At 41.0% G+C, this 120,484-nt stretch overlaps 1 protein-coding gene across 1 annotated transcript; it reads right to left on the reverse strand.

The window, feature by feature from the left end:
* Nucleotides 1-23,037: 23,037 nt before the first annotated feature.
* On the reverse strand, nucleotides 23,038-71,551 carry LOC135459867 (uncharacterized). Its single transcript, XM_064736301.1, has 4 exons — nucleotides 71,464-71,551; nucleotides 68,852-68,906; nucleotides 26,343-26,443; nucleotides 23,038-24,758 (listed from the first exon to the last, which is right to left on the reverse strand). The coding sequence occupies exon 4, from the start codon at nucleotides 24,688-24,690 to the stop codon at nucleotides 23,902-23,904; it is 789 nt and encodes a 262-aa protein (XP_064592371.1). The 5' UTR covers nucleotides 24,691-24,758; nucleotides 26,343-26,443; nucleotides 68,852-68,906; nucleotides 71,464-71,551; the 3' UTR covers nucleotides 23,038-23,901.
* Nucleotides 71,552-120,484: the final 48,933 nt, after the last annotated feature.

Genomic DNA, 120,484 nt, shown 5'->3' on the forward strand with positions numbered 1-120,484 from the left:
TAGCGTCTGGCAAAAATAAACATTGTAGTTAGTAAAATCAGGATCCTGTCCAGGTAAAATATACATTTGTGCCAAAGGGGAGTGCTTGCACAAAGTGTATCGAGGGGTAGTACATGAAATGGTGACAGTAATTTCATTAAAAGGATCCACACTGATGACTTCAGGAATAACAGTTATTTCGTATGGTGTATGTTTATTGTCCCCTACAAGAAGCACTTGGGTGGGCCAGTCATGATACAGAGGCCTTAAGTATACTGTCGGGTCTCTGACAAGATCTTCATCCGGCAACAGAAGGCGCACGGAGCTGTAGAGAACCCAACACAGGCTTTGGTCTAGTTGCCCTGTCCCGTGGAAGTAGTTGAGTCCGTCCTCATGGCTCCGATCCTTGGAAATGATCCATCCAGGAACTGGGTCTCGCGGATGGTAGGGAGCTGCTGCCATTTGATGTCATGGCTCAGGGCCGGGTGCTCTGCCACCCGTTTCCTGGGCGACCTGGTGGCTGCCAGTACCAAGGTGGATGGGGAGAAGTGACGAGAGGCAGCTCTCAGACAGGGGACAGGGATAGTTAACGTAAATGTGGCCAAATTGTTTGCAATTGAAGCACTGTGCATTATTTAATGTTACCATTGCTTCCCCCACTCCTTTACTCACGGCTGTTGCCACAGTCTGTTCAATTGAAGTGGCTTTCGTGCAGGCAGTCACCATTTGAGTGATGGAAGGTTTGGGATCCTGAAGGAGAGCCCTAAGAATCTTTTTCATGTCAGGGTTTTGCATTGGACATGACTGTCTTTCTTAAAAGCTTGTCCCTGGCCTCAGCATTATCAATCTGCCTTTCGATGGCCTCAAGAAGGTGGTCAATGAATCTTATAAAAGGTTCATCTGCCCCTTGGTGGATCATGGAAAAGCTCTGGAGAGGGGTGGAACTGTAGGGGATCTTCAACAGAGCTGTCTTAGCAGCTAGTTTATTATTCAAGACATCCACCAGTAAAGTGGCTTGGTTCTCTGGCCTATCAAAGATCCCGTCTCCAGAGAAAGCATTCAAGGCGTCATCTCCCAGCCTCTCTACCTGATCTTTTTCAACCAAAGGCTTTAATGAAGACTCAGGCGAAAAAAAAAGTCTCGTGGGGCTGGTTGGCTCCTGCCAGTCCTTCTGGTTCGCCAAAAGCCCCCCCTGGAGCTGCACGCAGTTCTTCGCAGGTGAAGTGCAGAAGGCTGTCGGCAGGCCAGGCAAAGCAGTCCTTATGCAACTGAGGTTCAGCTCTCTCTGGAGCTGAGTCCAAACAGCGCTTCATTCCAGGAACAGTAGATCACTGAGCTGCTGTGCCGAGGAGCTGCTCTCGAGGATCTGGATGAGTGGACAACTGCCCAGGTCCCTGTTTGGGCACCAGCTGCGGGGAATGTCCCTGGGCAGGTGCTGTCGGGGTGGTTACCCTCCCAAGAGTGGTTCCCTCTCCGTCCGGAAGACCAGCTCCCCCAGCCCACCTTGCTCCCAGGCCCCAATGTTGTAATGCATGCTCAACCAGTAGCTGAAGGAGGACTCTTGACACAACGCTGATCCAACAGGGTTTACTGAAGGTAGGTCTGAGGGTCCAGGTTGGGTGAGGGTAAGGAGAGGGGCAGGAACAGACAGGAGCACCACCATTGTTGAAGGGGATCAGTGGCAGACCACAGAATGAGGGAGGGGCCAGGGTACATAACTGAGGGAAAGTAGGAGGGGTCAGGATACAAATTAACCAGTAGAGAAGGGAGTCAGGGGAGGAATTGAGGTGCGGTGACATGGGCTACAACAGTGAGGGAGTAGAGAGGGAGTGGTCTCTCAGGGGGAACCAATCTGGGAACAGGAATCATAGAACTTTCTGGAAATGGGAGTGAACAATAGTTCATTGATAACAGAACATTACCAAACAAGGACTCTGACTCAAATGACTGTGTCCTCCCATGGCATTCCTGCCCTGTCTTCCCCATGGCTACCTCCCACAGGAGACGCCTGGAAGTAAAGGAAAGCCACCTTATCAACTTTTTAGACACACCCTTAGAAAAAAATTTCCCCCACTTTCCAGCATTTCCCCAACATGGAAATAAATCATCTCTTGTCTGCAAAACCCTTCACCCACATTCGCACTAAAAGGAAAACTCAAATCAAAAGAAGGATTCCAAGGAGCAGTCTGGGGAAGGACACCACCCACAGGCAGGGCCCCCTTAGCCACACACTCACAATACTCCCACCTGGAGGATACTCGCCTGCTCCAAGGACAGCTGGAGTACAAGTACGGTCTCAGTCCTGGAGACAATCCCTGGTGCCGCAGAGGTTGCCATGTCCTTCTCTGGGAGCACTGCTAGCTAAACTCAGCCAACTGCAACCGGCGTAGCCACAAACCAAAGACTTCTGCTGATCTCCAAGGGGGGGCCGTCCAGTCCTTCATGGGGTCTCAGACCCCGAGGGAGGCCTCATGTTGGGCACCAGCTTCCACTGCGCACCAGAACCTGGGCTATCTCAGTTTTGCTCGGGTGGAGCAGCAATTGCAGGGAACTGCCTTGCCTGTGGTGAAGCCAAAGGCAGAACCTTAGAGCCAGCACTGCTCTGTGCAGAGAGACAGTGTTCTGTCTCTCTGCACAGAGCAGTGCTGGCTCTAAGAAGAAGAGGAGACTCTCTGGTCATGAAGTTCCAACAGGCTTTGGAAGGAACTCTAAGAAGAAGAGGAGACTCTCTGGTCATGAAGTTCCAACAGGCTTTATTGGAGTTGGAGGGGTCAGGATGAAGAGAGGAGACTCCCAAGCACCTCTCTGCAGGGGGTGTTGAGGCACAGCAAAACAGGGGGTGGACACCAAATGAAGCCAATGGGGTACACTAGAGGCAGAGTTTAGGGGCAGAAACCAACCAGGATAGGGGGAGGAGAAAGTCTTGGTTGGGGATTGGTCCAGGCAATGAGCGCCAGGGAATGTTCTGGAAGAAGGGGCAGGGTTGCCTTGACAGACAGGGAAGAAGGGGCAGGGTTGCCATGACAGGCATGGAAGAGTCTGGAATAAAGGGAAGGGATACCTTCAGCAACAGATGGAAGGGAGGGCACAACTTAGGAAGAAACCAACTTGGGGAAAACATGGGAGATAGAATGAACCATTTAACAATAACTTAATAAAATAAAGCACAAACCACAACACAGCTTTAATGCAGAGTACCACTCAGGGATGAACCAACCTGGGGAAAACAAGGGGGGATAACAGAATAAACTATTTAAGAGTGAACTAATAAAAATAAATATTAACTGCAACAGCGGCCCTCCTACTCATCACAGCTTAGCCCCACATGGAACCGTGCTCCACTTCAGCCTTCAAAGCTCTTATTTGAATATTTGCTACTACCACCAAGATCTGTGAACCAGCAGCAGCTCCACCTGGGCCTGCGCCCCAGGATTCGAGGCACACTGCAGCAAGTCAACCCAGGGGCTGGTTAGTTTGCCTATCAAAAACAAGCTGGTACACAGTAACACCAGAGGCTTGGACAAAGCTCGTGTTCCCCAGCAGCTGCTCACCAGAGCACAGGCACTCCAGCGACACACAGATGTCCCTGGCTGGTGGCATGCAGAGACCACAGAGTGCAGCAGCCGGGACAGCCATGCTGTGGAAGCACAGAAAAGCAGCCAGCCCCGCTGCGGCTCCCAGGCAGCCCTTGGCCATGTCTGTGCGCACAGGGCCGGAGCAGAGGCAGGAGCCGCGGCAGGAGCCGGCCACAGCGGCAGCTCACCGTGCCCGGGGCCACAGCGGCAGCTCGCCCCTGCCGACCACAGCAGCAGCCGCTCGCCTCCGAGGCTCCGGCGCTTCCTGAAGACGAGGGGCCCGGCCCTCAGGATGCCCTGGAGCCCCGCAGCCAGAGGAGCCGCCAACGCCGCAAAGGGCAGCGCAGAGGGCGCAGGTTGAGGAGGAGACGAGGTTCTTTCTATGCCATGCTGTCACTGTGCCCCTCTGAGTGCCCACTCAGAGTCACCCCGGCTGGCTCTGACACAGCGAGCGACGGGGGACACTCTCACAATGGCAGAAGGAGGAATGGACTTCTGTTGAGGGTTCAGTCTAGGTTTACTGAAGAAGCACAGGAAAGAGATCTGCAATCCAGGGGTCCAGTCAACCGAAGACACAGGACTGGGCAGTGTAACACGTTATAAAGATGGGAGTGAACAGCGGAGGGGATTGCCCATCTGCCAGTAGGTGTACAGGAGGGTGTGGGGATCAGGGGAACAGGCATTTAGTGACCCCGGGGGGGGGGTAATCCAGGGGAGGGGCTCCGGCACGTCACTCAACGCCCTTGGTAGAAGTTTCTTTCGGGAGGGGAGGGGCTGTCGAGTGACGGACAGGACACCCGAGGAGGGGTCAAGGGAATGACACAGCAATTTTTAGGGAACATGAGGAGGAGGCAGGGTGACTGACAGTGAAAGGGAGGGAGGAGGCAACAGGGGCAGAACCATTACAACAGGGGAAAAAACGTAAAAAACCAAGGCATAATTTATTGCAACTATGACATACAAAACCATAATGCAACACTATGTTGTGGCAGCTGTGTCCTCTCAGCTTTCACCTACCTTGAACCCTCTGGTTCCTTTTTCTGAGCCCTGATCCCCATCCTCGGGCAATGGCCCCCAGAACCCTTTCCAGGGCTGCAACAAAAGCTCTGTCAGCCATGAGAGTTAAAAGACAGAGCCCAGTCTAAAAAAAATTACAAATTATTCCACCTGTTTTCAAAAATTGCCATAAATTCTTCATTTTATTAAAACAAAACAAAAAAAGCTCATTACAGAAGTACTGTCATTTCACCCCATTTGTTGCACAGCTTGGGTGGAATTTAGGAAAGAGAAGTGGCATCTCTCTGGCCCACACGGTGCTGCTGGCAGAGCCGCTGCTGCCTACTCCAGGCTCAGGCAGGCCCCTGAGCAGCCTCGCTGCACGGCCAGAGCCATCTCGATGCTGCAGTGCAGGCCAGAGGCGCCGCTCAGCCGGAAGCCGCAGGACTTGCCGCAGGGCAGCGCCGTGAGCTGGCAGTGGCGCGACTGCGGCAGGAGCAGCCAGGCCGACAGCACCAACGTTTGCACCCAGCGGGTCACTTTCTTGGCATCCAAGTAGGAGCCCGTGCAGAGGGTGTCCATCAGGTACCAGTCCTGATCCGTGGGCAGCTGGCCCCCGGAGGCATGCAGAAAGCACGTGTGCCCCAGCAGCTGCTCCCCGGAGCACAGGCACTCCAGCGCCACACGGATGCGCCTGGCTGGCGGCCACTTGGTGCTCTCCAGGATGAAGGAGTGGCCGGGAGGTGGCCGCAGGATGACCAGCGGGCGGTAGGTGCTGCCGTGCTCCTGGACACCGCAGGCTGCAGGGCTGGTGTCCCTGGTGTCCATCTCAACAGCTGGGTGCAGCTCCAGCATGAAGCTCCTCCGGGAGAGCACTCGGCAGACACCGAGGAGCTCGTCCACCAGCTCCTGCAGCACCTTCGTGCTGGGCAGGCCCTGCTGCAGAATCACAGAACAGCTGGGCTTGGGAGTGACCTTTATGGACCATCCAGTGTAACCCCACAGCAATGAGCAGGGGCATTCCCAATGAGATCAGGTTGCTGACAGCCCACTCCAGCCTTATCCTGGATGTGCCCATTGGTGATGGGCTGGGCACAGCCAATGTGCTGCCACCCCAGTCTGCGCCCTTGTCCTCCTCATGCTCACTGACCTTCTCCTTGCTGCTGGATCCCTCCTGCCTCCTCCTGACCAGCCAGCAGGCCATAGCTAGAACCAGAAGCAGGGCTGCTGCACCAACCCAAAGAAGCCACTGCTTTTCCAGTGCAGAACAGAGCAGGGCTTCCATGGTCCCACTGCTCCCCTCAATCTCCTGCAGGAGCCGAGTCATCTCCTGATGTAAATATTCCTCATGCTCCAGCATCCGTTTCACTTCATGTTTGTCAACTGGAAGTTCCACCTTCAGCCCACCGTGGGTGGCTAACAGGGCCAGGAGGAAGGCCACTGTTGGAAACATGGCCTGGTGGGAGAAAGGGGTCTCAGCTCGTTTGGCTGGGAGGGGGCAGGGGGCAGGTGACACCTGGAATGTCCTCAGAGCCTCTCTGGGCACCAGCCATGCTGACAGCCCCAAGCCCCTCTTCCCCCAGCCCTGGGGACAGTGCCCTGCCCTGAAGGTCCCAGCTCTCCCTCTGGCTTTAAACCCCCAGGGCACCTTTCCCAGCCCCCAGCCAGCCCAGCTGTCCCCCTGTGTATGCACTCACTGGCTGCCAGAATTCAACTGCCCTGTGCTGCCCCTGGACACAGGTGCCAGCGTGACCTGTCCTCTGTGATGTCACACCTGCAGAACCATGTCACTCAGCTGCCAAGCTGGCCGTGCCCCTACTCCCAGCTCCCACTGTGACCCGTGCCCTGGCATGTCACAGCCCCCAGAGCCCTGGTCCCCACTGCCGGCCTCAGTGGCTCCTGGGCATCCTCACCCTGAGTGCAAAGGCAGCCACAGCAGCCCCCCAGGGCGCTCTGGATCCAGGCTGCAGACACCCTAAAGCCAGCACTGAAAGGGACATGGATGGGGACTGCAGCTGGATGATCAGTGCTCACTACCCCTGACTGCCCTCTGAATGAACCCAAACCTCACCTGCAGCACCTTGAGCACATTTCCTCTCCTCCTGTCCTTTGTTTCTTGGGAGAGGAAATCCATCCTCATCCAGCCACAGCCTCATGTCTGAGAGTTGTAGAATTTGGCTGGAGCACCCAGCAGCAAACCAAAGGGCAAATCAACATTTTGTGAGTGTTGGGGAGTTCTCGCTAGTGCCCCACTGCTCTCTGCTGCAATGGCAGCGCCAGGCTCCTGGGAGAATGGGGACCTTTTCCTCAGAGCATTTCTTGTTTGTTTATCTGCACCAACTCTGCACACTGGGATGTGAGACTGCTGAGGTTCATTCTTCACAGCACACGTAATTCTGGGCTGGACACTCAAGTGGTTCCAGTCTTTGGACAGTCCTCACCTGACCTGAGTTAAAGCATAGGAATAGTACAATCCTGGGAAGAACAGTCCCATTTTCCAAAAAAAATCCCCTCATTTCAGGCTTATTTATAATTAAAACTTTCTTAAAATTCAGAATTATCTTATTTCAGGAAAAAAAAAAAAAACAAAGAAGAAAATTAAGCCCAATGATGGAACAATCACATAAAATCAAATTTCAAATACGTACAACTCTTGAAATTTGACTTTCTGTGAAATTTCATCTCTATTACCATAAACAAATCATAATAGCTTCAGTCCGACTGTTGCCACATTTAACAGTGTGCCATGTTTTATATTCTGACTGCCAAATGACCTTCTGAGTCAGACTGTGTATGTGAGTTCAATTCACCTGAGCATCATTCCCTGCTGCCATAGTGGATAGATGCCTTTGCAGCTCCTGACTGGTATGATGTTGATAATCCAGCCTGGTTTCACACAGCAGATCTACGCTGGATTAAATACCTGTGCTTTGGTGATTTTAGGTTTTTTGCTTTATGGCCAGTAATTCTTCAAGGCCCAGGGCTGCCAATTTCATCCTTTAGGGAGGCAAACTCAGCCCTTTGCATAGTCACAAGTGAGTTGTGCCACGAAAAACATCTCCATGATCATATATAGAATTGGTTGGTTTGCCAAGCAGAATATTGATGAGGTGTGGGCTGATCCAGGCTCTCATTAGATATTGCCTCCCTCCCTCTATAATTTTTTATTTGCTATGGTTCCACTTAGAAAGGATGAGGAACATCAGCTCCCCATCCAGGGTTTCTCTCCTCTTTTCAGTGCTATGAAAATACTTCATAAAGCATTTCTTGCTTCTCAATTTTAATCTGATTTAATGCAATCAAGACTTCAGGATTTTAAGAGCTCAGAGAATCCTCTGGCAAAAAACAGTTAAGGGGACTGAATTCATATATAACTTTTTAACATGTCCTGTCCAGTGCAGCTTAAAACTTCCAGTAATTTGGAGAAATAAAGATGCAGTAGACAACCAATACCAAGAATGCAGGCACTTAGAAATACAGAGCACAGCAGAAGTCCTTGGAGATGGTTCAATAGAAAATGCCACCAGCAGTGACCAGAGCCCGAAGCTGCTCGCTGCCACCACAGGGGCTCCTCAGTCCCCTGCTGCTTTGTGTCTGATCCCTGCTGGGCTCCCTCTGCCCCTTCAGCAGATGCAGCCCTGCCTGGAAAGGGCTCCATGCTCTGGTGTTCCCAGCTCACTCCAGGCTACATTCTTAGCAGCACTGAAAGAAGAAGTGAAACAAAGAGCCATTTTCTGTCCTGCCTGCAAACTCTTCTCCTTTAGTGCCACTGCCAGAGATCATCCCTCTGTCAGCTTGGCACTGTGCCTGCTGCATCCTCATCCCTGTCCCTTCCATCAGCTCCTGCACATCGGCACTCGCTGTCCCACGTCATGAACAGAGAGCTGTGTCAGAAAAACAATGCATTTTCTTGGCATTCATAAGAGACACAAGAAACATGAGTCACAACAACTGCTTCTTGGACATGATAGAAATATTAGATTCATGTGAAATTCAGTTAAAAAGACTGCTGCTATCTGAGCTTCCAGCTAAATGCAGTGGTATTGAGTTTTATGAGTGGCATCTGCATTTCAACTAGAGTGTGTTTTGTGGTCCAGAAATTTGTTTAGTTTAAAAAGAACTAAAATTCGTATCAGAAAAGCTTTTTGTGCAAGGGATAAAATTGCCTGAGGCACTGGTGATGGAACACAGAATACCTGTTGCCATCTCAGGTTACATAGGTGTCCATGGTAAGTAATTAACTTCCAAATAAATGCATTGACCCAAAGAGTATTAACTGGAGCATAGTTTGGGGTCCAGAAATTTCTTGAGTTTAAAAGGAACCTCACTTTGTGTTAGAACAGCATTTTGTGCAAGGAATAAAATTGCCTGCAGTGTTGGAATACAGGATTCCTATTTTCATCTCACGTTCCATGGGGGACCCTGGTAAGTAATGTTGCTTTCATGCACAATGCCAATGTTTTCATATTCTAAAGAAATAAACAGTTCCATTTTGAAGCTCTGTAATGGCTTGTGAGATTTTGAAGGAGAAGCTTCATTGTTTTATGTCTCTTGGTGAACCATTGGCCTGGAGGATGAAAGGCGCCTTACACACAGCAAGTCCCCAATAGAAAGAGATAAACTCTAAATAATCTCTAAATAAAGAGATAACTGAGTAAGTTTACCTGAAATTATGGATTTCTAGAGTCAGTTTTGGATGCAAGGTATGTTGAAGGCCGGCCCAGGATACGGTTGGATTTCTGGGCTGCAACTGCAGCACTGTAGAACCTGGTGACTTTCCGATGGCCCTCCATGTTGAGTTTGTCCAGGTCCCTCTGGATGGCATCTCAGCCCTCAGATGTATCAGCCACACCAGTCAGCCTGGTGTATGTGTGTTTTTTCTTGGGTTTGGGGATTCTTTGATGGGTTGAATAGTTGGGTTTGGTTCTGTTCTTTAGTGATTATTTTTAAGCACAGCTGCCAGATGCCCATGTATGATCAGTGTCCATATGAACTCTGCTTCTGCTATTGCCTCCTCTTTCTCTGCCCAGTTTCATGCTCCTTTCCCTTTCTTCCTGCCCTCCTTTTCTATCACACCTTCCTTTGCATTCATGCAAAAGTCTCTTTTTCATATCAATTCAATGATACATCAATGAATGAACTGTAATTGGCTGTAGTTTCAGGTTGTCAGGCACAATTGGAATTTCCTCTGCTCTCTGATGAAGGTGTGGTCAATCTTCCCTTTCTGACTTGGTTTAGTCATAATGGGCTGACCTCACTGGCCCACACAACTGTCCCCAGGGGATGCATTGTGACACCAAGCCCCTCAGGGCTCAAAATCAGGGGAGAGTGGGCTCAGACTGCCTTGAACCTGTGAGAAACAAGCTAGTGGGAACTGGATTTCACAAAGTATTATATTAATTTATATTAAATATTATAATGTTGTTAATGTTAAGATCATAATATATGTTATGAATTATTTAATGTTGTTAATATTCAGGTAATAATATATGTTATAAAGTGGTTAATGTTGTTACAATAGCCTAGTTGTAAAATTGGCTTTCATGAGGGCAGTATGGTTTCGTGTGTTGTAATGGGGGTTTATGAGTTTGTATTGGACAGACTGTTCCTAGACAGACTTTTGAGACATGACCTTAAAAGGAGTAAAATTTCATCCACTGAGAACTGTGATGACCACAGCAACAAAACTATGTTGGTTGTAGAATCTGCTGGTTCAGATGCTGTTACGTCTGCAGAATGCTCTATCTCACCAAAAAGAGTGAGATAGGGCAGGACTATCTAAAACCAAAAATAAATATGCATGTAATAAAGCGATAGTGCCATGTTGGCTCTCACAAACATTAAATATATCTTATAAGGTTAAAAGAAGTTCTGTTGAGATCTGGTGGTTTTATATATGATGATGTTGAAAGTTGTAACGTTGTATATGTTATAATGTTGAAGGTTGATCTCCGACCACTGGGAAAGTTGAAGCAAAACTGCACAAACTGTGGGAGGTGGGAAGGTGGGATGGAGGAGGAGCTGGGTCAGAAGAGTGCCACATGCGCCGGTGTGGGGAGGGTCGGTCACCAGGGGGTTGGTGGGGCAATAAGCGTATACAAGGATTGTTACAGGTGAGGGGGGTGTACCTCTGGCTGCTAAGCACCCATTGCTGCCCCTTTTTCCTTATTATTCAGTCGCCTGTTGTGGTTCAAGAAACCTTTTAAAATTTTAAGAAGTGAGACATCGTTTCTCACAATGCCTAAAGCTGATGCAATTTCAAGGGTATAAAAGGCCATTTTGTGCACGAGCCTCTGGAATTTTGCCATGCACCCAGCGCTGTCTCTTTTGCTTGGCTGATTTTTTTATTGTTCTCAATACCACTTGGGGTTTGGGTCATTTATAACATGCCTGGGCTCGTCGGGAGGTGCTCCTGGTGCTCCTGGTGGTCGCTGTGCTCAGTGCTCTGCTCCAAGCAGTCATGGCCATGGAGACACCTGCGGGAGTTCTGCCCGAGGCCAGCTGCTGGCCAGGGCATACATAACATGTTTCTGGCACCTCTGTTTTCCCTGCATTGCCCTGTAGAAAAAAGAGAATCTGAATGGGAAAAAAGTGTCAGATTTTACTTTTTTATAACAGATGCAGGTTTACATCCCACAGTGTCACTACAGGTAAGATTTAATTACATACAGAAACTATCAACTGAAAAGAAACAAGTGCTACATCTCATAGTCAGGGAGCCACATCTACCTACTTTTTTTAATATCACTCTTCAATAAAATATTCCAGATTGCAGTAAATTCTTATTTGACATTTCGTACTCCAGTTATTAATTTCATTACTTCTGTTTTCGTCTTTAGAGAAAAAAAATGCACTCAATTGCTCAGAATTACCACAAACAATGCTCATCAACAGAACTGTTCCAGAAACACTTCGAATGTTCAAATTATAAACTGACTCTTAGGAAATGGACCATGTTTATTAAATATTCAGTTCTTTCCACTGTCACTTTGATTTCTGAACTGCATCATGACTGACTCTACTCTTTTCTATGGGGAAGTGTCAGAAGACTGACACTCAGGACCAAATTTTGAAGCACCTCTCAGTCTCCCTTGGAGGATGTTTTTTAGTTCATATTTAAAAAACATGAATTCAAATAACAGACACTCACAATAGCAGATATATACAACATATATACTTACATACAGATATAACAGGTACTAAGATATTCCCCACCCTGGTTAATAGTCATTCCCAATTCAATGGAATTAACTGAACTGCACCTTACAAAGGGTGTCTTATGAAAATTCAGAAGCAGCACAACAGAAAGAAAGAAAAAAGAAAGAAAAAAAGAGAGGGAAGGGAGGACAGGAGAAGGGGAAGCTGTAGTGCATTCTCAGCAAGGTGAAAACAACCACAGCTGAAGTGGCCACATCCTTCATGCCTCCCAACCCATATGCCAAATATTACTGGAACACTTCTACTTTTATCCACTTTTATGATTCTTTTCATTAACTTTTCAGAGATGTTTTTTGTTGTTTAATTCCGTGCAGAAAAATGAACTCTAGATGATGCCAGGCAGTATAATTGATGCCTATGCAGGATGAAGGGGCAGAAGGGCTGGATCATGGAAAGATTCTGTGACATTCCTGTAAACTTACTTCAGGTTTTCAGGCCTTGAGCTTCAAGTGTTGAGAATTTAAAGAGGATTCGCACTTCATGAAGAGACTGCAGAGATACCAGCTACTCCAATTCTTCCTCTGCAGTGTGCACACACAAGCACAGAGCACATCTTGGCTCTGGCAGTGCTAGTGAAAACCTGCCATTCATACAGGCAACCCCGAGGGAAAATTACCACAACAATGCACCCACTTGCTGGCTTTGTACCGTGCTTGGTATTGATCCATGCCTGTAACACTGCACAAAATGCAGGACTGCTTCCCATATTTTCATCTTTTCTAATGGAGAAAATTACATCACGTGCTGTTCATTTTTGTAGGCCCCAGAGTTTTGGTTTTGTTTTGTTGTTGTTTTTTAGTAAGAGCTGCATATTTCTTTAGTGTGACATCTTGGAATAAAAGTTTTCCTCCAATTTCTTTGAAAAACAAAGAAAATACTATGGAGAAGAAAATGGAGGGGGGGAACTTTTTATTTTTTACAAGATAATAGATTTTAAATTAATTTTAAATTCAGCAGAACTGTGGCTGTTCAAAGAAATTTCTCTAAAATGACCTGCAAGTTTACAACTACCTGGCTGCTGTACTGAACATAGTTCAAACTGACCCACACAGAATGATGCTGCAGATCCAAATGCAGTTCTTTTTTTATCCAAATCTCCTCTTCTGTGGCTGATGTTTTTTCACACACTCATTTTGCAGGTGGAGCCCACCATGCTTAAAAAACTGGGAGGAGAAGAATTCCTAATTCTAGTTAAAGATTATAATGCCAGGAAGAGTATTACTGAAGCCATTTTGCAGTCTGTGTGTTTGTTAAAAGGATAGCAGAGCTCTTACAAGTGATACATCAAATACTTTTCCTATCTGGTATGATAGTTCTTTATGATTTTAATCACCCTACATGTTAAATGAGACTCTTTTTTTCTATATTGGCAAACAGAATAATAAAATGTGAAAAGAGTCAGCAAGGCAGGGTCCTGAGGTCACTGATCCAGTTTGTAACTGCGCTGGGTGGAAGGAGACCTTGTGAGATACCTGAAGCTCCTCTTCTACCCAGTACTGTTAGATTGCAGTTTGACACAATTTTAACTGGTGATGGTGAAACACCTGATGGAAATACGGAACAGAGATTGCTCTGCAAAATGCAGCTTCTGATGGAGGGATGACGGAGCAGCAGTAGTTTTGTGCAGAGAGAGAATACAAGTCTTCCAATCCACAGGAGGTACTTTCTCATGAGAAAGTAACAAACTTCCTTAAAGAGTATTGACAAAGAAATCAGGAACTAAAACTGGATTAAGGAAGGTCTAGAAGAGAAATTAAGGAGAAATGTAAGGTGCACTTACTCAGAGAGTCTGTGGGATTGCTGTTTCCACAGGAAAGTGAGGAGCCTCACTTTATGACGTCTTAAATATCCTCCAGCCTTCTCTGTCAGAATTGCAGTTTGTGAAGGTGCTATTATTTCTCTAGAATCAGGGAAATAACTAGTTACATAGTCTTCCATAAGGCTCAATAGGCAGCTGTTTCAGCAGTTGTTTTTTTCTGCAAAAACTTGATCGTTTTGCTTATCAACAAAAGAGGTAAAATTTCAGTCCCACCTCACCACTTCACTGCAGGCCAAAGAAGAGTTAGCAAATAGACAAGCCTGTAGACATTCCAGTCTCTAGCATTGGGCCCAGTTGCTTCATCTGTTTCACACAACTAAGGACCCAAAAGTTCAGAGAAGAAGAGCGATGACTGGAAGTATTGAAAGAGATTTCTGGAGATCACATACTCTGCTCCTCAGGAAAGTGCTTCCCACCTTTGCGGCCTGGTCCTCCTCTCTTTCCACACAGATGGAAATAAATCTGGGATGGGATACAGGTAAAGTGAGTGACTGAGTGAGTGATTTCAAATCTCTGCATTGTATTCTGGCCAAGGGGGCAGAACATCACCTCCTGGGAGAGCCTGACAAAGTAACACTGCTGCTTCCTCATCCTGTAAACTCCAGAGCAGCTTAGAGATCTACATGAAACAGGTCCCTCCTGTGAGAAGTCAGCACGCTGTCAACATGGCATTTCTCTACTGAGAAAAAAGAATCTGTAAATTTAGAGCTTTACCTCAATACTAGCCAAAGAGGAAAGAAAATACGGAGCCCGAAGAAAACACAAGTCTAGTAAGCCTACAAACCTAAATTTATAGCCTGTTTCTAAATCTGTCTAAGGGTGTATGCCCACCAACATGCCAGTCTGGGCTTTGTGCCTGGATTTCTTTTGCATGGAGACAGACATCTGGAAGAATTACACAGTAATATCCTGAGTCAGAAGGGATCCACATGGATCTTCCAGTCCAACTCCTGGCCCTGCACAGGACACCCCAACAATCCCAGCCTGTGACTGGGAGTGGTGTCCGAATGCTGCTGGAGCTCTGTTAGCCCTGGGGCTGTGACCATTCCCTGGGGAGCCTCTTCAGTGCCCACCACTCTATGGGGGAGAACCTTTTCCTTATATCCAGCCTAAATCTCTCCTAGCACAGCTCCAGCCATTCCCATTCCTGTCACTGATCACCACAGAGAAAAGATCAGTGCTGTCCCTCATGAAGAAGTTGTAGACTATGATGAGGTCTCCCCTCCGTCTCACAGAAGCTGATAAAAGCTCAGGCATTCTCTGGTTCAGATGCTCTCACATCTACAGAATGCATCTTTGATGAAAGATAAACTCCAGCATCCTGTCCCATAGCCATGAGTGTGTTCAGTCCAGAGCTAAATTACAGAAGCATTTGAAAACAAAATAATTTAAATACCCTGCAACCTAAGCTGTGTAGCTGTTTTGATAGATACACTCTTGGTTTATTTTATGACCCTTTTTCTCCTGGTATAAACTCTGGGTGAAACGGCACCATTGACCGTATATAAATGAAACATTTGTCCAAGGTGAGTCACTTCAGGGAAAGCTCTTCAGAAACCACAGCACTGCTCTCACTGTGCAACCTTTATCATGCACCCCAAACAAATCATATAGAAATCATGGAAGTAGAGCGTGTGTTATCGAAATATTGATAGGAGGGAACAAAAAAGGGTCATTTAGCTGCATGGTTAACTTTCTGCCCCAATAGAAAGAGCATGAATTTCTGTTAACTTCTCCTATTCCCAATTCTAGTGCATTCTACTGCTGTTCATTTATTGATTGAAGGCCCTCTTAAGAGACAGAGACGGCAGAATTGCAATGAATCTATGGCAGTCTTGAGCAGATCCATCCATCATTGTCACTGACCTCGACTAGGTTATTCACTTTGTTCAGAAATCACAAATAACGTGTCCATTTGTGCCTGTCATCATATACCCGAGACATTTGTCATGCTATAAAAACATTACTTTTAAGCAGAAATCTCCTGTGCAATCTTATCAGATCTGTTCCTTGGTGCATATATGCCTTTCTCCTTTTTTTTCTCTCCAAATATTTTGAAATGAGCACAAACTACAAATACAGTGAAATTGGCAGTTCAAAAAAAGGTTACTGATCTCAAAACATAAAGAATATGATGACATTTCAGTAAACACTGTATTTTGTAGCTTAGAAACATGAGTTAGAAGTAATTCCTTCATAACATCTCATGTCAGGAAATCAGTTCAGCAAAAGCTATTTTCAGCTGATAACTCTGAAATAAGACATCAGAAATTACACTCTAAGTTCAAAAGCCCAATAATGGTAAAAAGATAGATTCAAGTGGAGCTGGTCCAAACATTTTGGCTGTATGTGTGTTTTTTGTTGTTGCAAAATGCCACTGAGCAAAAGTTTTACTTTTTACTAGACTAAATTACTTCAAAGATAAATAAATAAATAGATTGTGCTTTTCTTTTTCTGCCAGACTTACAGCAGGCTAACTGGGCATGCAACCTTGCTTTTTTTCTAGCCATCAGAATTGAATCTTTGGAAAGATAATCTTTTATTGTGAGCTATTTACCTCTTAAAGCTGTATTAGCTTTGCAACCCTATGTCCTCCTTCGCAAAGCAAAAAATGGAAAATCGCAGTGGATGAAATGCTCTATTTGCTCTCCACGTGAATAGGTCATAAGTGAATTACACTGACCCTGCTCCACCCCTCCTGCTCACTGTGCACAGGCAGACAAGCAGGAGCAGGTCAGTACTCATCCCCCATGACGATGTACACCAAGTAACACTGATGTTAACTGGACCTTGCAAGCCCAAAATGATATTATTCTTCACTTTGTTTCCTGTTATCCTTGGCCTTCCCACTGTCCCCACTTAAACAGCATTAAAAATGTAACACTTAAGAAATGCAGCTTTTTGAAACCATGGAGTTTCCAACAGCATATTTTGAGCAGGTGGCATTTAACATCACAAGCACTGAAATAACTATCTCTTTCACTGTATTTTTCCCTGCAAATGGCAAATCCTGAAGGACACATTACTCTCCACAGTTTTCTGATGGGGAGAATGAGGCACCAGTGGAAGTGGGACTCAGCAGCTCTGAAAAGCAATGAAGTTGAAGGAAAACTGCAGCACCCCCAGCTCCTACCCTAGCACTCTCTGCTCTGTCCTGGCTCCTCGTGCGCACACCAAAGGTGACTTTTCCTTCCTGAGGTGGAGCCTCGCTCGAGTATTTGGTGTAAAAATGATGAAGAGCCCTGAGCACCAGCCTTATTTGGAAGAAGCAGAAGTGGTTCTCTCTCCAAACTAGCAGTTTTTGGGGAAAATTAGATGAGACTGAGACCACTTTCCTGAAGAAAATCCCTGCCTACCATAGGCAAAAAACCCATCAGAACTCTCCTGTGTTTTTCCCCTTTGTTCTGTTTCAGTGTGCCAAGCAAGGGGACTCTCCTCTGGGATCTCAGGGTCTGGTACAAAGTGATCTTGTTCCTTTTCATCAAACACAGCCATACAGCACCACAGCATACCACTTCCTCTGCTCTTTCCCACTCTGCAGACAGGAATGAAGCACTGTCAGATACTACTCATTAACAGAAATACCAGCAGTGACAACAGCCACTGTTGATAGAACATCTCCAGTGGAAAAAATGCAAGGAGTTTTACCAGTTCTCACCCTACACGTCCTCTGCTTGGGAAGAAGTTTCACATGCACAGGCCAAAACCTACTGACCTAAAAAAGGACAGCCCTTGAACTAAGAAAGCTCTTAGCCAACACTATGTTGCAACCATCAGCTGAGACTGTCTCCACATGCAGATCGGTCACCATGATATTTTCTGAAAAATCCCTTCACCAGGATTTTTCTCCCAGGAAGATGAGAAGCCTCAGAAAAGAAATGTAAACAATAATTATCTGATTGCTTGGAATGTGGTGTGGAGGTTGCTTACCAACAGGTGCATCTTTGGTTGGTTCCATGTGAATTGTTTTTACTTAATTATCAATCCCAGTCCAGCTGTGTCAGACTCTCTGGTGACTCACGAGTTTTTATTATTCTTCCTGTCTAGCCTTCTGATGTCTCCTTTCTCTTTCTTTAGTATAGTTTTAATATACAATTTTCTTTTAATATAATATAATATTATAAAATAATAAATCAGCCTTCTGAGAACTTGGGAGTCAATTCTCACCTCTTACCTCGACCTGGGGACCCACAACACCACAACAATTAGTGACCACACAGATCAGGATTAGATTACGCGTATTTGTTTCATCAAACCAGGAAAAATATCAGTTGTTGCTAAGAAAAACTGCTTCTTGGCTGGGAAAAGAAGGCAAGTCTCCTTGTCAAGGTGCCTTGTTCCTAATGCACTTTCTAATGCACTCTGCCTTGGTGCAGGAGCTTGTGCCTCCAGCTTCCACAGCAGCAGCTACCCAGATGTGGAATGCTGTGCAGCCTGGATAGTGCAGCTGCCCAATTCATCCCAAAAAAGCAATGGTTTGGATCACACCAAAGTACCCAAACATGTCCATTGAAGTACCTGCTGTAAATTGGAGGTGTGATGAAACAGCCAATTTTAATTTGGCCATGTTGTCATTAATTGGCTTAAGTTTTGTTAAAAGTCTCAGCTGTTTGTAGCCATGGATGTGGCAAGTTGGACAGAGTTGCAGAAATTGCAAAAATTTTTTAAAAATATTTAAAAAATCAGTTCTGAGAAATGCAAATCTGCTTGTCAAAGTCTGGATTGCCATCACATCTCAGTGAACTCCAGGTGTTTCAGTGAAGGTGACAGACTGAAGGTTTTGCAAATCTACCTCTTAGGTGTACAGTGACTGCTGCCTAAGAAAAATATAAGAAAAGTATTATCTCTGTGAAACAACTTACAAAAAAAAAAAAATAAACCACCAAAGGTGACGTAATTGAACATATGGTGTGAATCAAGTACATGATCCATGCATGGTTAAGAACAAGCAGGGATGCTGATGAGCATCTGAGGGCAATGGTGGGAAGATACACACTATCCTAGAGATATTTACATTGCATCTGAGTAAGAGCGGTCAGTGAAAAAGATATTTTATGGAGCAAACAAAAAAATTTCTGAAAAACTGCATATAACCTAATGCTTAAAGGTTTGGATTTTTGAAAGACACTTCTGGCACCATGAACTAAGCCAATGCTGCAGGTCACAGAACAGAAGTGGCTAATTTCAGGGATAAGGAAAAAGCAAAGAGAAACCCTAACATACAGCTGGTAAAAACACACACACACTCAGAGTAAAATATTGTGAAATATTCTGTATGTAACTCAACCAAATTTTAAACTGCGAATTTTATTTTAAGATATTCATGCTTTTCAGAATGACATCTTTATTGCAGCTGTCACTGAAGCACAAGGTCTGGTCTTAAAGGTAACAGTTGGTGTCAGATCAAAGTAGCTGCCTTTCAGCAGAGCATAAATGTTCCCCTCCTTCTGTAACTTCTCCACGGTCTGTCTTCAAAGCAGAAATCACACACATTTTCCAACACTCCCAAGAATATGCAAAAAACTGATTACCCAAATCAAATTATCTTTCTCCCCCTTCTGCAGGCTGGGGAATGGCTCTCAAGACAAGCTATTTTATTCCAGGATTGTTTCATTTCCTTGTCATCATTCCTCTTGTGGGATTTTCATCCCTGAACCTTTGGCTGCATTTGATATCGATATAACCATCTACATCACATCACTGCAATTTCCAGGATGATGACTGATACCATGAGTTCACACCAAGGGCTGGATTTGCCATTTAATCCAGCAAAATGCATCTGAGATTTATTTTTTCCCAATGCTACACAAAGGTGCCTAATTAGCTTTCAATACTGTGAAATGAAAAACAGAGCAAGGTATTCTGTTCTGCATTTTGTGTTAATGGTTTAACCTCCACAGCATATCTGTTCCGCAAAATCTTTGAAAAGCATACAAATTAATGACAGGATATGTACCACAAAAACCACAGCAACTTCACCATCTAATTAGCACAATGTGGCAACATCCACACTGATATCCTGTTCAGCACAATCACCTTTGCAAGACTTTATTTTCTGTTTCCAAAGTAACATTAAGGAAGACAGCTGCTCTCATATTCCACACATCAAGCCATAAACATTCATCAAGATGTCAACAGAGAGCAACACTTCTGGGTTGTCAATATTTAATCTGCAGTAAAATTAAATGACAGGTCATTAGACCCAGTTCATCAAGTCAGGAGTTCAGTGCAGATGCTGAGCTGGATGTCAGGAAGCTTCTGAGCAAAGCATATAGAATCTTCTGCCACGTTTGACCATGGAAACCTCACGCAGGACCTGTATATGCACCCTACAGACACACAGCCCACAACACCCCTCTGTGTTTTTAGGAATGGGCTGCATCAGCACCATCACCGCTGAGGAATAGCCACATTGCAGCTGTGGACAGGCAGCCCTGACTCCTTCATTGATGTGGCAGAGTCCAGCACAGAACGAAGGGCTGTCATTAGCTTTCAGTAATGGAATAATTTCCACAAGCTTTGTCCCAGGGAACTTCAGGTAATGTGCTAGTAAAAACCACACCTGCTAACCAAGAAGCTCTGTCCCTTTCTCCTCTTTTTCATTTGAAGGCCACTGGAAGGCAGAAATTAAAGGATTTATGATCCTCTGTTAGAAACCTGATGTGGTAGTCCTCCTCTTCATTAAATGACTGAAAATAGTGCAACCCTGTTTTCCCTGCAGACTCTTCCTTCCCAAAAGAGGACCACAACAATTTCTGGCTTATTATAAAGTCTCAGCCAACAGCAGTGCAGAGTAACAACACTCATTTGCCTGACTGTTAGAACTTCTTCCATTTCAAAGACTTCTCCATGCTCTCTAAACTTAAACAAACTTGGCTTGATGGAAACTCCTTCCTCAGACCACCCTGGGAGAAGCACATAAAGAGAATACCTGTTCCTGGGCTATCAGCAGCCATGCCTTCACACCCTTTGTGCAGCTCAAAAATGAGGCAAAGGAAGTGGTGAATGCTGAAGAAACTTGTCTGACCAGGTCTAAGGAGAGGACAGAAGCCCCTCTGCCTTATGGCTGTAGCCTTGCCACACGACTTCCTTTTACTCATTTAACCAGTAAGGGGTAAAATACTAATTACCTTCACTAAAGGAAAATTTCCAACCTACAGCCAAGCAAATCCTTTTACTTCCTCCACACATTCTCTGCAAATCAGAAAAAGAGCACTGCAGTTCTTATACTAGCACAGACCTGGGGGCAGAATGTAACTGCATACGGCCTGTTCCTCATATTTCCCATTGGTTTATGTTTCTTCCAGTTCTCTCTTTAATGGGCAATTTTCTTCGAAAAATTTTCTCCTTCACAGCACATTACTGTTCTTAATTAGAACATTCCTAAACAATTCCCACTCGAACTTCTGTTCACCACAGATAAGTCACAGGCAGGTATCACCCTCCACTGCCATCATCAAAAAGGTGCTTGGGGAGCTGCTATGATCTTTGGAAAGCCCCCTTGTCAGAAGATCAGAATCAACTCTGCTCTTCAACTCTAGGCTATTTCTTCTTTCTTGCAAAGTCAAAATTCTTCAAAGTAGTGTCACCAAAATAAAGTTTTTAAAACGTAATTAGGTGACAATTATTTGTGGGTATATTTCTCTTTTGCAGTATGCATGTGGTTGTATTGTAATTTTCACCTGCTATCACATGCAGTATGTGCCTTCCAATTTGATTTTTTTTTTAACACATCACAAAATGAAAGCCAGACGTGCTTTCTCTGCCTGTTCTGTTAATCTGCCCCTGCCGTACTTATTGCTCATGCGTCTAATTTGGCATAAGGTGACACACATCCCTGGCACAGGCATTTACATTTTTGCATTATTGTGGCTTGGAAGATTATTTTTTACTTAGTTGTGTCCTTCCTAATTAGGCTAATAGAGGAAATTTATTAATTTCATCACTAATTTCATCTCATGAACCTCAATATGTTATCATTTGCTGTGTCCATTTCCAGCATCACACTCCTCATAGCAGGCGTGTCCTCTCTGGAAGCGTTCTGTTCCTGAAACTTACTTTATTCTGATTAATCTCTTTGAAACAGCCTCACATTTGTTATCAAGACTTCCACACAACTCCTAGCACTCAGAAGAAGCAGCAGAAATGTTAATTGCTTGCGAGTTGTGTAACTAGTTGATGTGATTAAGGCAGGGAGACAGCAGAAGGAGTATGGTGTGGGGAATGTAGATCTAATACCTTTAAGCATGATTCCTGTACTGTCTTGGAATTTCATAAAATTATTTATATAATGAATGCACCATTTAAAGAACCTTAAAATTACAGAGAACACTTGCAGTACAAAGTGACCCTCACCCACATAAGCACTCCAAGTATCATCATCTTTAAGGGGAATAGCTGGATTATTCTCTACAGCAGTTGTCAAAGCCTGGCAAATTCCACTGAAAAGCAGTGAGGGAGGAGAAGCCAGTGGCTTCCACTGTTATTCAGTCAATGAGATCACAGAGTCTTTCACTTTTCAGAGACAAGTAAATCTTCTAAATACTATATTTCTTAACAGGACGACAGAGAATGGAAACCAAAGTAATAAAACCACAAACAGATGTTCAAAGTATCTAGAAGGGAAAACGGGAATTTATACAGAAATGCAGTTTTATTACAAGTGCTCTGTTATTGCTACCATTTAAGTGTGCTAATGCAAAATGTATTTATTAAAGAAAGACCCAATTAAGAAAATTGTTTAAGTAACTCTCAGTAGTGCAAGCAACACAACTGTGAATGATGATGCAGCTTTAACATACAAAAATAAAAAAAAATAAAACAAAAAAGATAGTATAAAAGCATATGGACTTGTAGGAAAAGATGAAGACCAGAAATGAAACAAAAATTACTACTGAAATTCTGTATGGGTATTTTTTAATTTAATGCTGAGGACCTGTGAAAACTTCTGTGACTTCTTTGTGTTGTTCAAGAGAATGATTTCATTAACTGTGGGTGCAGTCCTCCAGTGCTGAGGAATTGGGAATTTTGTCTCTGATTTGAGCAGACTGAGGCTTGCACATACAAGTTACAGCTGCTGAAAGCTGGGACCAGCACAGAAGTGCAGTGCTTCAAGGAAAAAAGACAGAGAGGAACAGATTTGCTTTGATCTTTTCACTTTCAGGCAAATCAAGGCTCACAACTTTTTTATTTTTCCAGAATTATTGCTCTTTTATTGACTAAAATCTCAATTTCAAGCATGTGTCACAGAGACTTCTACTTTAAGAAAAACAGTAAAGACCTCTTGCTGGAATATTAGCAATATGTCAATCTCTTGATAGAAAGAATTAAGTCTTCACACTCACAGGATGTCTACACAAAGAATTCATGTAACATATTTAAAAGGAAACAAACCTAAATTTTAATACAAATTTTCCAGTAAAGGTAAGAAAAACAGTAAAGACCTCTTGCTGGAATATTAGCAATATGTCAATCTCTTGATAGAAAGAATTAAGTCTTCACACTCACAGGATGTCTACACAAAGAATTCATGTAACATATTTTAAAGGAAACAAACCTAAATTTTAATACAAATTTCAATGTCTTGATCACGATCATATAAAATATCATCAAATGTGGGGGCCTGAATATATGTTGTATTGTAAGACCTGTGTGGGTCTGAGTTGCTCCAAACGAGCTGCAGCTGCAGGGTCCTTAGTTGGGCAGCAGCTGTAGCTCGTGAAGGTAACTGAGATAAATAGGGGTGGGTCGAGAGCCCAAGAGGAGCCCCTGAGAAGACAGGGAGGACTGTGCTGCAGAGAATGGAGAAGAGCCCCAGCAGAGAGGCAAGAACAACACTGCATCGAAGATTACAACAATCAAACATAGCTAAGTTAAACTGGAATAGCAGTACAATGGAGAATTCTTTTTGTCTGGAATTCCATCAATTTGCTAATAAACTAAGACACACTGGAAGTAAGTCTTGAGCCCGTAATAATGCAATCTCTTGAAGAAACTGTGACAAATACACTCTAAGAGGGGAATTGGGGCTTCAAACTACGGCAGACAACGTGGGAGTTGAAGGACACACACTGGGGGGAAGGTGTGCACAGCACCGGCAGAAGGAGAAGGCATGTGGGTGACAGCGCGCGCAATGCCACATAAAAGGCTTGTAGTGAGAGACTAAGGCTTTTCACGCGGTTTTTAAATTGTTCTTGGGGTTGGTGATTTTGTTTTGCTTTGGTTTGGCTGCTTTACAAAATTACTTTACTGTGAACTAAAGAAAGATCCCCGCTGCTGTCCCGATCCCGTTTCTCCCGGGGCTGCCACAGCACTCTAGTTCGGGCGGTGGTGAGCCGCCTTGTGGCCCCCGCTCTCCTGCCCGCCGCCGTCTCTGCGCAGCCCGGCGGGCCCGCTGTCGCCGCTCGGCCCGGCGCCCGAGGTCCCGGCCCCGGCCTGCCCCGGCCCCTCACGGCGCTCCTCCTGCGCCCCGCTGGTGCCCGGCAAGGCGGCAGCTTCGGGGTCGGCCTGCTGGGGGACCGGCTGCTGGGAGCCCGTGTCCATGCGGAGCCGCGCCAGCACGCCGCACCGCTCGGCGGCCACGAGGATGAGCTGCCGGACGAAGGCCACCGTCTGCTCCCGCAGGAAGGGCTGCAACTCCCGCCCCAGGGCCTCCTCGTGCAGCCCGTAGCGGCACAGGCTGGCCACGATCCTGCCCCGCGCGAAGGCCACGTCCCACGAGCTGGGCCCGCACAGCACCTCGTGCAGCCACATCTCCAGCGGCCACAGGATCTCGGGGTAGTTGCTGAACAAAAATGCCCAGGTCTCGGGAGGGAACTCCTCAACCGGAGCCCGGGGCTGCGGCTCCGCCAAGTCCAACTCCTCATCCGGGCCGACGCTCCTGGACACCATCTCCAAACTCCTGGGCACAACCATCTCCGCGATGCCCTGGTTGTCTGGCGCCGGGTGGGTGATGGTGTGCACCGTCTGCCTGCATAGCGGGCACGTTGGGTTTTTCCTGGCCCACTCCATGATGCAGTCCATGCAAAACTGGTGCAAGCAGGGGCGCACGTAGGCAATGTTGTCCGAGGCTTCGTGGCAGATGGAGCACTTCCACTCTGCCATGCTGGCGGCGGTGGCAGGCTGGGGTCAGCTCAGGGACGCGAGCTGCTCGCCCTCGCTGGTGTTGCACGCTGTCGAGAGAGAGAGGCTGTGGTCATTGCTGTCCCAGGGAGAGGAGGAAGGAATGGCCCGGCCCCTGGAGATGGCATCCTCCCGGCTCGCTGAGTCCCGCCACCCACCCAGAGGGAACCGGGGGACGCAGCTCGCCTCAATTGCCTGTGCCAAAGCAGGGTCGGGAAACAGGAGTGGTGCCCCGGGACTGGCAATGGGAGCTTCCAATGGCAGCCACCCAGCACTGGAGGAAGCCTCACCTTCAGTCCCCTTTCCCTCCATTTTAACCCCAAATAACCAGTGTGAGGGTGGGGGAAGAGTGATGATATTTTACCAGGGGGAAGGATATGTGTCTCGCGTGGTGAGAGGTCGAGATTAGTGAGTTTTGATTTGGCAGTGTATTGAAACATACTGAAACACTGAAACACTGAAACATTAGTTCCAGTGTTCTGCATCATTTTGCAGAACACTGGAACTAATGGCAAGTCCGCTCTTCAAAACAGCAATAATTTCAAAGTTTTGGGGTAAACCACAGGCCTGCAACATGAAACAATGATATTTTACTCATTTAGCTGTGGAGGTGTGCCTTTGAGACAAGAGCCTCAGGGAGAAGGTAGCATTTTGTGCATAGTGGTTTACAAAAGTTGCTAGTCCTAAAATGCATATATCTATAGCATATATCTAGATATTGAATTTGTGCTTGAGTAAATAATTGCCAGAATTAGCTAATTCTACACTAACTTTGCTTCCTAAGCAGAAGTACTTATCAAGGGAAGTTCTTTCCTTTTACTTTTGTTACCAAGCTGATAATTCTATGATTCTAGTACATTAATTAGCCCTAATAACATGTAAATATGAGTTACAATGTAAGGATATGCTTGAGGCACAGTGCAGATTCTACTGGGATCAGGGAAGCCATTTCACCAGCATTAAATCAGGTGTCAAATTACCAATCAGAGCGTGTCCAAAGTTTTTTTTCGGCAACAGTTTTCTCTTGAGAAACAGCCGTAAATATTTTATGCCTAGAAGTCTTAAATCAAGTGTCCATAGCTCTGCCCTGAAAGCTCCTGTTTTAACCTTCTGAGGTAATCAGATTACCTAGAATAGACCCAAATCCTCTGTGTGCAAGCCCTGAGAAAATACCAATTTAACTTCAGTCCTGGTTCTGTATCTCATAGACATATTTGCACATTACTTCTGTAAGCCCTATGAACCATGGGATATAATTTTATTCCTCTTAAGAAAGGCAGTAAACAAGCCATGGCAATGACATTCTTGAATTCATATTCAGCTCTGCTCAACTAGAATCAAGAACTCAGTGTTGAATTAGGATTTTGAATTTAGTGTACAATTCTTCTGTTGCTGGCTTTCAGCAGTGGGACACGTTTCCCAGAGAAAGACCAGGACCTTCTGCTCCTACAGTCATTGGACTAGTGGAAGTGTTGTCACACCCCTGACAGATCTCAGACTAACTTATCATTATCGTAATAAATAATAGATGTCAAAGCTGTGTCTTTCATGAAGGGCTGCTACCTATTACAAGAGTAACTTTCCATGTTCTGTTTAAAAACAAATCAAACATTGGCAGACTCAAACAGACTTACATAAAAGTAGAAGTGCAAGTCCAGTTCACCCGGAGGCACAGTTGATTTATTCTGGGTGGGTGTGTTGGTGTGATGACCAGCCCATAAGGTGACAGAAGCACCTAAGAAAGAAGAAAAAACTACACAGCCTCAATTGCAGAAACAACATATAATGAACCCCCTTTCCCCATCCCCCTGTGACTGCTGAGGGGCTGAGGGACTGCTGATGAAGGTAGAGAAATTGGGTATAAAATTAAGCCTGGGAAGAAGGCAGGAAGTGATGGGAGAACCTTTTAACATTTCTTCTAATTCTTATTATCGTGCTCTGATGTGATTGGTAATAAATAAGCAAATTCCCCAAGTTGAGTCTGTTTTGCCCATGAGATAACTGGTGAGTGATTTCGCCTTGCCCTAATCTTGGCCCACAAGCCTCTTCTGATATTTTCTTTCTCCAGACCAGCTGAAGAGGGAACTTGATAGAGTGGCTCTGGTGGGCATCTCTGATCCAGCCATGGTCAACCCACTGCAGATTTTCACCAGTGAGCAGCATTTTGTCATTCCACATGGTATTGTACTGCACACAGCAGTAGGCACACCCACCGCAATTGAAATATTATTTTTGCACCAGTCCATATCCTTTCTCTTCCCATGTGTCATGATCATTTCTGCCAGACACTGAAATGTAAGTGGTGTCTTATTGCCCTAAGGCAGCACAGGCATTTAAGGAAACTGAAAAGACTGGAAATAGTTCTAAACTCAGAAACTTCCACAAAAGCTTTGTTATTCATGAGCTGTCCTGCAGAACCAGCAACAAGCCCATAGAATAGCTCCTTGGCATTAAAGATTGTGTCAGGGACCAGCTTCCTCAATCCCTGTGATCCTGACACAAATTCACCAGGGTGCACCACAGTTCTCATAGCACCAGTGCCAAGACCTGCTGTTCTGCAGAAAATAAGGTAATTAAGACATCGCTGTTGGAGACAGACTGTGAATAAAATACTTCTTATTTAACATTTTCAACATGCTTTCCCTTGAGGGCTTTTTGATACACTGTAATGTAAGATTGTCAATAGAAACTTACTGATATCTTTGTAACGGGATTCAAGAGAATAAATTCTATCCTACAAATCAATCCTATATACTTACACAGTCCCTATGAAAGCCAACAGAGAACTGCTTAACACAAGAATTGATTTGTCACTAGATAGTCTTTTGAAGGGATGTGTTAATACACAGACCAAGACACCTCTGAAAATTTCCTGCATTGTGAGAGAGGTGATAAGTGTGAAATGTACAGACAAAGCACAGTCAATGAAAAAAAGGTTTTGAAAGTTAGAATCTGTTGAAACCCCCTGAAATACAAATGTTAACAGGATATACAGATGTTGGCAAGGACTGAAGGAAAAAAGAGTCTAAACGCTATATGCAAAATTTATGCTATACTCACAAACTGAGGTTAAGGGAAATTCAACATTTTCCCATGGAACTGAGAAGTAACAAGGTATTAATGAGAATAAATATGTGATCTTAAAAGTTTTTCATTTAAAAAGCAATAGCAACTATTTCTAGAATAAAAATGACAGTAAGTCTGCAAAAACAAAATCACTACACCTTTGCTTCTAATATCCCAAATAATAAAGAAATTCAAAGCTCATTTAGACTGACCAGATTTGAGTTTTATTCTTTTATCAAACACAATGTCCCAGCAGGACAGGAAAGATCTAGTTTCTAGTCCTTCCCCTCCCAAAATCATTCAAGTCAACAAAGTGTGAAGGTGGGGACTGGCAGCGTGCTGGTTTGTTTCAGGGAGGAGGCAGGGGAGTGTTGCCTGCAGTCTCCACCTAGGATAAGCCTGAAGCTGAGAAGAAGCCCTTCCCAAATAAAATCTCATTGAAACCTCTTATAAAACAAGGAATGTTTTATAAGAAGAAAAATACCAAAAAAAAAAAAAAAAAAAAAAAAAAAAAAAAAAAAAAGTGAAGAAAAATACCAAAAAAACAGACCAAAAGGCCATTTTTCATAAGTGTTTCTGAGGACTCCCAGCAAATTTTACCCTCCAGTCAGCTTTAATAACAGGCTGGTGAATTGCTGTGCCCTGCAGGGCTTCAGCCTGCAGTACTGCAGCAGAAAGGAAAGCAGGACTGCTGAAGATATAATTCAAAGAGGACCCCCCCAAACCCTCTCTCTCAGCCTTTTTTTATAAGTCTTTCATCTCTACAGGAGAACTCAGCTATCAGTTCAGGGTCAGGGGGATCCCTTTCATTTTTTTTTTGTAATATGTTTGTCACTCAGTTCACTGGACACTTCCACAATGGACGCTTGTCCTGCTGTGTATAGTCCCTGAAAAAAAAGTATGTGACATTATGGGGGCTGAAAGCTGAACTTCAATTTCATTTCTATGGGCTGTTTGCTCAAGAGTTGGACTCAATGATCTTTGTGGGTCCTTTCCAACTCAGAAAATTCTGTGATTCTTTCAAGTGGTAGTAGACTTGTAAGAAGATGCCCTAATGTTAAGAGGTAAATATCAAGTAACTGAAAAGGGACCAGTGTAATTATCTTTGGAGCTGGTCCTTCTTTGACCAGGTTAGGAGAGCTCCAGTGGTGCCATTCAGCCTCAAGGGTTTTTTGATTCTATCAGAGATTTCAAACAAACATTATCACTCTGTCTTATTAGAGTGTAAGTGCAGGTTCTGTAGTATACAGTAACAACTGTAGTATACAGTAACAGCTTTCAGAAACAAGGTTTCCTTAGTAAAATGCCTGAGCTCTTGCTCAGCTGCTGGCAAAACCAAAAAAACATTTGCTGGAGGTGCATTCTTAAACTGCATGAATAAGTGGCCTGAGGCTTTTCTGCCTAAAGCTCTCCTGCTGCTGGTGTTAAACCTGAGTCCTCAGCATGACCACTCACTAATGCCCAAGGCTGAGTCCTACTCACAAATCCAAAATCAGAGCATGGAAATATCTGCTCAGGCTTGAACATGGTGTGCAATAAACTACATTAGATTGAGAGCACTCAACTGAAGGCAGCATAGATTCAAACTGTTTCTGAAAAGAATTTTTCCACATCTCTTCCTTTTCTCTTCCCTGCACCAACACTTGTACTGCTGATCTGCTAGAACAAGGCGGGGTTGTAAATTTTTTTTTAAATTTATTTTAATGCTTTTTTCTTTTTTTAAATAGAGTTTATTTTTATGCCTGAGGATTTCTCTGACCTTGCTCAGCATGGGGTCATGAAAGGTGTGTGGAAGGAAGATGAATCAGTAGGAATGTTTTCCCAAGTCAAGCAGGGAACAGACCTCCTACCTACTGTGTAGTCCTCCACCAGCCAGGTGTCCTGTCTGTGTACTCTCCCTCCACTGTTTTATGCCTCTCTGCCAGGAAGATGATCAGGATAACACTAACTCCTCTACCTCACTCCTGTTTAAAATTCTCACTTGGAGTTTTTATTTTTTTGTGTTGACATTTAATTGAAAACAGGTAATAAAGGGCCTTATAAGTGAAACTGGGAATTAATATGTGCTAGTGAATTCTGGGTGTAAGTTACCCCTTTTGCCTTTCTTAAACCCATCCAGGCTGATCAGGTAACCTGTTGACCCTATAAACTCCATGTCCAGCCTCCTCAGGTAGCAATTAAAAAAAGAGCAGATGATGGAAGAGTAATAAATTAACTGTGTCTAGAATCATGCTTCTCCACTCCCTTTTTTGATTATTTCTTGTGTGTGTGCTTCTGTGGTAGTTACAGAGCAGATCAGTGACCTCAAGATTGCTGGAACTGCATACAATTCCCTACAAAAGCCACTGTAGGAGGGGTGGCCTCACCTTCACCTCAGGCAATCATTTTTGAGAAATAAATATAACTACTTAACAAATGTGGTTTTTCTCCAGAAGCCAGACACATCCTGCTCTCTTTGCCACCTGGACATCATGTTGCCTCCCTCCACCTTTTCTGCTGCAACTGCATTGCAGATACTTTTACAAAGACCAGACATGGTATAAATAATTACATTGGGAAATTAGTTGTGCTTTTCAGATTTTGCTGATTTAATACCCTTGTTGTATGCATAGAAGCCAGACTGAGAAATACATTAGAAAGCCTGTGAGATAAGTTTACCTAGGGGGGGGCTAAAAGATTTAATGATGAACATCAAAGAAATCTCCCAACTAAAGACTCAGAACAAGAAATGAAACACAATCTTTCAGTTTTTGCAGCTGAAGGAAATCAGTGGCTAACTGCAAGTTTCTGTAGGCATTTCAAAATTAAAATACCAGGAATGACCAGGAGGAAGGATAGTGAGTCTTTCTTTGTACAGGCCCAGTAAGAGTCCATGGAAGTCACAGGGAATCTGTCCTCCACCCCAGAGCCTTTCTCTTTGCCCAACAATCACCCTGAGCCACATGACTGAATCACATTACTTGTCTTCATTGTTACTGCTAGAGTAGATTGAGATATTCTTTTGCTTTCTTGCATCCAAAAAATAACAAAAATCAAAGAAACAAAACAAAACAAAAAACAAAACAGTCACTTCTTTAAAGCTGAGGACCAGATGCTTAAATACTGACAGCCTTTCTTTGGTGAAAGAGAACTGTTTTGATGAAGTCTAACATTATGATTGTACTCTATTCACAGGATTGTTTAATAGCAGTATAAATCTGCAGCATAGCTTTCAAATATATTTGAAATGTATAGGTCCCTTTCAAAATGAAAACATTACCATTAAAAACAATAAGTAGGTTTACAAGCAACACCTCTAACACTTATTATATGTACAAAATCAGGACAGCTGCAGGCTAAATTCTTCTCTCATTAGTATGCTGGCTGTTTGAATGTAAAATAAGTCAGTCTTTATGCTAAAATTCATTGTTCCACAGTGTTAAAAGACTACAAAGTTGTGTTTCTCAGGTATTTAAAAACCTGAAAATATAAAACCCTGAAAATCAAAGTCTGTTTTTTAAATCATGAATCACAAGCATTTGAATTTAAAACATTTTTTATCTGTAATGCAAATAAACCAGATCTAGGAGAAACAATGATCATGACTGAGGGTGAAACAATTTTCTTTCACCTGGAAGTGTACATCTTTTTTTAACATTAGAGGTATCAGGATGGGAAAATATTTTGTTGAGTTTTTGGGGGAAGTTTGTTTGGGTTTTTTCCTAAAAGGATGAAATATTTTTCCTTTTTTTTTTTTTTTTTCCACTGCATACTAGCACTGAAACAGTATTAATGCACTGAAGACTCTTTTGAAGTGTTCTCCTTTAGGTATCATTAGATGGTACCATGTAATGGTACCAGTCACAGATTCCTTTCACTGAATAAAACAGTGATTTAAAGAGATTCTATTATTGTAGTAGAATTTTGTTCTGTTGCATTAGTCTGTGATGCTTATATTCTTGTCTGTGTTTTAAAGAGTCAGTGATCCAGGAGGAATATGAGGCTGGATGGAGGTAGTGTATCACTGAGACAGGGGATCTAAATCTAAGCCTTCATTTTGACTTAAGAAAGCAACATTCACTGGTTAAGGTAAACTTTGGACTCCAAACAGACACCAGTAATAAGAGAGTTGAGAACTCTTTTAGTGGACATCTTCAGAAAATCAAACCAGCTGTAGTGAACCTAAAAAATACCTGCAGGGGAAGCACCTATAATCCAACTGTAACAATATTTGCATTATAGTAACATATTTTCATTATAGTCATGATGTCAACATGACATGAATAATTCTCTTTCTGCAGAAAGCAAACCCAAAATCTTATACAACTTGAACAAAAAATGAGAAAGCTTTAACCTGTTTAGAAGATCTGTGCTGCAGATTACTGACCTGACACACACAGTGTGTCTATGATAAAGAAAGAACAGTAAGGATTCCATTTCAAGTCTCCTTGTGCAGAGAAATTGAAAGCTGACTATTTTGAGGCTAATATGCACAGTCAAATTAATGATTTAGTGACAATCCAGAGGTGACATGTTCTCTGTTTCTGTAGGCAGGGAGAGAAGTGAGCATGGAACATGTGTCAGTAAGTCAGGCTCACTGTCTCATACACCACAAGCCTCCCTGATCATTCAGCTCTTTCTGGTACTGCTGTCCTCCAAGACTGCCATGTAAGCATCCATCAAACATGGTAAAAAATGCAATTTCTTTAAATACTTCATCACTACTTTACCACGTTGTTACCACTTTGTAATACTTCATTCATTTTTTCTCCACAGTAATTTGTACTCATCTCTCACAAACATTTTGATGTCATTTTGACTGGAGTTCTGTAATCAAGAAAGGGACTGTTCTTGCTCTGCTGTTCATGCCTTCCAAGTTATTGAAGAAATAGGCTTTGAATTAAGGTCTGCTGATTAAATTTAAAGACTTGCATGCTACTGTAACCAGTATGAATATTTGCTGAATCATAATTAGGTTTCAAAGTTCTGTTTACACTTGGATTTTCCATCAGATTTCTCTCCACTAGCATGGCATCTGACATTAAATTTGCCCTCCCAACTGTGTGAGAGCACATATGTTAATGCTTGAGGCTTTCCCCTCTACCCAAAATGTTTGCAAGGCAGACACCTGTTGAACTACTGTGGATGTGATTTTTATGTCCAGCTGTAACAGCAGCCATCAATTGACTGTAAATCACAGACTATAAACTCTATTTATTGCTAGAAAAGTTATAAGCCTAAGCATCATTTATCTAATCTCTCTAAATATTTCAACACAGAAAAAAAAAATAAGCTCCAAAGGAAACCCAGGCCCTGGAAGCACATCAGCTCCCTGACCTTACCAGAGAACTGTGTTAATTCTACCAGCCTTTCCTTTGTACAACACCAGCTCTCTGTCTCCTCAAGGCAGGACTGCACTATGCAGCATCTGAGCTCCTGTAAGAAAAAAGAGCCAAAGCCACAAGAGGCAACATAAGGTCCCCCTTCTCTGGTTCTTGTTATATTAGATTTTGATGTCACTGTGGAAAAATCTTCGCAGAAGCTAGTGCTACCACGTGATTTTCTAAGTACCAGTAAACTTTCCTGGCTACCCTCAGTCATTAGAAGAAGTTTACCCTCACAGCATTCAGGCCACTGCTGTAGTTGCTGAATCACTCCTCTTGGGACATATCTTGGTACCCTGGGATGCTCTGTGCAATGTGGAGGGAGGCAGGCAGGGTCCCACCATCCTGGCTGATTAAGTTCACTGTGCTGCTGTGTGAAGGAAGAATCTAATGCTATCCAGTTTACTGTGAAATCATTCTTAGCTCAGGCCGCATCACAGTAAAATGCAAGTAAAATCATTCATATAGAAGCAGCTACAGAGACTTAGATGAAGAATGAACAAAAAAGCACTTTTAAACTTCTCATGGCTAAATTCAATCAGAAGTGGTATTGCTCCCCCACTGGCAGACTGACTTATCACTTTTCCTAACACTTTGCTAGAGAATCTCCTCTTACTCATTTTAATGAGTAAAAGTCTGTTTCTTATGGCACATTCTGGTTTGTGCAACCTGGCCTTCTGAAGACCTAAGGCTGAAACAGACTAAATCCTTCTTTACCTTGGCCATTCTGTCATGTTCATGAAATTATCTGTCTTTTCCTCTGTGCTGAAATGGGTTCAAAAAACTCGTTTCCCTGAAGGAAGTGAAACTAAGTATCAGTTTCTATGTTTGGTTAATTAACTCTCTCACCTAACAAATTAATATCTCTTATTTTAGTAAGTAGCTCCTAGATCTTTACTTAGGAAGCGCCTTTGCTGCTAAACCTCTTATGAATCTGTGAGATTCATAAGTCTGTGAGGACATTCATGGTTGGGGTAATCCCCCCAACACCTCACATCTGAGCACACTGAATGCAACATCCACTCCATGTACAGAATTTCATGGCCCTTTTGTCATCTACGCCTGATTTTTCTTTAGAGAAGGGTCATTCCTTCAGAAAAGGTGGCAGAATATCACTGATGGGGTACACTAAAGATTGCCTTCCAAATGGTTCAAATTCAGCCAGCCAGAATTTAAGCAGTCTTAGAGATATCATCTCCTTGTTATCTTCCATTTCTTCCTCTCCTTGTTTCTTACTAAATGGTACCTGTGCACCTTCACAAATTGTTTTGATTTCTTGGCTTTTTTGTTACCTTTTCTCTTATGAGAGTTCCGAGCTTCGGGCGTGTTAAAGGATATTGTGCTTCTATGGAAATATGACAATTTTAGCTCTAAAAGGAGCAGTGCCTCTGTCTTGAAGAATGTCATCTCTTATGCCCTGTGGCTTACACCTAATTAGTGTTCTTTTCCTATATCCCTTTTCTTACTTTGAAAATTAATAGACTTCACAGTGCACTGGGTAGCTAGGAGGAAGCAGAGGGTCACTGAAGAGAGGATCTGAAATAGTCCAGCATGCCCTTAGGACAAACTCCAGAGATATTAATAGTCCAGAGACTATTAAGCACCAGCACTTTAAGAGGAAGAAAAAGCAACTCACCAAAACAAGAGTTGAGTAAGGAGCACAAAGGCATTAAAAATCAATGTGCTATAACTTCTGCTACCAACCAGCTTGGTCAACTCTGTACCAATGTGCTGGCTGGCTAATTCATAAGAGCTCACAATCACAAAAGGGAAGTTCCGTGCTAAAAGTAAGTTTTAAAAATTGGAATAATACAGAGTTTGTGACCAGGAGGTTAAGAGAAGTGAACAGCGTGCAGATCTATTCACTGCCTGTTCAGCCATTAGGGAAAGTTAATTCCCTTGACAGGATACTTTGCCAGCTCTGACTTACCTGGCCGAGCCATTTTGGAATAATTAGGAACATTTCCATTTCAGAGTAGTCCTGTCCCACTCTTGCTGCTGCTCATTGGAACAGGCAGCAGCTGAGAGTCTTGCAGAATGGATAATAAAAGTGCAAGTATGGTGGGTTCTACTGGTGCACATGCATGTTAAAACACAGAGAATTGCTCTGTGACAAAAATGGCATTTTCAGACAACAAACACGGAGGTAACTACTGTGAGGGGAAAGGGTGGCACTGCTTAGAATTGCCTGGTAGGAGAATTTAGGTAGAAATTATTAGATGACAATTATTAAGTGAGGAAAGAATGCTTAATAATTCTAAAGATAAAAAGCATTTAAAGATGCTTAATAATTCTAAATTTCCCAATCAAAGCTGATAGGTATTTTCAGAACATTTTGGGAGGAAAAACATTTGAATGATATTTCATTAAGAACTCGATCTTATTTTCTTTGTTACAAAAATCTGCAAGAATTATTTGCTCTAGGTTGTTTTTAGTTTAACATACCTGAGCACCTGCGTCCGCATTGATTGTCCCACTCAGAAGAATAATTGGGGTGGGGGGGGAACCTCAGCAATCAAGTTTTAGCAAATTGCTGTCTTTTTCCTCAGCACTTTCCTCTCCCACTCCCTATGTCCCTGATAAGAGCAAAGATCTTTTTATTCTCACAGCTGCTGCTCAGCACATCTTGACCTACCATGTGCTGCTGCAAGTATTGGTATAGGTCATTAAAAAACTTAAATTAGAGATTTGGATGAAGCACAAAAAATTCCCAGCCTGTGAATTCTAGATGTATTTTTGTAGTGTGATTGTTTTTTTCATTATGCCTTTAATCAATCTATTTGTATGCAACTTTACTCAGACAACACTCAGACATAACAATAGAACTGTGCTTATTATAGATTAACAGGAATTTCATCAAACCTCAACAAAATGTGAAGCAAAAGTGTCATCAGGTACAGCATGACCAGTTTCAACTTCACTTTTAAATTAACTTGTATAACACTGTAACAAAAAGACACCTATCTGCATCCAAAAGTGTTTTACATGCATAGCAGTGCTTTTTCTCACAATTTCTCTCATGCTTGTCACAAAAAACTTACACTGTCTGGAAAAGGAAATGTTCTAGGGCATATGATCTGTCATTAATTTTGAAAACTTCCAAAATTCTGCGGTTTCTCCTCTTCTAGAACAAGCTTTTTACTTCGGTTATTTTTTTCCCCCTCGAAGCTTTCCTTCGAGGGGAAAAAAAAAAAAAGGAGAAAAAATAAAGAACAGAACAAGAACAAAACCAAAAACATCTAATTCAGAATTACTAGATTTCACATTTTCATGTCCATTTTACCAAAACATCCTAAAGAAATAATAGAAGAATTAGACAGAAGGAGGCACAGAACATGCGAAGATAACAAAAGGGGATTTTCACCTTTGAAAACATGACCAAAAAGAGCAAAAATTCACAGGAGTTCTAGATAGTTCCTGTGGAGGGCCCAGAACTACAGCAAAATAGTGTTGCACACAGGAGGGCAACACAGCAGAAGTCAGACTGATGGCGGGATGGAAAGATAAAGGATGAAGGTTTTTACAAAGCACATTTGAATCAAGTACCTGGAGAGTCTTTATGCAGAAGCTGGGGTGGGGGGGAATTTTGCTAAGTGCCTGTTCTCCAACGTGATGAACTCCAACACCGCAGCTATTTGGGTCCCAAGATCTTCATGTGCAGATGATCATATCTTGGTGCCAAAAATCAGGGAATAGAGGGATGGCTTAAACACTGTGCAACTGGTTTGCAAAGTAAGGAGCAAACTGCAAACCTGATGTTAAAATGGTTTTCATGCCCTTAGAACCCACGTAAGTTGCAGTCCCCAGGCCGTGCTTTGCTTACTCAACATACAGAAAAAGGAATAAGTGCTGTGTTCGGCATGACTGTACGTACTTCTGATGACATTCTTCTGAAGACAACCTGGTACACTGAGTTCCAGTGAGGGCATTGATACATAATACAAAGAGATCCCAGTGGTTTCTAAAGGCAACAGGCAAGTGAACCTTATGAGCTCAGAAATTAACAGGGGAAAGCTTGAAAAACAATTCTTCAGCAAGTAAGGCAGGGGTTTTGTGCCAAATCTAAGGACTCTGGTCCTTTTTGCTGAAATTCACAACAGGAATGTTGTTGAGAGAATACTGAAGGAAATACTGAAACACAAAGTGCTGCAAGGACTCATAAAAATCTAGTTTATTGCTCTTTGAAAGAGCATCTTTTCTCTATGGCTATATGAGCTCTGAGCTAACCCATTCCTTTGGTCAAGAAGAAAAAGATAATTATATTTTTGTATTAGCATATTATGTCTTAGCATATTATTAATGCTAAGTTGACAACCTGCAGGTCTTCTCAGTTTTTTTCCAAACAATTCTCCAAACAATCAGTGTCTGAGGGCCAGTGACAACCTGTCAAGTCAGCACTTTTTAAAGATCAAAATTTTCCATGTAGCCCAGATCAAACCTGGGACTTTCAGCACTGCACTACAGGGGTTTTGTTTTCAAACAGAGGCATCAATGTCCTAAGTATCTGTGGATAAACTAGTAAGGACTGACTCCTGACAAAGTGATCTGTCTCTCCATCCCTCCTGCTGCCTGGACTGTCCAAGAAGCTGTGGAACTCCTTGGGAAGAGACTTTTTGGCTTTTGAATCAAAGAGGTGTTCAGACACCACGGCTGCATTCTCAATTGCTCTGTGCTCAGCAGCTTCTAGCCCAGTCTGGCAAGATCCCAGATGTAGCTTATGATTGATGAAGCCCAACTTTCAGGAAAGCATCCAGGATTTTTCACCTATACTAACATTTTGGAAACAGAGACATATTAGCAGAGCACAGCTACCTGAAACTTTGGCTGTTTCTTTGACATTTTATGTCCTGGTAGCCAGAGAACACTAGACAGAGCAAAACAGAAATTATCTTGTTTCTGAATGAAAGCTGAAAGTAGAATATATCACTGCAGGGGAGTCAGTTATGGTATCTACATGTTCCATTCATGAAATCAGAATAACCTGGAGAAAGAAGGAGGAAAACTGGGGAATTACCACAGGAGGATGAAGAAACTCCTTTCTCCTATGTTCCTAATTAACCTGACATGGATCACTAGCTGCAGGCTGTGTTTGTCACCTTTGAATTATTTATCATTTGTTTAAAAAAAATATGGTTACTATTTGACAAATGGCTTCTGGACAGGGACTGCTTAATCTCTGCATGCTCAGAAGTTTCCATGGCAACAGGCAAATCCTTGGCAAAACTCAAAAGAACAATTAAAAGTAAAGAGTTTTTTATATGTATGGGATGCTTCCATTGACGGAGAGCTTCAAAAGAAAAGGTGGATCCCTCTCAATTACCCATCCTTCATAAAAGTCTCATAAGAAACAATAAAAAGACAGAAAAGAAGAGCTTTATGTTCAGAATTTCCAGCCAGTTTTACATCTTAGGTTTAAGCCCAGAGAAAAACAAGTGTTCATACAAGTCAGAACCCCATGATCTTAAGAACTGTTTCTAAAACAGGCCCAGAAGAGGATGAATATCTTGCAAAATGGAGGAGTTAAATGCCTTTCACTTAATTCTGAAACTGGTATACATGCTCTTAGTAAGCTGTGACAATGGCAAGGTTCTAAATGTCCTACTGAAGAACTGGAAAAGAGACTATTTTTTTTCCTCCTTGTAGTCCTAACAAGTGCAGAAATGAAATTCTGAAAAGGAGAAAGAGATGAAATCTTGGTCTTGCAGCAACTAATTCCTGATGTAAATGGAACTGGTTGAATTCTCTGTCTCTGCTCCCCACCCAACCCATTATCTGTGTTCAGTGTGTCCAAGCTGTCAGACCTCCTTTCCAGGCAGCATTCCTGCAATGTGTATGCAGTTCCTCATCACCAGACTCCGGGCTGCTGGAGACTGAGAAAGCACAAGGATATTGTTAATAATGTGCAGAAAAGCTCTTCAGATACATTGTTCAAAGCCTTTTTTAAAATGACCTGGAGTTGCATGGTCTGAGTCACATCTGACAAAGACTTCTTCCTGATGCACACAAAACCTGATCAGTCAATGCAAAGAGAGAGGAGCACTTTTGCAAAACAAATCATAAAACCAGGTATCCTAGAGCAGGAATGCCCTGGGAAGGTCTCTAGATCAGCTAAGCAGCTGACAAACTGTGAAAAAAGTCATGAAGGAGCATGAGAAGAAACACATGATAAAAAATCAGAGAAGCTAGCATGACTGGAGGAAGATCTGTTGTTCTCGGTGGCTCCTAAACATCATTAAAACAAAAATCATAAATGATCACAGCAAGAGAAGGACCTGCTCCATTGTCTTGGGCAGTTCCAGCCCTGGAGGAATGGGTGTCTCATCTCATCAGAGACAATTACTGCTGCAGTTTGAGTGATCTTTAGTAATGCCCTTTAGAGGACCGTGGAAAGGCAGCAATTCCTACTGCGCTTTGTTAAGGATTGTTCCATGTCTGTTTATGACAAACATACACAAAATCTTCTGGAGACATCCCAGAAGAGGGGAACTTTCTTTAATTCAAACAAAATTTAAAATCCTAGTGAACTTCCAGTGCCTGCTGTCAGTTAAATTTGTCAGGCATTCTGAGGGATCTGAAACTATATAGTCAGAACAAATTGACACTTGCTTTCCCTCTCTATCAATATATGTATTTTAGATAGTCTTTTATGACCCAAACAAAATGCATTTAACTTTCCCCGTGAGTTAAAACCTTTATTGCTAAGTTGGTCTGTCTTTCTTGCTCCTCACAGGACATGTGACTATTTTCTTTTTGTCATCCAGTTAGAGGCCATCAAAAAGACACCAAAATTAAGGAAAAAATTTCTTCCACAGTGGACTCTCATCACTGTCTTGGTTAAATACAGACTATCATATTGCCTGAATTTGATTTATCAAGAAATCCTAAATCTCTAGCTTATGAGTGCCAAAATCCTTGGAAGAGAAAGGCATAAAGATAAACAATGTCATTGAAATCAGGGTGTTGACTCCAAGTAGGTCTTTAAGAGTGATTATTTATCACTAAATCAAATATCAAGGAAAATATTAAAAGGTTACTGAGTCAATAAGATGTAAATGCAATAAGTTGAAGCTGTAGGAACTGAAGATTTTGATCATTCAGTGCACCAATCTTACCGTGGCTCTCCAGTTTTTATGTTTGCACCTCACATTGCCTTAATAATCCTCATCAAAGACATTTACAAATTTCACTGTGAACTTAAATGTCTCCCCCCATAATAATTTCTCTTATATTACTTGAGCTGAAGCATTTACACCGGTAGCATCAGCTGCCAATTACTTGTGTGCCCTGTGGCAGTACATCAAGGATTTGAGGTCATCATTGATTCCTCACGCTCAGCTCCATTCAAACCTGAATAAAATTGCAGTGCCTACTCCAAAGGTTGTACATTTCAAATCACGAGAACTTTTTCCATTACTTTCAGTGATCTTTGTAGCTGATCCTTGAATTTCTTTTCAGATATTTTCAGGTTTATAGCAGCCCACAGCAAGGATCTGATTGACCAAAGCAACTGGAGAGAGGAAGAGGGATATGTTTTAATTAATTTTAATATTTTATCCACAACACACTTTCCAAAGGGCTGTTCTGCCCACTTGAGATTGTAACTTCATAGACAGTTACTGATTGATGCAGCTGCAACAAAGTCATTCAGTCAAAACCAGGGGTGATTCTACAGACATAAAGGACTGTCCCACCCTACAAACTAATCTACAAGGTATGGTCACACAGCTGAAAAGGTTTTCCTATGAGGCACCCAAAAAAGAATGAAAGCCTTTAAACTGACCTTGACCTCAGACCATGACACTTTGCAAATTGGCCAGGAGACACTGGCTCGTAAAGATGCAGCCTCAGTGATCAGCCTGCAGGAAACATCAACCTACTGCAAGTTCTTTATTAAAAGATTTGCCACAAACCATCTGATTGTTTGCCAGTTGTAAGGGTGAGTTAAAAAGCATTCATGTAGCAACACCAGGCTTTTCACCCATATTCAGTAACATGCAGTGTCAGTCAAAATTTTTCAATAAAGAGAAGCTGGAGAAGTCAGAGATCACCTGTGCTGAAGTCAAGAAACATTGGTGAAGTCAGATAAAAAGCTGCAATCACATGAAGATATTAGGAGAGTACCAAAGCAGATAAAAGAGAGAGAAAGAACCTGATTCAAATGTGATTATTACAAATTGGTTTCTACTAATGAGCTGTTTTCCTAATCTTTTTGTTGGGGGTGGGGGTGTTTGTTTTTCTGGGGCTTCTTTTTTGGTTGGTTTTTTTTTTGTTTGTTTGGTTTGGGGGTTTTGTTAACTAAATGGTTTTTACTAGTACAGTTTCAAGAAAGCATGAAAGATATTAAAGTAAAAAAAAAAAATCAGCCAGTAAAATTGAACAGTTTTACAGTAACTGAAACCAGGTCAGAGAAACCTCAGGGAAGGTTATCAAACTGAGAGCAAAAAAAAACAAGCAAATGATTCTGAGGACATGATGACAAACCAGTAACTAGAGCCATTTCTTCTGGAATGACTTGAGAAGCTGTTTTTAAAAGCCCTGACCTGTACACCCCCACAAGCTTTATTAGCAGAGGCATGCTAAACTGTGCTACTACCAAAACAATTGGAAGAGTCAGTGGCATCACAACAGGGTTTTCTCTTCTGAGCACTTGATTTGAGCCAAAAAACCTCCCCCCATATGTTTGTTCACAGTAAGGAAGGTCTCACCTCAGATGCAACTTGGACCTTCAATAATTCACATTGAGCCCACAAGCAACTACACAGGGCCATTTCTTAAGCAGTAGAATGCACTTGTTAAGGGTTCAAATCATGTTAAGGAACAAATCGTAATCAAAGATTTGCAAGCTACAAAATGCAAAGGGGACACAAAGTACGATTTTCAGAACAAAGCACTGCAGTGAAGGCAGCAGAGTCATTCCTCAGAGCCAAAATCTACAAATACAGAGGTCAGGGTCTGAAAGTTTTCTTTTCCCGAATGTGAAAATGCCTGAAATTTGAACAACTGACAAAAGAGCCAAGAGAGAAACATGTGTGCAAATTGAAAGTGGAAAAGGTAATTGTTAGGTGGTGCTAAAGACAGGATAGGTTTTCACAACTTTGCAACCCAAGTGCAATGGGTGGTGAGGCTGAGGATGCATTCCCAGTGGGTACACATGTGGAAGCACAGCTGTATAACACCTGCATTAATGGATGCACAAGCCAGACAGGCAGACTAACAGGGACAGAGGGCAGCCAGTCTGAGGAGCAAGGGCAGACTCTCACAGGGAGTATCAGCATTCTTTCATATAAAGGGGAAAAAAAGCACAGCATCAGTAAAGATGCTTTGCAGGTATTTAGTAGTCAAAACCAAAGGGAAATACACTGCCTTTATAGGCTTTCAAATCATTACTGTGCTGGTTTTAGGTAGGATGGAGTGAATTTTCTTCACAGTAACTAATATGGGGCGTGCTTAGGATTTGTGCTAAAAACAGTGCTGGTAACACAGGGATGCTTTCCCTACCCAATGTTTCCTGTAGAGTTTCATTTACAAATTAAAAATCTTTATGGGGCATTGGGATACAGGTTGTAAATACTGTATGGGACATCACAATGCTTTGCTTGTTATTGTTCCTTTTGACTTACTAGACCCACAGATGTTTGCTCTGGCAGAGGAGCAGAGCAAGTGAAAGATTCCCAGTGCATCAGGGTGCTCAGAAAACCTGGAGCAATGGGTATGAACAGCACAGCCCTGGTTCTTCTGAAAATGACCAGTGGCTCAGACTGGCTGCAGGGTTTTATGTCCTTAAATGCTGGTTTCATGAAACATAGATCCTACAGCTGGTCCCAGTGTAAGTACTTATTAAATTTCTGATTTTCCAACAAGTCAGTTGAAACTTCCAACTTATTTCCAGTGAGGACTAATTAAGTTTCTAAATTCCTCAGCAAGCTTGATAAGTAATGTTCAGGGAGTGTGAAAGCTGTTACAATACCCAGCTCTTCTCTTTAGCCCAGAAAAATATTATCTGATGATGATACAACAGACTTCAGATGGAGACAGTGAATTGTGCATGAAAACCATCCTGTAACACTGAAGAGGGCATTACCTCCCTCCCTGAGCTCTGGCTTCAGCTTCCCTCACTGAGGGCTGAGGGAAAAAATCCTGATCAGGACTGTGAGAAATGGAAAAGAATTCTTCTTCGCTTGAATCTTACTACAGCCAGTGGATGGCACAGGCACCAGAGGCATGCCATCATGGAGTTGTGTGTTTCTGCAAAACAGTACAGAGCAGTTTATGAATGTTTCTCACAGCTCATTAATGAAATGCTGGCAATTGATGTCTCCCTTTTTTCCCAGTCAAGGCTGAAACTTCACCTGTACAAATCACAAGAGCAGGCTCAGTCCTCATGCAGCCAAGGGAGGTGTGTGTTCTCAAAGACAACCTGACTTTGCCTCATCTTCTCCTCCTATTTTTTGATTTATATCACATCATCCTTGTAGGGAACTACTCGTGATTTTTCTCTGGCTGGACTTTCAGGGGCTGCAGAGCAGTGTCCTGTCAGGTACGCTAGTGGTGACAGGGAGCATGTGTCAGAGAAATTATGAGAAACATTAATCAAAAAGTCAGGCAATGACAGACCTACCACAGAAAATGTTATCCCAGTCATTGCTGGGACTTAAAATCAGGTTTTTCCAGACTGGCCATGTCCTCTCTGACACACGGACTCCCAAATGGCCATTTTTCATTGGATTTGCCAAATCCAGTGCAGGAAAGGATTCTCAACAATGCCCAGTCTCTTGATTACTGTTAAGTCATAACAGACAAAGAGCCAATTCAGAATGACAGTCTGGCATCCTTTTCTTGCACCATGGAGATCATTTGGAGGGGGGAGAGGACACTGTAGAACCTTCTATGTCTTATGGCAGTTTCAACTTTGTTGTCTTACATATTACAACAGTTCTATTATCATTACGGTGCAAGGATTCCATATCCTCAGAGTTTCATGCCTCCTCAATGTTTCTCACAGACAACTCCTCTAAGCCCTGACTCCTCTTGTTCTTATCAGTTACAGGTGTTGCCTGTTATCATCCGGCCTGCTCCTAATCTTTAGTAATAGGTCCAGCTGCAACTCGTTGGGGGATAAGATTACATTCTACATTACCCATACTGTGTCCTCCTACACAACTTCAAGTAAACATGATCCTAAAATACCAGAGTGACAGAAAATACTGCTGAAGGAAACACAAATAAGTCACCATGTCATAGTATGTAGTCATCACTTTGTGCAATGTTCATTGACTTGAACAAAATGATGAAACTTTATTCCCTGGTGAGAAGTTGAAGTAGTGCAAGCATATTTATAGCCCACAAACACACAAAGAAAACCTGTCAATCTCTACAGTGCAACTCCCATCTCGCCTTTCAGTCGTTGTGAATATTTTTGGTTGCAGAAGGCAGAAATAAATGGCAAACTAATTAACTCATTGACTTGATTCTCTCATTCAAAATACTGCCATCATCTTTAGGAAATAGCAGAGGACACAAAGGGTCATCCCTTATTGCAGAGCTCGGTGTACTGCACGTATTTTGGGTTACACTTTGGTTGCACTGGCTGGCTTTTCCTTTTACAAAAATATCCCTATAAATGCAATACAAAAAAAAAATCTTTGACTCCAGAAAGTTTATGCTCAACTCATGCAAATATTTAATCCTCTATTACATAAAACATGAGCTGACACTGCACTTATTGTCATAAGTACTTCATTAAACACAGAGTTGGTCATGTATAATGTAGTAGAAATTGTTTGCTAAAGGAGCAGATCAGTTGGCACGTATTGGCTTACACTTTACAAGGCCATGAAAATAATTTTCAGTCTGATGGTCAGATGTAAAAATGGGAAAAAAAATTTGGAGACATAGCAGAGTTACTCTTGAACAAATTCTTGAGCAAATTTTAACAGGCTATGATGAAATATCAATCTTAAAATGTACTTGTAGATAATTAATTCATCCAATTTGATTAAGTGTATGCATAAAAATGGCAATAGCAATTTAATACAGCTTAATAAACTAATATTTTCCACTTTTCCTCAAGACAGCTAAACAGCTACAGAACTCTCCTAAGGGTTTCACTAGAGTAATTCTTTTTCCTTCAGACTGCAAAAACATAATTTCCCAACTGCTCCCTCTCTTTAAATTACTCAGGAATGAACCTCTGGATTCTGAAGAAAATCTGCTGCCCTCTCTGCACTCCTCCAGCTCTGGGAGGAAAGGGTGGATATTCACAGGTGTGTCAGCACTCCAGCCAGAGCAGAAGCTCACCTACAAATCACAAAAGTACCAATCTGCATAAAATTAATGTCATTTTGGCTTGGACTTGGATATAGGTGTACCAGAGTGGAATAACAACAGGATGCAAAGTTTCTGTAATCCTGGAAGCCAGGCACAGTTTTGGATAAGGATGTGACTGTTCTGATCATGCCAAAAGGCAGCAAAAGTGGGGAAATTTACACAAGAAGGATGAGTGTGAAGAAAAAATCCAAATAAATGGAACAGTGAGCAGAAGAGAAACCCTCCACCTGTGGACAGGATAAATACAGTCATGAGGAGGGAGGACCTGAGAAGGAGGAAATCAAATTGAGCTAAGCTCTGACTTTGCTCCCTGAGGCTCTCTCACCCCCACTCACCTTGATTTCAGGGCAAGCACCAGTTTGGGACTCCAGCCCTCTGGACTCCCTGTTTGGCATCAGCTGTAAAAGCCACAGCTGATTTAGAATGCAATTGTTTAATTAATGATTAAGCGTTTAACAAGTGCTGATTAACGTGGTGTGAGAACTGGCCACCAGCAACAAGGGCATTGTTAATGAATTAATTGAATAAAGCTTAAAAGTGGTCTGATTTTCAGTCTTCTAAACACTCCCATCATAGCAATCCCAAATTCCCTGAGATAGATAGGTTGATAGGTAGGTAGGTAGGTAGGTGATAGATGATAGATGATAGATAGATAGATAGATAGATAGATAGATAGATAGATAGATAGATAGATAGATAGATAGATAGATAATGTACACATATATTTTGTTGCAACACTGTACATAGATATAGGTGTTTTAGAGTGCACACAGGATCTCCCAAAGAAAAAAAGGAACCAGTATGAAAAGTCTTGCATTCTATCTGCCTAATGCAAAGCTGTTTTTCTGATAAAACTCTTATGAGAGAAGACCCAGTGATATTCTTCTACTAATAGATCTTGATCTGGAATAAGGGTTGGATTTCTCTCTTGTCTAAATGCGTGGAAAGTGATCCTTCTAATTGTCACACACTATTATACCATACTGTTGATTTAAAATTGTCTGTGAAAACAAAGAAAACAGACACAGATCTCTCAAGAACACTTGAGCTAGTTAAAACTGGGCAAAAAAGTGGCAGCTTCCAGATACATTTCTCATCTAATAATTCGGCATCCTAGAGAGAGTTAAGACTGCAAGTGATTGTGTCAAGACAGATCATGTCAAACTTTCTACAGTAATCTCACTTGCATATTTCCTTTCATTTGTTCAGGTTTCTAGACACAAGGAGAAAAAGAAATCTAATCCTCAAATAACTTCTAACAACAGGGCTTGAAAAGAAAATAAATAATGTTCAGGAACTGACATTTCAAGAGGTAGACCTCAACACTTCTACTCACAATAAACAGATCCTAATGAAGCTTGAACAATATTTTAAACAAAGGTGTAAAATAAAATCTGCTCTGAATTGGGTTTGGTCATTTTTCAAATTATAATTAGAGCAAATGTTTTGCTATATGTAGATTTATTGCCATGGGGTTTTTTCAGGACATGTAATTCACTCATGGATCTTCTGAAGTTTTTTCTATTCCAGTCTGTAAATAGATGTACAGGCTACCATCCAAGCATGACCATCTCTCAGAAAAAAATGGTGACAACAGTTTTCCCTCAGGACTTCTCACTTATGTGAAATAATGAGGTCCAGAGACTCTGAGGTTGGCAGGCTGGTTTACTGAACTTTAGGATTTGGTCCTGTTGGCCATGACAAGGTACAGTTAGTGAAGCTGTTAGATAACAACTTCAGTATGTCCCATTTCAGAAATCAAGGAATTTTCTCACCTAATATGCCATTAGAAAGAACCATTTTTTCCAGAAGTCTCTGACTGTACAGGAAGCTAACCCACCTGGATCTCCCCATGATTTCACAGGAAAACCTCTGGGGGCTTGGGTTGTGTCTGTTTGTCCTCTTCCCCAGCAGCTGAGCCTGCAGCCACTTCTGACCTGGGGGCCAACCCCCAGCTGTTCCTCACCAACAGAATGGTGAGAAAATGGCACAGCTTCACCTTAATCACAAGGTCAAGCTATCAACTGCAGAAAGTTCCTATTCCACTCACCTCCAACCTAGAAATTCTATTGAATTTCACTCAGCATTCAGCCTTTGTTTTTTGGCAAGCAATGCCCATTCTGACACAGCCTGGCTGTGTGAGTATACAAGTGAATATATATTTGCTTTAAAGCAAAGCCTTGGCTTAGAGCCATATATAATGTGCTGGGCATGTAACCTGTGGGAATAAGATTCAAAGTCTTTTTAATAAAATCTGTATGTTCAGGGAGTATGTTTTTCTTACAAAGCCTGTTGTGAGAAGAAGAATTCTCCAGAAAAACTATGTACTTCAGTAAGAGGCAACAATTCTTCCTTACCTTGTTCCATCCTTCCATCTCCTCCTTGATAAATGAATCTAATTTACTTTCACTAACTAAAAAGAAGGAAGTAATTTAATTTACTATCAATAGAAAATGCTGTATTTCTTAATGCTACATAAGCTCCTCTTAACATTGGCAAACCCCTTGCCTATGAAATACAGTTACCAAATACCCACTACCTACTTTGATGTGCCCCTCTCAATTTCATAACTGGGAGCTCTAAACTTAACTATTGCTGGAAGAATAAGCAGGAAGTAATACACATCAGTAAATGTCTGTACACACCCCCAGAAAAGTTGGTTTTGCTTGTGAAACCATAGACACAAAATTCTGATATTCAGATTTAACAGCAACAATAACTGAGCAGCTGAGATTCAAATATGACTACTGCTACATGATACCCCCACGTGCCATTAATATGTGCCAGTCCTGTGAAACCTCCATTAAGTTTCAAGTTAATTTAATAATTACCATTACAGTATACTAGGAATACACATCAGAAAAATATCCTGAACCCACTGCTGTGTTGGACTTGAGCAAGATGGCTTAACAGTTACCTAATGGAAGCCAAACAGGTCCTGAGCAATGCAGTTTTCCACTCCATTACCAACTCAGAGTCATTGAGAACCCCTAAACTGGTTATTCATCTAAGTGGTTTTTTATTGGCAATAAAACTTTCAAGCTATGACTTATGTATTAGTGCATATTTTCTTCTCATTTGTTTCTTGCTCAGTCCTTGAGTCCAAACAGATGGAGCAATAACAAAAAAAAGTTATTCTAATGCTCTGTATTCCCACTGTCAATTACTAGAATACACAATCTCAATCTCTTAGAATACTAGCAGCTCTGCAGAAGAGGTCAGATTTCATAAAAACCCCAGGGGTTTAGTGACAGTAATTTAGAAAAGCAAGAAAAGGTAAGTGCTCTCTTCCACACACCAATTCAAACAGCTTAAAGTGAAACACAAATGATGCAGAAGGCTTGGCATCAAGAGAGGCTCTGTGTGAAGAGCTGTTTCCAGCTCATCATAGGGTGACAGTGAGAGGAATAGCGGATTTGTCTTTACGAAAAAGCTGTGGGTCTGCTGGTAGATAAAACTAGCACCGGGAGATAAAAGAAACAATGGGAAGGATTCCACTGACTGATTAATGGAAAAAGAGATTTGCTTTTACAAATAAACTTTAGGTTTGCTGATAGATGAAATTAGACATTGAAAGAAACAATGGGGAAGAAAAATCCCTAAATTCCATAAGAATTAAAAATTAAAAGGGAGGGTTATACATTAGAGGGAAACCTTTGGTATCAGGCATATCAGGAAGTCCGTAGCTCTCAAATACCTCAGCCAATGGGGAAAGAAAGAAGGGAAATGTGGCCGGGAAATTGGGATAAAAAGGAGGCTGCGTCCTCCAAAAATTCAAGAGATCCCAGGGGAATGCCCCATGGCCTCTCCCTTTATTCGAATAAACCCAGAAAGGACTCCTCTGTCTCCCTTTTGGCCATAAACCTCTGGTGTTTGTGGATTAATTTTCCTAACAACAGTAATAACTAGAGTAAATTTTTCAGGACAAACAGATTTGGTTAGGAAATGGCTGCTTCTAAAACTAGTCAATCTGGCAGGCAGCCCAAGGAATGGAAATTCAGCTCTCTGGGCAGTTAGTGGAGGCAGGTAAGCAATTTCAGAAGGATGAACCTTCTGAACAGCACAGAAGAGAGCAGCACCTGTGTGCTGGCAGCTTCACAGCTCTGAATATGCTCTTTGTTCAGAAGCACTACTGTGATCCAGAAGGATGTGTTTTCAAAGAGGCTTCTCATCTCAGGCATTCAGAATCTGTTCTTCTCTCCAAGTGCTTAAATACCCTTGAGAAAGAGGAACTTAGGTGAAAACAGAACTTACAGATATGAAATTACTTTTAACTTCTATTTTATTCTCATCTTCTGTTTAAAATCACAGGTAGAAGCTACAGATAAGTATTACAGGACCCTTTCTGACATGAAGTGTGTTTTGCAGACTCATAGTCAGCATGACACCTTGATGCTCACAGGAACAAGGGACACAGAGAGGAGTTCAGCAGAAAGGAGGAGTGCAAACTGTCATCACGTCCTTCTTGTCAGGACTGACTAAAGAAACTTCACAGGACCTGCTGTATCAGAAAATTCAGTTTCCTGAGAATCTTGCTGTTTCCTGTGAACTGCCTCTCTTTGATAAGATGTTGTCAGCATATTGAGCCCACTTTGAATCACAACAAAGCATTTCATTCTGACTCCTCTGACAGCAGTTATGAGCCAGACATTCCGAACAATGCTTGGGTAAGGCCATTACGTGTTTATTTACCCTTGAAATCATTGAATTTTAAACTTCCACTCCATAAGGCTCTTCCAGCTTGCTTGTGCTTTGGACTCTTACAGACTGCAGAAGCTGCTTATGCCTGTCTGCTTTTTGACTCAAAACTGGTTTTCTAATCAAAGAAGAGGACAGCAACCCATTAAATAAGGTGCTTACATGTAGCATTTCTCTACAGCATGCGTATTATCTCAGTGCTTTAAGGAAGAGAACTTTCTATATGGCAGCTTCGCCACTGACTGTACAACTGGCTGATAAGGCAAAAAGTATTTAGAATTATTATTATTATTACTACTACTACTATTAAAATTATTACTTAGAATCAGAAAGGGGTTGCAGGTTTACTAAAACATTGCAGCGAACAACATTCAAAATCCATTTTTTGCAAGAGATTGGCAACATCAGGTCTCTTTTTGCTGAAAATAATCAATGAGCTTTGAGTTCACAGTTCTTTTTTGTCTGCATCTAATGCACCTCTTGCACTACTAAATGTTTTCACTTATATCATGCGTGCTTAATTAAACCTCAGTGACTACTCTACCAGCAAAGTAGGAGTAATTTAGAGGGTAGCTGTAAAATGAATTAGTAGAAGAGTATTCGCTTAGCCACAGTTTTCTCTAAACTACTGCTGCTGTTACAGCAGCTCTGTCATAACACCAGTTCTGGCAAAACAATAATGTTTCAGGACATCAATAATAAGCTGCTCAAAGCTGGTGATTTTGTACTTTATACTGATTTCCTCTGTTTTACACTCCCTTTTTTCCCTCTCCCTTTTCCTACCCGTCTTCCTTTCCCCTCCCCTCTCACCACTACCTTACCCTTCCCTCCCCTCCTCCTTTTCCCTTCCTTCCTCTCTCTCTCCCTCCTGGCTCGTGAAATCTGAAAAATCGTTAAACAGAATCTGAGAAACAAGTAAAAATAATTTGAAAAGCTTGGATGCTTAACAACGTATTGAATTTTCACACCTGCATGCCAGGTGGGTGAATCACTTTGTTCTTTCAGAGGAGACTCGCAGATTCAAGCCTGTCCTGCAGGAGGATTTGGTGCTGTGCCTGCCCTGTCCTTAAACCCAGTTTACTCATCCCAAATTCTCCATCAGCTGTCCATGGACTGAGTCAACCCTCCCATGTGCAGCATCAGGAAACAGCAGCACCTGAGTCCATCTCTGAAATGCCCTGGGGGAGCTCAGTGTCTCTGCTAACTCTGAGTGGGAATGCAGCTTCTTAATTTGTCCTCCTAAGAAACCTGGTTGATGTAGACCCTTCCCTTTCTGGCCTTTCTTCCCTTTTCCCTCACTGGACTGAACAGGCTGGGACTGGGCACAGCTTTTATCTCCAGGGTGGAAGTTTGTAACATTCCACCTCACAAATTAGGATGTGCTCCAGCAAGACCTCATGCTGCTGTTTCTAAAATAAAGCTTCCTATTTCATGGATGGCAAATGCTCAGGTAACGTGAAATTGGAAGCATTGATGGGTAGTTTATGGGGTGGGTTCTCTTTAATATCTTTAGTGAAACCAGGTCAACTTAATAGGTTCTCTTGAATGGGATAGAACTTTTCTTTACTATAATTTTCTCCATCGCCAGGGACTCTACAAGAAGACCAGAATCTTCTTTTTCTTCTATAGATTTATCTTACTCATGCACATTGCAGGTCTGCTTTTGATCAGAAATAGTTTGTTGACTTTTTATTGTATATTCATTTAATAATATAAATGCAAATTATCCTATATGTGCCCAAAGAGGAGAAAAAAACTATTTATATTTTAAAAAGCTCCTTGGGGAAAACATTAAAATTTATCATTGCAGGAGAAAAGTACAAGTTTTCATGCAGGGGTAAAGGTTGCTGTTGAGCTAATTTACTTTAAAACTGGACAGCTATTTTCTAGTGCATTGTTTCACGGTGTTTAATACACTGAGCTCACCCATGGCTAAAATTAATTATTGTCCTTTGATAATCTACAAAACATTACAGTGGATACTAATCTTGTCAGCAAAGGGAAGTTGGAAGCATAATGTTGAGTCATATGTGTTTAGTTTATTCAAAGCCAAAACAGAGAATAACTCATAGAATCAAATGAAATTGGAAAAGTCTTTTAAGACCATTGAGTCCAACTTGAGCATCTAACACTGAAAATTTAATAGTTCAGATCCTTGGTTAACGTATGAGGTAATGCTGAAAGAAGCCATGGAAATACTACAGCTAACATTCTGCTAAAATAGTAATGGAGCAATATCACCTGCAAGGTTTAAGCTTTTTAAAATTATCTAAAATCCTTCTAGCAGATTTCCTAACTTCATTTTAAAAATGTTTTTCCAACCATTGAAGTAAAATGATTATTAAAATGTTAAAAATGCAGAGCACTGACATACTTCTTGATATCATAGCTTAGAGGAGTAAAAATTGTTGATTAAACCTAAAAAAGGCTAATGCCAGAATATTAAAAAATCTGCAGGATTTAGCAGGGGATTGATAATAATAATATTGTAATAATTTTCTCAGCTGCTCAGCGATTATTCATAAGGGAAAAGACTGCAGACATCTACTTAAAGCTTGTACTACCTACAAGACAGATCTTCTGCTTCACTAATTTTGAGAGCTGCAATCAATCCATGGAGACTTTTTTCATACAGGTGCATAATTTTACTTATCTGCAAGACTTTTCCTCATGCAAATACATGTTGGACCTGGATTTTCTCCTTGCCCAAAAACTGGACAAAAAACCCCAGTTACATTCTAACTGTCCAGGTAAATTAAAGAGCACGAAACTGGATTCACTACAATGAGACCCAATGAAGCTGTCTGGGTGTGGCTAGGAGATGCTCCATATCCAAAGATATTTCATGTCTCAGAAGTTAGGTTTTGTTCATTCTTGAATAAAATCCAGAGGTTTTGATTTTATCTAAAATTAATCAATAACAGGCTGGCACAGCTGCAAGGTTTTCACTGTTGATACAATCACAAGTTTAAGCTTAAATGTGGGTATTTTTAGAGTATGATTAAAGTAATAAAGGAGGCAGTTTACACATCCCAGTAACTAAAGCAGGTTCTCAACACTCAGTTAGAATTTGGTATTCTGGGTTCCCTGTCCCCCACCAATGTTTGGTTTTGATAAACTGAATCAAAATTGCAGAAGAATTTTGCCTCGCCCTGAAGGTGCCTGATAATTACGAGATGAAGAACAATCCATGTGCTAATGAGAATAAAACAAATGAGTAGGAAAAGCAGGTTTTTTCCAAAAATGGTCTAGAGATTTTATGGCAAAACGTTCTACTGCTTTCACTGAGCCCCTTCCTGTAACCCACATGGTTACCAAAACAAAGCTCTTAAGGGTGCCACTAGTGCACAATAACTGCACAATATGTTTTCTGCTTTTACTGGGATGCGGAGTTGCAGAGAACCAAGATCTGTCAAAGATAACAAGGAAAGGAAACCTGTTAGCATGTTGTGATAAAGTGCTGTGAAATAGTCAACATAATGTCTGTATTTGAAAGTGTTAGGGCAGTGCAAAGACAATGTATCTGGCAAAAGGTCAAAATTGTTCTTTTTTTTGTGAATAAATATCATCCAAATTAACAAAAAATTATAAATAGGAGTAATTAGAGGGAATACATTGTTTTCAGAAACACAACTTAAAAAAAAATTAGTTTATAAAAAGGATGGGTATTTATAAGCCTTTAATGTATCACTACAAGGGACTAATGAGAATCTCTATGCAGCAAAATACATGGAAATTTTATGCTATTTACACTGAGTTCTTCTTCAAGGTAAAGTTTCAAGCAAATGTAGAACAGTAAGTGCTACAAATTTACCAACAGAAAACTCTGTGAGGAAAAACACAAGACCATTTTTAGAAGCCTTGATGATGTCCAGAGTTAGAAAACAATTTAAGGGCAGACTTGAGCTTCTAACACTGCTACTAACAAACCACTATTTCTCTCCTTGACAGAATATCAGATTTGTTCATCTCCCGGTGCAGGGTCAATAGCTGTTAATGTGAGATGTGGCACAGAAAAAGGAGAAAAGTCAGAAAAGCGTGTTTCTGTCCCCCTTTGCCACACAGATCCTCAGGCTGCCCCTGCAGGGAGCATCTCCTCCCACAGCCCTGTGAGCTCTCTTGGGTTACCTGTGAGACACGTGGTGGGTGCTCTGTTCAGACAGCTCCACAAGTGCACAAGCCATGAGAGAGAAAAACATTTCCAAAAATATAATTATGGCTTCATTTTTGTTTTTCTATGAGTACTCACTAACTCAGTTTGAATCATTCACTTTACTCTGGATTTATCCATGGGCAACAGGAGCGGAATTTTAGCATGGGCACCCTTGACTTCTTAGCAAATTCAAATTCAAAACAAAATACAACTCAAAAGCCGCCCAGATGAGAATGAAAACTAAAACAGCCTTCATTAAAAAGAACCATTTAACCAGAATCTTTAGGTTACAGCTGAGGGCAGCCCTCAGAAATGCAACCACAGCTGTGTGTTCCCTGTCTGTGGCGGGGAACAGCTCCCATTTTTAAGTTTGCTTAAATAAAACAGTAAATTAAAATCTAACATATCTCCAGACACTGGACTGTGCTGCTCCATCTCCAAGCTCTTCTCCATTTCATTGCTCCCATCCTCCATTCCTGTCCTTTCTGGGATTTGTTACCCTCTAATTTTTTATACAAAGAGCTTCTTCTGCCTCGGGAGTCCTTGGGAGCCACCAGTCAGCTGCCTGAGGAAATCCCCAAGTTTCTTGATGAATTCAGTCTCCTCTAGTTTGTGTCAAGACATCCAGTCCCCAAGGCTTCCTCCTCCTCGAGCAAGTAACTTTGCTGCTTACAAAGCTACCTTGAGGAACAAACCTGCCCTCTTGCCTTGAGCCTTGTCCCCCTCAGCACTCTTTTAACTCCATGACTCTGGTCCTGAATCCAAGTCCTCCAAGATGTCTTTTGCAGACATTTACAAAACAGAAAGAGAGAGAGCATGAAATGCAACAGCATTTTTTGTAATATTGCCCTTTCAGAGTGAAGATAGTCTGAAATTAAACCAGCTGGAGCTTGGCTTGTCAGTCAGACCAGCTTGTGAAGAGCTGTGCTCTTGACTGGCACGTATCTCTGCTGTGGGTCAGTACCAAGGTACATGAGCTGTCAGGGAAGTGTGGAGCTCATGAGGCTCTCAGATAAACTTGCTGCTGAAATCAGTCCACACAATCCACATGTCAGGTCTCATTTCCACCTACACAGTTAATGATGTGTGGTTTGGGGCTTGCCTTCTTAACAGGCATAAGTTTTACTTCTTTTAATGTGTTTTTTACTTCTCTTAATGTATATTTAGCATTTCTTAAGACACAACAGGCCACCTTCTTAGCTGTTATGAAATGTGTGCAATGCCAGCAGGGACTAGACTAGACCCTGAGCTGGCTATGTAAGAAAACCTTGAATAATTATCTGGTTGATGAAAGAACATGGAAAACAGTGGCTTCAGATGTTGAAAATTTAAGCTGCTTATCACACACATCTTTTATCAGAAAAGTGTTATCAACCCCCAGAACACTAGCTAGGAGGAATGGCAGTGAAGATTACCCCATTTCCTGATCCTTTGAATAAAGCAGGTATTTTTCTGTAATGTGCTCCCGTTCCAGTAAAGGTCATCAGACTTGACATAGGAATAATCTGCTGAAATTCTGATGTTCATTTCACATGGGAAGAGAGGCACGCTGATTGCAATAATGGCTCCTTCTGTCCCTAAAATCCATGAAACTATTAAGTCCATGGAACAATGCCAGCTCATAGCCAGCTGCTAATGTGAATTTGAAGAAGACAGGCCTACAGTGGGGCTGTGCCTCATCAGCTGTAGGAGTCTCTGAAGTGTGTTCCTCATTTGATGGATACAAACACAAACTCAGCTGTTCAGGTCACTGCACGGGGAGTAGCATTTTTTAAAGGAATGACTCAGGAAAAAAAATGTGCTATTCTAAAATCAGATCTGAAAAACATTAAAGAAAGAGCCTCACAAAAAGGACAAAGACTACTTAGGTAGAAGACACATGGGAAAGAAAACAGGATTTTCTTGTGCCCTTGTGTCCACAGGTTTAGAAGAGTTCTTTCAGAAGAAACTCCTCCAAAAGTCATCCCTCACACCACGCTGTGATGAGTCAGAAACCTCACTTCAACATGTGTGAGCAGCACATGGTGACACACCTGGCACAGCAAGGAACAACCCTGTTCTGCTTCACACTGAAGCTCCCAAACCCTGGGCTGCTGGTCTTTGCTAGAAAGCCAAGTGTAATGTTCTAATAACTTTAATTTCTCCAGCTTGTGCAAGCTGATTATGCCACACAAATTCATGGGCAACTGCAATAAAATAACACTCAATGTCAGTGCAGTTTTTAACCTGTATTTGCTGATTAGGAAGCACAGCAAATAAAAAGTGCATTTAGAGGTGCATTGCTACATAGCTTTTGTGACACTTGATGGTGCCTTTAGTGCTATTCATGTCCATGAAGTGTTCATAAAAGGAACCTGTTGTAAAGTAGTTTCATGGTAACCTGACTTCAGTCAGCATTGAATGATAAATTGGAGCATTGTTAAATGCAAATAACATTTCATAACATCTTCTCTTAAGATGTAAAATAAAAACTAGGAAGCTCTGTACAGTGCACAGGAATTGTAACAGAGTGTTCTTTTGCTTAAAGTCAAAGCAACTCCTGATATTCTCAAAACTATTTTGACCCTTTGCTTTCAGTAAGAAAGACTTCTCTCCCACCCTTTTATTCCTAATGATTTCAGAAGTCCTGGTCTGCTGCCACTCTGAATAGATTTGAGCTACACAACTCTCTGTTTTCTCATATAAGCCACTGAGCCTTTTATTGTGCTGGAAGCAAAACCTGACCTGGTCTTAGCACTCTGATGCAAACACACAGAATATTTAAACATTATTTCATTCCTTCTTTTTTTTAGCCATGTGGCAGCTCTATGCATAAAAGCCAGTCCCATGCACACACTGCACTCAATTCCTGAAAATAAAGGAGACACTGAAGTTCCTTCTTGTCAGAGCTCATGGAAGCTCTTGGTCTGTGACTCTGCATGTCTTTGAACCACATAAGGCAAACATCTTCCCACAGTAATTTTACATATAATGATCTAATAATAAAATCCATCAGTTGAAAGAGGATATGACTTATATGCTGCAAAGGTCATAAATGAGGATTTTAATGATGTGAAGTGTAACATCTGAGCTTGCAGGCATCAGAAGGAGCATTTAATTGATGAAGTATTTATGAAGTATCAAGCACTACTCACTGGAAATGCTTTAATTTATGACTGATATAAAATCCAACTTCCTAAATAGGTTAACAACAACAGCAATTCTGTAGGAGATACTGCTGCCATCAGCCCCTCTCCACAGATTCAGCTGCAGGGTTTGCAGTCTGTTTTTCATCTTTTCTGGTGGAAAATACGAATTATATACTGACCCTCTCTTAAATCTGAGGGGTGCCAAGGCTAACTAGAAAAGCAATAATGTGCAAGTGATGTGCCATGAAGAGACCATCTCCCAAGGTATTCACACACTGCCATGCCCCCAGTCTCTGAGAAGACAGGAGTGAAGGCACTCACTTGGGCCTCCAATTCCAGTTCTTCCCAATCAGAGGCAGCAGGACAGAGCATCTCACAGGGCACGTTCTAAGAACAAGCCTCCAGCATCAGCTTCTTTCAGCTTTAAAGCTGTGGAGGGTGAGAGAACCATCCATCCATCCATCCATCCATCCATCCATCCATCCATCCATCCATCCATCTGTCCATCCATCCCTGCCAGTCACCCTCAGCAGGATGAAGGGAAGTGGGATGGGAAGCTCTGTGGGCCCAGAGGGATGCAGGGATTTTGCCTGGCAGCTGCGGCTGCTGCAGGCAAGTCCAGCTCGACTTGGTGAGAGAAGTTTAATTTGTACTGGTTAAAACCCATGCAGGTTTTAACAAAGACAAAACACACTCCAGCACCTTTCCCCAGGGCCTGATGCCACCCCAGTCGTCTCACCTGGAGCCCTGCAGGGACAGGTCACCCTCTGCCCTCTCCTGTGCAGCTCCAGGCTGCCTGGCAGCACCTGCCCCTCTGTGCTCTTCCCCCCTCTGCCCTGTGCTTGCTTTCCTCACTCCTTTACTCACCCAGAGATTCCATTCAGCCCCAGCTGAGGCTGAAGGGCTCAGCCAGGCTTGGCTGTAGCTCCTTGGCACAGATGGAATTGTCTGAAACAGACCCTGGTAAAAAAATTGACTTCCCAACTGCTCCCTCTCCTTAAATTATTCAGGAATGAACCTCTGGATTCTGAAGAAAATCTGCTGCCCTCTCTGCACTCCTCCAGCTCTGGGAGGAAAGGGTGGATATTCACAGGTGTGTCAGCACTCCAGCCAGAGCAGAAGCTCACCTACAAATCACAAAAGTACCAATCTGCATAAAATTAATGTCATTTTGGCTTGGACTTGGATATAGGTGTACCAGAGTGGAATAACAACAGGATGCAAAGTTTCTGTAATCCTGGAAGCCAGGCACAGTTTTGGATAAGGATGTGACTGTTCTGATCATGCCAAAAGGCAGCAAAAGTGGGGAAATTTACACAAGAAGGATGAGTGTGAAGAAAAAATCCAAATAAATGGAACAGTGAGCAGAAGAGAAACCCTCCACCTGTGGACAGGATAAATACAGTCATGAGGAGGGAGGACCTGAGAAGGAGGAAATCAAATTGAGCTAAGCTCTGACTTTGCTCCCTGAGGCTCTCTCACCCCCACTCACCTTGATTTCAGGGCAAGCACCAGTTTGGGACTCCAGCCCTCTGGACTCCCTGTTTGGCATCAGCTGTAAAAGCCACAGCTGATTTAGAATGCAATTGTTTAATTAATGATTAAGCGTTTAACAAGTGCTGATTAACGTGGTGTGAGAACTGGCCACCAGCAACAAGGGCATTGTTAATGAATTAATTGAATAAAGCTTAAAAGTGGTCTGATTTTCAGTCTTCTAAACACTCCCATCACAGCCAGAATTCCTCAAGCCCACAGGGAGGAACCTGGTGAGCCCGATGGTGTTTGGAGGAAATTGGAGTCACATGTGGGAATGTGGCATCTTAACACACTGCCCGGGATATCCCATAAAGGACATGGACCCTCTCAAGACACTCGTGAAAATTTAGGAATTTGAATTGTTATAGAATCACACAATCACTAAAGTTGGAAAATATCTTTGGGATAATTGAGTCCATGGGCTGCTGTAGGAGACATAATTGGTATATTAAACTGCAACAGTGTGAAAGGGCTTTGACAGGAGGAAATAAGGTGGAAATGTAGCATAGCTGAACTAAGAAAGGGGGGGAAATCAGATGAAGGGGAGGTAAAAATGAAGTGGTATTTCCAAAACAAAACTTTCTCCAGCTTCAGAAATAATCCAAACACATAAATGACCAAAGTTTCTCGGTGGAAAAATAAAGTAAAAAGAGAACTGATGGGATTTATTGTTACCAAAACCAACTGCAAACCCTCTTATTTTTATATACCTGAGATAAAGGCAAATATGCAGAACATCTGCATATCCACGGGGAGTGGGAAGAAATGTCCCCAAGAAACAATGTCCAAAGAGGGATTTTTCAGGGGAAAAGAATCTTGTCCTTGTGATGAAGACTTCCCTCTTACCTCCTTTTCCATGTATAATATACCAAGGCATAATAAATTCGCCCTGGAGAATTTTGTTGGGATGATTTCAGAAGTAGCCACCTACAGCTGGACACTTAACCCTTTGCTGAACTCCTACAGGCTCCTGGCCTACAGCCACATCCTCTCTTTTGTGACCCAGCCTCTCAGCACAGCCGCTCCTCATGTCCTTCCCTGCCATGAGGTGACACTCACACGGTTGGAGCCCTGCAGGTTATTTGGGTAGCACTTCCCCATCCACGCCAGCAAGTCTGGACCCAGCTCCTCGGACACAGCACTGCTGTAAGCAGGAAAATCAGTGCTGTGGATGGCAACCCCTGCTGACACCAAAAGTGGGCATTTTGAAACACATCACCACTTACTTTTCATTATCAGCCCAGAGAGTTGCTCAGTTGTCTTCTGAGCACTTCTTCAGTGAAACTTGGTGACTGCTGTGACACAATCCTGGTTTGTGGAAGAAGCAAAGGAGACTCGGAGTGCTCCTTTTCCTTCCTACATGCTCTCATCAGGAATTTCCCTTTTTAGGGAATGAATCTGAGCTATAATTTAGGATCTATCTCAAAAATTAGGCCTACATCCTTAACATTCTTCTGTCATTGCAGGGGAAAAAAAACCAAACAAACAGATATAAGAACCCAGTAGGACCCCTTTTCTTTTTTTTTTTTTTTTTTTTTTTTTGCAAAGAGGATGAAAGGGAAAGAGTCAGAACAGTGAAAGGCTTCTTCTAGCTGGCTCAAAGTGGCAGCATGCAATTTGTAAAAGTTACTAAAAAATTGCAAAACTATTACGTTGTAAAAAAAGCATTCACATGTTAAATTTACCTCACTTGCTAAGGAACAAAGGCTTGCAGGAAGCAGAAGAAACAAGCCCTAGCAAAAGATCACATTTTCCCCTCTACTCAACATTTTGTTGCACTGAAGGCCAAACTCTAGTTTGAATTCAGCTCCCAAGTCCAGAGCAGGCCAATAAAGTTTGTGGCTGGAAACATTTTGCCATTTCAGCGCACTGAGTGTTTCTGCAGCTACTGGCTGTGTGGAGAGGAACAGGAGGGAGAGGAGCAAAGATGTATAATGGGAAAATCCAGAAATCCTGGAATCAGGGGCAATAAAATCAGGTAAAATTTTCTTATACCATAGTGCAAGAGAAAAAAAAAGGGGGGGGGGATGACTGAGGAGTTCAGATAAGGGAATTATTTGAGTGGCTTAGATAGACTAAATCAGAATGGCTGGGGTGACATTCAGGTATTCAGACAGATTAACAAATTTAAAAAATCCTGTTTTAAAAGGAAAGGAAAGAACATACAAAATGGGAAAGATTTGGCACATTTCTCTGTTATTTAAATATTTACATCTCCCTTCAGCCTATTCTTAGCATAATGTCAAAGAAAAATATCTCTGTCACCAATTGCAAGGGCAGCAGCGGCAACATTTCCCTTCCTGCCCCTGATCCTCCAATTCCCAGTCACTGGCAAATTCTGGTTAGTATTTTGTGCAGCAGTTGGGTTGCTCTCTTTTGCAGTTTCCTATGAATGTAAAGATCCCCTGAAAATACACACCAATGCACATTTGTATTACCTAACTATTGATTTATTCTAACTGCCACAATGTTAATTTGTATTTTGAAATTGAGAGTTTCCCAGTTCCTTTCTGTTTGTCAAAAACAAAGCTTTTTTCTCTTTTTGTTTTATTTTTACATCCAAAAGTCCAACCATCTCTTTTCTCTTAACTGCTGCATCTTTTTTTGTTCTCTTCACATCCTATTTTCCTTCACATCAAAAGCTTTGGTCGTGCCTGTGTTTGAATTAATTCTGAAAACAGAGTAATTTCTTGTTTGCAAACACCATTTCATATTTTACCTTACCCTCACCTGTTTTTCCCTCTTTCCTTGTTCAACTATTCTACACTCCATCTTACTCCCTCCTCTCCAGGAGCAAAGTAGGGAATGTTATTTATAATAAGCTAAATCATGAACCTGACCTCCAAAGAGATGTGTCTGTCCCCTCTCTGACTTTTAGAGGTTTGCCAGGGGTGAGAAAAGTTGGTCACCTGGGAACTTATGTTCTGAAATCATTTAGTAAGCACAGGAATGCAGCAGAGGGAAAGAAAATTAGAACTAAAGCTGACTGACTATTCAATTATTAATCCTATTCATAAAGAATTTAGCCTCTGTTTTGTTTAGCAAATAGTTTGGAAACTTGTCCGTTTCTCCCCTGTGAAGTGTTTGGTATTTGAAAGGTCTGGAAAGCATTTTTCAGCTTGAATGTTTGTCTATGCTTCCTTCCTTTACCATTTGCTTTTGGTAGCACAGTGTGTCTACCCTTGGTTCAGGCAACAATCAAGACACCACGGCTGGAAAATTTTAAATGGAATTGCATCACTGAGGGTAAAGACAATACACCAAAAATTTTTTCAAGATCATTTTTGCAAATTGCCAGCCGTGGTGGAAAATACCAGCTGACTGAATTCACCCACATTTTACTCAGGTAGATAAATTCAGAGTGACAGCTCAGGATCACACAACATCCAGATGTGTCTTGAACACCTCCTGAGACAGGAGGGAAAATTTTGCCAGTTGTTTCTCATAGCTGCCTTGGGCACCTGCCCCTCTGCCAGACCCACTACACTGTAGTTCCTTCTAGCTTTTTTTGAATCAGATTCTTCCCCTTTTCAGATTACAGCCATTGCTGCTTGGCACAAACCAAACCAAATAAGATTTTCCTAGCATCAGGTATGACAGAGCCATCAGGGTGGGCCAGGCTGGAAGGGACCACAGAGGTCAGCTGGTCCCACCTCCCTGCCCCAGCAGGGCCATCCCAGAGCACGGGGCACAGGATTGTCCTGGTGCTTCAGGAATATCCCCACTGAGGGAGACTCCACATCCTCTCAGGGCAACCCTATCCTGGACCCTGATCTCATCTCCAGGTGTCCTTTAAGGAATTAGGCCTCTTGAAAAATCTGGTTTGTGTTTTTGCTCTTTACAATTTAAGACACTGGGTCAGTTAAGCTTCACTTAAAATTATTTTGATATGGATGCATGCTAACTCCCCTCCATTCTGGCAGTTTTAGGAAGTAATTTTATAAAAACTAATAAGGAGGAAGACCTCACATGATGATGAGTTGTACCAAAATATTTCTCATTACTGTATTTCCTGACCCCAAGACAGAACCCTTGGCTTCTCCCCAAAAGTACACACACACACACACACACACAGAGAGTAAATTCACACATCCACAAGCTTTTCCACAAAGACAATAATAAATGAGCAGCAGAAAGGAAGAGCAAGTAAATCACCAATGTGATACAATTAACCTCTTTGCGTGAGTAGAGATAATCAACTCCATAAATTAATTTAAGGAATTATTGACCAGTCAATAGCTCTTTAAAAAGGGACTTAATTTTTCTGAGAATGTATCAGCAAAGCTCTGCTGCTCCAAAACAAAGAAGCAAAACAGTGGATGACACAAATCAAACTGGCCACACCAAAGCAGAGAAAACTATACCTTGAACTCCTTGAAGGAGTTCAGAAAAAAAAATAACGCTGGTACTCACTAGATAAAAATTGAAAAAAATCATGGTCCCTTAGACTAGAGAACAGAATAACAGTCTTAAAACATGAGGAAATTGCTCCAGAGTTGTATAGAGTGAGCAATTACCTTAAACTGCATCATGATGTTGATTTTTTTTTTCTCTTGAACTCAGATAATTAGCTTTTGTCCTGAAACATGAGAAGCATCTTGCCTCATGGCCTTGCCCTCCTTGTTAATGATCTTTAGCTAATTAGAAGTTGGGAAAGTAGAACCTGACTATGTACTCAGAGACCAATTGACACAAGTCATTTGCATGAGTGAGAAAATAAGCCCAGGCAGGTCATAGCCTGTAAATCATCCCCTTGCTGCAGTGCTCCAGCATCGACAAAAATAAACAATTACACTTTGCAAAACAAGAGCTACTTTGCTCCTCCATTTGTCAGGGTGCTCTATTTTATAAGCCTGGTATTAAAACTTAAAGCTCAGCTTATCTCAGTGCAGAGTGAACCCTCATTGCTGCTCCCAGCATCTGTGCAGAGCCATGTCTCTGTTTGGATGCATGCTCTGAAAAGCTGTCTTAAAGCCATAAATATTTTTTTTCCACTATTGAGCATACTGTTTTCTCCAGAAAATGTCTTATATCTAAGTTTTTGTCAGTAGTCCTATTAAAACCAATTCTCAACATTTATCTGTTGAATCTATTTTCATTTTCTTTCTCTCAGTCTCATCCTTGGCCACTTTTTTTTCTTCCTTTATTTTAAAATACTAAACAAATAACCTGCTAGTGACAAGGCATCCTAATAATATCATACTGTATGTCAAGAGCAAGATAAAAGTTATGAGGAAAATGGAATGACAAAATGTATTCTCAGCCAACTAATTCACTTAAAAAGCAAAATGTGGACATCTTTTATAGCAAGTGATAGTGATAAAGATCCTTCTGGACTGTAGTCTCTAAAAGCTGATTTCCACAAATGCTGTTTCCATAAGTGCTGTCATAAAGTTATACCCAAAAGTCAAATTCAGCTGCTGCACACTCTGCAGCTCATTTAACAGTACACAGGGAAACTAATCACTAATTTGTCTGAACAGAGCAAAACTCTGGTGCAGAAAGTGCCTTCACACAATCTGCCTTTAGGCAGATTTAAAATCAGGAAGTCAGATAAGTGGGTAACTAAACCATTAACTCAGATAGGATGGGAAGCAGAGCTCCTCTCCTGGTGAAAGGAAACTCCCAGTCATGGAGTTTTCCCCTTCCCACTTGGACACTGAGCATCAAAGCACTCTGAGAAAATTTCTGAACTCTGGAGAATTGAAAAGCAACAAAATCTTCTGTTCTGCCTTCAAGCACTATGGTCAAAAAAACATACACACACAAAAAAAAAAAAACAACCCAAACAAACAAACAAACAAACAAAACCCAAAAAACAAACAAAAAAAGCCTCAGCACCCAAATTACTAGTTTTTCACCCAAGGGCCTCCTACTTTCACCTCTGAGGCAACACTGAGGTAAACAAAAGATACAGGAAAGTGGCGATTACTGTTGACTGTGTGTCATATTTATTCCCAGGGATTTTGTGTCCAGTTTTGCAAGCCTTTGTGGAAGTGGTGACTGTTTATTTTAACAGTACTGCTGTTGAGTTGCTGACCCTCCCCATTGTCCCTGTTCTGGGAATGCAAACTGGAGAATCCCCTGGTGAGACCGAGCTTTATCTTGTGCTTGTGTTCAGCACCAGAAATACAGAACCTGTAATTTCAAACACCTATCAAAGCAAACAGTGGATAAGGAGAGAAAATGTATTTTAAATAGTGGATACCAATTTTTGTTGCCTGTTTAGTTTCAAGCCCATCAGACTTTATCCTGTCTCAGCTGTACATATATTTAACAAATGACTATGTCAGAACTGTTTATTGTTAAAGAACAGCATAAAAAGATGTCATGCCCTATACATCATGATAGATAAAAATGAGCTAAGTAGTTGTGGCATCAAATGAAAATTTTTAAGGCTGTCTCAATTTCTCCTAATCCAAATTAATTTGTAAAGCTTATAAAACCAAAATTGCACCTCAGCTAAATCCTACCACAGTGCTGTTTCTAAGCAAACAGTTCCTTTTCCCTTGGCTTGGTAAAGCTGAGATACAGCCAGCCTTACTCGGTAAAACTGCAGCACATTCGAGTGGTGCATGTTGTAGTCAGTGGGACCTGAAACAACAATAATGTGTATTCCCAAGCATGGGCAACAGTGATTTAATGCTTTGAAAAAAGCACAGTAAAAACATTAATCAGAGATCTATAAAACTTTCCTGTCACGTGATCACAATTGATCAAAATTTTTGCAGCCTGGTGTAGTCTTGGGAAGACTTTACAGGCTCTTGCACATAAAAATCTCTCTTTTTCAAGGCTGTTCTGAAACCATCACTAGAGTAGAGGCTTGTGCTGGGCAGCTGGGTAGGAAGAGGCATCCCAGATGCCAGCATTTCTTAGTAAACCTGACCTAAGTCCATTAATAAAGCAATTCCTGTATGGCAGGAGGCACATAAAACTCTAGTACCTTCCTTACTCTGGGAAACAACTCCTGATGAGGAAGAAGAAGAGCAATTACACCTTCAAGTCCCTGTAGTAACTAACATGATAAAAGCTGCCTTATTTTCTCCAAAGAAGTTGTAAATAGCCAAGAAAAAACAGGCAGAAAAATTAAAACCTTCCTTTAGATTATGCCCTAAAGGTGAGAAATACCGTGTTATTTATTTGCTTTAAGTCACTTACAGTGCAAATTCATTAGTCTGAAATTGTCAGGACACAATGAGAGATCCAAACAAGAGCAATTTGCTTTCTTTTCTGTAAACTATCTGGTTTTTTTTGAGTTAACATGTCATTTATGAACATATTTTATGCAGAGGGCCACAAATGCAGGAACTTGTTCAGCTATGTCATTCTAATAAATTTAAAAATAAAATGATCCTCATTTTCATGGCTTCTATATTCAGCTCAGTTCAAGCTAATAGAAACTACACTATCTCTAATATTTGACTTTCTAATTGCTCTACTAAAAACTGGATTAATATTGATCTCATGAATGATAGTCTGCCAAAGGCATGACAGCTTTTCTGTCAATCTTTAAAAGAGAAGACAACATAAGGCCTCTGAGAAAAAAAAAATATAGATTCTGAATGAGAGGAAAAAAATCTATAGTTAGAATTACTGAAAAACTCAAAATTATTCCACCAGCTTTTTAGCTAAGAATACTTTCATTGCTTGTGATACTGGAAAGAACATTTCTAAAATGCAAAGTTAAGATGATCTGCATGCTTCCTGTAGTCACATTTTTTGAGAGATGAAAGTAATACCTTTTTCATAATTTTCATTTTGCATAGTACAGGTGAAAAGACTTTAAATCTGAGTCACTAATTCTTGCCATGGGCTCTCAAGGGAGGAGGCACACAGTTAGATTAAAAAAAAAAAAAAAAAAGAGAGAGAGAAGTGGGGTAAAAAACCCTGCTGTGGTTGACTGCATCGATTTACTTTATCTCCTTCCACATATATCTCCTGTGATCTTGATTCACCACTCACCAGTTGTTTTATTGTGATGATTAGAGTCATGCTTATCAAAGCCAGAATTTGGTTTTAACTAGAGCTAAATGGCTGATTCAGTGATCCAGGGAAGAACCTATTAAAAAAAAAAGGTTTTTCTTCCAGGTCATGCTGTGAAGGATTGCAGACAGAGGCAAGGGCATCTGAAAGGTGTTAAAACTGCTTACAACAATGTATTGATGGCATGCCAGTCAGCAATGGTCCCTGAAAGGAAAGAATTAGTACCTGGGCTTCAAATTCAATCTTTGTGCAATTATTTCACAGTTGCTTAGGTGGCAATTCTGCCAGGCATGTTATCCTGAATGTAGCTTGCTGTTAATGCTTCAGGGAACCCAAATTTCATGCTCATTCACCCAGTAATTTTTCAGTGGGCTGGCGTAGGTCCCCTCCAAGGAACGCCCTAAATCCAGGCCTTGCTGAGGCTGAGAGGGTGACAGGGTTATGCCAGACACTGGGCAGAGGTGACCTGGCCACACAACAACCTGAGGAGTTTGGCAAAGCCCCAACTCACCAAACTCCTCTGCACTGAAAGTCTGTGAGTAATTTTCAGCAAAACTACCCTGTATCCCAGCTTATGGTTTGTTTCATACACCTTCCCCTTCTTCAGTAAAATATATCCTTTATATGTGAGAGAGGTTTTTAATTACTGCTGTAACGTTATCACACGCATTCATGTGCCCTATGTTAGTAAAGCTCCCAGTTTTCCAAGAAAATAATTGCATTTTTCCTCTCCTGTTGTTTTTCAAAATCTTGTTGAATGGGGAAAAAGTGGAAGAAAGACATGGAAAAATTCTGGAGGTTTTGATGGATTTTTTTTTCCTTTCCTGTAAGGGAGCATCTTCCATTTCTTTGGATGAATCATCAACCACCTGGTAAGTCTGTGAGGTTTTAACCCTGAACTGAATAAGTAACCCAGGAAATAATGAGGTTGTTTAATTAGATGATGCATGTATAGTCCCTCTTCTTTAATTTCTAGATTTTCATTTTCTTTTCACTTTCTAGCTGTCCAACAGGACACAGCTAGTGGTGAATGTAAAGCATTGATGCCACTTGACCTGCTATTAGGCACATCTAATACTCAATGTTAAAATTACCTACATGATATAGACAAGCATATATTAGGCTTCCCAACAATTAGTATTTTTCTCTCAAAGAGAAATCTGTCTTTTAAAGACTCTTATATAACAAAATATGGTTTAACTGCTCAATATTATTTCTAGCAAAAGAAGTGATTCTCAACTGTTTGCAGATTACTTGGTTATGAAATAGAAATTTTTCTTTGCTCTCCAAATTTTAATCTTGGGGAAGTGTGTACAGTACTCCTAAGGTATTGTGTGTCTGTGGTGTTCTCCAAGAGCACAAAAGAAAATAAATAGTTATTAGAATGGTTTATTTATAAAGAAAGTGAAAACTATTTCTGACAAAATAATCTGTATTGTATTCTAGCTGGTAGAACTGTTAACTGTACCACAAGAAGAACAGAGAACAAAATTCCATCACAAAACCAGATTTATGTAATTCTTCAGAAAAAAAATTATGCCTTTGCAATGCTATGGTTGTTTTTAATCTAAAGCTACTTTAGAGTTTCATTCAACTTTTGTAAACTTGATTTAGGAGTGCTGCTCTAGGTCAAAGAAGACTAACAGTATCCAAGCAACAAATGATTAAATAAATTATACTTTTCAAGTTGTCTTGCAGAAGAAGAAGGTTTACCTAGCAAAAGTGAAAATAAGGGGGGGAGAACACAACATCTCAACCCAGATTCTATATATATATATCACCTTCCATCTAAACATACAGTGTCTTTCTGAAGAAACTTTGAAACCTGAAAGCACAGCCTGTCAGCAATGAGCCACAATTTTTCTGTGAGGGAGATTATTTGCACACACCTTATGTAACAGGATTCTTCTTCTTCTTAGACCTTTTCCTACTGAATGTTTTGCCCTGGGGGAGAAAAACAGAAAGAAAGTCATGGATTACTTTGCTCTCTCTCTGGAGCGACCCTCCATTAAAATCCTAGGGAAAAGGATGAAGTTAATGTATTTTTATGACTCAGACAGCATAATATTAAAGTTGCACAATCATCAAAGCTGTAGCTGAACTTTATGTATTTCATGTCACAGATTCTTGTCATTGTTTCTTGGTGGTGGTTTGGTTTGGTTTGTTTTGGCAGGGGGGTGTTTGTTTTTTCTTTTGTTTTTCACATGTATTTTCCAAATGTTTTAATGGTCCAAAACACCAAGTGTCCCAAAGTATTCAGAGGAGAGTTAATCAGAAGTTTTTAAGGTACTGCACAGAATCATCTGGAGGGAAAAGGGTACAGAGTTCTTGTTATTATTCAAATTCTAATATAATTTCCAGAAGTTGTCATTACATCCTCATCTTCTTATCTGCCCATGGCATACTATAGCAATGCATTTGCTCAATATACCAACCTGTTTTTAACATTCTGCACATCCAAAAAACATTAAGCCAAAGTAGGATTTAATTTATCATCATTTAACATAAGTAAATCCAGCCCTGGTTATTTTCATCATGGTATAGCATGCAGGGGCTACAGTCTTGGCTAAAATATGTAAATTAATATTATTCTTTTCTTCAATCAGAATAAGCTGTCTTACAGATAAAATTAACTTCTGAGGGTGACTGCTAGTTACCCTATTTATTGGAATGTAATTAAACTATCAACAGCATTGCAGTAAAATCTGCATTTTGTCTCATGTCATGGTGCCAACTCACACTGCATTGGGAAATAGCTTAATAGAAATCAGATTCTTCTAAGCAGCATTATTTTATCCTTCTGTAATAGATAAGAGGAGTACTTGGAATGTAAAAATACTCTCTTTAATAGCATGTAGGTATTTGTAATCTTTGGATATTGTAGGTATTCCCTCATCTGAAATTTACAGCATGGTATCACAAAATTCTACATAATTAGGCAAAGTGTAACCATTTCCCCACTATCATAAAAAGCCTTCAAAGTCAAATTTTAACTGACACCCTCACTTTTCAAGGGTTCCTTTGAATAATATCTCTTCACTTCAGACAGCATATATTTAGGGGCCAGGGAGAATTTCGTGCACCTCTTTACCAATCTTCCACATAAATTTTGAGCAATATTTCTTGTCTGTGAGCCCTCCCAGCTGACAAAGAACACTTTAATCCCTACTGCCAATATTCTGCAGCTCCCAAACATGGAATAAAGTATTACCACTCCCCTCTTATGGGAAAGAAGATTTTGGGGTTTTTTCCCCCATTTTTGTCCTCTTTTCTGCAAATCTCTGAACAAAGTTATTTTCAGCAGCTTCTCATTTTTTGTGTATGTGATAATAATCAGTTTCTTTAAGGAAACTGCAACTTAGTTGTCACTGGACAGCAAATGTTACATACTAGGCAAGTATTTATCCAAGAGATTTTGCCTGTGAGCAGAGGGACATCAAATTTTAGTGTGAGCTGTGTATTCTACTCCCTTGAAAATTCAGTACTATGTGCAACTTAAGGACATTGAAAACTTCACATCAAAATAGATGTGGAATTCTGTCTAAGAGCCAACTGTCTTCAAGAGACAGAATTCCTGGCTGTACACAGAAAAATTTCATGATTCCAGTAAAGCTCAAATGATGCAAAGCAGGCCAGGCTTGCACAGCTTCAAAGGAAATTTAAGCAGAGCCTAAAAGATGTCTGCTCAAAGTTTTTGCAACAAAAACTGTAATTTTAATAACTAATATTTCCCTGTATTAGGCAAAATCTCTGCATATGAAATGTTCTGTAACAGAAGAAAATTCTGCAAGCAGGAGACTAACTAAAGTTATTGTTAGAGGTAGGGGAGTAAAGTGGACAAAAGGTTTCTTCTGCGCTGTGCATCACCCAAAAGGTATGTTTGCTTCTCCTGTTCTTTGAAACCAGTGCTGTGATAAGGGAACAGAACTTTGGCAGGGAAAGAACCCAACAGCCCTCTGTTCCAGCTGGTTCTCAGAGATCAGAGGGGCTGGGAGCAGCTGGGCTCCCTTTCTCTTTTCAGCCAATTTGGCACCGTCAGCCTGGTCACGTTCAGTGGGAACTTTGTGGTCGCAGACTCACGGATGGTGCAGTTCACCCTCTCCTGAGACCGTGGCCGAGTTCATGAACAACCCGCACAACCCAGAATCACAAACCTGCATGTGAATTCACCTGTTTCATAAAAAATTCATGGATCGGTTCGTTGGAACAACAGAAGGATGATTCAGAACTCTCAGTGAGAGGTGCACTAGCTACAGAATATCAGGGTGCAGTAATGGAGATCTGTTAGAGGTGTATAGATGATATGATAAATATATATCATATTTTATACATGCATATATTTATTGGTCTGCGTATAGATATGTTATATATATATACATATATATATCTATAGATACATATATTAAAAAATTACATATATATAAAATATAATCTATCTAGAGACACAGATATATAAATATTCCCACATCTGCCCCAACACAGCTGGAAGCGCAGAACTTACCCAAAGTGGCCCTCAGGAACACAGGAGAAGAGGCAGAACCTATGGACGTATCCCAAGCAAGCAGAGACGTTTGCCCGCCCGAACTGTGCCACCAACACTGCCCTTCTTTTATACGGTATTTTTTGCCCTTCCCAAAGGGGTGGAACAGTCACCTGTTATAGGGTGGGATGTTGGTGACCACTGTCATACGTGTAAGGCACGTTTTCTTTTTTTCTTCATTTGCGTTCTTAGGGGGGTGAAAACTGATATGTAAATGAGAGCCTCGATTGGTTTTGGTCAGAATTTATAGTTGATACCAAAGGTAGAATAAACACTTGGGTCCTCCTCCACCCTCTGAGGCAGCAGCAGAGGCTCTCTGACCTTCAACAGAGATTTTTTTCGTTATCTCCTTAACAAACCAGATTTATAACAAGGCTTGTTTCTCACAGTTAAGGGGGAGTGAGGCCAGTGGCTGGTGCAGAGATGCAAATGTTGTCCTGCTCCTCACTGAAACAACATCAGCTGAGAGGACTCGCTTCACTCCAGATATGTTTAGTCTTCAGGCCTAAGCCAGGTGCAAGATAAGCACAGGGCCCAGCTCATGTTATTCTTCATCAATTCTTCACCAACTTAAGGCAACTCTGGGGCAAATCCGAAAATTTACCACAATCTGCCAGCTATTAGGAAGCACAGACATTCAAGATTACTTGATTAAGTGAATTTTTTACTTAATTACTTGATTATATTCAAGCCTACTTAAAAATATTTACCCTTAAAATAATTCTTTCTCAAAATGGGGGTAAACTTATACAACATCTGCCCCAAGGAAGGACAATTTGCACAGCATAAAACAGTTTCATGGTTTTAGACTAAAGATATCAAAGGAGTCTCCATGCATTAAAAGAAAGCAGTGACTTGAAAATGCAATAAAAATTAACAGTTCTACAGGAAAGTTATGAAACTTATATTACTAAAATCATTTAGGAACATGTTTAACTAACAGATTTTAAAGCACACATTTTTGTTCATGCCTCAGAAAAGGCAGACAGCTTAGATCAATGTGAGATAATGTGTTGATATGTAGCAGTCACTGTTTTCTAGGATTCAATAAAAAACAGGATTATCATCCTTCTAGCTATGCAAACTAGCGTATCTTGGTAGATTGTCAAAACACAAGACATCCAAAATACTCAGACTGGAAAGAGAGTCACATTTCCAATTTTCTTTTGCAAAGGGTTTTCAAACATGTGACTTTGATTAGAAATATGCAGGACATTAACAAAGGAGGTGCAGAGTATCCCCAGCTGAGACTTAAGAAGGAAAGCACCTTTTGCACCACTCTCATCACTAAATTCCTGTGAGAAAAGAATACCCAGTCAGAAGAAAAAAAAAACGCTCCTGGATGAAATGGGGCACAAAAAGAGATTTTAGGAACTGAAATTGCTACCTGTGTGGTGTCAGGGAGACCTGACATCCACTTGACGTTCTGCAGAGCCCAGTGAGTAGACTGGCACCCCACCCCATGCCTGTGTGAGCTCAGCACAGGAGGAGTCAGAAAAAAATAGATACTTATGAAGGAAAGACTTGTGGCTACGCAGAGACATAGTTATGACAACAAGAACCTATATCCTTTTCAAGCAGGTGAGCTGCATGCAAATGTAATTCTTAGTCCTAGGAAAGATTCCTGTGTGAAAATGCAACTGCCTTTCTGCAGCCTCCCTTGTAACCCATCCAAAAAGAGAGACAGAGGTCCCAAAAATGCTGCAATTTGCAAGTGTTCTACAAGGGGCAGTGAGAACCTGGCTGACTCGTCTAGCGAGGAGAGCAGGGGGGGACCAGAGGAGACACCCCCGTGGGACACTGCAGAGCCCTCACAGAGGCGCCCGTCTGTGGCCTTGCTCCTCAGGAAGAAAACACCACTGTTTGCTCCTAAAGCAGCTCATATCCTCTTCTTTTCCTACAAACAGGGAGGAATGAGGAAGTCAAGGACGGATTATCTGCAGAAAACAATCCCTATCTGCTCGCAGCTGTTTCCAGCTCTCCATGAAGATGCAGCAGGACAGGTCTTGTTTTCTAGACAAAGGAGAATAGCATGGTACTCCTTTCCTAATCCTGTGGAAAGGGAAAAATAAAACATACTTTTCCCATTAAACAGCTCAAACTCTTGAATTTTTTTACCTGATGAAAGCTGTCTTTGAAATATATGCCGTTCAAACTTTTCCGGAGAATCATAAGAGAGAAGAAGAGGAAAAGAAGGAAAATGGAAAAGGAAAAAAAAATCCATAATGATAAAATAAAAATTTAAAAAGACTATTCCTTATACTGGGGAAAAAGGGGACAACCAAAAACTTGGGAGTAACAGAAGTTCAATAAAAAACTTTAAAAATTACAAAATAAAAATCTTCCTATCTAAAAGCTTGTGCTTACACCCTGAACAAATCATAGTTTTAATTCAAATTCCTGAGAGTCCACCTGGGTATTTGCTTTTTCTACCAGATGCTTCTAACTACCTGGTAAGTGAGGAATGCCTGTCTCCTAACTAGCGTTGTGCATAAATAACTGCAAACCAATCAAACTTATGTGAAGAAAGGTTTTGTGTCTTTCTTTTTAATAATTTAACAAAAGGGATTCTAATTCTTGCATTTAGAGCATACCCATTTCTGCTTTCATCAGTGTTATTCCATCATAGATGTGAACTGAAATACAGAAAATTCCATTTTTAAATTTTAAGGGGGAAAAACCCTACACTTTTATTACAAGGAGAGTGGACACACAGTGAAACAGGGTTTGTAGAGTTTCCATCCTTGGAGATGATCAAAACCCAGCCAGACATGGCTCTGGGTAATCTGCTCCTCCTCTCTCAGGTTTGTAGGGTTGAGCAGATAATCTGCAGTGCTGCCTTCCCACCTCCATTACTCTATGACACAGGAAAAGGAAAGAATGTACCAGAAAGGGAAGGAGATTCTGAAATAGATGCTGCTGCTCATGAACAAATCCCCTTGTTTCAGAAGGAGAGAAGAACAGTGGTGAAACACAGTGTATTTTGAAACCACTGGTATTTTCTGAGGTTTTTATGTGTGCTGCCTGTCCTGATTGCAATTCCCTGTAAAGACTCCAATAGTCTGAAGCATGAGATGAGCAGACCTGCTTTACACTGGGTAGGCTATGTGAAGGAAAGTCAAGAGTACAGGAAAAGACTAAAAAGATAGAAGAAGGAAATAAAGTGTTTGTACAAATAGTAAGTTCTCATAGTGGTAAATGTATATAATTGTGGCCAAAGTTCTTTCCCACTGTCCTGTTTCAGGTATGTTTGTGCACACTAAGATGTGATAACCTTTTTATTTGTTGGTTTTCAGCTCGGCTTGTATGCAACAAGAATTTAAATAATTGCCACAGGAAAAGAATTCTTATAAATTGACAAAAAATGTTCAGTCTGAGCTGGCAAAAATTTTAACCCAATAACTTCCTGGAAGTAAAGCAGTTACTTAATGAGTAACTTGCTTAATGAGTGTTCCCCATAGCTTTTGTGTGTGTTTCTGTGAAGTTTTTGTGTGCTTTTGGGAAAGTGGCACCTTCTAAACTGACCTCCCACATCACAGGGACCACTTCCCTCATCCACCTTTCTGGCAAATGACTTTTCTCATGGTGAAGGTGCTTGGAGACTGAACACAAGGTGATTCCTATTAGCCATGGCCACAAGTACAGCTGATGCAGGTGACAGGATGCCACCTGGGATGGGGATGGCCAGAAACCATTCCACCCTCCCTCCTCCTCCTATTTTCTGAAGATCAGCTGGGTTACTCAAGTGCTTCAGTCTTGAATCACCATCTGTTAATGGCATCCACACAAATGCCTCTGAGAAATTCATAATGTTAGACTCAGTTACCCTGGAAATGTCCTTCAGTTTCACACTAAATGAGGAGCTGTAAAAGCTGAGCCATAGTACTGGAAAGTTTAAAACCCAAAACAATGCAGGACCTCTGCAGTCCAGCAGAAGGAATATTTAGGCTTTGCAAGCATCTGTCTTTTTCTGTAGTTTGTATTTAATGGCCTCTCAGAAAGACTAAGGTCTCTCACTATTCAGAAAATCATTCTTTAAGGAGCTATTAAGAGAAAAAGAAGATAATTTCGTCCTAGATAATTAGAAACTCTCCTGACTATATTAAGGATAGGTTTGTGTACATTTGTATGAATACCTAAGTATTCTAGGGAGGTGTAGGAACTTAGGTCTGCTTAAAAATTAATGGTCTTGGAAGGAGACTATTTTAACCACGTTGGGCAACACACTGAAGGGTGTAAGTGCTAGAGTTTAAAAAAAATACTTTGAAAAGCAATATTCTCAGGTTGAAGACATAAGCTTGTCCTAACCTGCCAAGAATATGGTGTGGTCTCCCTGCTGTGCTCTAGAGGAAATATGAAAAGGGTTACTTGGCAGTAACAGAGAAGCAGAGAAGTTTCTGGGATCTATAGGACTTCAGTATTATCCCCTGGTTTGTTACCTGTACAGGTAAATTCATAAACCTGTAAGTAAAACCTTTCAGATTTATTTTATTTTTAATCTAGCTGGGAGAAACAAAATAAAACACAACTTTAGTCCTAAGCTATCTCTGTTCTCCCAGCTAGCAAACACAAATTTTATGTTTGACCTGAACAACATGCTGGCTAGCTAGTGAGGGATTTTCAGTGAGTTATGAGCACAATTAAAAGCTCATCTTGAATACTGTGATGACTTTTAGTTTTATGACTGCTATGTCGTAAAGATATATAAGACCCATCATTACCTGTAATATCAGAGCCATAAAGACTTCTGTATGTGCAAACTGAAAATTTTAGAGCCTCTTAGTTCTTAACTGATCTGGTTGGGAAAATAAAACACGGGGGGTCCAAGTATGAGAAAGCAGCTACAAAATACTTTAGTTAAAATGGTAACTTTTTGTCTCAGGATGAGAATGTCTTAGAGGAATTAAATCTCAGGAATGACTAGAAGATAGTGAGTGTACCAGAGTCTGTAAATAACAGTAAAAGTTAAGATAGCAAGAGACATATTCAGTAATAGCTGTAAGTGCAGTATTTCCCCATAACTGGGAGAGATAGAAGTGGCAATTGTTCTTGTCACTTTTTTCTTCTTCAGCCTTTCATTTTTTTAAATATGTCAAGAACAAAAATCCCATTTTGACCAATATAGTTGTGCCCCACATACAGTAAAGAAGCTGTGATCTTCAGCTGGCAGAAGGATACTTCTAACCAGAACTGTCAAAAACCTCCATTTCAAGGGTAGCTGTTGTTAAGTGCTGGCAATTTGGGGCAGAAAGATTATATGTGCCACTTCAGTCTGTGGAGAAACACTGAAAGACAAAACACTGCAAGGAGAAGTGTCTGTGGGGGCAATAAGTCATCAGAAACAAGAAGTCTGCAGCCCCAGGAGCAGGGACACTGAGGGAGCCTGGTGTGCTGCCCTGAGAGAGGCAGGAAACGAAGAATGGAGTGGCATGGAGGTGTTGTGGCCATGCTCTGTTTAAAGCAATGCAGCCAAAGGGAGCTAAGACAAGGAAGGGTCCAACCAAGAAAAAAAGCTTAACTTTGCTTCATTAACTCAAAAATACATATTGCTTTTCATGCTCTGCATACTCTAATGAAGTAAAATCTGTAAGTACTTTGCACATATGACTGAAGTCACTCAAACTCTGATCATGAAATGACATCAACTTACCTTTACCTCACCCTCAAAGGAAATAAGTGTAACTTCAGAGAGGAGGTGTGCCATCCTTCTGTACTCAGACAGCGGACAGGCTGCACCCGTATCTCCCCATAAGGATGCCTACAGGTAAACTTTACTCCAGTGGTAACCAGTGTGCTCATGAATAGTAATTTCTGAATCCTGTCCTGTTATAGCAATCAATAAACAGCACTACTTGTGAGTCTGTGATCATCAGTCTTCTCAGATTTAGTCCAAAGCACACAGTGAACTTGTGGTTGTGACAGTTCATCTTGAAAATGAGCAGGTTTATTGTGTCAAATTGGCTACTCTGTAAGATTATCTGTGACTCTGCATCACAAGGGTCCTGCAAGGACTAGGAAGACAGACAACATTCAGACTAAGAAGGGCAAGGTCTAGTTGGCCCTGGGCCCACTAATCTGTGGATAATCTGGAAAGCATGTGGCTGTCTCTTTCCTAAATTCTTACATGGCATGGCCCCATCGTGCCTTACACTACAAACAGCAGAGCCCCTTGCTTGTGTCACATTAATTTCTTCCTAGCAGCTGCAAGATTCAGATTCCTTCTGGAAACAACACAAGCTGTAGATCTATCTCAAAATGTTCTGCCACAAATTTTGCAGGTACTGCTCCTTTGCCAAGGGCAACGTGGGAACACAGAGAGGGCCTTCACTGCCTCACTCCACTCTCCTTCAATGACTTTGAAGATTCTGTGGTAAAGAAACAAATAGCTTATAAAGTTAATTTCCAATGGCAACAAGTTTAGAAACATTTCTCTTTTTCTCTACCCCTACCCTGACTTCACCTTGTTCTCTACTGAGCAGGAGGGATTTTTTTTGAAGTGGACATTCCTGATTAAAAAAGGGTGAATATATCAGTGATCTGCTGCATCAGTTTTATCTTTCAGCAACATTTTTCAAGTTCTATGTATCTTTGAACAATAGTATCATGGGAGACAGTCTTTCTCTCCTCTCCTTGTTATCCATAAGTTCGTGGAGAAACATGCAGCAATCGATGCCTATCTCTACTGGGCAATATAAATTCTGTTAAGCTAGCCTGAATCAATCATCCATAAGGCCTGATTTAATTTATCTCAAACTTCTTACAACAGAGAGGGTAGTCTCAAGATTAATTTGGGTCTGGGTAGAGAAGAGCAGAAATCAGGGTACAAAATCCCCTTTTCTTTTTTTGTACAGCATGCTGACAATAAGTGTCAAGGCTATCAAAAGGAAAACAAATTTTCTGTCTCTCCTTGGAAGTTATTGCTTCCATTAAGCCACTCTCTGACTTTAGGGAGAAGATTGAGACACACAGCAGACAATCAGAATGAGAAGAAAGAGGTATAGTTATCAGAAAAGGTAGGGCTGACTCATGCTGCATAGACTTTTCATCAAATACTCCAAGAATCCTGTTGAGACACTGAGTCTTGGGTTGATGGAAGCGTGGAACTGCAGTCCACCAGGAGCTGCAATTCAGTGAAACTCAAACTTTAGAAAATAGTCCCTGTGCTGAACAGCCTGCACTAATAAACAGCAATTAATATTGTACGATGCACAAATATTGAAAATTTACCTTGTCAATTACAGCTTCAGTTCTTCCACCAAGTCTGGGTATTTTCCCATGCCCAAATGTACTACCTTGGGCAAATATTGATACTCCATTAACTGATCTCTTGCAGTGCATTTTAATGAAAAGCTAATGCAATAGATCACATTCATTTCACACCAGGTACTGATGGAAAGCTGATGGGTAGAAATATGCACTTCTAAAATATTACCCAAAGAACAAGATGTAATGGACCTAGAAAATGTATGGAAATGTGAGTCATTCTGAACAATTACATATATTAATATTCCACTTTTTTGTATCCTTATTGTCTTTGACACAGAGAAGATCACAGCTTCTGCCAGGCATGGAAGCAAAGGTTTCTGTAACTGAAATGATGGAAATTCTGGAGAGGGTGTTGAGAACAAGCAAAGACCACCAAATCAGTTGCCACGGTATCTGGGTGCAGATCCAGAAGCAAACATGGGCCAGAAAGCTGTTGTCAGTTTTGACATCCTGCTAATACCATCAGAGGAGCACCAAGAGCTGATGGGAGTCTGAGCAAGCATTTTGTATTAACTCTTCTGGAAACATAACTGAGGGCCTGCAATAAATCAGTTTGATGGTACCTGGGTCTGTGAGTCATTTGATATGGGATTATGCAACATCTGCAAAACACCAATGTCCTTCTTCCTCATATGCGTAAGTGAGACTGGAACTCTCGGCTGGAATAAAGCAGAACGAAATTTCTACTTCTTTCTTGGCCAAATGCTTGACTGTGATCAACCAGGGAATCGTCAGAAGGTTGTAAAAGGTAAGGAGTGCTTTGCAAATGTAGTGAAGGTGCTGCTGCTAAGCATGTGCTGTTGACAAGAAACTGGCATACTAAATGTTCCCATTAGAATGTGGCCCACGTTTGATGAAATTTAGTGGAATCATTATTAAGTAAGATCCCATGTCTTACCTCAGTCATTCCAGATAAAAAGATCCTATGTCTCCTCCACCTTGTCCAGCAAAACTCCAAATTGACCACTGAGGAATTTCCAGGTTTTGTCATCCAACAAATCATACCCTAAAATACAGGTTTTAGTGGCACCAACCAATATTTCAGCACTGGTTAATTTATTATCACCAGGGAGCCATTAGGATGTGTTTGCAGTGAGACATTCTTTAAAATTCTGTCAATTCCTGCAGTTTTCACTTTTTGGTGACCAGCCTTTTTATTTAGGTTGTCTGCTGCTTTATAGCAATTACTGCATCTGTGCCCTTGTGCTTCAGCCTCATAAGGATGGAAATGATGGCTACTGGGGCAATCAGAACCTTCCTCCATCTCATCATTATCATCACCATGCCAGATGTCCCTGTGCCATATTTTGGGTTCTGCACAGTTTTCCACTTTTTGGCTTTCTTTAGCTAAACCAAGAATGGCAACAGGTTCAGTGAGAGGCCTAATTTTTCCTGCAGCTATTTTTCTCAGTTTTCAGCTGCAGAAAATACTTTTTCAAGTTCCTTATTCCCTGTTTTTACGTTTTGGGTTTCACTTGTGAGGAGCCCTACTCATGTACTTTTCTTAGTGCTTTCTTTCAAAAGTCAGTAATGTCTTCAGAACCTCATTTTTGGATTTCAAAGTAGTATATTCTAAATCTGGAATTTTTGAAGGAAGACAGTACACTTATGTTTTCTTTTGTGCACAAAATAATTTAATCTCTAATACTGTGCAAATAATTTTTTGTCATTATATTTTTTAAACTTTTTACACACTTTTCTAGTTTTCTATCTACCACTTTATGCTCATTTTCCCAAAAATTTTGGGCCCATTCTATTCCCTCTCAGAATTATAACTGTTATATTTTTGCTGTAGTTCATTCATGGCAATCCTGCTGACTACACTTTTTTTTTCTGTTGCCCTAGAGGATGAAAATTGGCAGAAAATAAACCCAATTGCATTCCAGCTGGTACTCAGAGATCAGAGTGGCTGGGTACGGCTGGGCTGCATTTCTGATTATGACCAATTTGGCACTGCAAGTCTGATTTCTCTCAGTAAGGACTTGCACAATTGCTGATTCAAGAGTAGTGTGGTTTACTGGAGCAACAGATTATGCAGGTTCTGAATTGCTGTTGTTAAATGCACTTACTCTGTTAGCACTAAACATGCTGAGGCCAATGACTAACTAAGCTCTGTTCACTCGGCTTAACTTCACCCTTCATTAAGCTTAGTTTCACCTGGGTGTGCTCTGATGCTGTCAGAGGCACAAATCATAGGAAAGAGTCATAAAGGATAAAGTTCCAGCAAGTGCTAGCCCATGATCAGGTGGAGCTTGAGTGACTTTTGTCACATTTGTGAAGCATGAACAGGTTTGCCTTCATTAATGTATGACAGGGCAGCAAATGCCACCTGGTTGGAAAAGCAATGTGAATTTTCAAGTTAATAAAGCAAAGTTCAGGTTTCAAGCACCAGCTGGGTTCTTCCTTTGGCTTAGTTCCCATGTATTAAACAGAGCATGGCCACAACACCTCCATGCCACTCCATCCTTTGTGTCCTGCCTCTCTCAGGGCAGCACACCAGGCTCCCTCAGTGTCCCTGCTCCTGGGGCTGCAGACTTCTTGTTTCTGGTGAACTATTGCTCACACAGACATTTGTCCCTGCTGAGTTTTTCTTTGAGTATTTCTCCACAGGAGCCCACCAGAGTTCCATGGTGAAAATTAAACAAGTTGGGAACAGTATAAGGGAAGCCTTCTCCCAGCTTCACCAATTTCCCAAGTAAGAAACCATGTAAGATTTTCAAACACTCTTGAAGTTCAAGCCTTGTGGTTCCAGCTTAACCAGAACAGATAATAATTTCAGGAATTCCTAGATCTGCCTGTATATGGAATGTACTTGGATAATTGAGTGGCTGACACTCTGCTTGCTAATGAACGTTTTTTCCAAATTTGGCATAAGAAATAATTTCTGTTCCACCACATCCATCCCCACCACCAAGCGCTAGTTTGATCAGTTAAAGAAATTTGTCATAAGTAAACAGATTACAATGCCTTTGACACCTTTGGAGGAGGAGGAGGAGGAAGGTGGTGGCCAGATACCATCAACTAACAGCATTTGGACTTGATAATGCAAAATATGAATCATGCTCCTCCTCTGTAGAGCATCAGGAATAGTCAGAAGAGCCAAATATAAATTCTTTTCTTAGCTTACATGGAAGTGACTGGCTCATGACTAGTTTAGCACACCTAGAAATTATCTAGGAGATAAACCAACATTTTTATGCAAGACTTTTCCTTGCCTGAGGCCTTAACTCTGACACTCATTAAGCTGCAGATACCTTTGTGACAAGACTGATACAGAGATAAAAAAGTAAGAGGGAAGAGTTTGACTTCCATGCTTCAGCTTGGAGTGCATGAATTCCTGCAGTTTGAGGAAAATCACATCTGCAGTTTTTGGATTTTCTTTCTCTAGTCTAAAACTTTTTCATTATAAAAAGATTTATGTTTGTGATCTAACATCTATTTATATACTGCCTAGATAAACAGGCTAAATCTGTGCTGTCAGTAAACACAACACTAAGCCCAAATGAGATTACTCTAACCTTTCTGTTACAAATTATTTATTGATCTTTTGGAACAGATCCCATAACTCGCCTTAAAACATGCTAATTTTGAAATGTTCCGGATAACAGTCTTGTTTCAGAATAAATACCCATTGCATTCCCAAACGTCTGCCTGTAAGAACAGTTCCCTTTCTTCTTGAGGAAAGGCTGTAGATCTCCAAAAAAGCTTCCAAGTTTCTGCTTGTTCCTGCATTAACAGGATGACCATCTCTAGACAGCCCATAATGTGTCTCATTGTCTCAGCCCATTGCCCAATAAAGTGGCAGCCTTGGGCTATTCCTGTTACCTTACCTGTTTGAGATCAGAAGCATCCACTTGTAAGAGCAGCAACCTTCTCCTCTGCCCCACATCCAATACCAGGTTAAGAACTGGGGAGACAAAACGTAAAACTTGTGGCAGGAAAGACAATGGTATTTCTACTTTTGCTTTCTCTCTTGCTTGCAATTGCAGCTGACTTGGCAATATGTGTATGGAAAATTGAAAAAATTCCCTTTGCCCCTCATTTATTTTCCTCAGAGCAATCTGTAAAGTCTTTGTGTGGCACGGTGTATTAAGGGCTTGAGAGAGAAAAGAAAACCACCTGAGGGGCTGCTCCAGCAGGAACAGTGCACACCTGGGGTCCTATAACCCGTGGTGGGAGAGGGTCTGCATCTCCCCTCCATAAGGAATATGCCTTTCCAGGAACAAAGTTCTGAACTGAAAGACAGGCAGGTCTGACTAATGTCTCACTTTGGTTTTCTTTGAAAAAGAGTACTTACTTGTAAACTGAGCTGGTCTTTCATTCCATTGTTTGAACCTTTGCTCATTTCTGATTTATTCTCATTTTCATTTTTTTGCTGTTTGACCTTATCTTTTATTCCCTTCCACAAAACAAGGTTAACGTGATGCCTCTCAGTTAATGCTTCTGTTATGCTGCCACAGGCTCAGTGCCTGTCTTCTGCAGAGTCAGTCATCCCTCAGGATGCAGGAGCCTCCAAAGATCACTTGGTATAAAGTATATCTATGCTGAGAACAACTCTTTTCTCAAACATCCATCCATAATGGATTATGTTATGTTCCACTTTCAGCTTCTAACAGGAGTCATCCTAGCCGAGCACAGAAATGTCAACTTTGCTGTTTTAAGAGGCTGCTGACTGCTTAAACAGAACCTCCTCTCATCAGCTTATGTGCCATCACTGGCTGTCAAAAAGGGTCAGTTATGCTTGCCCTATATTGTTCCTATCTGCATTTCTACATAAAATATCCCCAAGACTAAACTGTACTACTACAGAAAAAGAAGGGATGGGACAAAGGGCAGTGATACCCTCCTGCATGCCTGTCTCTAAGATCTGTTTGCTATGACAGATCCTGACTGAACACAAAAACCCTTCCCCAAGTTTGGCTCTTTCTGTTTTGCAGCCTCTGTGTTTATGGCACTGCTCATTTGTGGCTGGAGCACGTCTAAAGAGCACCGACAAAACAGGCACATTACTGTTGTGAAAGCTGCCCACAAAATGCTTTTTCTTTTACTGCAATAATATCTTGGTAATAGTTAGCATTCATCCTTTTCTGATTCCCTGAAGTGCAGTGTGTGTGGTGTATCCTTGAAATATTCTTATCTACTGATAACTGCATGGGAGCATCTAGTCCTGTAATAGAAAACATCGGAATTTGTCTGTTAGGGATTCTTCTTGAAAGTTTGCTATGGTCATTTGATTTTTTGTTAGTTGTTTTTTCGTTGTTGTTTTGGGGGTATTTTGTGCAATTGTTTATTGTTGTTTCTTTAGGGTTTGGGTTGTTGGGTGTTTTTGGTTGATTGGTTGGTAGGTTGGTTGGTTTTCTACACAACTTTGCTCCAATATTGCTATCTAGTGTTTTACCCAGATTTGAATTATTACATAGTATAGCTCAGCGGGGACACACATTCTTTAATTAACAGTGAAGCTTGCACTATCAGATATGGCTATGAAGTGTCAGAATGTTAATTTATTCCCTCTCCACGTATGGAAGTTATTCTGGTTTTAATCAAAAGATCATCGTTTTTGTATAAACTCTTCCCTGTCAGCTTCTGTGCAATCACTAGCTGACTTTCCAAAATTAGGAATAGTAGCAGTGTTACATAAAGATAAGTGCAGAGTCACTTTCATTTACTGCAGAGGTCAGCACTACAGGTTATCACAAAACTGTGAGACACATGGATCCAATGGGAAAAAAACTCTCAAATTTATATTGGGCTTTCTCTTTTTTGTTTGTTTTTTGGTTTTCGTGGGTTTGTTTGTTTGTTTGTTTGTTTTGTGAACTGATGGATGTTGCCTCACATTTTGGCTCATAACCTTGACTAGTCAAGAATCTATTTTTAATACTCTCCAGTTTTGATCCTGTTATGCCTCACCTCTAAAATGAAGATAATAAAATTAGAATGTGCTGAACAGCATGGAAGCTAAACATTTTAGTATTTTATGATACACAGACTACTCTGACACAGCATCACAAAGCAGCCTAAGGGAATCAAGACTATTTTCAGAAAGAGGTTATAAAAGATGTAAAATGAAATTAATTGTTTTCCATAAATTCCAAGTCCTCAAGCTCCTCATTGCAGTCCATAACCTCCTGTGAAGAAAGACCCCCAGATGCAGCTTTGTGCTCACCACTCCTTCAAACAATTCTACAATTCCTTTTGCATGCCTGAGAAAAATCTTTTCCACTGCGGCCTGGAGCCTTTCAGAGCATCTGTTCAGGTTCTGAGGGAGACCCAGAAAAGATTAATGAAGCTTTGCATTGCCTGTAGGGCAAGTTCAGAGGTTATCTGATTTCACCCCATGTGACAACTCAGCTTCAGCCCACTCACTCCCTCCACGCCAGTGGGGAAGGTGGGGAGAGAATTAGAAAGGCGAAAGTGAGAAAAATCATGGTCTGAGATAAAAACAGTTAAATAAGTACAGCAAAAGCTGTGTGCACAAGCTAAGCAGGGCAAGGGGTTCATTCACCACTTTGTACGGACAGGCAGGTGCTCAGTCGCCACCAGGAAAGCAGGGCTCTGGTAACAAGGATTTGGGAAGACAAATGCTGCCTCTCTGAACATAAACCCCTTCCTTCTCCTCCCCAGAGCTCCCCATGCTGAGCACGATGCCTCCTGGAATACCTCCTTGTTCGGCTGGGATCAGGTGTCCCAGCTGTGCTCCCCAGCTCCATGTCCACCCCCAGCCTCCTGTCTGAAGGGAAAACATGAGGAACAGGAGAAGCCCTGGACTGTGTAAACACTGCTGGGCAGTAACAAAAACATTCCTGTGTTTTCATTGCCGTGTGCAGCACAAATCCAAAACACAGTCCACCAGAAAGGGGAAGAAAATGAGCGTGATTCCAGATAAAACCAGTGCAGAGAACCTGCATCTGTAACAGCATGGATTCAGGGAGCAGCTGAAAGGGTGAAAATGTTGGGGGCAGCTCCACTCCTATCCCTTCAACAGCTCCTGCTCTGCTCTGTAAAGCAGTGGAAAGCAGCAGTGTGTTTCAGTAAAACCACCAGCTGCTCAAAACCACTTATCAATACCTATCAATATAAAAGACCTGGAGTGTGAGCTTCCTTCAGACACTTTTCCAAGAAAAAGTTGTATTCCTGATTTCTGTACAGGGATTACTAGCATAGGGTATTATTATTCTGGCTCTAAAAGGAGTGAAAGACCAAAGTCAGAGAGAAATTGACAGATTTGATTTTTTTCAAAAGAGAAACAAAAAATCCAATATTTTTACTGCTGAAATCTATAAGTAAGATTTATCATTATATTTGTGGACATCTCCATTCTTCTTTATGTCTGATATCTGTCCATGAACACTCTGACTTGAAGTTCACAGCACCTTTGCAGAATTGCACATTCTGACACTTTCAATTGGGCCATCACCTTCTCAGAAGCCATTCAATGCCACAAAAATTTAGATACCTGCTAGCATTCAGCAAAATACTAACTGCTTCTGGAAACTTACATCATTTTCAGTCTTTACTAAAGAAATGGAACCTGCTTAATGTTCACATTGTGTGGCACCTGCTGTGTTAATTCTAACACAACATCAAAAATCCCTTCTGTGTTCTTTGTTTAGATCTGCTTCCCTGTGTCTAAACAGGGACACACACAGCAGGATTTTGACTGTGATAGCAGCATCTGAAAGCATCACATCATGTATGTAATATTCATAACATTAAAATTTTATCCCAAGTGTAGTCAAAGTCCAGAATTCATACTGCACATAAGAAGACAGCAGAATTGCTTAAAACAATGCGCTGGGAAAGGGAAGAGCCAGACCTTCAAAAGCACAAAGCCTCCAACAGCTACTGAATTATTTGCTGAAAACACCTAATCTTTAAATAGCTGCAGTTTGCAAGAGCTGTGCTCAAACAATTCAGAATGTTTTTGGAACGTTAGGAAAAACAACTGAAGTACAGCAGACACCACAGTTCATGATTTACCAAAATACACTCCTGGAGAAATCAAGACTTGTAATGAAATAAAAGGACTTTTTTGAAGGCAGCAAATAAAAAGAAAAAAGAAATTTAAAAAAAAGCATAACCCACCAAATGTTACAAGGTCCATTCAAATTAACCTTTCATAGAGTTTTAAAAATGTGCAACATGTCCTTTGTTTCATATTTTCTCTCTTACAAGTGGCATGTTCAGAGTGACTCATGCCTGCATTTCCCAGAGCATTACTCAATCAAGCATAAACCTGCAAATCTATAAATTCCTGCTCTCTGATCAAGAGCTAATGGCTTCAGTCCAACATATCCATATCCTGGATAGGGATATTCCCTTACATGAGCAGCCTTGGTGGCAAACGAATGAAACTGTCATGAATTCAGGTTTATGGAATATGTGTAGAGAAGATTTGGAAAGACTGGGGAAAATTTTAGGAAAGAAACAACAGCTCATATGTGATGCAGTCTTTGTAACAGTGGGGTGTGGACTCAGATGGATGCTGGGGATTTCTGTCAGCACTGCTGAGGCTTCCAGAGGTCTCAGAAGGACTGGTCCCACTCTGCGGGGCTCCTACTATTCACCACCCTCACTGGATTTTGGAGGAATCAGCAGAAGGATTAGAGGTAAGTATGGGCCCTGGTAAATACAGTTTCACCTGCCGCATTTCTCGCCAGGTGCATTTCTCATCAGCCTAGGCAATCTTTTTTTTTTCTGAAAGTACCTACTTATTACCAGACTTTAAATTCTAATGGCACAAAGAACTTTGCTCCTCTTGTTATAAGTAGGTGAGTACTGGAATCAAAAAATATATGCTGAAGAATGAAGCTGTGTTTTTCAGCAAGCGTAAATTTGATTAGCCCCATTGGCCATGTGCTAATGGTGAATAGGGCACAAAGAATTCTGTCTCATTACACACCCTCTGCAGGTCCTCCATGGATTAGGTACACCTGATGCTTGAACTCCACAAGGTCTCCAATAAAAACATTTTCAGGATACTGGGTCAGGATAACAGCCCCTAGAAGTGATACAAAAAATGGTCCAGGGGACTTTCGAGTTCCTTTTGGTGGGCTCTGCTGCGCAAAAATACTTTTCACCAATTCAACTAGGTAACGTGAAACACCCTAGGAATAATCTCCACATCACTAGGACTTTGATTAGATTAGGATTATTTTATTTCAGCCTAGATGCATTATTTTCTTATATGATTGGCAGTTAATTTCTCTGCATAAAAAGGCTTAAAAATACTCGCCATTCAGCCTAAAATTAACTAACTGTAAGAAAAACAGGGGAAGTAAAACTTCAAGTAAATATTCAAGGAAGTAAATATTCTCATGCTGTGTTGTAGCAGAGATGTTGGTGTGCAGGGGGCCACCACTCCCTCACATCAGCCGATCAGTCTGTAGCACATCCGTCACCCTGGACGCTGGTAGGGAAAACAGATTTCTGCTGGCACTGGTTCAGCCCAAGGTCAGATCTGCAAGCACAGTTTTCAAGGGAATAAGTGGAGTAGAACTGGATAAGAAGAAACCATCCTGAGCTTTCCACTGTGACAGGAGAGGAAATACACTGTCATCCCACGTAAATCAGTGACCCTGAAACTCCCTTTGTACCCAGACTCAACATATCCTCCTGAAACTGCTCCCAGAAAGGCAGCTATGGTGAGAGATAAGGATGCCAATGTCTAAATATTTTGTTTTGCTCTTCTCAGCAGGGTGAAACTGTATCTCACAAAAAAAACCCCACACCAACCTGACAAAAATTTCCACCTGCACACTCTGAAAACAATTGCAGCTATACCCTCGCTACACGACAGACTTCCTAGGTTAAAATCCAGAGTCTTCTCTTTGCCAAGCCATCTGTGATTACTGATGTTCCAGTATTCTTTACTGGTTTTGGTCTGAAAGTGATGGCCTCTGGAAGAGGACAGAGAAAAGAGCTGAAGGAAGAAACCTCTCAATTTCCTGCTGCAAATCTGTGGGAAGTCTTTTCTTAGAGTCCCTGAAGACTTCTGTATTGTGATGAGAACTTACCTAGTGAATCAACATAACCTGAAAGAAAGGACTGCTCTTTCTCCCCTGGGAAGGTTTCACTTCCTGGTAATATTCAGAAATGCTTTACTTCAAATCTACCTCAGCAAAAATCTACCTACACTGAACTGGACTTGGTCCCCTCACAGCAGGCAGCCCTGTCCTGATGTAATATTTCAGTCAGTTTTAACTGTTCTTCTCAATAAATTTTTTACTCTTCAGTTCTGAGGAGAGCAGCCAGGAACACACCAAACACCAGACCATGACAAATTCAATCAGTGCTGAACTGCTGTTCTGGCATATCTGAGGGCAAGTCATCCTTTTCACCTGTGGCAAGCCTGGCAATTACCTTAACAAGGACAGCACAGGAAAACCATGAAGAGCTGGATACCAGCAGGATCTAAGCTTGTCAGGGACCAATTCAGCACAGCATGCTAAATAACTCCACTGATTAAACCTTCTGAAATCAGAGATGGACTAGGCTCGTGGCAAAGAAAAGAGGAAGAGATACTCAGAAATCACTAGGGGTAATTCAGCACTTCATACAGGAACATTTTCTCTAGCAAACAAAAATTATCCCAATGTTTTGAAGTGCATCTAGACACATTGCATATGCCAATTCATAAGTCATATATAGGACAATCGTTTCAAAAGCAAATATGAAACCAGTGACCAAGTTTGAATTGAGAAAAAGTGTTGCATGAAATAGCAGCAAATAAGTCCACTAGAATTCCTTGCAATTATTCTCATGCCATGTCTCACTAAATTTCCTAGCTCATTAGAGGTATTTCCTACAAGACACAGTTTTCACAGAAGTCTTTAGAAAATACCTGTTTGCCTCAGATGCCTTTTCCCCACAGAAATCTGCAATGATTCATTGGTTAACTTGCTTTTTCTCACTTCTATGAAGAGATACCATATGTAAGATTAAAGAATTTATGTTCTCCTTGCATTTTTATCGAATTTAGAGATACTTTAAATCTAGAGATCTAGAGATACTGTGCTGGGACAGGGAAGATTCTTGTCACCCAGGTATCTGCAGGCAGAAAAAAAAAGAGATACAGCAAAGGCAACAAAACTGGCAAGATTTCACTCTTTTCTGTGTACAACAACAAGGTTTAAAATTCTTCAACTGACAGCCATACAGCAAAGATGCTGAGATGTTACATTTTAATCTTTCATATTCTTTTATCTTTCACATGGATGTACAGCAGCAATTACATTCTTTATTTCTAAGTCATTAACATTGTTCCATTTATGATAACACATAAGGTGCTAACAGGCAAAATGCTTAGCAAATGCAAACAATTTTTTTGGAGATACACAATGCAAAATCTATTGCACTTGTATGAGTAAAAGTGTGGTAAAAATCATGCACTGATGCACATCAATGTGCAAGCCTTCAATTAATTGTGTGAAGGCATTAGTTGTCTTAAGACAAATTTTGTTAATTCAAATTTGATTAATTTTTTTCAGAAATAAAAAAACACTCAAGTAAAAAAGAAAATAGTTTTTAATATTTTAGAAGTAAAAGACCAGATTTATAAAATCAGAGAAGGATGGAGTAACCCTACAACACCGAACCTTAGGACTAATATGTAAAATAAAGAAACCAAGTCCTGCAAGTTGCTCTAAAAGCAAAGAACTTTCCTTGCATTATTTTTTCAGCCTCCTAGAAGAGTAAATTATAAACCTAATTTACAATTCTCTGCAAATAACTCATTTCAGTTTGTCCTGCTGAAGTGTTACACACCTGCTAGACCTGAAACTGAAAAATAATTCAGCAGCCAGTAGGATTCTTCCATGAGAATTGAAAAACTAGTTTGCAATTATACTTCTAATATCTGTTTGACCTATCCTTGTGGAACGCTCTTGCCCTGAGATATTTGGAAAGTTTTGCTCCAGAGTTCTTCACATGCCACTTAAGGCAGTCACTAATGATGTGTGACACTTGGGAGCCAGCCCTGCTGAATCAGGCAAAAGAGGATTTGTACCAAGACTCCCACATCCCAGGGGAGTGTGTACCTGTTATGCTGTGACACTTCTGCCTCTGCTTTAAAGGAGGTCACTGAAGCAGCTCAGTGTTCATTTGGATCAGTGATGCAGTTACTGCTCATAACTGTACAGATGATTGCTTGCCCAAATCCTGTATAAGCCATTCAACAGAATATTTTAACTGTCTTAGTTACAATAAAATTAAGAATCAAGACATTTACTGGGAACATCCTAATGCTATCTGATATTGATGTTATGTCAAATAAGTGAATGGAAAGTGCAAGATCAGCCTGAGGTACCCAGCTGGAGTTCTGCAGTATTTGTAAATCTCAGAGGCACAGCAGAGTACCAGAGTCACACTCTTAATGAAATATTCTGGACAAGTAAATTTTCCTGGTAAATATTAAAACAAAAACCATAGTGGGGGTAGGCAACATATCAATACTGTGTATATCACAAATATAGACAAAATGTGACTTTCTTCAGCCTTAAAATGAGATTCTGGCTCTCTTTTCCTAAACACGTGTTTATTTCAGTCAGTGAAGATTTGGCTATGTACAAATTTTCCAAACAGGTAACTTCCATTTACTATTGTTTACTGAAATTCAACAGCCATTTCAAGATATCATCTGCAACAAGGGCTTTGTTAACACCCCTCCAGGTACAAACAGCTGCTAAAGTGAGAAATCAGAAACGTGTGTTTGAGCAAGTAGGACAGAGCCCTGAGGGCAAAAAACCACTGCAGCTTCTAAGCCCTGTATTGAACCCACAAGCCACAGGTTTGTCTTATTAAAAGTTAAAATTGCTTGGCATTTTTCCAGTCCTTCTCTGGCCAGGAGGCAATACAGCTGGCACCAGGGGTGACTCACTGTGCACACAGCTGCTCCCTTCCCTGCAGGTCACTGCAGGAATACCCACCGTCAAACCAGTGAGAACCTGCACCAGGGTGAGGCAGAGAATACACAGAGCCACGGAGAAACTCCTCACTGCCCTGGAAGAGTCACAAACATAAGGGGTGCCTCAGTGCAGAGACCAACACCTCAGCAGAGACACCACTATGATGGGCAGTAATTAAAAGGAAGAAGGCCTCTCTTCCTCCAGTATTTAGGTGGTCTGCAGTCCTCTCATATTCTTGCCCGGTCTGTGATGGAGACACTCAACCACATCCATGAAACAATGAAGAAAGGAGTAGCACACATAAAAAATGCTTCTCCTGTACTCATGAGCAAAATGGAGCCCACTGCCTCTGCATTTTAAAGGTTAAAACCAAATTAAGATTAGAGAATGAATGCAAGACAATTGTTGAAATCGTGTACTCTTTTTCCAAGCCAAAGGTGCTAAAATAAGACCCCTGCACCACACATGATGATAATGTGTTCTACACAAGACCCATAGGTGAGATATATGTGAGCACAGTGAGATTAGAGCGTGAAGAGCAGGAAGTGGAAAAGACTCCCAAGAAGCATAAATACCTCACTTTACAGGGAAACCACAGAAGGACCTCATGTCCACAATCTGTGGATTGAGATAACAATATCTTAATAACTGGGGGAAAAAATAAGAATATGGTGGTGAAAATAACCAAAACTAATAACAACCACAATAATAATAGCAACAACAATTTAAAAGATCTATTAAATAAATAAATAAATAGATAAAAGCTGGAGAGAAAGGGAAAGAGAGACAGAGACAAAACCCAAGAGAAAAAAAAGTGCTGCACAGTACAATTGCTCACCACCCACTAACCAATGCCCAGAATATCTTCAAGCAGTGATCAGCAGTTCCTGGCCAACTCCCTCCAGTTTGTACCCTGAACATGATATTCTGTGGTGTGCAATATCCCTATGGCCAGTTCAGCTCTCCTGGCCACATTCCCTCCCAGCTTTTTGTGCACTTCTTCACTGGCAGGGGTGGGAAACTGAAATGATTGTGATTTAAGGTGAGCACTTCTTATCAACAACCAAAACATCAGTGTGTTATCAACATTATTCTTGTATGAAATCCAACACCAGCATTGCACCAGATACTAATAAGAAAATTAACTCTATCCCAGACAGAACCATGACACCATCTATTCCAAATCACCATGGCCCTGTTGATTTCTGTATGATTAATCTGGTATTCATTGATGATGGATTGGATTCAAAGAACAAAATGGATTCAAAGAAAAGCTTCATTTGGGAAGGGAGATTCAAAATTCACACGGGAAATAAGTTATAATGAAGAAATAGAAAAGAGTCATGAAAATGAAGTACCCATTACACCGATTGTCCACTGTTGTCCACTGTTCCCAAAATACAAAATGGAGCAATTCAATTCCAGCTTTTAAACAGGCACTAGTTTCCCTAAGAGAAAAGCTAGCACAGTTCCTACAAGAAAACCCCTGGGTTTGATCTATTGATTATTGAAATATCTGATAATGCAAGAAAGAAAGGGAGGAGGGGAAACCGTGGCAAAGGAGGCAAGGAGGGAGGGAGGCAGGAAGAGGAGAATGATGTAGGAATAAAAGGAAGGAATAAAGAGCTAGCATCAAAAGAGATGAGGGCCTTTGCAAATCAAAAACACTTTCCAACAAAGACATTTCTCAAACCAAAGCAGAGTATCTACACAAGGAAAGCTTGACTTTAACATGTGCAAAATCAACACTCTGTGTGGAGGTGGAAAACCAACCCTGTTCAAAGATATCACACATTTTCTCATAGTTTTACTTTCAGGACCGGCAAGTTTGGTTTCCTGGTCTTAATCAGGAAAGCAGGAAAGGCTGTTGTTTCAGAATATACCTGAAAACTCTAAAAGAGGGAAAGCTTACCCATCCATACATGGTGTGGGAAAGTCTGTCTCACTAAGGATACCACTCTGAGTCCAGTTTCCTCCAGTGGGGAGGAAACCTTGTGCAAGCACAGAATCTTAAGTAGAACTCTGCTTCTACACAAAAACCAGAGAAATAGCCCCACAGGTAAAAAAGCCCTGTATCCTTCTCCCCTCCTCTCATTATGCAGATGGTGAAACATCTGACTGTCCATATAATGCTCAGACTCTTCAAGTAAAAAGGAAAGAATTAAGACAAAGAAGCCATCATGGAAAAACTCTATTTCTTCCGCTTCAAGGACTGTGATTTGAAATGAGTCATAGCTCTCTTCCATGAGTGTATAGAGCAAGACAGCAATTTCACTGCCTGCATGCAGAGGAAAAGACAGCAGCCTCATCTCTCCTCCCCGTTTCTGCCCCAGCAGAGGGAGAAAGGGTACAGATCTCCTCCCAGCAGCACCAGCAGCACCAGCAGCACCAGGAGAAGGATGAGCTGGGCTGACAGACACACGGAGTAGTGCAATGGGCTCAGTCCCACAGCTGCAGCACAGTGAGGCGAGGAGGAGGGCAGCACCAGCACCAGCAGTGTGAGTCCCACTGGCACTCACTCCTTGGACCCCTGCCCAGCTGGCACCTCTCGACAGCATGACACTTGGCAGAGACATCATGTGCCCCTCCAGAGCACTCAGAGTGCCCTCCCTTCCTCACCCTCCTTCGGCTTTCAAGAGCCATTATGTAGCTTAAAGTGTTTTGTGAATGCAGCTTCCTTTCCATCTGCTGGTGTTGCAAAAACATCAACACCACCACAAAATCCTCTCTCGCGCAGATTGTAGCAGCAGCAGCCAGAAACTGCTACACCCTGTCAGAACAAGGAGCATTTCTAAGATGCACCACAAACAGTAGCAAAAGAAATCCGTTTGGATGGGAGGAGAGTATAAGGGAATAAAAACAAGGACTTGATGTCCCAAGGACAAAGATAAGCTTCGCTTACAGGAAAAACAAGCAGGTTGCTAGCAACAAAGGATTTTGAAATGTTAGGGGTTAAGTTCCCACGATAAAGTCATAGTTTAAACTTTTATTTAATTACACCCTCAATTTACTTAATTACTTGTAAAAATATCTTGTGTGTTCTTACATCTACATCTGAGGTCACTGGCGCCTTGCAGGTACTGAATGATATCTTGCAAATCATCAAATATCTGAGAAATCCTCTGTTCCTCTCTCTCGGTGAAAAGAGGAGAGTTTTCTATTTTGAGAAAAGAGATCTCTTTGGTCTATACAGAGAGAAAATTGGCATCTTCAAACCTAAGTGAAAGAGGAAAAATGCATTATATAAAAATGCCCTTGAAAAGAAGAATAGAAAGACATAACAACAAATTCTGTGAAATAAATTGTGCAAGTGAAAACAGATGTGGCCTGTGAGGATAAGCAACATGAAGGAGTCTTTGTCCTGTGAAGTCTGTAGGTGAGTGCTGGATAACTTTCTGCTTCTAATCAAGAGAAACATGATGGCACTGCAAACAATTCTCTGGAAAAAAAAAAAAAAAAAAGAGAAAATAAAAGAAAAATTTCAACAGTTATTGCATTTTGCAATTGTGTTAGCTGGACAAAGTTATTCTTCCACACTTGATAGACAGAGCATACCAGATGTCTAATAAGACTTTGGAAAGGTCAAGAGCAAATGAAAAATTGTTTGTGTTTTAATTCTTAACATCTGGAAACTATAAATGTTAAAAGTCATTCTGTGTACCTTGAAAGGATTGCAGTTTAGTATAGGGAGGAGAGCAACTTCATCATTTACTCAGCTTAATGTTCTTCTGTTCATGACTTTCAAACAATCTTCAGTCTCCAGGTTGGTTCTGTAAAACATATTTGTCACCATCTCAATACTGCAGCAGAAATGACACATTGGAGCCTCACTTTCCTGAATCCCAGTCATCCTGCTGCAGGATTCAGCAAAGCAGAGGTGGAGCAGACTTCAGAGCTGTGACACCTGCTGTCAGAGGATGCTGCAGGTCCAAGCGACCCTGCATGTCACACAGGCTCCTGAAGATGCCCTCCCACCAGGAGTTGACTCCACATTCTGGCATAGCCGACCTATTGCCCCATGACACAGAAAGATATCTCAGCAGTTTTTAACCCTCTCCTTTTTTCACCAGGGAAATCTGATTTTAACCACTGGACCAAAAATAACTTAATAATTACCTGGAACAGAGTGGGGCTGCTTGATGGGGAAATCCTTGTAGCCAGTTAGGCTTTGGGGCATGAGTTTCTCAAGCAATTTCAAGCTGAGGCTGCTCTGCAGATTCTCTGCAGAATTTCCTTTTCAGTGTCATTATTCCTCATTACTTTGAAGGCAGATTAGACAAAATCCAGCTCATCTGTTATCTCACCCTTTTGATGGAATGAGACTAATGGCTGTGATAATAGCCTACAGTGCAAGTCAAAGGAATTTTGGAGAGATCACTGTCTTCCATAAATCCCCATATGGCTGTTTTTTTTGTAATGAATGCAAAGGTTGAACACCAGGATGAAGTTGTAGTGTCCTTGGGGACCCATCCATCCCCAGCCCTCAGCTGAGAAGGTGGAACCAGCTGGAGATCAGCAGGTGAGGAGCAGGTGCCACCCCAGGGTGCTGGGGTATGGAGCTGCAAACCCTTTGGTGAGGGAAGGAGAGGGCTGGAGAAAAGTTCCATTTTCAGCTCTGACCAGGTCACACCTCACAGGCGTGGCCCAACATGGAAACCAACCGCATGCCTTTGTCCTGCACAAACAAGACAGTGAGATTCAGGACAGTCAGAGCCCTTTGGTACCCAGTCACGCCGAATTTTAATCCAGTTCTGAAGCACTGCTTTGTGGAATTATTTAGAAGATCTCTCCAAGAGGAACTGATCAGAAGGTCCGACGCTCCCTCCTCACCTGTGGCCCTCCATAGAACATTCTGGCTTATATTATTTTTGAGACCTAGATAGAAAAAGAATTGTTGCTTTAATCACTGTCCTGAAGAAACACATATGGCACTCATACATTGTGTTTTCACATAGTGCTTTGTTCTTGTCTAAACATGGTGCAGTGGTCAGAAAAATGAGCTGTTGCCTTAAAAGCAGTTGAATTTGAATTATCACACTGTTTTGCCATGTCTTCCATGTACAGTATGCAGCTTACTCAGATGAAACACAGAGTCTCAAACATCTAAGCACACTGCCTCTGACACCAAAACAACAACAGCAAAAAGAAAGACAAACAGAAAGTAATTTTTGACGATTGCTCTTGCAAAATATAGTCCATCAGAATATAAACAAAGAAAACTCTATAAACAGTGCCTCAATTACAATGTCAGAATTAATAGCGCCATCTACCTAGAAGATTCAAACTAATAATGCTAATTCCTTTTTTTTCTTCAGCTGTGTTTGATTTGAAAATTGTTGTCATAATTTTCAAATCGCAAAAGTAATATTATTTCTTTATTTTCAGCCTCTGACCTCAAGTCTTTTACCATATTTTAAGAGGCTAAACCACATTGCATACATAAAGCAGGGATGATTATCCCCAGCAGCAGTTCTGGCAAAGGTTACAAAGTGTTCAGTCTGGATTTTTCCATTTATTCAATTAGACAGGTAAACAGACTATGAAAATTCTATTATACATGCCTATTCTAGTGATTTGTTATATTAGCTCTTTTGACATCTGCATAAAACAAAGAGCAGTTTCTACTCATTAGAGCCCTGGGGAAGGCTCATTTATGATTATTATGGATTGTTTTTTACGTTTTTTATGCTTCCCACACAGAAGGAAATAAATGTGTTAAATTTGTACCCTCAAGGTTGGTGGGGCCCACCGGCTTACACGTGTGACAAAACTCCTATCTATATGGACTGGTAGAACTAATCTTACAACATAAAAGAGTATATATTTTGAAACTGAAAAAACAAGTGGGTTTTGTTTGTTTGTTTGTTTGTTTGTTTGTTCCAAAAACAGCAGCTGCGAAATGAAGGAAAGAACAGGCAGATAGGAAGGCAGGTACCTTGTCCATCATGAATCTTAATTTCTATTGATTTAAATGTGTTTGCCCATGTAAATTCAAGGGGTCACAGAAAGATTAGTCTCCTAATTTGTCCCAAGGACATCTCAGGCCAGTAGCTATTGTTAAAAAATCAGGCCCCGGGCAGGTGTCCTTATTTTCCCTCAATTAGGTGCAGCATTCAAGAGCCAACTGATTTCAGGGCACTGTGTGTGTGCAGCTTCAGTCCCAAATGTGGGAGATAATAGTTACTACATCTTTCAGGCATGCCACATATCTTCTTGCTTTCACATGGGTGCTTCACTGTACAAGAGAAAGGAAATCAGAATGAAACCATAAACCACTACTAAATCTGGTATTTCAAAGTGTCACTGAAACTCGGGAAGAAAACAAAAAAACATGTAACTCTGCATTTGAAGTGCTAGAAAGTCAGGCATTAATTTATTCTGGACAGAATGTGCCACAGAAAACATACCATACACACAAAAGTTGTACTAGATTTTCCCCAAAATTTATTCAGTCGTAGAAAATCATTGGTTTAATCTTCATTGGTCCCAAGATGAGGGTTTTTTGGTATTTGGTTTCCTGTTGGACCCGGATTTCTTCACCTCTGATATTAATTAGTCCACACTACCTGATTTCCTTATCAGCCTTTTCCAGACCAGGTGCCTCCAGCCATGCCAGGGGGCAGCGTGGATGGGGTAGATATTCACTGATGTTTTCTTATAGTGGTTGATGTTTTGCTGATTGTCGTTATCTCTTCTGGTATCTTTTGGGCTATTCCCAGATAGATATGGGATCTATGTTGAGATGTTAAGGTCATCTCCATTGAGTGGTGCAACATCCCTTTAAAAAACACACTTAGATTCCTTTCCCCAAGACAAAGGCAAACCAAGCCTGACTAGAGAAATTTAATTTTTTTTAAAGTTATATTATTTCCAACAAATTTTAGTCCTCTGATTAGGTCAGATACAGCCGGATTTTATCCTGACAGGGATTTGGATGCCAGGGCAGGAGCATCTGAGCTCCTGAGAGGCCTTTAATCTTTTCTGAAGGTCACTGCCAGGCTGAAGTTCTTCCAGCTGTACCTGCTGGTGTCACTGGCGCAGCTGCTTTGGGAGCTGCTGGCTCCTGGACGGGACAGGAAAACTCCCTTTGTGTTTGTGCTGCCTTGGGGGTGAAACACTGGGCTGGCAGCCGTGCCATGGAATTCACTGCTGCAGTGCCCAGAATTCCTGCCAGCAGAGCCGCAGCTGCTGCTTGCACTCCAAGAGAGCGGAAGAAACACCATTAATTGCAGGAATTCTTTAGCATCTTGCTAATATTGTCAGCAGACCCTTTATGTTCCCTCCAGGATATCTTTTGGGAAAGCCCCAGCTTTTTTCCTTTTTTTTTTTTTTCTTTGTGACAGATCAGTGGCCTACTTGTCTAATAATCCTTGTCTCAGCAGAATTCACTCATAATTTCCTGAACGCAGGTAGATCATGATATCTTTAAAGTTCTTTACAAGCCAATAAAGGGACTGATTCCTCTCATTATTATGGTACAGATTTATGACATCTGATTCTCCAAAAAGGATATCTAGCATAAAAAGAGGGATATGAAATTCAGTCACTGATTTACGAGAATAACAAAATACCCAGATTTATTTCTGTGTATACCAAAGCAAGCACAGAAGTGTACTCATGAGAGCAACTTCCTTTCTCTCTCTTAAACATGGATCCATGGCCAGACCAGACCTTCACTTTGTCTTACTACTTTCCACCTCATATGATGCCTTCGTAACAACAGCTCTAAAGAGGAATTTTCACTTTTAAATGCACCTTTCCAATTTTGCTGATTTAAACTTCTCATCCAATGAGAGCTGCAGTGTCAGTGTGTGAATACTGCTTTGCTGTACCTATTATTAACAGGAATTTTGCTAGTTTATATCCAGCACTTGCTGTAGTAAAGTTTAGCTAGGAGAAAAATCAGAAATCAGACCAAAATAAGCAAAATATTTCCCTTTATTAAAAGACCATTTTGAATTGAATTTTCTGTTGTATTTCTTTCACTGTCACAATCAGAAAAAATGTTCCCATAGTTATATCTCTGGATTTATGTTTTCACTTATTTTTTGTAATTTTAGGTTTTCAGGGTAGAGTGTATCAACTAAACACCATTCTTCTCTTCATCCAAAGTATATTTGGGGCAGAGGAAGGTCTAACTGCTGAATTTTTATCTGATGCTTCTTTTTGCATGTCACACTTAAATTACTCAACCACCCCCCACATACCCACTATTTAAACAACTGAAGAAACATTTACCTTTTATTAAAACTGTCAAGAAAAGTGCTTGGTGTTCTTAAAAACATGAAGAGATTGATGGCATAAGGCAAACTTATTTTTTTGCTTTGTTTGACAATGAACCAGAAAAATCAGACTTTTGACTAAAGCTTTGTGATGTGCAAGTATAAAAAACAAACAAGCAAACAAACAAAACCAGAGGAAAATAGCTAAAAATTATCAAAGATAAAAAAAGCTACTACAGACCATCTGTAGGTGAACTACAGAAAAGAATGCGCTTGTTACTAATTTATTTTTGTCTTTCCCATCCTCCTTAAACACAACTTCTAAGATTCCGGCACCTCTTGCCACAATGTCTCTTGCTGTATTAATAAATGTATCTGCACGACCTTGCAAATAGAATAATTTATGAATGTGTGTTTCTCTGTTGCTCAGCTACTCAGCAACCCACTTCCTCAGTCTGAGCCCTAATAGCAAAGATTGGAATTAATAAATCCTGATCCTGTGCTCCATTTTACCTTCTAAGAGCCTACCGTGTATGCACAGCTATGCCTGAACTTGTTGAAAACAGAGGGGTTTGTTATTTTAATTATGTAATTAGATTTGCCTTGGCCTGGCTGGGACTGAGGATAGTAACTCAGGAAGATAAGGAAGTGCTCTGGGTCTTGGCACATCATAAAGCAGAGAGCACAAAAAAACCCAAATTCTTCTCTGTGTCAGCTCAGAGTTATGGGCTGCAGGAGTGACGGCTGGGCACAGACATCCTTAGACAAAGGTGAAAACCTCTTATTATCCCCCCAGACAATTCTGTTCTCAGCTGCTTTATTCATGGTAAAGAAATTAAATTCTCTTTTTTCCATATAAATCCCGATGCTAAGGGAACCATCCATATAAAATTATCTTTCCAAAAACTTTATACAATTATCTGAGTCTGCAGAAAATCTCTGGCTAGGAAAAGGGTCCAGAGACCAGCGAGATAATTTCACTTTCTGTAATTACCACTTTCCTATCTGTATTCCAGGTACTCCCCCAGAAAGGTGTACATTTGCCACCACAATGCTAATTTCTTGTTGTATAGGAAAGTGTAAAGGTCCATGAGCTCCTCCCTGCCTGAAAGGGTAAGAAAGGCTACTTAACTCCATGAAAGGAACAAAAAAGGTCATTGTTTTTAAGGAGGTTGCCAAGAGATAAAATTCCTCTTTTTCACAGCTCTTTCCTATTTAACAAAATACATGATCTTTTAAATCTGCCTTTAGAAGAAGATGAAAAGGTCTGATTTAACTAATAGAAGATCAAATGTTTCCTCTGTCAGTGTGGTACAAATCTGGAGTTCTTCTGAAATTAGAGCTTTTGCCTGGAAAGTTCACAGAGGAAATTCAGGTTACAAAAAAGTAGAGCAGAAACCATTTCTGACACCTTGTCTCTTCATTGTCACTACCGAGTTAAATAAGAAAATTGAACAACTGTACATTTAAAGAGATCCAAAATCTGATTTTTTAAAAACTAGTTGGACCATACACTCTTCTACTGAAAGAGGAGCCCTACATGGAAGCAGTGCTCAAGGAGTTCATGTTGTTTACTCCTTCTGATTGACAGTTAATATTCTTTTGAAAAATGAAAAAAGAAAAAAGAAAAGGTTCAGTGAAAACAGGGGTCTCTCCAGCTCCCTGTGTGTGCTGAGGTACTGTTGGAGAAGTAATTTTCCTCTCCTCTATAGTGTAAACCTTAATAGAGCTGCTTTGCTTTCTCCTGTCACCTTTTTTTTTTCTTTGACAAAGGAGTTGTAATCAGAAGAAAAGCAATATTTCCCCTATGTTTTTCTCTATTTAAGCCTAAAATCCCACCATGTTGTACGTGAAAATACCAATACATTCCCCATGCTCAGGAATATTCTCTGAATTTCTTATATTGGAGTCATGAAAAGATAAACATAGAATCAGTAAAACAGTAGGGCTGGAAGGGATTTCAGAGAAGTTATCCAACTGCAACCCTTTGCCTCAAGTCAAGAACATCTTTCAGGGTTTTAAAATCCATATATTAATTGTGATCTATTAAAGCAGACTTCTAAGCCACCAAAAGGGAAAAGTTAAGCTTTTTCTGCATGAAAATATTGCAGATAATGCAGAGTACAGAAGAACACAGCTGCCAAAAGATTGAATACATCTTATTTTGACAAGTCTTTGGTGAAGAAATGCAAGAATATAAAAAATGTGATGGATATAAACTGCTGTTTACAGGCTGTCTTGCCTACTACCCTCATTGTAAACATCAGCAATTTCCTAATGAAAAAGAAAATAATTGACTTTTAAAGCTATATATATCATGTTTATCTGTCTACATTTTCATTACTGTATTACTTCTGAACACCTCTACTACGTGTTTCTGGCTACCTGAATACACACTTAATACAGGAAAATATTCCTCAGAATGTAACTGATACCCTCTGTCTCCGGAGAAACTAGAAAATTTCTTGAAAGCAGGTGTCCTTTCAGAAGGACAGAGGCTGTGGATCTGTACACTCAGCTTCTACTTCCCAGATCCCTAGATTTCTGGAGGAGAGGATTACTATTTCCAGGGAGTCCCTTCTCCCTCTCTCCTGAGGTATAATCTGGTAATTTTAGACTCTAAATTTAATCTACAAAATATTACTCTTATTTCTCCTTAAAGCATCCAGAAAAATATATTTCTTAACTTCCCTAGGTAGCTCCTTTTATTGATCACCCATCCTTAGTATAAAAAGTTTCACCCAGCCTCTTACTTGATCCTTTTTTTCTTTTAAGTTGGAAGTTTCTTTTAACTTTCCCCAAGCAGAGGTCATGCAGAATGGTTTATTGCTGTCCCTTATGTGAGCATTTTAGGTCTAAAAAACAGCTACTCTTCATCTCCCTTCAGCCTCATATTGCTAAGGTGAACAGAGCTAATTCATTCAACCTTCCCTCACAGGCCCTCTTACATAAATCTCTCCTCACTCCTTGAGTTCCCTCCTTCAGTTTACAAAAAACATCCCTGCACTCCTGTGCCTGCCCTGGGGCACAGAGCCTGGCCCTGGACTCACTGGTGCCCAGGCATTCTTTCCTTCTACATCCAACGTTTGATCTTCCTTTGAGGAGGTATTTTAATTAAAAGTGCTGTCCCCTCCTCCATTCTCCCCAACAACACAGCTGCTGCAGACTCAGTCTGTGATCTCTGCTCCTCTGTCAACCAACTTTTCTTTGTTCACTTTTTTTTTCTTTTAATTTAGAAAAGTACACTGCATTTGCTCTTACTAGATTTCATCTTGCTGATACCATGCACTTTCTGCAATTAATCAAAATCATATTTAATTTTAAACCTATTACCCATCATGCTTGCAGCCTTTCCCAGCCCCACGCCATCTGGATAGGCACAACATTTCCATTTTATCATTTAAGTCTTTAAACAAGACATTATCTCCCTGCTACAATTGACCCTCATGACATCACTTGCAACATCTTTCCAGAATAAGACAGCAAATAGGTTGGCAGGCCCTAATTTTGCATCATGCTTGACTATGCAGTTCATGTGAATGCCCCACAGCACTGTGTCAGGAATAAATCACATTTTCTGTTTCTCTTGCACACAGCAAACTGCATACCCTGTCAAGAAAAAGCTTTAGATTAAACCTGGTATTGTCATTTATGGGGCACATTTAGGGCTTCAGCCGCAGCCCATGGAAGGCTGCAGAGAGTTTTGGAGTGACCAAACTAGCAGGGTCTGAAGTTATTGGCTTGGTCTCTGGAACGGCTTTTGTTTATTTGGTTCTTTGTGGTCCTGTATGCTCAACTCCAATTTTTTTCTGCAGTTGAATTCAGAAAACTGAAACATTCTTTGCAGCTGAGACTCAAAAGGAAAGCTCAAGACAAAACTTCAGGCAGGTTCCCCAGGAGCAGGAATTTCAGTCCTTATCTCTCTTCCTCCCCACTCTTCAAAATCCCACTGAAGCTGTCAATACCTACCTGTAGTTCATGTTGTTGCTATGCTGAGTTCAGCTCCACTTTTCTACCTTCTGCTCACACATCCTTCCCACTGGATGGCAATGCAAACCTCAGCCACCTGTATTAGAGTGTGCACACAGACTCACAAGCAGATCCAGAGAGTGAAGACAAATTTGAGAGGGAGGAAATGATCAAAGATGTCTTTTACCAGCCCAGCTTCCTGAGTTATACCACTGAGAGTAAAAATTACCTCCCAACCATTGCATCTGAAACACTCTCAGGCTTCTAAATTCTCCTAGAAATTCTCCTAAGACCTGGATTTAAAAAGCCACAGCACTAGAGTAATGGTGTCCTGATCTTCCACCACCAAAACCAGCATGAGAAGTGTCTGGAGTACATTTTGTGGGTTGATACTGTCACTTTCAGAGACAGGTAGCCAAACACTCATCCTGCAGCCTCTCTGTGCTGCACAAAGTGCAGGACAAAAAGGTAAATAAATGTCCAATCCAAAAACAAGCAGGAATTGGTGATTTTTTACACAGTGATGCTCCTGTGCTGCTGAAGCAGAAGGACACTTTGCCTGAAAATTCTCTGTTCATCCCTCTGTTCTCCTGGTCTTCCTCATTCCAGTCACCTTAACACAGACCCCAGACTCAGCATCTGTCACAAAATTGTGTATCCCTTTCCCCTCATCACTTTGATCCAATTACACTTTGGTGCATAGATAAGAAGCATCAGCAGCAATTGGTTTCTAATTCTGTCACTTGTGACAGAACTGCTATTTACTGCATTGTGTGCAGTAAACAGCTTTGCTTTGTTGCAGCTCCTTTTTATGATGATCTAAATGAGCTTTATCAACAGAACAACTAAATTCCTGTTCTGTGGCCTTTCTTCATGATCTGAAAGAAAACTGGCACTTGATATGTCTAAAATAAGTTCCATAATGGCAGGAAAACTGCCATTCACATTCAGTGTGCTGAAAATATCAGATAAATGGCAGGCTTGGCTCATGTTAACAAGCTCTGCACTTCTTGTGTTCCTTTCATCTGTGACAAAATTCAGCACTTAGAAGTCATTAAAGCTGCATTGTGCAAGTCAGAAATGCAGACAGATATTCTGAGAGAATTTTAATCATGTAATCACTGTACAAGACATTCAGATGTTGTATGTTCAGATTTATTTATTTATTTATTTATTTATTTATTTATTTATTTATTGTCCTCCTTAAAAAACATGTACACAGACAAAATAACCAATTCTAAGAGACCAGCTTTTATTTATGCACTTCGAAACAGCTGTTTTGAGGGTGGCAGGATTGATGCTGGTATCAGGGACCACATCAAGCCAAAATGTCCTAAAGCAGAGAGGAAAAGACATGTTCTGATGGGACATTTTCAAGCTCCAGAAATTTACAAACAGTGCCAGAGGCCTCTGGAGCAGCAGGAGCCTGCACAAGCTGTCCCTGGATAAGTCACTAGAGTTGATGGTACTCAGAACAAAGCCTACCTGAAGTGAATGTGGCCATTGTCCTCTCTTGCTTTTACTGTTCCTGTTTATCTGTTCAGAGTGGTGATAGGAAGCACCAGCACTTCCTTCCCCTGGACCTGGGGAACGGGGCAGCAGTTCAACATTTCAGGGCATTTCACAGGAGAACAACAAAGCAGAACCTTTAAAACTGCTCACAGAGCCAAAATACAGGGAAAGCAGCAGAGGGGCAGCTGCAGGAGTTCAGGAGGAGCTACACACAAGGTTGCTCAGCACATCTCAGCCTCTCAGCTGCCTGCCCCTCGGTGAACTCTTCAGCTCTTCAATACTGCACCCACAAAAACTATGGGAAGGCAGAGAGGAGTGCAAGGTGAGTAGAAAAATGCCTTGTCTCCTGACATCCATCTCCAGTCTTGTAAAAATTTACCTTTACAAAGAGCAAGGCTTCACTTCTGTTTTAATCTGTCTGTCACCATACAGAAGACATGGAGGTGACATCCCCGGGTGCACAATGAAGGGATGTAAATTAAAGAAGGGATCATGGCTTCCTGTTGGTATCACTTCTGCCACTTCAAGTTTTCTGTGGGTTTCTGAACCTGCCAGTTCAAGGCGAAGTTATTTCTGAAAATTTGATTTCTGAAAGACAGAAATAAAAGGAACACTTTTTCCACGGTAGCCATATTTAAAATTCAGAGCAAACAGAAACTACATTTAGGCATGGTGAAACGTAAGAGAAAAAGAGAGAATCTTTCATGCTGTCTGCATTTTTATGCTGCAGTAACTGAAAAGACTAAACCCTCTCTGAAAAAGCAAACTCAAAAAGTTCTCAAAATCCACAGCTAAACTTCTCAATAAGCCAAAAAAACCCCAAACAAACAAACAAACATAAAACAAAAAAAAACCAAAAATAAACAAATGAACCAGAAAATCCCAACGCTAGAAAGCTCACAAATTAGGCTACTTTTCATATCCTTTTCATTTGAACAAAAAAAAAGGTAAGTAAGGTTCAGAAAAATCTTGGTTTTCAGAGCTCTCAATCTCCTGCCCCAAAGAAAGGAAGGAGCCCCAACACCAAAAAAATTCCTGGAGAATGGGTAACTTGCAGCTTTTCTTTAAAGCAGTTAAAAGGCCAGCTACTGTATCTGTTTTGAGAGCAGAGCTCCTCAGAAAGGCTTTCTAGCAAAGCTTTGGCTGCTTGCTGAGCCAAAGTATGTGGCTTTAACAAAATGGCAGCTGCAACAAAAGAAAGAGCTACCTTGTGTTATAAAAATTACATTTATGAGACAAATTCCTGCTAGGGATCAGAGGGACAGAAAACCAGAACTGGACCCTGGTTCTGGTGGTGAATTTATTTGGTTTCAGGATTATGGGTGCTTTTCATTCTGAGGTCTGAGTATTTATGAACCTTAACTGATCATTACAACCATTACAACATCCCAATACTATGACAAGGAAATATTATGAGACTCTGAAATATTGCAGGTGAAGCAGAAGTGGTGAAAAATTCCTTTTCTCCTGTGATTTCAGAAGTTATCTTTGGTTCCTGGTTGATATCAGCAGTAAGACAAAGAGACATATTATGTCTGTCATGGGAGTGTATATCTTTTTTTTATCCCTGTCAAAGCACTGCAGAATTTCCTTATAGGACTGCATTTAGCCAATGGCATGGGTTATAGCAGGTGTTAGTTCCATCTTCATTTTCTTTAAACTGGATGATTTTTTACCATAAAAATCTTCCTAAGAAGTCTGTTCACATTGTGACAAATGTCAGTGAACATCCATGAGTCACTGCTCATTTGCTCAGGCCAGTGGCCTCTGGCTGTCTCAGCTCCTGACATATTAGCCACATGAGAATATATGTTCCCATTCCTAGTGCATTTCTAGAAACACATCTTTGCCTGACTCTTGCGGTTAACAATCCCACATCTCGTTCAGGAGCTTCATGAAAATCATGGGAATTGAAGGAGGAAAGTTTTTAATGTGGAAGGTGTATTTCAACCCTCTAACTTTAGTCTAGAAAAAAGCCTAAAGACAAATCTAGCCAAGATCTACAAAAAGCATATCTGAAATGAACAGTATGATGTTTTTTGTGTCTATAGCCAAAAGGGTGAGGAAATAAAGGCAGTAAATCTGTGTATTTACTTAAAATCTCATTCAAGATATAGGGGCTCTGAAACAAAGGAAACAAACTGCACCACATTTTTTAGTTTTCATTTTACATGAAAATCCTGTCTTAAGGATCAGGCTGAAAGAATACAGGAAATTCTATCTAGCATGCAAAACTGTGTTGTAAATTCACAGTCCAGCTTTTCCACTTAAGTCAGGCATGTGCAGGGTGTTTGTTTAAATAGACTCTAAGAAAGGAGATGCTTCTATTGTGTCTTTGCCTCAGCATGAAATCTCAATGAAGTGTCACATCAGTGGTCAGAAGTTGGTGAACCAAAGCAGCTGCCTTGGAAAACTTCCAATAAATACCACCAGAAAACTCCCTAAACCACCATGGCCTTAGTTAGCTTTACCAGGATATCAGCTCAATCACAATCTTTCCTTTCCTTGATTCTTCAGAGTTTTCAACGTGCAGGTCACAAAAACATAAGGTCACACTCTCTTCTTGGTTTCCTTCAAATAACAACCAGTCTCTCTCTTGAGCCCAGTCTGGCATTTGACCTTTCACAGCATGGAAAAGGTGACAAATAATTTCCACTTATTGTTTTCTCTCTGAATGTCAGAATTTAATGTTTTCTGGTTTATTCTTTCGTGTATGGTCATCATACTTTGTTTCACCTGATCTTGACTGAGTATATAGTGCATTGCTGTTTTCCCATTTGATTTGTTATGAACACAGAAGAGTTTTCTTCAGTCCAGGTACACTTAATATATTAGGTATATGAAAGCATTTTAAAGTGTAAGAAAGGCATTTGATTCTAATAATAGATGTCCCAAAAAACCAGGATTTATTGTTTAGTTTAATTTTACTTTGGTTCACTGTGAAGAAAATAGGGCAGGGAAACAGCAGACACAAAATTTAAGTCCAAATCTGGATGTGAATTGAGGTTCCTAGTTAACTTTTGCTGTGATTCCTGATTTCTAAGTAAAATTCTGACACAAAAGCTGTCACCATATGTTTCCAATTGCTCATAGCAAGCTGGACCCAGAATTACCCACACAGGCATGATGTGCATCAATTCCACCAGTTTAGAGACTGCCATGGAACTTCAAACAAGTCATATTTAATTTGCATTAGAATATATTTTCCAAGCAGATCCTGGATTTACCTGCCCCCACAAAAGGAGATATTTGATTAGCAGTGGCAAGCAGAGTGGCAGATTCCACTTTCCTGCCAGCCTGGATCAGGTGGTGAAGCAGGATCATGACAGGGAACACATGGAAACAAAAGAGTTCCCTGTCATACCAGAAGTGCACAGCTCTCATTTCCAAATCCTTACAGCTGCCCAAGTCAGATCAAGAGCCTAAAGGAAGTAACAAGACCTCAGCACTGTGGCAATCTTTTTTGTAGTCAAAGAAGACACACCCATGTGGCTAAAATACTGTATAGGAAGCATATTTCACATGTAGATTTACTGCTTTATTGTGAGGAATTCACTTTTTTTTCTAACCATGATGTTCTCAGCCGGTTCAGACATCAGGAACAAATATGTAACTGATTATTTCATGCGCCACTTATTTAGATTTTACTAAAATTGATCAGGATAATGGTATGCTATTCAAGTAAGGAGGAAAAGAAATGCACATTTTTATTTTAATAGTAAAGCTGGTTTGTCCCCAGATCTGTGCAAGATGCAAAAACAATATTGGATTACTGCACATCCAGATAAATACTTTTTTGTGGAGACAAAATTGAAGTATTAGGTTTGCTTAATTATTCAAGAATGAAAAAGAAACAAGAAAAGTAAAACTGGAATTATAAGCAAATTTTCAAAACTGCTGTTGTTTTAGTATTGCAAAGTGTCATATAACAAGAGAAGTCAGGTTTTCCTGGCATGGATGGTGTGCCAGCTGTATGAGGCATCAGCTTAACCAGAGCAGTGTGTCAGTTACCTACAGGTCAGTTATCCCATGTTTTCCTTAGCCTGCTGCTGGTGTTGACACGGTTACAAGACTGGAAATATCTCCTTGCTTTCCCATTCAAGGATCTGTATGGATCTGCTAGGAATTGTCTCAGACAGTTCCTCACTAATGCCAGTTTTGATGCTTTTATTTCTTTTACTTGGCCAGCCCAGATCCACTGGTCACCTGGGACCTGGGGAAGCTCAACCACCTGTGAGAGCCTCCAGCATGCAGCCCTTCCTGCTCTTCTGTGCTGCATGGCAGGAACAATTTGAATAGACTCTGAGAACTCAGGGAATCCTGGAATCACGGAGGTTGGCAAAGACCTTTCAGACCACTCAGTCCAACTATGAACACAGCAATGCCCAGCCTGCCACTAAACCATGCCCCCAAGAGCAACATCCATCTGCTTTTTAAACCCCTCCAGGACACTTAAAGCCCTCCCCAGGACTCCATTCATTTTGGTCTCACCTTCTCCAGGTGCCAGCATCAGAGCTGGGGTTTATGCAGTTCAGCTCTTCATTCTTCTCACCTGCAGCCTCTTCCTACACTTGGCATAGCACAAGGCTGCAGCACTAACAAGGACTCATGTTTGCATGTGGTTCTGCCTTTCTCCTCTCAAAAATTCTTCCTGGGTGTGCTTCAGAGAAAGTATCTTATGAGTGAGAATTATTCTATTTACTCTTAAACCTTACTCTTAAAGCCCACTGCTTGCTAAGAGCTGAACAGGCACAAATGTTTGACATCAAAAAACTGCACTCAATGACAGCACAGATTTCTCTTATGTGTACTAGTTTTTGTCTGCTTTGCAAATTAGCATCCTGGGCAATTGTGCCTAGGCAAGGACAGGAATATTTAGTAGCAATGTTACTAAGCCTTGAGTACCTGATATGGTTTAAAATGTATTTGGCTGGCTATTGGCTGTCTTATGTGACCAGCAGCTCAGGAAAAATGGTAGTGCATCATCACATAGGTCAATGCATTTAGGTGCATCTTATTCTTTAATGTCCTTGCCTGTTTAACTAAGGACTAACTAAGGAATTTCAGTCTTTTGCTAAAAAAATGCATGGAATTGTCCCATTATATTCCAGGAAAGTTTAATTATTATTAACCGCCTCTCCATCTCCAAACTGTGAGGCCTTCCATAAATTGCTACAATTCACTAATCTTCACACATTCTGAATACTCTGGCTTTTGGAGGCACAATCTGGGTGCAGGCAGCACTGACTGATCATAGAGGGCTCCTGCAGCCACAGCTTTCAACATGCTGCCCACTGCCCACCTTTATGAGGTGATGAGAGAAACCCTTCATTTGGCCCAAAAAGCCAAAACCCTGTCCTCACAGCGCTCTCAAGTAACAAAGAGCAGGAAACCTGTGCCAGGGAGAAAGTACAGAAGTGGAGCATCTTCCAAAAACTAAACTCATGGCACTGGGCAGTGCTGGAAGATTAGGAGGGAGGCAAACAGAACTCATTGTGATAACTTACTGCTCATTTTTAGTACAGGAACTGCTAATTTAAAAGAAGTTTTGTCCTCTGAAACAAGTCCTTCCTAATCTGAACATATGTATAGTAGCCATTACTATCATATTAGTAATATTTTCAAGCCCCTTTTCTTATCATTGTTTAAACATCTGACTCCTCTTGAATATCAAGCCAAGCACAAAATACCCAGCATCCTTCATGAAATATCCCTGTAATGGATTAGAAGAGACAAAAAAAAACCCCAAAACAATTGTAGGAGAGACATTATGAGCCTGAGTTTATAACCACATTCTAACCAACTCAAGGAAAAATAAATGGGTCAGTAGAGAAACAACAACAAAACCTCTCAAAGGAAAGAGGGCAAACCTTGAGCTCATGTAAACTTCAGCTTCATTAAAGTCAGTGTATCCAGGCCTGTGTACACCAGGAGAAAATATGGCTCTGGATCTGCTTCTTCTGGTGGGGACCAGATGGCAAACCTTCACATGACTGAGCTCTCTTCATAAATGAACGCCTGTGTCGAGCTGACTTTATACACGAGTTTCCTGTTTGTGACTTGAGTAACAGCCATGAATAATTCATAATGGAAAAATACAGATTTACAGTGCTTTTCCATCATTTTGCCACCAGGCTTGTGCTCAGCACACTCAGGCAGTACCACTTCTGGAGACTTTAGTAGGCAAGGCAGCATGCTTCTTGCGGAAGAAGTACCTGTTTGGGTAGCACCTGATGTCTGTAATGCCTTTCTCACATAATTCCACGAATTGTGGCAACACAGTAAAGAACGAAATACTGAGAATGAAAACAAGGATGCCAGACCCCACTAAATTTACTCTGGGGGCAATTTTATTTACAAGCAGTTTTTAGCATGGTGGATGCAACAAGTCACCATCCTCTAAATTATCTGAGAGGTGTTTTTCACCTGCTGTCTCACATTCAAGATCACCTATGGCACAGGGCAAACCTCAGCACTGCCCAGAGGGCTTCCCCTCTGCAACAGAACCACTTATTTCACTCAGTTAATCACAGCAGACAGAGCAATTCTCAGTCCACAGACTTGGAATAAAAAAGCAGGAGTGCCCTCCCTGCCTCTCCAGTTGCAGAGAACGGCATTCCCCTGGTGTCCATCACTTTTGCACTGCTAGCACAGCCAAGCAGTCAACCCCATCTCTGGCTACAACAACTCCACACGCTTATTCTGAATTTTTAATTGCAGTTGTTTTGGCGCTTGTCTGTTTGCAAAAAAAAAAATAAATTATCTAGATTTGTCAGTGTGCTATATAATGGGAAAGTTTAAATCTTATTTTTCTTTTTTCTATTTTTTTTTTCTTTTGCTTTGCTTTTGGCTTTGTGGGGTTTTGTTTGTTTATGGTTTTGTTTGTTTGTTTGGGGGTCTTTTTGCTTGGTTGTGTGGTTTCAGGCCTTTTTTGGTGTATGGGTGTTTTTGTTTGATGGTTTAGTTTGGTTTTTTTGGTTTGGGATTTTTTTTGGGTTTTGGTGGGTTGTTTGGGGGGTTTTTTTTGGTGGTTGGTTGGTTTAGTTTGTTTGGTGTGGTTTTTTTGTTTGGTTGGTTCTTGTTGGTTTTTTTTAGGCCCTAAGATACTGGCCTTTTCAGCAAAGATCCAATTCTTCAAAATCAATTAGTAATTTTGGTCTCTCCATTTTAGTGTGTCCAACACCAGATACATCAATATTACCTCATTTTCTGAAATAGCTCAGTATTCAGACTTGGAAAATTGGACCTTCAGGTTATCCAGTCACTAATCCTCAGTTCTTATTTTACTCCCTAGCCCCTCAGCCACAAATCTCTTTTTCGATGAGAGAGAGAGAGAGACTGGATTTGTTTCTTCAATGACATATTCATTTACCTATCAAAGGAAAAAAAGTGGTGAATCAAGACACAAGAGAAAGAAAAAACCAAGAAGCAGCAATGAACCATGAGTCAGACTTGAGTCTGCAAGGAATGACTGTCTGGAGTTAGGGCTCCACTAAATCCAGCCCATCACAGATTGATGAAGAACACCCTCATTTATTGCCTACAGGAATTTTTTAAAAAGGATTTCAATCCAAAATTCAGTTTTGAGAAGGAAAAGGAAGCTGGTGAGTCATAGGGTTGTAATGAATCAACTTTAGCTGTGTGTTTGCAGGATGATCCTACTTTCTCTTGCTGTGGATTAATGAAAGGAACTGAACTGTCCTTATCAACAGCATGTCAGGATGCTGTCACCTTTTTCACCTTCAAAAATTTCCTTAAAGTTATCTTTAAATAATGCTTTGCATTAGACAAATTAAACTAACATAGATGATTAAAAAAAAAAAAAACCAAAAAAAAACCAACAAAAACTAAAACCTTTCAGATCCTGTTTTATGTCTGGCTCTGTATGATAGAGATCCTGAAACATGATCCATCACAGAAAGCAAATGTGTCTGCCTGAGTCCAACCTTGAAGGAAGAGCTGATGCTCAGAGATCAGCATCCTTTCCCTCCATTTGCCAATGTTCCACGAGGCAAAATATCAGAGAAAAAAACAGATTACATGAGACACATGGATATTAGAAGAATTCTGTGCAGTAGCTGTGAGGATTTCCTCCCCCAAAACAGACCTGGGAAATCACCACCTGGCAGATCCTCCCCAGAGGAAGCAGTAGAGTGCAGACAGAGTTTGAAGCAGTTGATCTGAATATTAATAGGCAGACTCCTCCTGCAGTGCCAAATCCAGACCCAATGTGGAGGAAAGAAGGGTGGGAAGAAGAATCTGAGATAAGGCTTCCTTAGAACAGGGCAGGGTATGGAGGAAATGGAAAACACAGAAAAGTGAAAGAGATTTGGGGTTTATCCTACAAGCTGGAGCTGTTGCAAGAACAAGGAATGAATGAACTTTCTTCAGAGTTCTCAAGAGGAAGGAAAATTATAGTGATTACCTCTGAAGCCATTATAACAGCTTATAGACCAAATTCATGGTGAATATTATATTCTCAAAACACTTTCTGATTCTCTTTGAAGACCCTGGTGTCTCTCAGGTACAATCATTGTCATAGTTCTTCAAAAGGTTAAGGCCAATTATAAGTGTTCTGAAAGAGCTCCATGTTTATGAAATCCACTAAAGCACAGTTAAATGATCCTTACATTTTGTTTGCATCTGTTGCAAGTGAGTGGTTCAGGTGACTTAAAGAAGAACAAGCAAGGGATCAGCAATAGTCGGTTTAATATAACTTGCGAAAGCACAAAAAACTTGGGTGGCAAAGTTCATTCTGTTACTTAATATATATGGAGAGCACAAAGCAAAACTAGAATGAAAGCAATCTACAATGATTTATATGGATGCAACACCACAAGAAATTAGTGTCAGGAGACACAAATAAAATTAGATCTTCAGGTAATTACCACAGACCATACTAAGTACCTTTTTTTCACTATGAACATTCTAAGCAGCAAACTCCAGCTTTAAAACAAGTTCAGTTCTTCCCACAAAAGTGTTCCTGTCAGCAGATTAAAAGGACTCCATGCAAAGAAGCATGAACCAGCTTCCCTTATTCAGAAAGTTTTATTCAGAAGGAAGTTGTGTTCAGGATCTCTTGTATCTGTCACAAACAAATAAAACAATTTATTAGTTTTCATCATCTGATGGTTTATAGTATTGAACTAGCAGAAGCTAGAGGATTGCGATGATTTCCACACCTACAGGTGGAAGAAATTACTACAATAGGGATGACAAAAGGAAATAGGAGTCCATGTCCTGGTTATTTACTATTCCCCAAGAGAACTGAGTTCAGATAAAGGCCAAATAGTTAGATAAAGTTCTATGCAAATTACAACATCATAAATTTCCAAACTTCCTTGTTTTGTTGTTTAGAAGAGAAGAATTCAGCAATCCTCACATATTATAAAAAAAGAGAGAAATAAAAATCAACATAAATTACATGAGTGTCTCTTTAAAAGTTCCCCTCAGACTGGAAAAGAAATCCCACTTCATAACGCATTATCATGATGATTAAAATAGCTGAAACAATTTTATAAAGGGATAAAACCCTATATACCCTATACAGAGGATTAGGCCATGGTTCAAAACCCAAGGTTTTGAAAACTCTTCCTCTGAACACCTCCTCCCTTGGGGTGGGATTAGAGGGTGATTGAAGCCCACAGGACTATTCATTTTCCAACTTGTTACAGGGAAAATCACCTGAGTGAGCTGAGGCTTCGGGTCCTGGCTGTGATCAAATCAGCTTTGATGGTATTTCTTGCCTAGGAAATAGACACAATCCTCTCTATTTCAGGCCCTGTAAGAGCTAAATTTACTCAAATAACAAAGGAGAACCTAATTCTCAAAAAGCCCTAAATTTATACAAGGTGTATATTTAGAAGATTTCTGACTCCAGTGCTGAGCAAATCGAATCTACCCATCAAACTTTGATTCTGCCAGCAGTGCCTGTGCAGGTGGCTAGAGAAGGACTAAAGCATACATGTTGGACAGGAGAACACAAGACAAATGCAAACAAAAAAAAAGAAACCCCAGACAAAAAAAAAACCCAAACCAACCAAAACATGTCTTGGGGATTTGCAAGTTTTCTGGGTTTTTTTCTCAGAAGAGGAACAGTTTTGCCCTCCTTTCACTCCTCCAGCTCCAAGAGCTAAAAATTTTGGTCTTCACACGGTCACTGTGCCCTTCCCCAGTACTTGTTTCATTCCTGAAGTCAGAAATGCAGCATCTGCTGCTCTTTCCTTGTCACTAGAACCAAACATCTCAGCTTAAAAAAAGGAACCAGGGTGGTCTAGATAAAATTGCTTTGCATTTCACAGTTTTCTGTTGCCCACAGGTATTTGCTGTCTTCAAGCTTAGGATAAAAAATATCAGTATTGCAGCTTTCTTAACTGGTTATATGAGGATATATACCTTTTTTTCTCACACTCATTTTTTTTGTATTTCATTTCCTTTTTGATTACAAACTTCTGTTTTCTCAGTATTGCCCCTTGATTCTTGAACTCTGGGGGGGATTCCCCTTTTTAGATAAGATGCTGTTATCCCTTAGCCACACTGACACTAAACTTGAAGAGAGGAAAGTGAAATCATCAGGTCTGGAATATAAAAAGGTAGGAAAAAAGTATTATAATATGAATCCCCTACAAACCTTTCATAAGGGGGAAATCCTTCCACAAAGTGACATAAATTAAATAGAAAACTTTTTAGTAAAAAAAAAAAAAGCCAACAAAAAAAACTTCCAGACTAAAAATCTTAACTCTTCTGGGTACTAAATCAAGAAGCTCTGATGTTCTGATGTTTTAAAACATTTATCTGTTATGAAATTCCAGACATTAATATTGACATTTTTTCAGCTGAGTGTCTGAAAGCTGACTTTTAAGCAAAAATCTTTTAGCTTTTTGGAAGAGGTTTTATCCAATTCAGAAGCTTTTGTGAAAAGATGTGAAGTTTTCTTAGGGTTTATGTACTTAACAGTAAATTCAAAGTGTTGCCTCGTCACACTCCCAGGTGTGTAAATTCTGATTCTAATCTCGTGGCTCAAGGCTTTCTGTTCTTATGATAAACCCTAAACTCATAAAGTAAGAGCAATGCCTAATGTTAACATTTTAAGCTCTTTTCCTGCTCACAAAGCATGAACCTTATAAGTCATTTTCCTGCAGAGTCATCATTCCTCTAATTAATTTGCCTATTAAATAGGCCTGCTCCTATTAAATAACCCAATATCCACTACTGCTTCTCTATAATGAAGGAAAACATCTTCATCACCCCAATACTGACACACATCAGTCATTGGTTGTTGTCATGAAAATGAGGGGTAAAATGTCTTCTGGGGACTTTAGAAAAGCGTTTTTGAGAATGTCATTTCAGTCCTGGCAATCATGAATAGGTGACAGTCTTTTGGTATGTGAGAGCTGCACAAGTAACTCGAGGCACCATTGGGAATTTGATCCTCAGTCCCTTGAATAATCCAGCACAAGGAATACTCTCTCAAGCAGTTTCTGCTTGAAAATAACGAGTGGGAGAAATACATTCAAGGCATGCAATTTTCCCATTGGTTTCTGTGTTGTGAAGATCATTAAATAAAAAGAGAAGCAGTGAGGCAAAGGAAAAGCACTGGAGTTTTAAAGAAGACTCTGAGACAGCATGGGGAAAATTGCTTAGATAAGCCTAACCAGGTCCCAGAATAGGCTAGAAAATAAATAATATTTACATCAGGAATCCAATCTTTTGCCATTTTGTGAAGCAATAAGCTTGGGATCGATTTTGCTCATATATCTTTTATGGCTAACACAATGTGTTAGTAGACTGCAAATATAATTTGTGTGGTGTATTTCAGACACAGAAATACTCCTGAACTTTTCAGGCATACCTCACAGAGCTGCAAAAAATCCACTGTGCACATACTCATCTGTGCAACTTCACTCTCATATCACTTGGAGTAGAATTACTAGCTCGCTCAAGGTTTGCGGAGTGGTAGAAAATGGATGTATGAATTACAGAAAGAACAGAAAAAGAAACATTACTATCTGAGGGGTGACTGCTGATGGTGCTTGGAGGGGGCAGAAAATTTTAAGACAAAACACTGAAAGATCTCAGGCAGTGGAGATGTAGACAGTGACAGAACAAGGCAAGAGTGAGAAAGAAACAAGGAAAGGACACAACTGTCTGGCAAGCTCAGCTGCAGCAAGCCTCTACTGCGGTTTGACATACTTTCTATTAAGTGAGAAAATAATTGCCCACCACCAGGGAGTTACTGAGCTCATCTGAGTTGGGGTAAAAATAAGGCAATATTCTGAAATGCCTCTGAAACCAGAGATTGATTGATTGATTGATTGACTCACTCATATCACTGTTGTTATTTCCACCACTAAACTGCAAAATCTACATGCCACATTCAGATATCTAGATGCAAAAACTGTCAACACAAAGGAATTATAGAAGAGTTTGGGCTGGAAGGGACCTTTAATGGCCATCTAGCCCAAGCCCTCTGCCATGGGTAAGCACATCTACAAGCAGACCAGGTTGCTCAGACCCCTGTCCAACCTGACAAACCAGAAGGTTTCCAGGCATGGAATCAGCTCTCTGGGCAGCTTGTGCCAGTGTTTCTCCATTCTCTTCAGAAACAGTCTAGCCTGGCTTAGATCAAAAACATTAGCCTTTGTCCTAGCACCACAGGCCCTACTAAAAAGTCAGCCTCCATCTTTCTCACAGATCCTCTTAAGGTATTAAATGACCTCAATAAAGCCTCTCTGGAGCTTTCTCTTCTCCTGTAGGACTTAGCAGCAGGAGACAAAGGCACAACTACCAGCAGGGAGCAAAACTACTTATTCTATTTTTGTGTGAAGAAAAACAGACAGATTAGGGGATGAGTAAATTTTTTTACTCTTTCATATTTGTGAGATTTTTCACGTGACCTTTCTCTGAGCCACATGAGCACATATCAAAGCATCAGGCTGAATCAATCAGAAAGCTGTGCATTTACCAGGTACTGCATGGCCCTTCCTCAATGAAGCCATTCCAATTAGAAAAGGGCAGACCTAAGAGCAAATTTTCCTTTAGTTTGCCATCATAGGTTTGGTTCAAGGTCATCATGGTTTGCAGCATTTGCAAACTCTTGCCCTCTAAAATCTTTATCCCCATCACTGTGAGTTTTCAAATGCAATAGCAGCCCCCAGCAGAGTCAAAGAGTCTACCCCCCCAAAATGCCATCTGTTTTCCACAACAGTAATGTCTGCTCCAGGAAAACCTGCAGTCTTTTGGAAGCAAGCTGCTTCCAAAGCGTTTGAGAATCTTCTGAATCCCTAACAAAAGATTATTATATTTTCTAAACTCCTGATCCTCATGTGAACATAAAAATAAATCTCCACCTTATTTATAATTGTTGATTGAGTTAGAAACCTGCCCCTTATCTAACAAAAAGAAAAATGGCATTTAAATCACTCTTAATTCATTTGGCTTTATGTTCATTCATTAGCTGAATACACTTTTCACCTGCATTTTTCATTATTCACAGTAAGTCTATTTTTACAAGAGTATTTTGACAACTTTTTAGCAGCAAATGCTCACTGATTTTATGGCAGTCCTCTGCAGAATGTTCGACATTATATGCTTCCCTGGCATGGTACCAGCAGAACTCAATGTTTGCTCTTCCTTCTTAATTCAGTGTATGAATACCATTTGGAGGGTTCTAATATTTAAAACTACCCAGTCCTCAGCAGATGCCATGAATCTGTGGACCACATGGACCACGGGAGAGCAGCAAATAAACCATCATGGACTCTCCCCACTTTGCCTAATTCTGCCAGGACCCTGCTGCTAGTACAAGTAATGTGGTTGGATGACAAGGCCTTCAGCTGGGATAATTTAATGTGTTCAGTGTGATTAAAGCATTGCTACACTCATATGCTTATTCCTCCCACAGCTGATGACTTCTTGCTGGAATAGTCAAAGGGAACCTGGTTTCTACTGAATGCTTATTGGCTTTATATTCAAAAACTCATTTAGGTCTAGTATTACATTAACATATGATTCATCTGTATCCAAGCTAACTTTAAATACACAGAATAAGCTCAGTCACACTCTTTGCTTTCCTTGACTCTTCAGAATTTAACCTGCAGTTCACAAAGACACAGTGATCACAGTCTCTGCTTGGTTTCCTTTGAGTAACACCATGAACAGCAATCTCTGGCTCATGACCAGCCTAGAATTTCACCTTTTTCCACACAGAAAATGCAATATATAACTTGCCCTAAAAATGTATTTCTGTCTTTGTTTAAAATGCTGTCAACTTGACCATTTTCATCACAACCTCAAATTTTGTGGATTAGCTCACAAAAAAATATAAGCATTGAACAAGGAACAAATAGTACTGTTTTAAACAAAAATGTGGGTTTTTTTCCCCTAAAGGACTTTTTAAAGCCAGTCTGGAGCACTGCATAAAAGCATTCATATTTTAGTATGAATAATGCTTATTTTGGATTATGATTGTTTCCGTGGGTGTTTGGCACCACTGTACCTAACTAATAATTCCTATATTAGGCTAGAGAGATTCAACTTCTTCCTGCAGACAGGTTTAGCTCCTTGGCAAACTTGCAGTGCTCCCTATCAGCTGCGGGTTGTTACCAAGGCAGGGACAGCACATTCAGACAAATAATTCTGAGAGTTTTAAATTATTATTAGTCATCAGTGAATAACTCATGGCAGCCTTAGTGAATCTTGTTTCTTTCATTTTCTGCAATCAGCTTATATTTCTTTCTGGAGTATTTGTTGTTGCCCAAAAAAAAATTGTCAGATGCAGTCTCAGATTGAAGATCTATCAAAAGGAGCTTCTTGTAAGTAGCTGCTGGACAGAATTCAAATTCATGGTAGGTTTCATCAGGCACACAGGGCTCAGGACAACTTTCTTATTCTATTAATTGCAAAACTGTGACTGGAAGACACGGATATGAGTTAGAACTTATTCATTTAATTAACCAGAGGGGGATTTCGCAGGGAGACTAAGGGAATGTTAGCTTCTTCTTCTACTCTAAGAACACAGGACGCAATTGTGCAGTTTCCAACTAATCAATATTGTTTAGGACTCTGATCACATCTGAAGTGATTAAATACTTACTTTTTAAAAATGTA

The sequence above is a fragment of the Zonotrichia leucophrys genome, chromosome Z (assembly GCF_028769735.1).
Source record: "Zonotrichia leucophrys gambelii isolate GWCS_2022_RI chromosome Z, RI_Zleu_2.0, whole genome shotgun sequence".
NCBI classification, from domain to species: Eukaryota; Metazoa; Chordata; class Aves; order Passeriformes; family Passerellidae; genus Zonotrichia; species Zonotrichia leucophrys.

Bases quoted from the DNA above. Each gene is read 5' to 3' on its own strand.
- LOC135459867 (XM_064736301.1), bottom strand. From the start codon at position 24,690: ATGGCAGAGTGGAAGTGCTCCATCTGCCACGAAGCCTCGGACAACATT.